Genomic DNA, 133,667 nt, shown 5'->3' with positions numbered 1-133,667 from the left:
GTGGACATATGGATTATGTCATGTCTGAGTACCCTTTATGAGTGACACCTAGGTAGATATGTAGGTGTCTCTTCATCTGCTGAATAAAAGTAATCAGGAACCCCAGCATCCTGGCAGAATTCCGAGACATGTAATTCAATTCTGCCTATCAACATTTTCTTTGTACATTCAATTTGATAAGGTACAGGACGGTAATTTTTCTAGCCTAAACCTCTGTGCACTGTTGCCATCTGCTGTTAGTTGCTGCAATTCACCCCACAAGTGGCTGCATTTCGTTGGTGAATGAAAGTGAGTCTTGTGTGCACTTTGTGTATCAGTTTCACTTTTGCTTTGGGATCCTTCAGGATGAAAAGTGCTATGTATGTGTAAGATCATGATCATTAATGTACCTGGTTAAAATGTCCAAAGACTTTGCTTGGTCACAAGGAAAACCGATTATCATTTGCTACACTTGTGGATTAGTTATTTAAATTAACGACGGGCGTGCCTAATATTTCTCCTCTGCTATAGTTTGAACTTAATATTTCCATTGCATAAAATTAATAGTTTATATAGTCTGTACAACTGATTGGGTATATGGTGAATGAATGGTTTGTTGACCTCATGAATGGGGAATGCATGAAATTTTGCAGAGTAAGACTCATGTAGGGATTATATTTGACAAGTTACCTCTGAAGGCAAAAGTCTACCTGTTACTTAGACATGGTGTTTTTTCCACTACCGGGATGCCACAGAATATATCATCATCATCACCAATTTTTTCCTCAGTGAATGGTGACATGATGGCTAAAATCTCCTGAGATGGAGTCATACAGATCTCATGCCCTTTTCTAAGGTGTGGGAGAAGTGATATTACCACTTCCAGACAGCCCATCTACTGGACAACATGTACACTAACTCTGTCTAGAATTAATATTCTGTAAAAGGCTACAAAGGACAGTAAGGATCCAAATCTTCAGATGTTTCTGTATATGGGGGACTCCATGCCACAAAGAGGTTACACAGGGGGATTCTGCTCTAGCTGCATGAAGTTGTGATCTATAATGGCTGTTTTCTTGTCACTGCTTGCGGGAATGGGGGAAGTCTGTGGGAGAGGAGGGGAAGGGGCAGGGCTAGTAGATCCATGAATACGCAGATCTAAGAGCCATCCCCATTCCCAGTGGAGTGCAGTAGTTATAGACACTACTTTAGTTCTGAGGCTGTTGTAGAGGCCAAGGAATGGCCCTGCAGGTGATCTGAGGCCTGAGGGGAGTCGTCTGTTACCACCTGGACCTCACGGAGCCTTACTTTGTAGAACCTGTTGTCGTAGACTTTTCACAGGGGTCAGGGCTTGGCCCTATGGAGTTGGTTATTGATTTTTAAAGAATATAGGTCAAATTATGGTCTCAAGAGCTACATATGTCTCTTACTCTAGGTTTCCTGTGATGTAATGATTTATGTTACTCATTGCTAACTATAACAAAAATAAAAATAACTGATAGGCTTTAATATTTCATGCCAAAAAGCATCAGAGTTTCTTTTCTTTTTTTCATCAATACACATCTAGAGGTCTACTTAATTACTTAAGTCCTATAGGTTTGGAGGAGCTTTCTTCATCAGCATTAAGTGCAAAATCCAATTTAGAGTGACATAATGCATTAATGTGATGTCAACATCATCGCGGGGAGGATTTTTCCATTTCACAAGATGTATCTTGCCAGAAGCTTCTTGAAGATTCATTTACTTAATGAAATTGCTTTAGTGTCTGGCTTGAGTTGTCTGCTCTCGGACAGAATAGTGATAAGGCATTTTATAGCTTTTATTTATTATAAATATATGCTATTTTATTTGTATTAAACTACCTTTCTCAAGTACGGGAGAGGGGAAAGCAAAAATAAATCTATTCCAAGAGTCCAATTAAAGAAAATTAACTCGGTGGTAAAAGGTTTGATTTTTTTGATCTGTCATGTTAGCTTCTAAATTTGTCTTTTGATTCCAAGTGAGTGGAGTCTATTGATATACATCCATACCTGGGTTCAGAAATTCTATAAAGAAAATTAGATATTATAAAGACAAATAATTAGATTAAATTTTATGGAAACAAAAACAGAGAGGAAAATTTTACTCTAAATTATACACTCTGACTTTACTGAAGTTGCTCAGGAGTTTGTTGAGGTTGTAACTGAAAGCCGAATTTGGCCCAATGTACATGCGCTCAAAATCTGAACAAGAGATCCTTCTATATTCAGGGTATGCAAAACAAATCTGCATACCTTTACTGAATGCAACTTTATACCTCCTGCCGGTATCTTTTCCAATGTTCCTCCTAATTTGTATCCAACTGCTCTATTCCTGTAACTTAGGGCCCTCTATTGCTTCCACTGAAGTCAATGGCATAGCTCTCATTGACATCAGTTGGAGCAGGAGCAGGCCCAAAAGAAGAGAGTGTATTGCTGTACAAATGTTACCATTTTATCCTCCCTAAAAATGTAACATTGAGCTTAAATACCAAAAAAAAAAAAAAAAAAAGTTCAAGTGTAGCATATGAGGAGGGAATTAATTAATTAACATTAATGATAAATTAAGTGATGTTACGTGCCCCTCGGCACAGCATCTTTAGTTGCCCCCCCCACCTACAGCTGACCTTTGTGTTTTCCATAAAAAATGAAAAGAAAAAAAATAAAAACACAGCTTCATCGGGAAGGCAGGAGACCCTCCTCCATGCATGATGCTCCCAGCCTGAGCTGGGGTGCAGCCCACCCGCATCAGGCAAGGCGCAAGGCGGGGACTGTACCTCTCCCCATGGTGAGCGGTTCCTCGATGTCTTCCGTCTCTCCCACAGCCCAGCATGGCAGCCCCGTTCTGGCTCTGCCCATGCAAATGCTGGCCACGTCCCTCCCTCACCTTCCCTGGCATGGGGCAGATGCAGCGGGGTGACCGAGATTGGGAAGGGGCTGTGATGCTCCCAGCACCTTCAGCAGCACCTCCACATGGGCTGACTCAGTTGCTCACCCTGCTCCAGCCCCACATGCCCCACTAGGAGCCCGACTGCCTGCAGGGGAGCTGTATGTATTAACTTTTTAACTTTTAACCCACTTTTAACTTTTAGGTGCCCCTAAAATGCTGGCATCCCTAGGCATGGGCCTACTGTGTCTAATTGGAAATCCGGCCCCGAGTGTGATGGGATAAAGCACTATATAAGTGATAAATATAATTAATATTGAGATCTAGGTGTTTCCTACACTGCATTGTTGGCTGCACTGCCAACGAGCTACAGATCTGTGTTACATGAGGAGATGGAAAAAATTGTGTTGGGTTGCACTGAAAGTTATTTGCAGTTTAACTGAGATCTGAATTGTATCACTTGGATACAGGGGGATTTTTTAAGCTCCTAGTTGTAAAGTTACTCAAGGATGGGAGCACTGACATCTGCTCTTAGGTATGTCTCTTACTCTTCTCAGGGTATGTCTACGCTACAGCCCTAAGTTGACTTATGTTAGATCGACTTACAGTCATTACAATAATTACTGTGGTGGCTGATGTCCACACTACCCTCCTTCTGTCGGTGATGCACATCGTCACCAGGAGCACTTCCACTGACTGAAGAGGGTCAATGTGGGGCCGAGAGCCAGCAGCCTGGCTGGGAGTTGGAAGCTGGGGACTCTAGCTGCCTGACTTTCTTCTCAATTTTACAGCTATGCTGGAGATGGCCAAAAGCTGAAGCAGGTAACACAGTGTCTACACAGACACTGCTTTGCCGTAACTGCACCAACATAAATGCTACATAAATGCTCGGTGTATGTCGGTGTAGTAGGGCACTTACATCTTCTTTTTCAGCTGCAAGTCCCTAGTGATTCTGACATGAGACATTTTGTGCAGGCATTTTTGGTTTTAGTTTCCAGTTTTCTGTTGAACAAAATGTCAGCAGGTGACAACCCATACTTCATTGGTGCCGTTCTATAATTTATCAGTGCTAAATACAAACCAGATTCTGACTCCACAGACTTTGTCAGTAGGTGCTTTATTTTTTTGATACCATTTTCCACCAGCCTGTTGGATTGGGGATAATAGGGATGGCAGTGATATGTCTAACCCATTCTTCACTACAAATTGCTTAAACTCATGCCCACTAAACTGTGGCCCATTGTCTGACATTACTGTGTTAGACCATGTATAGCAAAAATAGATTTGATATGTAGATCACTTGTTTAGCTGTGGTATCTTCTAGTGAGGCTGTAATTATAATTATTTAGGACAAGTACATAGTTTTTTCCAGACAGGGGAAACAAATATATGCCTACTTTGCTCCACTGCCCTTTTGTCAAATTGTCTAGTAGGTGTGTCTGCATCCACCAAATCTCTCCCAGGATTGTATTCTATTCAGAGATTGTACATTTGTAGCTGAAAAAATAATCTCTCTATCCTTGAGGCATAGGGAAGCTCTCAACAGAGTACAGAATAGAGCTGAAAGAGCCCAACTGCCCCACAATTCATGCCTCTATGAAAGTTCCCCTCGCCTTAAGGCAGGGGGTGAAAGAGGAGCTGGGTAGACTTATTGCTCTGGGAATCATAGCACGCGTGTTGACGAATCAACAGAGTGAGTAAACTTATTGGTTATTGTAGGAAAAAAGAACCCTTCACTTGTATATAGACTTAAAAGAATGAAATAAATATGTAAAAAGGGAACATTTCCCACTATTTATCAGGGGAGAAATTTTGGGGGAAATGGCTGATGCCAAATATTTTTCTTTGCTTGAGATGTCAGCAGGGCCTGGCAAAACTGCTCGTACCATTTGCTGCTCAGAGATCACTCTGTGCTTACAGGGCTTAAGTGCTTTTCTTTATTCTGTGTCTGGTTCCAACTGGCTGTGCATAACAACAACATAAGCTTCACAGCACCTGGACCAGACACGCTTTCTGGGAAGCTCAGCCCTTAATGGCAGTCCCACATGCGGATATCAAAGAAACAAATAAGGGGCTGCTTGAAGTTCTTTTCAAAGATCAATAAACATTAAATATAAAAATAGCATGGGGAAAAATAATCCTTTGAGCACTCCTCAGAATAACTGATTTTTGCAAGACCTGTGATCTTAATCACTTAGTAGTGAGACAAACTCGTACAAAATCATGGCACTGTAAAACGCCTACTTAATAGTTAGCCCACACATCACATATACGTTACCTTGGAATTCTCATTTCTCTGGATTCTTTACCCACAGGTATAATACAATTGCTAGTGATATTTCATTCTGATGAAAAACTAAAAATGAATTCTATGGTAAAATATTCTATAGTAAAAGCATTAGTAAAGGTTCTTTGTTAGAAATAATGTTTGCTGCTCTTACTGTAATTTATCCATTAACATTCAGTAATGTGTCAGTTTCTCCTGCAAGAAATACATAAGTTATTAATGAAGGGCTGAACTGATTATATACCTGAAGGGAGACACAAAAGCAACTTCTCCATAATAGGGAGGGTTGTAGGTGAGGAGTGTTGGCAAGTGTGGGTCTGAGGGGATGGTCCCTCTTTGACATTATCCTCCACTTCGACCCTGCATGGGTTGCTGGAATAAATTCTGCAGACCCCATGTGCATCAAATTATATGGGTTCCCTTATCACATAGATAATTCCCCACCTCAGATGGGAGGGTTTGATGGCAGTGGCTTGTGGGGAAACAGCACTTCTGTAGGAGCTGAGCAGATCTGAGGGTCAGGGAAAGCCTTGAATCTGTGTAGAGGCCAGGGCCTCTGAATGAATGGCACTCACCTTTCTCAACCTCTCAACACCCAAGAAGATCTGGAAGATATCTGAGTTTTGGGGGAAAACATTCCTAGCAGTTCTTCAGGACAAATCCTTCCTTCATGGCATAATCAGGTAGAAACCCTACAAGTCAATGTCTTTTTAAAAACTATTCACGATCTACTTAAAGTTAGAATTTGCCTAGCCCTTACTTGGTTACACAGAGGCATAAGTGGGTGTACGGGTTCACTGCTTCCTTGCAAGTGTGTGTAAGGGATGGAACTTCAGTTTCACTCGTGGCAATGGGGGGAGCACAAGGGGCTAGGCCCAGATGCTTCCCCCAGGAGCAACTGGATAGCAAGTAGGCAGAGCCAAGGCTACTCCTCACTAAGAAAGCACTGAAAGGAAGAACTGTAATGGCCATGCTTTCTGATCTAAGGGCCAGTGAACAAGACCAAAGGAAATCTCATTTCTGAGGGTTTTTTTCTTTCTGATCTTAGCCCTCAGTAGAGAAGATGGAAAGTGACAGGAAATAGACTAGCGGTAAAAAGAAAAGAAATGGTCCTGCAGGAGGAGTAGAAGCCTTTTTGCTGAACCCAGAAACACTGAGCAGTGTGCCTCAAAATAAAGAATCCTAATCTCATTGACACCAGTTTTCACAACAGTAACACCATTGGGTGAAATCCTGGTTCCACTGAAGTCAATGCAAAGCTCCCATTAGCTTCATGGGGGCCAAGATTTTACTGGAATTATTCCTGATTTACACCAGTGTAATTCAGCTCAGAATCAGCCCTATTACATTTATATTGCAGGATGTGAAGACTTTCATCTGACTTTTGTCAGGTAAACCTAACTTCAGTAGTAGGCAAATTGGTTGAAACTACAGTAAAGAACAGAGTTATCAGGCACATCAATGAACATGGCATGTTGGGGAAGAGTCAACATGGCTTTTGTAAAGGAAAATCATGCCACACCGATGTATTAGAATTCTTTGAGAGTGTCAGCAAACGTGGGCAAGCGTGACCCAGTTGATACAGTATACTTTGAGTTTCAGAAAACATTTGGTATGGTCCCTCATCAAAGGCTCTTAAGGACAGTAAGCAGTCTTGGAATGGTTAGTCTTTCAGGAATGTGTTAGCACTGAGACAAACACCAGGCAAATGTATGTATTTAATATTTTATTAAAGTTCTAGCTACTGTATCATTCTTAGTTTTATAACATTGGTCATACTGGCAAAAATCAATCAATCATTAAACCGTTGTCCTTTTTCTTAAAAGAAAAGCCAAATCAATAAAATAGTTTTCCATATTTTTGTATATTCTCAGTGGCTCAGATTCCTGCAGTACTAGGAACCCTTTTTGAATATCCAAGAAATCACTACAGGAAAGTGAGTTACTGGCAACATCTATTAAAGTAATATTTATATTGTCATTGATAGAATCACAAAAAGACTATGTTGTTCCACACAACAATCACTGGTTTTCTATTGGAATCCAGGACTGATGATGCTCGCTGAGGGAAGAGATGCTTTGTCTGTGTGATTCCCGGAAGCAATAAGCACCTACGTGAAAATAACTCAAGTCCCCATCCTTAATCCCCTGCCTATCCTTTTTTATCTGATGGATTCAGTGAGGGCTGGAAGATCACTGTGTGAATGAAATGGAAAGACAGTTAACAAGATGTGACCAGCCCCTGGACAAAACAATAGAGAAAAACCTTCACTTTGTCTAGTATCTGAGAGTCGTCCTCATGTGCAGGTAACAATGTGGATCACTGTGGGCTTGGTCTGCTGCTTAGTTTTTGGAGGACTGCCTTCAGCTCACTGCACTTGCCCTTCCCAATGTAGCTGCGCCTTCTATAGTATCAATGAAGGAACAAAAGCAAGGTATGTTTGTTCTCTTTGTTTTCATCTGGAAGGTTTTGTGTTCACCTTTGTAAGGATATATGAAAAAAAACCCCATGGCTTGTGTCATGGTTATTTCTTTGTGTGTTATTTTCCCCAATCATTCTGTACGACAGCTTTATGTGCAGAAGGATTAGCTTCTGAGCACACTATAATCTGATTTCAGAAAAAGCATTTGGTGATCTTCTCTACTAGGGTAGAAGCAATATAATTAACATCAGTATAATGGTGAAAGATGAATAAAATGGAAAATACTGGACTTCGTATGTGCAGAAAATGTCTTAAGGTTCTAGCCCACCTTGTTCTCCTTTCAAAGAGTTAATCAGGCTTGCTTAGTACAGTGCTTTCAAAAATGCATGGAGTACTGCCTTCTATTCCATTTACTTAAGAATCCTTTAATCAGAGGATTTTTTTTAGAAGGAAACAATCCCCAAACCAGAAGAAAACTCAAAGGCAGATTCCATACATTAAATGTAAAATCTGAGAATGGTTTATTTCAATTCCACAAAATCTCAACAAAGACCAGTTCTTTATTTTTGGAATGAAATACAATTAAGATATTAGTAGAGGATACTTTTTGTTGAAATGTAGTAAGTAAGCAATTATTTGACTTAATGGGAAACAGGACAAGCTTTTATACAATATATTCACAATATAAAAGGAGAGAGAGGGAGAGAAAGCAATCCCTTTTTCTTTGGAGTACATATTTCTTCTAGACAGGATTCTAATGGAGGAATTCAACAAAGAGAAATTAAAAACTGTCACCTAGATTTTGAATGTCTGTAAAATGGATTTTTTTCCTCAAGACCGTTCAGGTGCAATAGAAGTAGCACCAGTAGCTTTCCATGTGAGAAGTACAGTGGAAACACAAATTACCTGTAGTTATTGAGAAGGAATGCAACAAAAATAATCAACGCTATCCCAAAGAGGCCGTAGTGGAATTACCTTCTAGTGACTGGGAAATACTGTAGTACTTTGTGGTAGCTATGTTAAAAAGTGTGGTGTCTACCATTCCCTAAGGTGAATAATTGTTGTCATTTTTCTATATTATGATTCAGTGAAAAAACAGCCAAGTTCCCAGTAGTAGAAGGGGTTTATCCCACAGAATAACAGTTTAGTGCTCAATAGTATCATCTGGAAATATCATCAGTAGCATAAGTGCACATTGGTACGGTGTAACAGGGTCTCATATTATTGAACCTTCTGTGCCATGCACAGAAAAGAAATGCATTACTGAGAAGAGTTTTCTGTCTCCTTATTATCTTCTTTTTGTTCTTAGTTTTTCCCCGAACCCCCAACCCTCAGTTAAGGAGGGTGGGATGAGCCTTCTTCCAGATCCTATCAGTTTTGGTCTGAGTCTTGACTGCACCCTGTTGCTTGAGAGTCAAGTGAAGCATTTCTTTCCTCAGCCTCCCGGGGTTGTGTTTGCATCTTCCATCACAGATTTAATGCCATTGTAGAAGTACTAAATGAAAGTAACTATACTGTATACCTATCATGAATGAATAATTTTATGTAGAAGCTTGAAGACATTTAACTCTAGGAAGCCTCACTTAGCAAGAGCAATTTAGTTATGGTATTTATTTGCCCTTATAGTACAGGAGTAATCACTTTCAGCTAAAAATGATCTGGTTTTATAATAATCCATTTATTAACCAGTCACAGTCATGAGGAGATGGTCCTTAGATTATCATATTACGTTTCCCTCATAGTACCTCTTCTAGCATGTGAAGTGGAACATGCTTATTTGATTCTGCTACTTTTTATAAATTAAGCTTTATTTCATGTTAAGAATTTGCCTTTCTCCCCTTCCCCTTGTCGTTAGGTGAACTGATGTGCATTCTGTATTGTATTTTCTAAGATATCTGTCTCTCTCCCTTCCTCACTGCTATCTACAATTTCATGCATTTACAAAGCCAAAGTCAAATTTTGCTTGTATAAGGCTCAAGTAAATAAAGATTAAGGATTTAGGATATGCCTTTAGAAATTAGAGATGGGAAAGAGCAATTAGGTCATCTAGTTCACACTCCAGCCAGTGCCGGATTTTCCCCAACGGAATAATTTCCAGTGCTTTGACTCATCTATTTTCAAATGCTTAAAGTGAAGTGGCTTCTACCACTATTACACAGTCCAACAGATTTCACTGCAGTTCAGATTTCAAAGTAGAGTTTTGTTGGGTTAATTGACTTCACTTCATGAACAGGAGATTCCATATAGTGTTTAATGTGTGTTCCCCTGTTATATTCAGTTGGATGGAATAAAGGGCCCAAAGAGTCAAAGGTGTTGCCATGACTCTGAAACCATCCAACACTGAACGTTTTTAAACAAGTTTTGGGGTTTGGTAAACAGAGACCTCAGCCTGCTTAGGACTGTGGAGAACACACTATAAAATTCATACCAAAGGTTACACATTTATTGATTTGAAACATATAAAAGGACAAGACTCAAAATAAGGTAAAGAACATTGAAACTGAAATTGATTATGTAAAACAAGCTTAATCAAAAAGTAAAAAAGTCCCTTTTTGGAGACAGTGAATATTGGTTAAAATCTCTTATTCAGTTAAACAGTATTTTTGGTGGGGAAGAAAGGGATAGTTCTGTTGCTCAGTCCTGAGTTGGGAATGATAGTCACTTTCCTACTTCAGACAAAACAGACAGACACAGAAGGGAGAGTAGAGATAGGATAGTAAAGATGAGGGAAATATGGCTTTTGTTGATATTCTCAGGACGCAGGGCAACTGGTCAGTCACAGACGTATGCTTTGGTCAGACAGATTAACCATGACAGCTATTGCTATGGATCCCGGCTCACTTCCTCTGTCAGGAACGTCATCTGGTTGGTCTGGTCAGGTCCTCCTCCTTCACTGGTCCTTCTCAGGCTGAGCAGAGCTGGATAGACCATCTTATCTTGCTGGACTGGTGCTGTGCAGTACAGTTGGTTTCAGAGTCAGGTGAAAAGCTGAGAGACAGAGGACAAGAGGAAGATGGGTGAGGGACAGAAAGGAGCACATGAGGGAGCAGGAAACAGAGCAAGATCTCACATGTATCAGGTTGGGGTCCTTGTTGGTGCAGCAATGATGCCCAAGTGTCTCCACTGGAGTATCAAGATCTGGTGTAATGGCAACAATCCTTCTATTGCAGCCATGGTGGTGGTAAAAAGTTTCCCCTTTTCTGCCTCAAAGTCTCTTTTAGAAGAGCCCCAAAAAGGCAATGGGTGGAATAATCCATCCTCTCTTTATTTTGTCAACCAGTTAGGCCTAATTTCCAACACACCAGTTTTGGTTCATTGATTTCCAGTTCTATACTTTTCTTGTTTACCAAGTATGATCTTAACACAATCCTTGAATTATATCGATAGGCCTTCTTATTTGGACTAATTCAGTCTTTTTGCTTCTTTTTTGCACCTTTTCCCATCAACATTGATTGTCATAGGTAATTGTGACACTTTATGAACTTTCATTCACTTTTCACAGTTGAGCTCACAATTAGGGTAAATTTGTAGGATCAGTTATCACAACACGTCTGACTCCTACCTGAGAGAGGCTTGTTTAATATTTGGCTCTTTAGCCAAATCTCTCATGGCTCAACTGGTGAACTGTGTTTTAACATGTACTGACATACTCTCTAATGCAGGAATGTTATGATCACAATTTTCAGAAAGTCAATTAAAAATAAAAAGAAGAAAGACTTCATGAGCCAGATTCATACCCAATATAAATAGGTGCAACTCACTGAATTCATTTACAAAAAGATTGAATTTGATCCTATGTACCTAAATTGCTTTGATTTTTTTTTACATAGCAGAGTCATATATGTATATAATGGTTGGTAAGAAAACAAAGGAACTGAAAAAGAGAAAAGCACCTACAAATAATAGATTAGAATAAAGTAAAAAAAATTCAAAATATTTAATTTAATTTTTATATTTGTTTTTTAATTTGTAATTTAATATTTGTTTTTTCCAATCAGAACTGTGCTGTGCAATGACCCAGAGATGACACTCACCCCTGTGAACATCCCAGGAGATACATCTAAACTTCGAATAGAAAAGACGGCCATCAGGAGAGTACCAGGAGAAGCTTTCCATTCTCTCCGTAACCTGGAATACCTCTGGATGCCCTACAATTCTTTGGCTAGTGTCAGTGTGATTACCTTTAGGGGTCTCCGCCGGTTACAGGAATTGAGACTGGATGGGAATGACTTAATCTTATTTCCATGGGAAGTTCTTGCAGACATGCCCCAGCTACGGCTGCTGGATTTACACAATAATGAACTCACCTCAGTACCAGCAGAAGCTGCTCGTTACATCAAGAACATCACCTACCTGGATCTGTCTAGCAATAAACTGATGACTCTTCCTCAAGAGGTTATTTCAACCTGGGCTAACCTCCAGGTAGTTCCTTACTTCCCCAATGACAATTCCAAGATCATCTTAGGTAAGAGAGTTAAAAAAATAGGGCAAATTAGAATGCACTTGAGACGAATCTCAAACATGTAAGATACAAGAGCAGTACCTTAATATTGCTCATTCACTCTAGCAAGAAAGTGTATTTTTAATGAAAATACATTGTTGCTCCTATAGTCCCCCTGCAGGCTAAGAGATTCCCTGTTGAAAGTAAGGACAACTACAGTTCTTCATACACTATCTGAACAGCCATGAATTCTAGAATGATATTTTTTGATGGGTGGCTTTGCATCAGAAAATAAAGTTACATTGAAAAAGTTGATTGTCTGGTGAGCCATCTCAGTTGCAGAATGAAGTTCTGCAACGAGCATACTGAGAAGTTCAGGGGTTTGGCTCTGAATGTTTTATCTCTAGATCATTTATTCAAATCCATCTCAGGGTGACTCAACATTGTTGCCATCTTCTGGTTGTTTGATAGGCTACATGAACTAAATTGGTGGTCTCTAGGTCTTCCAAGTGGTTATGGACCATATCCTCAATTAGTATAAACTGATGGAGTGACACTGACTTCAGCTTACACCTGAGGATGTGACCCTTTATGTCCATATTGCATTCATAACCACCACAATATTTGTCATCAATTCACACTCTTGCTGACAATCTCATTGGAGAGGACATGAGTTATTCTTATTCCCAGTGGTGGTCCCCACAGCGTGAAGAAGCTTACAATGCTGCTTATCTTCTTCTGTGGATAAATGGGGAGCTTGTTTTTCTAACACTAAGGTCACACTTAAAAGAAACCCACACATTTTTAAAAAAAAGAATCAAGTTGTGGTCTGGCCAGTTTTTAGTATCTTTCGTTAATGTTTGGTTAGCTAGTAAAAATAAATGGTGTCTTCTCTGTGCATTTTGCAAAGTGCTAAATAAATTCTTAACAAAACAAAAGACATGTTTGCTATTGCATGATCCCTTTCATGATATGGAATGTTGGCTATAACAATATATTGCATAGATCTCTTTTTGTGGAAATTTTACTCCATATTTCACTTCATGGATTATTATAGCATTTGATTAGGAAGGACTTTTGTGCTGTTACTTTGGCCAACATAAGATAGCCTTGCACAATCATCTGTACAGTTTGCGTGTGCCAGGATCTTAAGAAATCCATACACAGAAATATGTATGGAGATAATGGGGTAGAGCCATACTATAATTCATAGACCAACCCACTGATTCTTAAACCCCACTCCAGATTTCCCCTCTGTGCACATACAGAGGTGATTGTAGTGTGTGAAGTCCGTGGATTTTAGTCCAGGGATTGAGGTGCACAGCTGCATCTTAAGTTTCCTTCCTGGCCATGGCTTTCTCACTGAAAGCATAAAAATCTATGAATAGCAAGGATTCAGTCATTCCCTTTAGTTCTCTTCAAAGCCTTTGGTTTTAGGATGTCATAATAAAAATATTTTTAGAAACAGCTTAGTGCTTTCTAGATATTCATGTCTTTCATTGTCAGCTTTGTGATGTTCTTTTGTATAAGAAGTGCTTGGATGAGGCATCAAAATTGAGTAGGGGCTTGAGGAGTAGTTTGTGATAGTGTGGTTGATCATCAATTGCTGCATTGGCTCATGTGTCACACAGATGCATAGATTCAGTAAATGTGAAGCTAAGAATCTGGATCACCTTCCGAAAAAAGCTGCAGAGGAGACAGGAAGGGCTAGGAGATGGGCAATAGTGAAGGCATTAGTAGTGTGGTGCTTAAGTGAGAGAGAGAGAGCGGAAGTCTGGACAACTACACCAAAGCCCAAATGTCTTTGTTTGGAAAATAGAAGTACAATAGAATTGGTTATTTGAGATTAAATTAGTGTTTCCCACAGTTAATTTGTTTGTACTTTTACTGCAAAAATTTTTTCATAGTATCTACTGAACTAAACTCACATGAGCTTTGAGTTCTGAAATGAAAAAGGAAAATATTGCCAAGAGATCAAACAAATGGCTGAACTGTGAGTTTAGAAGAGAAAAAAGTGTGTATTTTATGGTCACGTCCTATTTTCACTCCCAGAGAAAGATTGTCAGTGGAAGATATTCCTTCTGGGTTGTAAAATCCCTGCCAAAGGCAAGAACGAGGAAGGCCCATAAGCAAATGAGGTGTTCCTGGTCATAGCTGGTGTATTGCAGGTATTGCAATACTAAGGAGATGGGAAGGGTGGAGGAATAGTCTTATAAGAATGATCATCTAGCCATCTCTGAACCATCATGGTCCATTCTGGGTGTTAATTCCAACACTATCCTTACTCCCACTGACTTCAAGGAAAAATCTAACCCCAGGACAGCTGCTCAGGCCCCTTTTGCCTGTCAGCCCACACTGGGCCTGGCTCTGTGGCGGGAGAAACTGTCTCTCTGTAGGTTGTGTAGCCAGTTTCACAGCCCCTTGGAGCAGTGCTTCCCAACACTCAGAGATGAGTGCTGTGCATATGGGGAAAGAGAGAGAATGAAAAAGTCCCTCATTCCCACTCCAACTGCACCAAGCCTATTCATCCAGCAACCACCAAACCTCTCTAGCAGCAATCCTCCCTCCCGTCTTTTCATGTGCTTTAATATATATACTGTTTAGTGTATTTTTCACTCCATGCATCTGATGAAGTGAGTTTTAGCCCACGAAAGCTTATGCCCAAATAAATTTGTTAGTCTCTAAGGTGCCACAAGGACTCCTCGTTGTTTTTGCTGATATAGACTAATACGGCTACCACTCTGAAACCTTTAATATTCTGTGAGATGTCCCTCATTTTAGCCGCAACAGCTGCCCCCACTCTCACATGATCTGTAATCCACAAAATGGTCACAAAATCAACCCAGGATCTAAATTCCACAGGATTGTGGAGCATGGTAGATTGTGGGGCAATTCGTATGCCATTGTTTGGGTTGTGCTTTTGCCATTGTTCGGGTTGTGGACCAAAAAGGTTGAAAACTACTGCTCTGTACCATCATTATTTTATATACATCTGTCAAGGGTCCCAATCTTTTCAGTCTCTAATCTCTTCATATGGATGTTTTTTCTTGTCCAATTATTTTGTTGCCCATATTTCTACTATATTTTTTTCCAGACAGGCCTGGCCAAATTGAACATAATATTCTGGGTGATGGCGTACCATTTATTTTCTCAGTAGCATTATAGTATCTTCATCCCATTCCTTTTGCATTCTGGCATTTTGCTTGCTTTTTTCGACCTTTAGTGCACATTGACCATGGGTTTTAGATCATATTTTTCATTAGTCCTTTTTACTGAGTAGATAAATAGATAATTTCCTTATATGTTATAGGAACCCAGGAGTACATGCAGACATAGGAGGCATCTGTGGTCCATAGCCAAGGGCTGAGCTGCAAGAACTTGAGAAGAGCCTTTTAAAGAACCAAGCTATGACCATATTTAAAACCATACTGCAGCCTGCCCATGGAGTCCATACAGTATGATTTAGTTAGCACAACTCACGGAAAAATATCTGTGTGCATGTTGGTCAGAAAAACAATAGCAGAGCTGATCTAACAACTGGATTCACTGTTATGTAGATAGCACATTTGTATATCTCTCAGATATGGATACGTTAACCAGAAGGGAAAAGTGAAGGTGACCAATGAGGACAAATATAATGATCATACATCAAGAGCTTGATTTCAGGAAGAGACTGAGAATCAGAAAACTAAGTTAACTTCTGTGAATATTCCAGTTAACTTCTGTAATACTGTCTTACTTTTGCTAGGTTTCTAAACATTCTTGATAGTAAATTAACTTTCTAAAACATTTGCAGACAGCAAACACAGAAGGGGTATGGGTGCAGCCAGTATAAATCTGTTTAGAAATGTGACAATGTTTATGGACTCTTTTTTTTATAGACCCCTGCTCCTATTCATCATCCGTTCCCTGAGTTTTAATGTATTTAGTTTAAAATTTGTAGAAAATGTCCCACCACTAAGGCATAACCCTTTTAAAACACTTTCCCAACACTGATAGCATGGAATGAGACAGGCATCATTTCTTCTTCAGCAGAATGTTTTTAATCTTTCTTGTCAACTGTTGGGAATGGGTGACGTCTACCTTGATTGCATTGGCTTGTTAGTAATTTTCCCTCTGATATTCACCCCTTCTTGTCAACTGTTGAGAATAGGCTACGTCCACCTTTATTGAATTGGCCTTGTTAGCACTGACCCCCACTTGGTAAGGCAACTCCCATCTTTTCATGTGCTTTAATATATATACTGTTTACTGTATTTTTCACTCCATGCATCTGATGAAGTGAGTTTTAGCCCACGAAAGCTTATGCCCAAATAAATTTGTTAGTCTCTAAGGTGCCACAAGGACTCCTCGTTGTTTTTGCTGATATAGACTAATACGGCTACCACTCTGAAATCTTTAATATTTCTGTGAGATGTCAGTTGCTCGTGATCTGAACTGCATTTATACTAACTGTAGCATTCACAGATATTTTATTCACTGGAAGCCTTGGTATTTCTGCAATGTTGTGTCTAAATTAGAATCTCAGTGATGTGCTACCAGCAGTGCCATTGCTTAAGTGGTATAAATGCTGGACGTGTTATTGTAAACAGGGTAAAACTATGTTTATTATTGTGTCATATAGACCTGCTCTGAGTAGTGTTAGATCAGACTGGGGTAAAAACACGTGTGCCCTGCCTAAACTGTTTCCACCAGTGCAATGCTTGGAAATGTCATGAAATATGTCACTGGAGGCAAGGCCATAGCACCACTGCAGGTATAGAATCATCTGCTAGTAGAACGTTATGTCCATCCTTCCATGACAGCTTGTTGAATTGCTGGCAGAAGAGAGGAGACTGCCTGAGGGTATGCCTAATCTGTGGTGAGCCTCCCATGGTCAGCTATGTCAGAATCCACTGCACCGCATGATCTAGGCCTTTACTTTATGTAATCAACTTTAGTCTCTGATTCACAAAAGTATTTAAACTCCTGCTTAAATCAATTCTAATTCAAGATAGCACTTCAGCATGTCCTTATCTTTAGACGTGTTTAAGTCCCATCAATTTTAAGGTTAAGTATGTGCTTACTTACTCTCCTGAATTAGGGATGCTTTCTTCAGTTGAACCTTTAAATCTCTCAAAGTCATTATTTTTCTAACATTATCATTTTTTGAGTAATAAAATATGTTTAATTCCAAAGCAAATAAAACCCAATAACTTTATTTTAAAACCAGTTAAGGTACTTAAGTGACAAGAATGTATACATCTATCACTTCCTTTGCCAAGCCCAAGTGTTTAAAAGCAAAGAAATGAATAGTTAAGGACACAAGACCTTATATTACTTACATCTTAAACAAACAAATGACTCTTTTCAAGGGTAAAGAAATACATAATTTATCACAGTACAACAACTGATTCATGGATATGCATTATTTTTATTGTGATTTTGATATTTAAATTTTTTTTCGAAGGGATATTGTTAAAATCCACCCATGTTTCACAGTTTTTGGCATAATGTGATTTCTTTGGGCAGACAGAGGGACATGAATCAAAATTAGACGTCTTGTGAAACTGGAAAAGGAGTAAAATTAAAGTTATTTAAATTTTCAGGAAATGTGTGAGTTGCCTGTGAGATTGATAATGTGAGAAAGCATGAAGATCTTTCTTTCTTTTTGAGATATAAAAGGGGTTATAATCAGTCATACAATGGGACTCTGGTTGCATTCAGTATTGAATGGTTGTCACCTTTCTATAGCAAACCACAAATACCTGCACTAGATCTTTTGTTCTATAGCTCTAAAAACAGAGGTCTCTACTAATTGATCTAAAGGAAAGTTTCTCTGAATTTTAAAAGGAGCCATATGTTCTTTGTACACTACAACCAGCTAGTGGATGGGAAAGTGCTCACACATTTACCAAGTACTTGCTCCTGCTCCCACTGAAGCCACAGCAAAGATTTCTCATTCACATCATTTGAAATTAATGAGGAAGGTCTCTCTCCCAACCATGTAAAACAAAACCTCTAATAACTGCTTGATTTCTTGTCAAATATTTTCTTCAAATATAGTTGGTGTACAAGTTTCCAAAGCAATATAACTATGTGGAAAATCTGAAGGTGTGGTACCCAAATAGTCAGTTTTGAGCTAGAGGGAGACAAAGAAACTTTAGACAAAAGTCAAAATTTCAAAACAGAGCAACTCAAAAACAGCAGGATGAATTCTCTTCAAACTTCGCACAAACACTCTCCTTTGCTTTTACAATAAATGTAGTGATTTTCAGGACAATTATTTTTTTCAAGCCAAAGATATAGAAGCTGACTCCAATGTTAACTAAGGAAAGGCTGTTTTCTCCTCCTAACAATCTGTTTTGATTGCATGGATAATCATACTTCGCACTGCCATAGTACTTTTTCATCCACGATGCCAAAACAGTTTATAAAGCTGTGTTAGCACCATGTTACCAATGGGGTAAGTAAGGCTCAGAGTGGTCCTTGCCGTATGATGAGGATTAAGACCCAGGTTTCTGGACTCCAAGGCTATATTCTGTATGCCAGGCCACAAATGCCCCTAGTTGGAAGCAGACTATAAGCCAGTCACCACATGTCCATTAATGAATATAAAGTGGAAAGTATCAATGGAAATGTTGACTATCATGATTTCTCTTGACAGGTTTGCAGGACAATCCTTGGGTGTGTGACTGCAGTCTGTATGAAATGGTCCATTTCCTAAACTTCCAGTCTCCTAACATAGCATTTATAGAGCCAAGACTGAAATGCTTCACCCCACGGAGTCTTGCTGGAGTCTTCTTCAGTCAAGTCGAACTAAGAAAATGTCAAAGCCCTGTTGTACATACTTCTGTAGCCAAAGTGAAGACCATACTGGGTAGCACTGTGTTACTGCGGTGTGGTACTACTGGGGTACCTATTCCTGAACTCAGCTGGAGACGGGCTGATGGTAATCAACTCAATGGCACAGGTGGGTTCTGGCTCTTTATTTCACACTGTGTGATTGGAAAATAGGCTTGTGTTTTCTGCACACCCTGGAGCAAATATCAGCTTCAGCTCTTCCAAATAAATAGAACTACTGTATATGCCTCCTGCTGAATAAGAAAATAGGAGGCTAGCAAGAGGAGAATGTTAACATTGTAACTCTCTACAGCATTTATGTTTTTTCCCTGAAGACTCATACAACTAACCCACACTTCAGTGTGAATATATTAATGTTTATATAATAAACTATGATATGAAGCATGTTATGTTTTCTTTATTGCACAACAAATGCACTGCAATAGTGGATCTCAAGCTGTTCTCTGCAAAGTACTTTTAGGTGGTTTGCACACCTATTTGCATCACAATGGTGAAGCTAAAATAAGAGGCACTTTAAAATTAGTTTTAATTACATATTAAACAGTCTTCCTAAAAAACTAGTTGTGGGCTTGCCCTGGCTCCATTGTGTGCTTTTGCATGTCTGCAGTGTGGAACTGCTATCAAAACAGTTAATAAATCTCTGCCAGATGTTTCCTTGATGTCAATTCAACCAAGATCAAATTTACAGGTGACAGGAAGACTGGAGGAGTAATAAAATCCCTGGTAAGATAATGGAACAAATATTGAGAGGAAAAAAGTCACTAAACTCCTAAAGGTAACTGAAAGCATATGCAATAAGCAAGATTGTAAAGTATGTAATACAGTGTCTCATTAAGTCTCACCCGCAAAATTAAAATGACTTTCAATTGGAGTTGGGTCGGAACAAAATTTTTCATTTCTCAGAGAAATCTTCAATTTTGACTTTTTTCCATTTCAAAATGACAGAAATTATCACATTTCAATATTTCCTGCAAAACAACCCCTCTTCCCCAGAATTTATTTTGAGTTGGTTGAAATGTTTCATTCTGATTTTGACTTTTATTAAAAAAAAGATATAATATTGAAAAAAGTCCTTTCAAAATGGAAAATTGATTTTTCCGTTTCAAAAAGGTCAAAATGCTTCTCTTCCCCTCCCCATCCATTTTTTAAAAATACAGTTGCATTGAAATCAACATTATTTCTGCAAACATTTCACTTTTGATGAACTGGCATTTTCCAATGGAAAAACATTCCATTGGAAAAATTCAGATCAGCTCTACTTTGAATGCTTTTCTCCCTTAAAATGGGGATTCTTCAAGACAGTCATTGTTCCCTTTAAATGCCCCCTATCATGGTGATCTTTCCTTTCACAAGAAAGGCTGGATCTGATGCCATCTGAATTCAGAGTTAGTCTCTAAAGAGAACAACAAGAAATATTCCCTTGGCATGTGGGTGAGCACAGATCTTCCAGAACCTGGAAATGAAGGGTGAATTTCTAGACTCATTCAAGTCACAGGGGTTTTGTTATTCATGTCACAGGAGCCAGGATTTCTCTCAAGGGTGCAAGTTCAGAAAGTTAAACAGCCTATTAAATAATTTTCTTATAAGATCTAAACAAAATGAATAGATTTGTGTTATGTGTCCTTAAAGTGTTATGAGATTCTTCAGTGCCATAGATACAGGGAACGGATATAATTTTTTTTCACAGCTATAGAACAACTTCTAAGAGAAGACCTTTTTTTGTGATCTTCAGAAGCCATTACTCTGTTGTGCATGACATGGTGCAACTGCTACCAATGATAATGCCTTCATATCATGCTGAAACATGCCTCCTACATTAAAAACAGACAAACAAAAAGTCCCTTCCTGCAAAATAATGAATGCATTCTAGAAAGCCTATGTTAAGTTTACTCTAGCTACAGTCAAGATTGATATATTTTGTGCCGCATTAAACATGGCGTTACCACCTTTCAGTGAAGAGTTGTCTGAAAAAATACAGTACCTCTCAATGATGGAATTTCCTCATGAGCACTATAATATGACAGCTTGAAATATTAACTTTTCTGAAAGAATGAAAGGAAAAACTGCTCTCATTCTAGCTGTAAGAGTATTGTATGGTCACAGGAAGATTGGAAATTGTTTTCTGCTGAACCTCCACACTCAATGAATACTTAACCCATAAGGTGCAAAAGCCTTCAATATTTTGTTTGGTTGGTTTGATTCAATTTTTATTAGCAAGATTCCTTCTCCAAAAGGCTGGATCTTAACATGATTGGATTTTTGTAAGGTTCTCAGTATGTAACATGGTATACTCATCTTAATTCTACAGCAAACAACATATTATTTCCCAGCCATTTGTCTCTTGTTTATTCATTCTAGGAGCTACCATATGTTCATCTTGAAAGATAGTCTACTCTTGAGCAGTGATTTTCTTTCATGTGAATCATAAGTAAAAAAAGTATATCGACTCTTCCAAACACAACTTTCTTCACTCTCATTCATGAACATGCTTGCAGTGTTTTATATACATGGTATTTTTTAAGGATGGGGAAATCTTTCCTAGCTTATTTTCCAATTCTAGCTTTGCCCTGAAAAAATTCCATCATATTTTTTGGAAGAGGGTGTATGGATGAACTAGATCAACTAAAGTGATCTTGACAGTAGCTAACAGCCAATATCCTTTCATTAGGTTTATTTTGATTTCATATTTTGATTAACAAAAATGATCATTCTGCTATGTATAATAGTAATTTTGCTGAATCCATCTTCTTAATATTTTATATTATATCCATGTTTGGGTTTTTTTTTTCAGTGCACCAGGAAATTTCTAGTGATGGAATGAGCTGGTCTATTCTAGGCTTGCCTGTAGTCTCTTTTCTGGATTCTGGAGAGTACATTTGTAAAGCAAAGAACTTCCTAGGGGCTACAGAGGCTTTCATATCCCTCATCATCACTGATTCTGAAGGCACTGATGACTCTAATGCTAACTCTAAAGGAGTATGGAAGGGGAAGGTGAGCGGGATGGAAGCAGCTGCTTACAATGATAAGCTGGTGGCTAGGTACGTTATCACAACCTCAACTTCACCTACATTAGGTGCCAGACCAGTCCGTGTTAACACAGAAGAGAATCTAGGGTTCCAGAATGAGGCACAGAATATGGTTAAGGAGCAGAATAACAACCCAAGAAATCTTCTATCAAGTCTACCCACTGGTCAACAGGAGCCAGAACGTATAGTGAGGTCTGTCAGAGTGATAGGAGACGTGGATCAAAGTGTCTCATTGGCCTGGAAAGCTCCTCAGGCAAAAAACACAACCATATTCAGTGTCCTTTATGCCATTTTTGGAGAAAGGGAAATGCGCAGAATCAGTGTGGAGCCAGGTAAGACTAAGATCACCATTGATGGACTGATGCCAAAGACCAAATACATAGTGTGTGTCTGTGTGAAAGGGCTGATCCCCAGGAAGGAGCAATGCATCATATTTTCCACAGATGAAGTTGCCAGTGCCGGTGGAACCCAAAAACTCATTAATGTAGTGGTGATCAGTGTGGCCTGTGTCATTGCTGTGCCTCTGACCCTAGTGGTCTGCTGTGGGGCATTGAAAAGGCGCTGCAAAAAATGCTTAGTGCGGAAGCCCAAGGAAGTTCAGGAGTCCTATGTCACATTTGAAAGTCTGTCTCCAGGGGCCAAAACTAAAGGATTGGAAGGAGAATACTTGACTAGAGACACCCCAGATGAGTCTAACAGGCTGCTGTCTGCACGATCAAGTGAGGACTCAGAAGCAATACCAAAGAAAGAAGGGCAACCCAATGAGTACTTTTGCTGATATTACTAGGCTAATTGTTGGCATGTTCGACCCACATGCACACACAAATGCATATGACTCTTTACCCTGTAGATCAGGCACCAGTACATGCTGTTGCAGGTCAATATGTATCCCAGCATGTTCAAGAGAGCAATGTGAGAAGACTGGTTATACTCCACTCTTTTGGAACATTTTGCACAGTTTTATTTGCTGAGTTGCATCTAATCAGATAGATGCAAAAGATTTCTGTGATTGTTCCTAAATTCCCCTGTGATATTGTTCCTTTGTCAAAATGAAGTTGTCTAACTGAATATGAAAATATTAAGCAATGTTGTCAAATACATTCTTATCTATTGTTGCTTGCATATCCGGCTTGTTGTACACTAAATATTTTAATATCAACTATGCTGAATTGCTTTAGGATGACAAACAATGAAGTTGTTTCTAATGGTAATAGAAATTTAACTACAAATGTTGTGAAGATTCATAGACTCATTTGGTGCTCCCCAAACAATTAAAAGCTTGTGTGAAAATACCCAGCTTGATGCTTAATAGATCATGAAATGCAAATACACAATTAACTATAAAATGTGACAATCATAATTTATTATCACATTAATGTATTGATTTGAGGAAAAATAGTAAAGAATATCAATCAACGGAATAAATTATGTAAGTGTGATCCCGGTATTTAATACTTAATGCCACATCCCTCACAGATTTCTATGTTTACCAATAACATTTTGCAATGTCAGATTAGTATTTTAGCATGGCAGATTAGTTGACGAAGTATGTGATTGACTAATACATTGTTATTTGTACTTATTAGGTTTCAAATGGTGATTTTAGATGTTTCACAAAGCGATGCTAAAATATTCTTGCATTAAATGGGTTTTTGTATAGTGAGATTATCTACAATACAATATTTGGCAAATAATTTAATTTTACTGGATCAGATTCTGCTCTCATTTACATCAGTGTCAATCTGGAGTGACTTTGATCTGGAGTAACTCCACTGAAATCAGCATAGTGACATAGGGTAAATGAATGGATAGTCTGGCCCTTAAGAATCAAGGGCACAATATTTTAAGTGTTCCTAACATGGGTAGCATGTACTTAGCTGAGTAGATCAAAGGGACTACTCACATGAGTACGGGTTACAGGACTAGACTGCAAGAGATATGCATTTACTTTCTCAGTTGCCTGCCATCATCATGTGTCACGTGATTTAGCTTATCCAGCTAAAGTGAGCAGAAGCAGTTGCTTTCCTCAGGTTAGTGATGGTGATAGGTGACTACTATATTACATGATTGTGATCTTGCTGTCTTCACACATTGCACATCACCACTGAAGAAACAGAATATCTGGGGAGTATAAACATTAATTTTTGGGAATATATAATTTGGGCCAAAGTATTCTTCATATATGATTGATGGGGGGAAAGAAATATTCATCAGGAGTGTGCTGAGTTTTTCAAACTTTATAGAATACATTTTAGACTTTGCTTTTGAATAAATAGATGTCTAAAACAGTGAGTGCATTTTTTTCTGTGTGTTTTTTTTGGTTTCTGTTGTCTCACGAGTCATATCAATACAACTAAACTTTTTTTTACTCTAAAACAAATATATCTTTGTCTCATATAAGTGAATTATAGAAGTAAGAGATAGAAAAGACATATCATCTCATTCAGTCTGTCTCATGTGGTATAAACTAGAAAAACTCCAATGTTGTCTATACCATGGTTTAAATTTCAGACCACTATGCAAACTGATTTGCTACAGAACTAGTGGAATTTGAATTTAAAAGCTAGGTGCCAGATTTTCATAGGCACCTAAAGATTCTGGTAGACACTTTGAGAGGTATTAGGATCCTAACGTGTTTAGGTATTTTTGAAAATCCCACTAAGTGTCTATCTGCATTTTTAGGTGCCAAAATACCTTTGAAAAGCTGTCTCTTTCGTGTTTAAACAAAATCTATTTTATACTAAGTTCTAGATATATAGGACATTTCATGAAAGTAACATGTAAATAGCTATTTGTTTTTCTTCCTGAAGAAGAAAAATAATCATATCACCATTTGATTCTTTTCCTAGGGTCTCTTTACTAAAAATGTTTTTGTATGTGGCATTCACACAAGTGCTTCCAAGATGAAAACTAACCATCTCTTACATTTCCAAAGTGGTGTCTGGTGTCTCAGTCACATAACTTGACTGTAATGGAAGTTGATGCATAGCTAAAATCCTCAGGTGCTGAAAATTCACTTAAAAGAGAATAATATTTCAAGGACTGAAATTATTAATAAATATCCTAGACCCTCCCAAAAGTTCAGTTCTGTAGAGATTCTAAGTCACCTCTCCTTGTTAATTGGTGGAACTACACTTTTAAGTAGACAAGAACAATCAATAGTCATCCTAAACAACTGATCCCATGAGGGAAGAAGTCGTCAAGCATGTAAGTGGTTGGTTGGACTTGGGAGGAGGCAGAGTATTTGTTAGTTGTATCATGGATGAGCCCCATGAGCTAGGTACTGTATGAACACAGAACAAAGAGACTGTTCCTCCCTCCAAATGCTTATATTCTAAGTAGCAGGATGATTGAAGCACTCCCTCTTAGTATACTGCATGTGGGGATCTGTAAAAGACAAGGTGCCCTGTTTAGTAAATTGACACTTGTCTATGAAGTATTATCTGTCAAAGTAGAGCTTGATCAATTGAGTTAATTTGGCTAGAAAATGTGCCTTTGCTCCACTTGAGTGGTGCTGACACAAGAACATGTTAAAGAAATGTACTTCATGCATGAAAGAAGAGGTCTTTCCAATATATTGTAATGTAAATAGTAGTGATGTTTTTTTATGGAGTCATTAGACTCAATAGCTTCACTCGCAGTTGAACTATTTTGGTGAATTTCTCTGTCCTACATGAAGAAAAGGTAATTCCAAACGCATTACCTAATTAGGTATGTCTACACTTCAAGCTGGAGCTGTAAATTCCAGCTCAAGGAGACATACCTGCACTAGCTCTGACCAAGCAAGGCTAGCTGCCTTGACTATGTACTCATCAGAGGCACTAGGAATGTACTTGGGAGCGGCTTGCCCCGCTACCACTTACACTGTTGTGGCGTCACTTCTATTTTTAGCATGCTAATTTGATCAGAGCTACCACAGGTATGTCTCCCCGAGCTGGAAATTACACTTCCAGATCTAGTGTAGACATACCCTTTTTGTACAGCTTTGCATGTAAATTCACTTTTGCACCTAATTATTTTCATGCCAGTGCATACAAATGCTGCTTGCTGTTACAGTAATATAAATCTGAAGTAATTGAATTCAGTGTAATTACTCTGTATTTTCAACAGTGGCAGGCTTTGGCCCACTGTGGCTGTGCTTACACTAACCTTTTTTGGGAAATTGCCGCAACTCCAATGATGAGCACTGTTTTTTAGACACGGCATTGGAATTTGCATGGAGTCATTGAATCCTGCTCAGATAGGGTCTTAATGATATAGTAGTAAAAATGGAAGTGAACATGCACCAGCACTCCGGCTATTGCCACGGCCAATACAACTCCAACATTGTTAATATACAGGTCGGAGATTTCCCAAAACAGAGTAGTTGAAAGGGACCGTGGGGGTTCTGGGCCACTGCGGCTTCTGCATTGTCATTGGGAGCTCAGGCTGGGTTTCTGCTGGAGGACCCTGTGAAGCTAGACACTGCAGGAAGTACCACTCATCAGGGCCCGAGTGGTGGCCCCCTGCAGCCCACTGTTTTGTTCGTGCTGGTATATAAACTAGGAAGCCAGTGTGGGGAGCTGTCTGAGCAATAATGCAGACTGTCTGCTTACTTCCTCTCTTGACCTTGCCTTGCTGTGAACGCCAGACTCTGGCTTCTGACCCTGTTTCACCCCCAACTCTGCTACTTGCCTGCTGTCTGTAGTGCCTGACCCTGACTCCCTGGTATCCTGGCCTGGCTCAACCTCGACTCTGCTGCTTGCCTGCTATCTGCAACTTGGTGCCTGACCCTGATTTTCTGGTATCCTGACCTGGATTGACCCCCCACCCTGATACTTGTCTCCTGGCTGCAACTTGGTAACTGGTTGGTGCACACAGGCTGCCCACCGCCCAGCCCTGACAATGGTGTAGAAAAGGCCCCTGCATACGTCTGAACCACACTTGGGTGTGTGTTTGAGGTGAGAGTACACAAAGACAGGTGGAGGGCCTTTTTGAAAATTTGTTGGGAGGAATGTTTCTTCAACATTTCAGTGAGTTTTTCAAAAAGAATAATAAAAAGAAATCTTCTGGTACTTCCCCTGAGTTGGACACATTATCATTTAACATGCTTCCTTGGTTGTTTATTTTGAGTACTATTTTCAATAGCCCTGCAAATTTGATTTATCCACTAATCTTCATTACTGCCATCTAGAATTGAATCTGCTTTGAAATTTGCCTTTGGATTCCATTTGCCTTGCATTTGTTTCTCTTTTGTAACCTCTTTTAGAGGAGAACTTTTACAAAGTCAAACCTTAACCTTTCAACGTTGATTATCTAACCCATCTTTGAGATTCCACATCTTAAACTTCTGGAGATTTTATATAGAGGACATGTACAAACTAATTATATTGATCTTTTAAAACATGTTTTGGATGATTTTGACACTCTTGGGGAAGTTTTGGACTTTTAAAACACATCATAGTTATTTAAGGGATTTCAAACCCTCAGGACAAAATTTTTGAGCAGTTTTTTTCAATACTTGGCTGACAGTTTTGGAGCACTATCTATTCTGAATTGGTTTAATCAACTCTATAGTTTGTGCAGCTCACATTTCTGAGTATTTTTCCCCCCCCGGGACTGTTCTCAGACTCTTTCTGGATCCTTTAAAAATACTCTCTGGCCCATTTAGCACTTTTAGGATAACTTATGCCTTTAAAAATTCAGTTTTATACACTCTTTGCAGCTTTCTGGGACAATTTATAAAAGCATGTGGAGTCTTTTTGTAAAGTGTTGGGGTGCATTTTGGACCAATTTTAGAAGGTGATGCTATTATAAAACTTTGACACTTTTTCTCTAATTTTCATCCTTTTGGTGGACATTTTGGACCAGTGATTGACATATATTGGATGTTTTTTAAAAGTTTTATGACATTTTTTGGTGATATGTTAGACAAATTTATCTCTTTGACATTTAGGATCACTTTGGGAATTGGGTTAAAAAATGAGCTGGAATATGTTGAAAAGTGTAAAATGGTGTGTTAAAAAAAGTGTGTTAAAAATTGCCTGAAAAAGAAACAAAAGTGTCAAAATAGACTGCAATGTGTAAAAGATAATCAAAAAAGGTGCCCCCAAAGTATCAAAAAATGGTTAAAATAAAGTACAAGAAATATTCCCAAACTGCGAAAGAAGAGGCAGGGGGGGAAAGTCTATTTTAAAGACTTTTTCAAAGTTGTTCCAAAGTAGTTCAAAAAATGAGCCAAAAGGCATCCTTGCAGAATGAAGAATGCCTTCAACTATTTTTACAATGTATGTTTCTAACATCCTCCAAAGTGCAAGTAAATGATTAAAACAATGCCCGTAAAAATGGCAAAATTGTTTTTTTTTTAAAAGAGCATCTAAAATGTACTAAAAAAGTCAAGATCTAAAAGCCTTTTTTTTTAAGTAACTAAAATTGTCTTTTAACCTCTGGAAAAATGATCCAAAAATGTTTCTTTTAAGTGTTTAAATGGCTGAAAAAGTGTCATGTAAGTATAAAAGAAGCTCAAGGGAAGAGTGCAAAGAAAGGTCCGAAATAGTCACAAAATGACTAAAAACTATTAAATGAAAAGGCATTATTTGTTTTTAAATGCTGCAAAAATACACTAAAAAGTCAAAACAGCACCAAGGAGGTCTGAAAAAAGTGTTTAATGGGTAAAATGAAATGAAAAGGTAAAAAGCTCCCCCAAAAGAACCATTTTTCAAAGTGCCCCCAAAAGGTCAGAATGGGTCCAAAAAGGGCTAGAAACTCTCAAACATTTAAATAATATTTAGCTGTACTCTAAAAAAGTTTAAAGTGCCTGAAAATAAAGTATAAAAAGCTCTCTAAAATAGTACAAAAAGTGTCTCAAAATTACCCTAAAATGGAGAAGAATGATCACAAAAGTCTGCAAATTAGCTCCAAAGCGACCACACACATACGCATCCGACGAAGTGGGTATTCACCCACAAAAGTTTATGCTTCAATACGTCTGTTAGTCTATAAGGTGCCACAGGACTCTGCCACTTTTACAGATCCAGACTAACACGGCTACCCCTCTGATACTTCACACACACACAGATATTCCCTTGGATATATTTGTGCAGATTCAAATGGAACCATGCACATGTGCACCAGAGGCCAGAATTTAACCTAAAGTGAAGTGTTAGGAAACCATGTTGCATATTCCCTAATTCAATGTGAGAGGCAGTCTTACCTCATATTATGGTGCTTGAAGTGAATAATGAAGCCAATCCCCTTATGAATGAATCAGGGAGGATAATGCAAATTTTGCCAATTGTTTTGTAATATTCTTTCACTAGTACAACTGGTCACATCTCACTGTCTATTTTGATTCTGTGGTTGTGTTGATGATCTAAGAAGGAACTTATTAGCAGTGTTGTCTGACTCGTTGGAAAGACTGTTAGAGCTGCAAGTGCCAGGTGTGTACATGTACTGATGACGTTGAACAAAGATGGGATTTTCAAAAGTGCTCAGTGTAGGCCTAAATCTGCTCCAGATCAAGTCACTGGAAATGACTGCAGTGGCAGCAAAATTAGTTCAACTCTGAGTGCTTTTGAAAATCTTCCCCCAAAGTCGTATATGTTTGCGTTGCATGGAAAAATTGCAGCAACTGACTGCCTTGGATCTCATGTGTCAGAACTATTTCCAGCAGCAATGTCAGAGAGATTCACTCCTGTGCGATACCAAATTCCTCTTGACATAGTATTGCTCTAAACTGAGCAAACTTCTCGGCCTCAAGTTCACTCAGCACCAGAGGCCAGCTAACTTGACTGATGATGAAGAGAACTGGGCAGCTGATACGTTGCTTCACTGAGGAAAACTTTATATTTTCTGTGCCTTACAGGTTCCGGTGGATGGCTTTGTGAGTTCCTTTTAAACAAATGTCAAGCAGTGTCACTAGGTTATTACTCTTGATGTTAGCATCCTGTTGTATCTTCTGTCAACATCCAATTTAGCTATCACTGAATTGTTTACTGCCACTGCAGCCAAATCATCAGGTTGGATGTGAGCCCTGATGTTATTAGGCACTGGCACAATGGTGAAGTTTTATGCTCTTTCCTCTCTCCTTTTGCTAAAAGGAGCTGCTTTTGAGCTCTGTTGGGACTTTTTGTGGTCTTGGAGCTTATTTTGGGAATTTGCAGACTCTTTTGACCACTTTTTACAATATTTCCAGAAATAGTCTCTGGAAATATCCTGTATCAACTGGATATTTTCTCTTTTTTTTCTTTTTTTAGACAACCCATGCTGCACTTTTGGCGTTAGCTAGGATGTCACATTAATGAATAATAATAATTCACAAAAAAGAAACTTCATGTAACATTAGTTAAGGTTGCTCTGTTCAACAAATTAAACCATAAAAAATTAGGAAATACAAAGTAAAGGATTATAGGGTTGCAAAATCAAGCAGTGTCAACTCAGGAAAATCCAAACTGACTGTTGGCCATGCAAGCTTAATTTGGACTCCTTGTATGCATTATGAAACAACCTTTAATTACATGATCCTATATTATATTTTGCCCAGGACCTTTGTCTGGTTCATTCAGTCCTGCCCTGGGGATGACCAGTGGTACATGCCAACAGGAATTAACTAGTGTGGCTGGCTGCCTGCAGCTATATTGAACTGTCAGCAGTCCTATACAAAGATTTACCATTGAGAATGTGGATATAGTATTTGTTTAGGTTTAAATCTCTGGCTGACAGATCACTTCAGCTACAATATTTTATTAAGCATAAGTTTCTAAGTTTAACACTTATCCTCAAGAGTATGTAGATTTTAGAGCACTTCGAAAAATTGTCTGCTAAACTGCATACTACTATCAACCTTAACAACTGAGGTGTTTCTGCTCTACTGTAATGCTTGTTACAACAGCTGGGAACATTAGTTTGAAAAGGCATCGTCTGGCCTGTTTGTGCATTAGGCTTAGCGGCATGAGAACTAATGGGTGAAGAAATGAGACCAGCAAGATGGCATTTTTCTTTCTTTGTTTTTAATGTATTTATTTAAATTGATGTATTTACTTTTGGCCAAATAACCTAAAGCTGGGGATAGTTTACTAGTTACAATCATTATTCTGAAAGATAACAACTGCACATTTCTGAGCATCTCCCGTTATGAATTGTCTGTGGTCTGACCAGAAAAAGTAGGACAGAAAAAGCAATGTGATTGCTGTTTATGGAGTTGTTAATAAATAGTTACACACCTTACGTTGCTAGCACTTTTATCATGGATCTCAAATATACAGCTATTAAATAAATGAGTCCTAATTTATGACCCTTCCCTCATGTCGGTCCACTAGAAGTTGGGGTTGATGAAGGTGTTGCAAAAGGTGCCTTCTTTCCACATCTCTCCTGAGAATATAGATATATAATATTCTTATGCCTTGCAATGGTTTGTTACTTTCAAGCTCTGCCACTTGGGTAGTGTGTACCACCTCTCCTCCCTTGCGTGACTCAGGCTCTTCAGAGCCATAACTGAGTCCTAAGCTTCACACGGTACAGTGAGGAAAGTGAGAGATGTATATGGATCACTTAAATGTAAGTATGTCTTAAGAAGCTCTCCATAACTAACAGAACACTGTACAACAATAGCTGAACATAGTAGGTCCTGAAGAATACCATAGGCCAGAGGTGGCCAACCTGTGGCTCCGGAACCACATGTGGCTCTTCAGAAGTTAATATGTGGCTCCTTGTCTAGGCACCGACTCTGAGACTGGAGCTACAGGTGCCAACTTTCCAATGTGCTAGGGGGTGCTCACTGCTCCACCCCTGGCTCTGCCACAGGCCCTGCCCCCCACTCCACCGCTTCCGGCCCCCTCCTCCTCTCCACCCCCGAGAGCCTCCTACATGCCATGAAACAGCTGATCAGGAGACGCTGGGAGCGGGGAGTGGAGCTGATGGGGGCTGCTGACGCATTACTGTGGCTCTTTGGCAATGTACATTGGTAAATTGTGGCTCCTTCTCAGGCTCAGGTTGGCCACCCTTGCCATAGGCTGTTGAATCTGTAGGGGAATTTAGGTAGACAATATCATTATCAGGGTTGGGATTCAGCCAGGACATAAGGGTTAACATTCCTTATCTCGATGGCGTGTGATCTTTAATGATGGCAAGTGGCCAGGACACTGGTGTTAAACCTCATCTGAAAGATGACACCTCAGCTGTTGCACAGCAAAAGGGCAGATTCAGTGGGCCCTCCTTCAACGGGGTTCCAGCAACCCCCTTCTCACCAACATATTCAACACCAGCACAAAGCCCTTCTTCCTAGTGCACAGGGAGCAGAGAGGGTCCCTGCAGAGCTTCTTTGCCTAGCCACACCCTGGGGTTAATTGGTATGAAAGGGCTTGCACTGACCATCTGCCAACATGTGAATTTCACCTGCTCTGTGGGGGAGTGTATAATCCAGTTCCATGCACTATATCAACATGCTCTCACTACTCGCAAATGTTTTTACAATAGTATTATGCTCTTAGAATATTTACAGTAACAAACTATACTAAAGCAGTTGATGCCCCGATGGTATCACCATTTCCCTCTTCTTTAGCCCAATACCCCTGAAAATCAGCATTCTGCTAATCCAGGAGGTCTGTACTGGGCTCCTTTGAGAGCTCCTCAATGCAGCCTCTTAATAGGATGGAAGGATTATTCCTGAACCACAGAGGACACTTCTTGCCATCAAGAATTGCATGTGTTGCTGCTGCAGCGCTCCCTGCTTAGCTACCAAAAGCAGCAGACTTTTCTTATACCCTTGACTTAAGCTAGTTTAAAGTGATGCTAGAAATATTTGCAAGGAATCATGAATTTCAAATTACCACGGACAGGCTCCATTTTCTTGCAGCATGATAAACTCTTGGTGAGATGAAGCTCACCGGCCTTTGGAACAGGCTGAGGCTGAAAGCACTGTCTGCAGGGCAAAGAGAAGACTGTTTTGAATTCTAGCCACACGTTGGGGCAGCAACATCCAGGCTTATAAAAGGGATTTTAAAAGTAGACTGGTGTAAATCAGTGTAAATCAGTGTCACCCTGGTGACCTTAATGGAGTGACACTGATTTACACTTGCTGAGGCTCAGAGTTCATATTTCTCACTACTTTTTTATCTACCTTTAAATTATGTTCCCGACTGCCACAGCCCCTAAATGCTGGAATCAATCTCAATCTAGTAGGATTTCCAAAGTGCCTATCACCATAATATCTATGCAAGTATGCTCAGCAAGCTGTGTCAAGTCCTGTGGTAGACTAACTTTGCAAATTACTGATCAGAAAATTTCCCTCCCCCGCCCCTCGTTTTCAAACATGTTACGCCTAAAAGAAGGATAATGTCACAGGGCCAAATCCTTCTCATTTTACTTATATGAAAAGACCCATCATTACTCCAATGAGAGAGGGTGCCAGGATCTGAGATACCATTAATCTTTAGTTGTTTGGTTGTTTTTATAAAATATCTCAGTTGTTTTACAGTTGTACTTGCATATTGAATTTTTTTGTCAATATTCTCTAAGCACTGTTTTAATGCTTAGATTAATATATCCAGAGAACAATGGGCTTGTTTTGCCCCTCCTGGACACAAGTTTTACATCACTATGACTCCCTGGAGTTATCTGATTGGCACCAGTGTACCCATTATTTATAACTGTATCATCCTTTCTCCTTAATATCAGGTAGGAGTGAGTAGAGCCTTTGCCTCTTTTCGGGCATAATTCTGCAGACACTTAACACTGAGCATAGCATTTACAAGGTCAATGGAACTATTCCTTGGAGTTAGCACTACACCCAGTAGTAAGCATTGGCGGGATCAGTCCAGAAATGTGGACTGTTACAGAGGCGTTAGAGCTGTTGTTTGTGCCTTTCTCATACATTAATTCCTTTCAATGATCACTTATTGATATGTAAAAATATATCATTTCAGTTGAAAAATTACAAATTTCCACACCATGGGGTATAACTGGGTGTACAGGGCAATGGAAGTTAAATACTTATTGTAGATTAGCTAGTGACATAGCCCGACAGGAACCCTAATGTCACCACGTTAGGTTAATTCCATAAATCAATGAGTAACACCCAGTGAAAAAGATGTATGTGGTTGCTCTGATAATCCATTGTATAGATCTGATCCTTCGCCCACTGAAATTAAATGCCAAATTCCCTGTGACATTAAAAAGCTGCAGGATCAGACACTATGTTTACAGTGATGACGACTGCTGCACTATCAGAAAATACCTGGAAGCCATGGATAGAGATAATCTGCCAGTGGAAAACTAAACATACCTTTCTATCCTGGTCTTGTAAGGTTATAGGTTAAGTAGGTTCACTCTAATCTCAATTTGTGACCCAGCTTCATGCTGATTGGTAGCATGGCTAATCTCTTTTCCACTGACAATGATGCCTGCTGTAAACTGTAATAAGAACTGTGCACACTAGATGTCCTCAGGAGAACATAGATTCATCACTCTAAAACCTTCAGGTGAAGGCTGACAATTATAACAACAAATTAGGGGTGAAGGTGCACAGTGAAACTGAAATGTACTAACCATGTGGAACAGGGACAGTTGGGGAGTGGGAGGTGGTTCGGGGGAGTCGGTGTGGGTGTTCTGTATGAGGGATAGGGAGAAACTGGGGCAGAGGGGGGAGGCTGGGGTGTCAGGGTTAGGAAGTGGGTGCTCTCCAGCAGGAGTAGGGGACGATTGGGGTGTCAGGGATGGGTGGGGGAGCAGAGTGAGTGCGCTGCATGGGGAGTGAGGGGAGCTACTGAGACTTGGGAGGGAGCAGGTTGGGAAGGGTGCGGGCGTCTTGGCAGACCCACTTCCTCCACAAGAGTAGTTGCTCTTGGCCTGATCCTGAGTGCCATGGTGGCTGCTTCAGCCCCTGTGGCCCTGCTCTCACCTCCACCCCTACCAGTTAAGAACATAAGAATGGCCCTACTGGGTCAGACCAAAGGTCTTCCGATAGTGGCCAGTGCCAGGTACCCCAGAGGGAATGAACAGAACAGGTAGTCATCAAATGAACCATCCCCGTCACTCATTCCCAGCTTCTGGGAGGGCTAGGGACACCATTCGTGCCCATCCTGGTTAACAGCCATTGATAGACCTATCCTCCATGAATTTATCTAGTTCTTTTTTGAACCCTGTTATGGTGTTGGCCTTCACAAAAGCCTCTGGCAAGGAGTTCCACAGGTTGACTGTGCATTGTGTGAAGAAATACTTCCTTTTATTTGTTTTAAACCTGCTGCCTATTAATTTCATTTGGTGACCCCTAGTTCTTGTGTTATGAGTAGTAAAAAAAAAAAAACTCCCTTATCTACGTTCTCTACACCGGTCATGATTTTATAGACCTCAATCATATCTCCCCTTAGCTGTGTCTTTTCCAAGCTTAAAAAATGGCCCAGTCTTATTAATTTCTCCTCATACGGAAGCCGTTCCATACCCCTAATAATTTTTGTTGCCCTTTTTTGAACCTTTTCCAATTCCAATATGTCTTTTTTGAGATGGGGCGACCACATCTGCACATAGTATTCAAGATGTGGGCGTCCCATGGATTTATATAGTGGCAACATGAACATCCCTTTCTTAATTATTCCCAGTATTCTGTTCGCTTTTTTGACTGCTGCTGTACATTGAGCGGATGTTTTCAGAAAACTATGCACAATGACTTTAAGACCTCTTTCCTGAGTGGTAACAGCAAATTTAGTTCCCATCATTTTATACATATAGTTGGGATTATGTTTTCCAGTGTGCACTACTTTGCATTTATCAACATCAAATTTAATCTGCCATTTTGTTACCCAGTCACCCAGTTTTGAGAGATCCTTTTGTAGCTCTTCGCAGTCTGCCTGAGTCTTAACTATCTTTAGTAATTTTGTATCATCTGCAAATTTGCTACTTCACTGTTTACCCCTTTTTCCAGATCATTTATGAATATGTTGAATAGCACTGGTCCCAGAACAGACCCCCCCTGGGGGACACCTCTAGTTACCACTCTCCATTCTGAAAACTGACCATTTATACCTACCCTTTGTTTCCTATCTTTTAACCAGTTACCAATCCATAAAAGCACCTTCCCTCTTATCCCATGGCAGCTTACTTTCATAAGAGCCTTTGGTGAGTGACCTTGTCAAAGGCTTTCTGGAAATCTAAGTACACTATGTCCACTGGATCCCCTTGGTCAGTGATGAGCTGCCAAACTCTGAACAACGGGTTCCCTCCTCACCCCACGAGGGGAGTCGTTGCCCATCCCTGCCCCCCGGGACTCCTGCCCCATCCAACCCCCCCGCCCCGCGTTCCTTGACACCCCCCCAGGACCCTTGCCCCATCCATCCCCCTCCCTGTCCCCTGACTGCCCCCAGAACTGTAGTGGGTGCCCATCCCTAAGAGCCAGAGGCACCTGCCGGGGGGTGAGGTGGGCAGTCCCAGAGCTGCTTACCTGGGGCAGCTCCCAGGAAGCATCTGACAGGTCTCTCTGGCTCCTAGGAGCGGGGAAGCGTAGCTAGGGAGAGCAGGGGGAGCGGCCACCCCCCACGGATCACATCAAAAGTGGCGCCTTAGGCTCCAACTCCCTGGGTGCTCTTGGGGCTGGAGCAACCACGGGGAAAATTTGGTAGGTGCAGAGCACCCACTGGCAGCTACCTGCCCCGTGCCCGGCCCCAGATCACCTCCGCTCCGCCTTCTCCACTGACCGCACTGCCCTGCTCTGCTCTTCTGTCCTCTGCCCCCGGCTTTCCACGAATCAGCTGTTTGCGCGGGAAGCCTGGGAGGGCTGAGAAGCAGGCGGCGGCTTCCCACTCAGGCTGAGGGTGGTGGAGGTGAGCTGGGGCGGGGAGCGGTCCCCCTGCGCCCCCCCCCCAGCCCTCCTTGTGCCCCCCCCACCCCCACCCCAGCTCGCCTCCGCTTCCCTGGGTGGGAAGCTGCGGCCTGCTTCTCAGCCTGTCCGGCTTCCCATGCGAACAGCTGATTTGCGGGAAGCCTGGGGTTGGGGGGCGGAGAAGCAGAGCGGGGCGGCACATTCAGGGGAGGAGTAGGAGGCGGAGCGGAGGTGAGCTGGGGCCGGGGGTAGGGCGGGGAGCTGCCAGTGGGTGCTCTGCACCCACCAAATTTTCCCCTTGAGTGCTCCAGGGCTGGAGCACCCATGGAGTCAGTGCCTAGGGTGCCACTTTTGGCCACTTAAATTTCTTAAAGGGCTTCTAAATTTAACAACCGGTTCTAGTGAACCGGTGCGAACCGGCTCCAGCTCACCACTGCCTTTGGGCCACATGCTTGTTGACCCCCTCAAAGAATTCTAGTAGATTGGTGAGGCATGATTTCCCTTTACTAAAACCATGTTGACTCTTCCTCAACAAATTATGTTCATCTATATGTCTGACAATATTGCTCTTTATTATAGTTTCAACCAGTTTGCCAGTACTGAAGTCAGGCTTACAGGCCTGTAATTGCTGGGATCACCTCTGGAGCCCTTTTTAAAAATTGGCATCACATTAGCTATCCTCCAGTCATCTGGTACAGAAGCTGATTTAAATGCTAGGTTACAGACTACAGTTAGGAGTTCTGCAGTTTCACATTTGAGTTCCTTCAGCACTCTTGGGTGAATACCATCTGGTCCTGGTGACTTATTGCTGTTTAGTTTATCAATTTGTTCCAAAACCTCCTCTAATGATACCTCTATCTGGGAAAGTTCCTCAGATCTGTCACCACAGTTGCAGAGCCCTGCTCAGCCTGAGCGTATGAAACAACTCACTTAAGAACAACACGTGGGGTGGGAATATAGATCAACCCCCACAATATTACCATTGTGGAGGCACTAGCCCATACCCCACCCCTGGGTCTGCCACCTCTGTCTATAACAGTCCATTACTTTCCGGAAAAAAAAGTGTGATATTCAAGTTTTCCTGTAAGAATTGCTACATTTAAGGACAGATTTCTTGCTCGTAAGGTATAGCACTTTGTTCTGCAAATCATCCCATTCATTTAATTGGAACTACTCACTACTAAATCTGAGTAAAGGGGATAAAATCTGGCCTTTAATGTGGAGTTTCTACTCAGATGATCACCGTTATAATTCTAGCAACCAAGAGAGTTTAAAATTAATTAGCTAAACATTTCTGTGTGGAGAGAAACAGACGCTGTTCCATTTTTGGCTACTTTTGAATATTTCAGAGAAAGATGTTTTGTCTAAACATTATCATCCAGTTTAAATAGCACTCACGTCACTATTTCGTTGGCCAGTGGAAATACTACCCAGGAGATATTAATATTTTCACTTGGTTCCATGGATGATTTTGGAGATTTGAGGCAGAAAATGTTTCATGTATCCCTTGTGGTGTGGTCTCAGGCAGGGCTTACTCCTGCGTCAAGGAAGATTATGGCTAATAGGATTTGGTACTTGGAAGCTGCTGGCATATCTGGTACAGACCCTGTGTTTTCTTAAAGAAGAATATGGACCCCATTTGTTGTGTCATTTTTCTTCTTCTGGCCTTTTACAGGATAAACCCAGCTCTTTCTTATTGTGTTATAGGATGCTCCTGCTCCAGCGATAGCTTTGGAAGGTAAGAAATGTTGGCATCTTATTAATAGTCTTCAGAAGAGTGTTTTGGAAATTCTTAGTATGGCTTGGGCAGTCTTGTGAATACTAGTCAATAATAGATGGATATATTAGGTCCTTAATAATAGATTCATATGTTGTGGATATCACTAATATTGTTTGGGTATTACTATTTTGGGTAAATAATAAGGTATCTGGGATATGTATTTTAAGATAGTTTTTATTGGGTTAAATTTTTCTTTTGAAGGGAGAGAGAAGTTAACCAGAACTAATAATACATTGCTTATGAGGGTATTCTGTTTCCAGTAGCCATTGTACATATTAGGTAGAACAGTTTGTTATTCATGTGCACAGTGTGTTAGCTAAAACTTTACTGATTTCCTCCCTAGGAGTGTGCTGTGCATGTCTACATCCCTGAGAAAGATACCTGGAGACATCCCTCAAGACATCAGAAAAATTAGAATAGAAAACTCTCATCTAACAGAACTGCCTCGTGGGTCATTCTCCAATGCCAGTGCCTTGCAATACCTTTGGCTGAATTTTAATAATATCACAGTTATGCACCTAAAGAGCTTAGAATACCTGAAGGATTTGACAGAGCTGAGATTGCAGGGAAACAAGTTAAGTTCAGTTCCATGGACAACATTTCAAGATACTCCAGCTTTAAAAATATTGGATCTAAAGCACAATAGACTGGATGTTCTTCCAGAGCATGCACTCAGGTATCTGCCCAATCTGACCTACTTAGACTTATCCTCAAATCAGCTTACTGTTATATCCAGGGATGTCTTCTATAATTGGCCTGTGTACCAGAAAACCCAGCAGTCTGAGAGGAAGATGGAAGCTATTTCCAATGCTGTCCTTGCTTTACATGATAACCCATGGATCTGTGACTGTCGCCTTAGGGGATTTGTCCAATTTATCAAATCTGTTAGCCCACCAGTTATTCTGATGAATTCTTATTTAACTTGTTCAAGCCCTAAATTTAGGGCAGGGAAGTTCTTTCATGAAGTAGAGCTCAACAGTTGCATGAAGCCATTAACGTCATCCCTTGACACCAACCTGACTGTACATGTGGGATCGAATGTTACTATGGCCTGCTTGGTACAGGGCAGCCCCTCCCCAGCAGTCTGGTGGACCTATGGCCTAAAACATTTAAGGGCATTTACTGGTAAGCAATGGGGTCTATTTTTTATTTACAATGTAAGGAGTGGGAGTCAGTTCCTTGCCTACTAGTAAGTCATTCATACATCACCTAACCATTAAAATTATTTGAAATAACACAGCAGGCTCTGGTCAGAAATGGCGCAGAGTAGTGATGGAGACTAAGTGCAGCAAAGTTATTTCAAGCAGGATTTTAGAGTGAATTTGGGAAGGGAGAAGCAGAGACATTCACCAACAAGCTTCTCTCTTTTCTGTATGGTGAAAAACAAGAGGCTGTGAAAAAGATACATTATCCAAGGGCAGGTGCCTACTGGCCTTTTCCTGTTCCTAATGTTTCTGATGGCCTTTCACACAGACAATACAGCAGCTCTGTTATCTAACTGCTAATGTAAACCCACACATTTTTCTAAAACCAAAATATATTCTCCTGGTTCTTGCATAAAACAATAGGTCACAGAGACTGCTTGCTCTATTACCTTCCAGATTTTGTCTCTCTTAATGAGGTCCTCTCTTCTCCAAAGACTACAATCCAAAATTCATTACCGTTCCTCTTTCCCCCCACATAGCTTAGATCCTTAAGAAACTCCATCTCATACTGACTGCTTTCAGTAGTACTATTTATGTGTTTTCATAAGATCATTTTCTATAATGCATCCAATTTTCTACACAGAATTCTGAGTGGCACCACGACTCCTGACACTTAAATGAAATAGTTTTAGTCATGAATCCCAGAATATTATTTGCTTTTATTTTAATGTTTTATCAGCATTTGTCATTTTCCCTTAACAAGCCACATATTACATCAATTCTATATATTCTCTCTTGTCATATATCCATAGCCACTGTAATAAATAGATTAGACAGACTATTTTCAACTAGTAGCAAATGCTATTGTTAAGATTGTTTTTCAGTTTCCATTCCAACCCACCTTATGTTGCTCATAATGTTCTTCAACAAATTCCTTTGAGGCTGAAATTTGCCTTGTCTGGTATAATGGATGATAGAATTTGACCCAGAATACATGTCTGTGTCCATTAAAACACTTTCTCTTTGATTTATTATCACTTATGTAAGCTATTTGAACTCCAGAGTATGTAAGAATAAGGAGGCTTTTGCTGGGAGAGAAAAATAGGAGATCTTTGTGCTTTCCCCCCCGATTTTTAAAATGATTTTCACCTGTATTTAGAAAATCTGTATGTGTGTACATCAGCAATCCAGCACATTCATGAGCAAATGTACAATAACAACCACAATAACATGTACAATAACAATAACAACGCAATGGGAGAAATGTGATTAAGATACTGAATACCATCGCTACCTTCCAAGGAGCTAGGGAAACAGTGATTTCAACCAAAGAATCTGAAAATGACGAAAACATATCATGACATTTTCCTCTAATGTTGATCTCAGCTGTGTATATATCTAAGCCTGCACAGTCTAGGTAGCAATACACTATGTCCAGACCTTGGGTCTCATGTAACTTTTTGCTGACCTAGGTGTTCATCTGTATTTAATGTAGTCATAACACCTGAGTTCTGTGTTTCTCATGAAGCAGGTGGGTTACTATGTTCCTGACCTATTTCTCCCCTCCTTCCCAAAGCACACATCTGTCATGTAATCTCATGCTGTTCCCATGAGATGGAACATTATTCAGTGAGTTAGACTGGTTAGAAAATGAAGGGGTAGGGGAAAGAAACATCCACAATATTTTCATGAAATTTTGTGTCTGAGGTTAGTTTTTTGGGGGGATTTTGAGTCATAATTTCCTGACCTCTATCTACCAAGAAGTCCTTATTTCCCTCAGGGTAACTCACAGTCAAGGGATGAAGTGAATTCCTAGAGTCCCTGTGCCTATAACACAGCTGATGGTGAGTAGTACAACCTGACATGTCTGCTCTTGCTCTCCTTTTCTCCTCAGTGTCCACTACACACATCAGTGAAGATACAATGAAATCAGAGCTGGTGATTCCTTCAGCTCACCTTATGGATGAGGGCAATTACACCTGCACGGCTGCCAACTTCATTGGCAACACCTCTACTATAATCTCCCTGAAAATCCAGGCTCCCAGAATGGTAGCTTCTTCCTCGTCTTTCTCTTCCTCTGTCTCAGAAGAGAATGCCTATGTTGATGTGAGGATTGCCAAGCAGACAGTGTATGGGATTACGCTGGAGTGGTATGCAGTGACTGAGAATCCAGGAGAAACTTGGTACACCCTCCACTTTGGGAAGTATGACGACTCCAAGAAGGAGATGATTTACATTGGCCCGGGCACCAATACATATTCAGTCAACGACTTGCTCCCAGCTACCAAGTATGAGGTGTGTGTCACTTTAAGGAACCAGACACCCCGAAAGGGCCAATGCATTGTGTTTGTCACAGGCAGTGACGTCAGTGAACTGGAGCAGAGGGAGAAGCTCATCCATATCATCATCATTGTGTGTGCCATGGTGCTGGCAGTCCCCGCTGGGATGTATGCGTGCACCACGGAGACCCGGCTTAACTGCATGGAGAAATGCGCTGGATTCTGCCACAAGAATCGCAAAGGGCAGAAGAACCTGAGAGCAGGCAACAAAGAAAACACCTTTGACAGCTTGCCAACCGGCAGTGAGGAGGGGCTGTGTTACCGAGACTCCAGTGAAGACAAGAGAAAGCCAAGGTCTCCGGAGGACAAGGAGAAACCCGACAAACATAAACCTAATCACAGAAATAGCGCTGATCTCTATTAGTGGATAAAAATTCAATCCCATATTAGATTAGATCAAGTTAAATATAGAAGGACCAACAAAAATATACATACACCTAGGTATCTGTGTTACATAAACCCTGGGCATGTGATATGCAGACATACAATCTTGTTTTTTGAAGGGTTTTTAGAAACATCTGAAACTTTAAGGAAAAACGGGGTTATTGGTAAGCAGGAGAGTAATGCATGGCATACACATTGCTGGGAGGGGAGCCAATATACATACTTCCAGCTACCTGGGAAATTCAATTAAATAGAGGACAGATACATGGCATTGTAATCTTTGCAAATTATTCATACATGGACAACCCTTGGGGAAATTACTGAGAGAAATTTATTCTAGTATTTTCATATATTACCATCTGGCAGTGAGGAGTGGGCTGTGTTACCGAGACTCCAGTGAAGACAAGAGAAATATATATATATCCATCCTATTAACTATTTGAGCCAAAAATGGCTCCTTCAGCCCTTACTGCAGCTTAATGCTGATAGAATTTTATTTCCTCATTGAGTACCATTTTGTCTAAGTCAGTCTTTCACTTGCATAGCTTCATTGACCAGGGGGGTTTCAGAAGTGGGAAAGAATTATTTTTAATCTCTCATTGTTAAATACATGCTTTTATCCTGTGCTCTTTGGAGTATCCATATTGCATCATTTGGGGACAGTGAACATGAGAGCTTTGAAGATGACTTTCCTTACCACCCTGTTTCACTTGCTTATAACTTTTCAGAAATTATTCTTTGGGTTGCAACTTGCCAGGGCTTTGGTCTTAGTGCAAATTGATATGTTTTTGTTATTTTTTGTTGGGGTAAGTCCACAGGAAAAGAAAATGTTAGCAGTTTTTGAGTAATCTCCATGTGAAAATATACACTTTTTTTTCCATTTTCAAGGAAATTTAAGAACTATTTTTCACAAAGATGATTGAAAAACAACTGTACTTTGTAATGTTAAACATCACATGGAGCTAGTCCTCAAAGGGGAATAGTCCCTGATTATCTGAAACAAAGTAACACAATAACAGTTGTCTAATGTAGGAATTTTTTTAGGTTTCCTTCCTCTTCCCCCCACCCCTGAAATTTCTTTTTTTCCCTCATTTTCCAAAGAAAACTCCAAACCTTAAGTAATCAATATTTTCCACAAACATGTTCATTTATCTCAAAAAGCCATTTTTTTCACTGAAAAACCAGTTTTGATGAAAAAATTTTGGCAGCTCTATTAGGGATCAAATTAAATCAAATCCAGCAACATTATTTAGGCAAATAATTGTGTTGTCAGCCATGACAGTTATTCAAAAGTCCAGATTGTTAAAGCTAAGGTTTTCCCCATTTTCCTTTCTTAGTTTTTTCCTTTTGTATGCATATGTGAACGTACATGCATCCACAAAAATTAGATTTGAAACACACAGGGAAATCCTGGCAAAATTCTCATTGACTTCAGTGCGGACCATATTTCAGCTACCGAATCCGTTTCTCATTTATAGTAAGGCCCCTTTACACTAGTCTGGTAGTATAATCCAGCTCACAACTTTACTTCCGAATGGATAAATAGAATTCAAACCGTGCAGCTATCTATGGTACTTGTACAGGCAGGGAATTATTAATGACATCACACTCTTTTATTTCACTGTACTTACAGAAAGGGAGTCACACACATCACAGACTGCAGGAGTTTGCTGGATCTTGGCACTTCTAGAAGAACAGTGGCTGTTCCTACTGAAGCAGCTCTGTATTCCCAGCAGAATCTTTGAAACAAAGTATGTTTTTAAAAGGGAGAATCATTTAACTTATAAATTATGGTTATCCATACAGTGAGGCCCAACTGTCTGATCAGCCTTGCACAGAACATAGGAAGAAAAAACATCTCCTGTCCCAAGGAAATGCTTCTATTAATTATTAATTTGTATTATATGTATTGTGACAGCACATGAGATTCCCAGTCATGCACCAGGACCCTCATTGTGCTAGGTTTTGGGTTAAGAGCCGACTCAGCCTCTGAAGCTATACAGGGTGCACCTGGTGTTTCAGGGCATATACCACATCCATGGCCATCACTGTCTTCCGCTTGGCCTGCTTGGTGTAAGTCACCGCGTTGCGGATCACGTTCTCCAGGAAAACCTTCAGCACCCTGCGAGTCTCTTCATAGATCAGCCCCGAGATGCGCTTCACCCCGCTGCGGCTAGCCAAGCAGAGGATCGCAGGCTTTGTAATGCCCTGGATGTTGTCTCGTAACCTCTTTGCACTGCCTTTTCCCAACCCCTTTCCGCCCTTGCCGTGACCAGACATCCTGCAAACAAGCAGCTAACACCACCACCACCACTGTGTGCTGTGTGAACACAGAACAAAAAGATGTCCCCTGCTCCAAAGAGCTTACAATCCAAGTAATGCATATCCTTAAATTTGAAAATTAAAGTTTTTCCTTCAAACGTAAGGAAAATCAGTGTAAAAAAGCAGTTACACACCTTCTAACAATGTAGTTACAGTTGTGTTTCTTAGGAGTTGGAAGACACTTGATTTTTGGCCTCCTGCTTTAAAAGATAGCCAAGGCCTGTGGCTATCTGGTATACATGCAAATGGGTTGCTGCAGAAGTCATCAGAAAACAAAGTAGAGCTGAAAACAGTGCTTTAGATGGATCTTAATAAGCTTGGCTGAGATTCACTCTGTCGTCTCCTAGGTTTTATGGTAATACTTTAGTAACAAGAAGTAAACAATGCTTTCCAAAGTTTTTTTATATGGGGTTACATTTTTTCCAATGCTTACTAATTCCACAGTTTATTGTACAAATATTTAACTATAACTGTTTAGTTCATCTTCTCTTACTTTCCAGTTTGTTTTATGTCGTTTTGTAGGCTTGACTAATAATTCTTAGTTGTAAAATATGGTTTTAAAATAAAATAATTGATTTTCAGAATACCCAGAGTTTTACCCATTAGTGAATTTTACTTCCCTGTGCATGTTTGGTCTTTTTACTATACTTGCCATATTTGAAAAGAAACCTGTATGACCAGTAATTAAATAAAGTCATATTACATGATCTCACCAAAAGATCCTATTTGTCAACTTTCAGAGTAGTAGCCGTGTTAGTCTGTATCTGCAAAAAGAAAAGGAGTACCTGTGGCACCTTAGAGACTAACCAATTTATTTGAGCATAAGCTTTCGTGAGCTACAGCTCACTTCATCGGATGCATTCAGTGCATTTGTTTGTCAACTATAACATCTATACTGCACAGATGATGAGTGAAGGAGTGTCATAGGGTGGGCTGGCCATTTAAAGTGGGATTGTCTGGGGCTCATTACCCAAGTTTTTATTATGCTCTCTTCAGGTGGTGAATGTTGAGGTTTCCTTTAAGAGCAAGCCTGCTTAGCTTGGGAGAAGGGATTTGCAGGGAGGAAGGCTCCTACAGGAGATTCACAGTAACAGGGAGACCTATAGGAAGGCTCTCCTGTAGTAGAGACAGATGAAAGAGCTAGTAGGCTCTTTTCAGTGGGCCCAGGGAAGAGGTCGCGAGCCCTGGAAGAGGCTGTGGGAAAGGCCCAAAGACAGGTTTATATAGGAAGTGTTCCAGGTAGGTAAATAAAGGGGACTGAGCAGGTGGCTTGCTGCTTGTGATGGGGTCCTTGGAGTGGAGCCTAGAGTAGGGAGGCCTGGGTTTCATTAGAGGAGGTGTGAACACATGAGGAATGAAGGCCAATGAGTCTGGCATTCGAACTGAAGACTCAATTTGAGGTGGCTGAATGATTGTTGTGTTGGATTTTTCATTTACCCCCTGGAGTGGACTTCATTATTTGGCTGGAGGGCGAAATCATTAAACAGCACTGGGCTCTGCCTATCTAAGAGTGGGCCACTGAAGTGCCTGGAGACGGAGCAGGGAAACTGAGGCGCAGAGCACTGACCAAAGTGATCTTGTCACATGGAGTTCTTTTAAAAAATGATTGGGACTGTAAACGTCCCTTATTGACACATGCAACAAAATACATCTTGAAAAGGGGATTTACTTAAAATTAATGCAAAATGAGTGATCCTCCCTGCAGAGACCAGCTAACCTCTTACAAAAGAAACATTGGCCAATACAGTGGACTATGCTAATGACCGAATCTCTTCTGCTTGATGCTACAATCCCACACTATCTAATGCTGAGCTGTTCCATAAGGGTTAGCTTGTGACTTGACCTACACTGCTATGCAGAAGAATAAGAACCCCCCTTATGCTCCTGCATAGGCTACTTGTACATTGTGCTTTGGCTCTGCCCACAGTGTGCCAGCTGCTGTAATTTCTGCTAGTATATACTCTAGTAGACCACTACCTCCCAGCAGGAAGGGAATTGTGCCTCACAAAGGTGCCTCTTGGGGCTGGGCCAAAAGGTGCAATCTTGCCTTTATGTCTTGAAATTAAACTGTGGGTCTAACTTTCACACTTGGAGGCCTAGCTGAGGGTATCCAATTCTAATTTAGGGTACTCAACTCACTCGCAGGTGCTTAAATTCAAATCCTGCAGACCTAAGTCAGAGGCAAAGGCCTGATCCACCTCCCATTGAAGTCAGTGGAAAGACTCCCATGGACATCTGTGGCTATTGGTTCTAACCAAAATGTTCACCTCCCTTTCTGTGTAGGGGAGCATGGTCCTTATTCAGACAAAATTCCCAAGTCCCCATGTGCTGGTTTTAGCACTCAGGGTAAACATTGTAAAAGGGAATTTTGCGCTTTAAAAGCAGTCTGTGACACTTTCTCAGGGTATCCAGGAATGTGAGTCACCATGTTACCCCCTCTCCCTGCCTCCAGGGAAAGAGCCCTTTCTTGTAATAACTGGCTGTCAGCTCCCTGACACTGCCAGCCCTTCGCAAACTCAGGTGCTCTCATCGGGGCTCTGCTCTGCCCCTACTTTGCCTTGTTGGTTAACACTTGGTGTACCCCACCTCCTGAATGCCTCAGAAGCATCCCTCTGTAGTACCCAGACACTTAGTGTAATTACCATGAAAGTGGTCCCCAAAGAGATAGTGTACACACAGTTTGACTGGTACAACTCTCGATCAGGTGCTTTATGGCAACACAGCATTGTAATCTACTTAAGGTAAAAACAAATCTAAGTGTATTCAAAAAGCTTAAGAGATGCTGAGAAAGAATAATGAGTGGAAACACAACTGGTTACATGTAGAAAATAAAACATAAAATGCACTCCTATGTCTACGCTTATTAAAGATTACCTCTTCTATTTTATAAAGTAGGATTCAATCTGTGAGGGAGTTTTCAGTCAAAACCAGGATCCAAGTTTTCATGAATATTTTCCCGCCCTACAAGGGGTTTCCTCAGCAAATAGATAACAAAATGGCTTTTTGCTTCTCCTTATGTTGCCCAAACTCATTGTTTTTACCCTAGAGTCAGGATGGCACCCCACGGTTTGTTCTCGAGTATGCTGCCTCCATGTTGTCTTCACAGCTTCATGTTGACTTGAAATGCAATTGTAGCGGCCATTGTGTTTTCATGTAAGATGCTTAATCTTAATGAACCTAAACATGTGAATATACATCCCTTTCTCTGGCAAAACCAGCTCTTTACACCTTGATACAAACTATTAAGGATGCATTTTCAGGAGATATACATGCCTTTTTAAATGTAATCAGTACATACGATATAGTCACAATAATGTTAATGGCCAGCATGATCCTGGCTTTCATTTAAGATCTCATGCAACATTCTTTATAGATAAATACTATGACAACACTGTGTTAGGTAGCGTGAATTTGTCAAGCCTGATAGGAGCTGCTGTTCTAAAGTGAACCGTTTGCCAGTTAGTTTTGAGGGGTTCTTACTTCATTCCCCTTGTACAATGATGCAGTAGAGTTAGCCACTGGCTGTCGGTTCATAACCCTCTTGTCTGGCTAAGGCAACTGCTACTACATTCTCTTCCCTTAATGTACAGAATTTCCATGTCCTATTCTTGGAGAGTGATGCTCCAGTGTAACAGTGTGAAATTGGTACCGCTGATTCCATGGAGAATGGTCTGTCCGGACCCTAAATTTTCTCTTAACTACATAGACCCTTAATTGATGGACATCCACTGAACTGAATTAGTCAGTCATAGAAAAAGACTGTTATGCTATGGTGTGGGCAGTCAGTTTCTTACTCAAGAGAGCAATGGGCTGCTCTTTGTTATTGCCCGCTGACTGCACTAGTACAGCCCCCAACCAATGTCTGAGGCATCAGTACACAGTTCAAACATTTTGTCAAAATTTGGCCTCGCTAGAACAGGTTTTTCTGACAGGCTTTTTTTAACCTTATCAAAACCCTCCTGACACACCTTTGTCCATACTATTTAATTTGGCTTCATTTTTTTGCACAAGTCTGTGTTAGCAATGTCACTAAAACCAGGTACAAATTGGCGGTAATATTCACCAAACCTATGAAAGACTGGTTAACAATAGGTTCCATCTTCAAGGGAGCAGGAGAAATTTGACCACCCCCCCCCGTACCAATGTCCTAAGTAAGGAACTTTGGCAGCTCCTATTTTACATTTTGATACCCTTACAGTAAGACCTGCATCTTTGAGTATTGGTAGCACAATTCCCACGTGTTTTTTATGATCTGACCAATCATTGCAATATATATATACTATATAAGCCTGTGCAATTTTCATTGTAATGCATTTAACACTTGATTGAGAGGTGGCCCCTGCATTAATTAACCCAAAAGGTAAGAACTCAAAGTCCCTATCAGTAATGAACAAGGATTTTCTCGGTGCTTCGCTGTCTGAAGGTATTTGCCAATAGTCTTTAATCAAGGTCACAGTACTTGAGGTATTTTTGCATTGCCTAAAGCATCTAACATGTCAACAATTCTGGGCCTAGGATAGGTGTCAAGTACTGTGACAGCGTAAAGTTTTATATACTCAACACAAAACCTTATAGTCCTGTCTCTCTTCAGAACCATAAGGAGTGGTGAGATCCATGAACTGTCAGACTCTTTAATTATCCCAATTTCCAGTATGTTACATATTTCTTTACAAATTCGCTGCTGTACTTGATCAGCTGTTCGCTAAACCCTGCTAAGGGCAGGCTCTGGTCCCGCAGTGTCAATCTTATGAGTGAAACCCGGCATGCTAGAGAAAAGCTGCTTGTGGCAATGCAGCACTGCCAAAATTTCTGCCCTTTTCATCAGTTAACTCTTTGGATGGTAGCCTCTCAGTGCCAACAGACTCTCTGTTGTTATGCTACTGTGGGAAATGTAGGTGATATTAGTGCTATATTAGTGTAGGAAGTTACAGGAAATAATACAGGTACAGAGGGATATATATAGAAGATACATACGACAGACCACTTCTAAACCATTTATCATGTTCCACTTTGAGACAGGTGAAATAGTAATAAACACCGAGTAAAGTCCCGTAACTCATGCCTAGGTCATTAAAAAAAGAATAATTTTAAAAAATCCATCTTTTTAATAAATAAACCAGTTTTGTGAAACTGGACTTCCACACCCACCTATCATCACAAGTACATAGGCAGTGGGGTTCCAAATATAATTACATAATAGTAGTAATTTCATTTCTGTATCAAAATTTGCTCAGTTTCTGCATAAAGAGCTGTTTTTTTTTCTAGCTGCCAGGTCTGCCTTTTAGAATTCAGCTAGCTTTTCAAAGCCCTTTGCCCTCCTATTTATCACCCGCAGAAAAGGTTCTGCAACATGGAGCTTAACCTGCAAATTTGGCTGTTGTCAGGGAGCAGAAGAGAACCACTTTCCTATGCTGCAGAATTAACCCTTTCCTCCCCCAACTTCATTTTTGTCATCAAAGAAAACTGTCTGACTTGCAGATGCACAAAGGACAACCACCACGTTGCCTTTTTTATAGTCTCCTAAAACTTAAGCTAAAAGCAGCAAAAAATAGGAAAGATGCTACTGCCCAGAGAAACAGAAAACACTGATGCCATAATCATTGGGTACCTTTTATGGATTTTATTAATAAAAACATCTGGAATACAGTGTAACTGGTAAGAAGACCTGTATTCATTGGAAAAAAAAGTCTCACAATATATAATAAAACATCTTTTTCTCCTTAAATGTTTCTTTAAGACTATTATCTTATAATTCCTGTTAAGTCTCATTTAATTAAATGGTCCTTACAGGGCTTCATCATATTAGAATGAACAATAAATACTGCCATAAATACATCATCATGAAGACAGGGGTCCAGACAATAGTTATAAGTTTTTGGTACTTTATGAAATGTTGTATAAACAGATTCAGAAATATAACAAATGAAATGTACAGATCATTACTTCAAGTCATCACAGACATTTGTGTACCAATACAGAGTACTCCTCCCTGTGCGGTTATGAAGTTACCTCACTTATCCTGGGGGGTGCGGCCTGGACTCTACAGTAGACCCGTGTAAACGCTGCTCACTGTTGTTTAGTAAATGGTGCCCTAAAGAAGCTGAACATTTAGGCAAAAATTGAAGAAGTGTGTGGAGATGTTAGGGTTGCAATCGGCCAGAACATGGAGCCAGATCCTCAGCTAGTATAACTGGCCTTGCTCCTCTGAACTCAGGATGTTTTACACCAGCTGATGAACTGGGCCTTCAAGTCTAGCCAGAACCCAGAGAACAAGAGCAAACAATACACTGTTGTGCGTTATGCCAGATAACAAAGATGAGGAGATGAGGAAACCAGGGGAAAAGTTGCCATCAGCAACAGCAACAATAGTAACCAGGCCTGAATAGAAAAAAAATATATATATATCAAAAATAGGCTTGCCACCTGAGAGAGAATTTTGCCTGTAGTGTTTTGTGCTATGAGTCTCAGTCATCACCACTGTTACAAGCCACTATTTCTTTTAAAATATGCTTCATTTCTATAAATTTGCCTATTGGGGAATAGCAAAAGCCCAATTAAACTCTGTTTTAAGTAAGTGTTTCAAAGTTACATTTTCCCTATTCAACCATTCTTTGCACAGTTCTACTGCACAGCAAATGCTTCTTAATTGTTTTGCATAATAAAACATCCACACTGGTGTTAGGATATAAATATTCAGGTCTGTCTGTAAAGGCCTATACTCTAAGAATTTAGGTGTATTCTTATCACTTAGCTAGTTCTAGAGGTATAAAAGAGAGAATCAAAATCACTGTCTGACTGTATAAGGCCTTTTCTCACTGTGACAGTCTGATGCCCTGTTCTTAGGGTAAGGCCTTTGGCTAAGCAGCAGAGGCAGCCATGAGCGTCCAGCGGAGGGTAACAAAAATGATTAGGGGACTGGAACAGATGACTTATGAGGAGAGGCTGAGGGAACTGGGATTGTTTAGTCTGCAGAAGAGAAGAATGAGGGGGGATTTGATAGCTGCTTTCAACTACCTGAAAGGGGTCTCCAAAGAGGATGGATCTAGACTGTTCTCAGCAGTAGCAGATGACAGAACGAGGAGTAATGGTCTCAAGTTGCGGTGGGGGAGGTTTAGGTTGGCTATTAGGAAAAACTTTTTCACTAGGAGGGTGGTGAAGCACTGGAATGCGTTACCTAGGGAGGTGATGGAATCTCCTTCCTTAGAAGTTTTTAAGGTCAGGCTTGACAAAGCCCTGGCTGGTATGATTTAGTCGGGGATTGGTCCTGCTTTGAGCAGAGGATTGGACTAGATGACCTCCTGAGGTCCCTTCCAACCCTGATATTCTATGATTCTATGATTAATTGAATTGGCCTCTTTAGTACTGACCCCCCCCCCCACTTGGTAAGGCAACTCCCACCTTTTCATGTGCTGTAATATTTATACTGCTCACTGTATTTTTCACTCCATGCATCTGATGAAGTGGATTTTAGCCCACAAAAGCTTATGCCCAAATACATTTGTTAGTCTCTACGGTGTCACAAGGACTCCTCGTTGTTTTTATATAAGATATGACTCTCCAGCCTCTAACCCCAGTTTTAGATCAGCATCGCTCTAGGGATATAATGGAATAGAGACTCAGGCCCATTGTCCTAAACTACTATGTAGGTCATTGTGCAATTTCTCACAGTATATTATATACCTATCTCTAGCGCTTTGGAAATATCACTTGCCTCAACTCAAAAAGTGAAATATAAAATATTCCCTCCTTTTATGAGAAATGTATCCAGAAATTAGTAGAAGTAGTAATAGTTTGGAGCCTTCATAATGTGGATGGAACTGCTTCTCTGCCTGCCAGTCTAAACCAGGCATTAGCCAATGGAATCACACTGGTGTAAATGGGTGGAAATCACAGCCAAGATTTATCATGTATTTGCAAGGGAATTGGTTAAACTGGCTCTAAGTGCATTTCAAAAGGGTTTTCTGTGCCACTGCTTTCTTTGGTTATCATGCACATCTACGACTGTGAGCTTCAGCCAAAGCATCTGACATAGTGTATATCTTTTCTAGCATGGAGCCAGATCGACCCAAAGGGAATAGTTTGAAAGCGAAGCTAAGTCTCATTGTACTTGCTTGCACCAAACCGTCAAACCTACAACTCAGTGACTTCAAATGGCTATTTCACAAAGGTCTGAAGCTTAGTGCGACAGGCCTCATTGTGCTGCTGCAAAGAATACGTGGCTTTAAACAGGGCCTAAAAGCAGGCAGCAAAATGTGGTTATAGGAATAGCCTACTGAAGATTACACATTCACTTATAATTCCTGGTACTGCTGCCAAGAACCAATACATGATTGTGGGCCAAGATTTTTTACAATTATTTGAGGCTCTAGTTTAGGGAACTCATTCCAATCCTTTTAGGGACTGTGGGAGTTCAGATGCAGGCTGCAAGCCATGCTGTTTTTGAGCTGATGGTGTGGGAGAGATGTGGGCAGACAGGAGGAATCATATAGCGAACCACAGCGCTCTATGACACCATCTGTTGAGTCATTTCAGGAGTGGCATAGACATTACCCTAGGGCAGATGGCTCATCTCACCTTCCCTGATGGAGAAAGTGTGATGCAATAGGTAGTCACGCAGGGATGACAGATATAGAGAAAAGAGACTATATGATGGTTTAGGGATAAAGGAGTTAAGGAGGGATCCATGGATCCAGGAACTAGGTCAGACTAATAGATCCAGCAGGTCTATAGGTCAGTAGCAGATGCAATATAATCCAACAAAATAGTAGGCTAGAAGAGAGATGGTTATTCAGAATACTTCCCCTTCTTCTGGCTTGGGGTTGCCACCATCCTGATTTTCATTGCATAGCCCTGTATCCTTCAATGACACCAAGAGGAGCCTGAAATATCTCTGGGGCCAATGTAACATAGAATCATAGAATATCAGGGTTGGAAGGGACCTCAGGAGGTCATCTAGTCCAACCCCCTGCTCAAAGCAGGACCAATCCCCAACTAAATCATCCCAGCCAGGGATTTGTCAAGCCTGACCTTAGAGACCTTTAAGAAAGGAGATTCCACCACCTCACTATGCTGTTTGTGTCATAGCATTAGCACACTGTGGTACAATGTCCCACATAACGACTGTGTCCGGGAGGGCAAAGTTTTAAAAGTGTCACCTTTGGCCTCATCCTTGGAGTGGGAAACAAGGCGCTATACTCAGCAGTACTGGCCAGCTGCTTTTGACAAACAGGTGAGGCAAAGGCACTGTTAACCTGCCTTAACCATCGAGTTAAACTGCAGTTACAGCTGCTTTGCTGGATTGATACAAAGCGGGCAGACTGTACTTCAGTGTCAGTTCAGGAATACAGAAAAACAGCTCTACCTGCTCCCTTCTGTATTGTTAATTTCACCCATTCAGAAATGAGTAAAGAGCTTTCCTTTAAAATACTAATGAATGAGGGTAACCCTAGGTTAGACCCTTTATTGCCACGCTACAAACTGCAGGAAAAAACTAGGTGCTTCAGATGCAAATGAGAGTAGCCTTTTAACTGCAGTATAATTAGGACAGTAATGTTTTGGGCCAAAATGGAAACGGTCACCTGACAGCCCCTTACATCAGTCCATGATATACGATGAAACATGTCACATCAACACTCTATGCTAGAAAGAACACTTTCCCAAGATCTAGGTAAAGGATTTTTTTTTTTTTTAAAGACACGTTCCTGACTGATGGACCCAACTTCCAGGAGGCTGCTTTTACTTTTCCCGCCTATTTTCTTGCTCAGTTTTTACATTTCAGTCTTCCTGCTTTAATCACCTCTTGCTTCTCCCTTATTCTCCACCATTGTGGGGTGCCCTACCTGCAGGGAGCAGCATTGAATTAGCACTAACCCCACCTCTTGCAGGTGCTACAGTTTCCATATTTGGACCCATTACCAACTGTTTTTGGAAAGAATGAGTGGGACTTTCCTTTTTCTTTTTGGCAGGGATGTTTGGCTGGGAAATGGAGGAAAGCATTATGTCAAAGCTGCTCTGGCAAAATCCAGTGTAAGCTGCATGAAAATGAAAAACTTCTCAAATCCTGTGTCTGTTCATATCTAGGATCAAGGATACTTAAGTCCTAAGGGCATCACTTCACAAGCTGTTGCAAAATGTGGAGTACATCTAAGAGTGTAAGTATCCATTTATAATTTATTTACTCAGAGAATAACAGCTTGCCTAAATTAAAAAAATGACCTCCTATACTGATATGCTGCTGTTTCTACAAGAAGGTCAACATTTTCAAGTGTGGTGTGATTTTAAATGCCCAGTTTTAGGCACCGTGGCGGCTATCTTCCAGCCCTGATAAGGATTGACATCAACGGGAGTTAGGGGTGCAGAGCTCCTTTGACAATCATGTTTCTTGAAAGAGTCTCAAATTGGACACCCCTAAAATCACTGGCCCCTCCTGAAAATTATGGCCTACATCAGGACAATTAGCACCTTGGTCAAACAGTGCAGGGAGGAAACTAGTTTTTAGAAATGATCTGAATACAATTCTAGCAACTGACACCAATATTATATGTGAACTAATTCCATTGCAAAATATATTAGCATGTAATACTTGTGAAAAGTAACAGGTGACTGTAGCAGTGGGGAACTGCTTTTAGTTCCTTTTGTACTGAAAGAAATGGAAAAGATCAATCACACCATGCACCTCTCTCCATACACTGCATGGCTATGTGATCTCCATGAGTGGCTGCTACAGATGCACTAGATATGGAGGTTGTTACTGGCTATGTTCCTCTTTTCAAACTTCTGTTTGAGCTCTGAGACCAGGGCATTATGGGTGCTGCTGGGGCCCTTTTTCTTCCCCGGCTTGTTTATAAACTTGGGGTTTAGGGAGCCTGACACTGTGGTCACTCTCCACTCAGTGGTATTTATCTTGGGCGCTAAAACTGGGGAAGGGGGCAGGGCTGGGGCAGTAGGTGGCAGAGAGGGCACCTGGACATTATTGTTGCTGTTCTCATTCTGCAGACTCTTTGTGTCATCCTCAATGGCAAACTTCTCGGCAGGATTGCTGGACAACTTGAATTTCAGCCACTCCATCCTGACCGTCCTGGGTTGATGGATCTGTCTCTTTTTTATGATCCGTCTCACCGGCATGATTTTGTTGGATCTCTTATTGCGCCAGAACATGGCAGTAGAGATCATGATTGTGATCACCACCATTACGCCCATGACACCAGCTAGCACTCCTAAGGCTTTCATGGGGTTATCTTTAGTGTGCATCAAAAAGGCGGCCATTGGCCCTTTGTGAAGAGTCTGTAAAAGAGTACAAAGAGAACATGTGACTTACTCTATGGGACAGACAGAGATTCTATAATTTCATTTGTCCAAAATATGTAACAATGAGGGTGGACCAAGATAAGTTGTCTTTTTGTAAAAAAATAAATAAATAACCAATTTGATTAGTTTACATTTGAATTTGGGTCATTTAGATTTGATACCAAACTGGAGAAAAAGAAATCCCTACAGTATTGTACTGTAACAGCCAAACACTGACGCTTACAGTGGTGTTACTGCAATGATTTGGATCAATCCTGTGTGATAGTGGAGTATTTAAGAGAAGAATTAGTTCTGCAACAGACAGCTGAACTGATATGCTGTACTTTAGAATTAATTTCAAGGAAGGAACAATACTGTTGAATCCCAATAGAAATGTACAAGTGGGACATAATCTTTTGAGAAGAGCTGCACATGGTACAGTTTACGGGACTGTGACTGAATATGGCATTAAAGATATTTTGAGGCAACCACATTTTTTTTATTGCAATGCACACAATAAGTCTCTAGCAGATCTGTGTTGCATTCTGTTTTCTAGTACTCTTTTACAGACATAACAAAACAGTTTGAGGTAATGGACCTGAGTAGAACAAGATGTTTGTTTTAAAAAAAACTAAATAAGAGCTAATGTGCACTATATATGGCATATTAAGGACAAATGAATGAACAGTTCATTTCACAGCTTAGCACACTGAGTGCTTTGGAGGTCCCCGTATAATTTTTCGGATTTTGCCCTGAGGATGAAGTCGGGATCTTTTCACACTTTTCCAGTATGTGATGGAGGAGATCACCATTGTTACAGAAATGGTAGAAAGGACGCCACTCATGCAAATTCCAAATATTGTCCATGGACGCTTCTTGAGGCCTAAAATATAGGATTTTACCCTTGACTTGATCTGGAAATGCCAAAAAAATAAGAGAACTTATCAACCTGCGCACCATTATATTCCAAAGAAACTGGCAATTTGTAAATATGGGCATAGCACTCTGGAGACACATGATGCCTAATTTTAGGTAGCCGTGTTTGATGTAAATCTTTATCCTACATACAAGCTAAAATAAAAATTGCCAACTGTGTGAACTAATCCTACATTTTGCCCATCCCTCACCAGCTCCACAGCCATGAGAACTGTGGTAGATGATGAACACAAAAGATTCTTATCCACTGTCTTAGATCAGTCAGATTATTTCCCACCCCTCCATTGTTCATGTTCTCCCCTAGCATTGGCACATGTTAATGGGAGAGCGTCATGCAATTGGTGATTCATGCGATTTGAATGATCCCCAGCGCCTTGACAACACTTATGTCTGCGTAGCGTGAGGGCGTACTGAGTGTCCTCACAGGCCTAACAAAGTAAGAGCACTGCTCCTTGGAATGAGGGTCTGAGTTGCCCATAGACATAAAAGCATCTACATCATATACAAACTCATGGAACAAAAGCAGACTAGGCTCTCCTTAATATCATTCTACACAAGCTAGAGAGCTTCACATCGGTGCACACACAAAATGAAATTCCCTTTAGAATGACCAGGAATGGTGGATGTGTGAGGCAAAGTATCACATATGGAAAAACATCAAGAAAATTAGCTTTAGCATGCAAGTGGCCATATTAATCTGATATGGCACGCTCATGTTCTTTTAATTAAAGCCTTACCCAGCTATGGGAAAGGACAGGAATAAAAAGCCTGGTACATCACAGTAATATATCTTCACCATACACACTGTTCAAATATGCAACTTAAAAGACTACTAATAATACATTTTTGCAGTGTAGTTGTAACTGGGTTAGTCTCAAAACATTGGAGAGACGAAGTGGGTGAGGTAATATCTTTAACTGGATCAACTTCAGTGACCTGAAGAAGAGCTCTGTGTAAGCTCAGAAGCTTGTCTCTTTCCCCAACACAAGTTGGTCCCATAAAAGATATCACCTCACCCACTATGTCTCCCTGTTAATACTACTTACCATTTGAGACTTGTGAAGGTGACTCAAGCCGAAACTGTCATTGGCAGACATATAGGCAATGCCACTATTTCTAAAACACTAAGGCAGTGCAAGCATCATCAGCCCAACAGGTAGTAGGCAAAGGTAGGTAATAACTAAATAATAGAAGTGGGTCTTAACAGCTTATTTATTCTTTTCAACGTAAACCTTGTTCCAGGCTTGGGCTTTCCATTCTTCAAAATTGTTATAAACCTCTTAGCAACCTTGAAATTTTTGCCATGTTTCATCAGCCCTATAATTATTCACAGCTCCTCGCTGGCTAGTTTTCTCATTGTAACTGTGAAAATCACAGCAGTAGACATCAAAGAATCTTCTCCTGTTAAAATTGGTGTTTTAATTCCTTTGATGTGCTCTGAAACGATTGTTAAGGGCTAACTTCCTTCCTACTTAAACTAGAGAAGACTGGGCTATTTAAACATGCAAAACAATTCACGTTTGTGAAAATATTACCGAAGCTTTTGGGACTAGCATTAATTAATTTCTGTGTATGAATATATTTAATGTGTACAAGCTGAATTGAAGATCTCAAACATACAGCACCGTACTATTGCTTAATATTCATAACTGAACAAATTACAGAGAAGTAATATTTTTCATATCCATTCCTATGTGCTGATCTACAAAGTATTAAAAAGCTGGCCAGTTTTCATTGGCCAATTCATTTCATTTCCAGTATAATAACTTGGGGATGTTTCATGTTTAATAATCCTATCTGAGCTGGATAGGTCTGAGGCCAAAATGTTCAAACTCCAGGGCTTAAATGCTTCCTGACCTTCCCCTTGGGGTTATGTATCTCCATACCACTCCCAAGGTTGGCCTGTATGTTAATCACACAAACTGGGCCAGAGTGCTTATGCAAATCAGGCACCCGCAACTGATTATATAAGTGGTTAAACCCCCAACTATTACAGTCATGCCATTTTGATTTGGCTGAGAATTCCATGTCAGTATATTTTTACATGTTGTTTTATACATGTATCCTGTAAATGTCCTGATATTGGCAAAATGTGTATGTTCCATATGAGAGTGGCAAAATGCATAATATTTTCAATATGAAATTAGAAAAATCCATCTTCTCATATGTACTTTAAATCATGCAGATTATGAAGAATATAAACAAATACATCGGAAAGAAACTCTTTTCAATATAGGCTGAATCTGATTAAACCAGTGATGTTTTAGTTTTGGCATAAAGCAAGCTATTATAAATATAAATGCTCTTAACAGGCCCCAAATTCAGTGAGATGGGAAGACAGTTCAAGGGAGCTGAATTCTGAATCTTCTAACATGAACGGTTGTGTATTTGAATTTAATAATGATTTGAGATTGTCAAATAGGCTCAAATAGAATTATTTAATCAAAGATTATTAATCAAAGATTAATACTGCACTATACAGAATACAGAAAGAAGACATAGATGGTGAAGGGAGGGTAGTGTGGTCCCTTTTGCTGTAGCTACCTTCTACTGACAGGGTTCATTCTCACTCTAACTCCCCAAACCTCTGTCCTTTCATAGGGTGTGAGACAAAGAAACTCCTTTTTGGAGGGAAAATACTTTCCCATTATTAATTTTTGTCATGTGTTCTGTTTTTCTAATTAGTGATGGAATTTCTTTTATAAACCTCAGTTTATCTGACTGATGAGTAAAAAAAGAATCTCTAACCCAGTCATTATCACCAACTGCTGTGAAATCAACAGTTCTTAATGAGTTAAAAGCAACTTTCTGTGGGTTACTGGTTCATCCATTTCAGAACCCTTCTGTAAAAAAAATTATTCCATATTCATCACCCAGTCCCTTACAGAAAACATCTGCTGTAACAAATATCCCTTATCAATCACCCAGTTTTATTTATAACATACTTTTCTGTAGATACTTTTATTAGTTTGAGGGGGGTCTTTTCCCTGGACACCTATATTCCACAGACTTGGAGATGCTTAGGATAATTAGATCCAGCCCAGCACTCAATCAGATAAAAACTCCTGAGTACAGGTCACTGACAAGTTAAGAGCCAATGCTCTGGGCCTGAAAATTTAAACACACTCTTAGCTAATACAAAGATTCTAGGATAATAGTTAATATGCAAATTAATTTAACATATAAGAAAAAGTGGTCTAAAAAGGTTAATATTTACTAACAGAACTCAAGGCTATATTGCCATGCAGACAGAATCTAAGCAATTTCATCTTTAAGCTGTATCCCTCTGGAACAGCTCTGTTCTGCTAACATAGATAGTGCTGGCTAATCCCATTTATTCATGACTTTCAGATAATACAGAGATGAGCCCAAGCAGCAAAATTTACATCTGGATCCAAACTTCCCCATGGTAAAACACTATCAGAAAGGTGGAAGTGCATCAGGGATCAACATTGAGTGCTTTCTTGTTTAGCCTCATGCTGGGTACACACACAAGGTGCATACCTTAGTGCATTCTGTTCACAGATGATAGAATTCAATGCAGTGAGGAGAAAGATAGTCTAGCAGAGGATTCTTGATAAATGTAGATATGTGTTGGACAAACACGGGCTCAAACTAAGCAGAGGAAGAACAGAGTATATGGTATGTTATTTTAATATTGTGAACACTGAAGAATTATCCATGAAACTAGCTGGGCAGACAATATCAAAACCACAAAGTTTTCAAGTATCCAGAAGTATGGGTTCCAGAATCTGGGGAAAAAATAGAGGACCAACTTAGAGCTAGGATAATAAATGCCTGGCTCAAATGGAGACAGATAAGTGGTGTAGTATGGAACAGTAGGATACGGGTAAGATTAAAAGGGAAAGTCTTTAAAATGGTGGTTCATACTTTTTTAATGCATGGCACTGAATGTTGGGAAACCAAGAAGAAACAAGAGCAAATGATCTATCCCATAGAAATGCAATATTGAGATGGATGTGTGGTTTAAGAAAGATCATGTAAGGAATGTGTACGTTTGAGACATGCTCAAAAGAACATCCAGAAAGGAAAAAATGAGGGAATGTGTCATCTCAGATGGTTTGGTCAAGTCAAGTGGAGTCCTGACAACTATGTGGGTAAGAGAGTCCAACCGATCAAGACTGAAGGGAAAAGATAGAGGCCAAGCCCAGAAGAAGTGGTGGGATGTCATAAACAAAAATATATTAGCATGAAGAATGACAGAAGACATGGCATTGAACGAGCACTTCAGCGGGAGTGGACTTATGGAGTGGATCCCATTTGATGGGATTAACGCATGAAGGAAGAATAAATAGCAACCTCTTCAGTGTATATAATTTTTCTCCCTTTGTTGTTCCTATACTATGCAACCTTCAGTATCATGCTACAGAATAGATTTTGACAAACACTCACAATTAATGGAACTCATTTCAGGTCATGTACTACTCAGCAGGGTTTATCTGACACTTAATTCATCAGGCTTTCATATACAGTTAAGTAACTCAGGGGTAGAATTTTTTCGTGTGTGTGGAATTAAATGCACAGTGATACAGCGATGCATCTGAACAACAAAATTTACATCTGGATCCGAACTTCCCAAAATTTTGGGGAGTTCATATCTTGGGTTCTAGTTCAGACCCATCTCTATTTTAATAATGGGAACATTGCATCTACTGTCTTGCTCATCATGATGAAAATTCATAGGTGGATGAGGCATCACTGAGCTTCAATACAGTTCCTTTGCCAATTTCCCCAGGCAATAGGATACATTCAGGATGTGGTAACTAGCGTGTGTTATAAAGCACAAAGAACTAAAAGATAATGTGCCTTATGACAAATGAGTTGTTCAAGATCAATCTCTCTGCATGCCACTTTATAATAACCACTCGTCATTAAGCTATTTCCAAAGGGCAATCCTATATAAAGTGGCCCTTCCCAAAGGTAAGGGATCAATCCAGGTGAGAGAAATTCTGTCATATCACTGGGCATTCATTGATTGCTAGCCTCACCTTACATTTGTGGAAACTGATTTTAAGAACTTCTATATGAATACTAATGCTATAAATACAAACCTCTTGTGGTAGGTTCTCTCTTTCCCTGATCATCCTGGTGTTAAAAAAAAAAAACTTTCTTAATTCCTATATAAAAATGTTTCTATTTTAAATTTAAACCTTATTACACCCTGTCTTGTCTCTCATGCCTAATGTGTATGCTTATCTCCTGTACTTTTTCATATTATCCATTATATATTTGTTCTGTCATCATCATCTATATTTCAGAAGTCTAAATAAATGCCCAAGCTGCTGAATGCCCAAATATACCACTGGTTTTAGGAGCCTAAATATGGACTTATGCCCAGTCCTGCAAAGAGCTGTGTCCAAATAGCCCCATAAACCTGCAGAGTCCCAGTGAAGTCAATGGGGTTCTGTGTGTATGCAGGGATCTATCCATGTGGAACACCCTAGAGGACTGGAGCGTTAGGTGCTTAGCTTTAGTCACTCACATTTGAAAATATTGGCCCTAGAGAATAAATTTTAAGCAGGACATAATGGAAAAAAAAGGAAAACAGTTGCTTCTTCAGCATATGTTTCTTATTCTGTCGAGCAAGGATAGGAGATAAAGAAAAGCACTGGGCACCAATCAACACCAATTTCCATCAAACCAGACTCAGTTAAATTAAACAGCTTCTGGATTTTTTTATTGCTGTATTATTCCAAGAACAAAAGGCCTTTTTGATGTGCTCTACTGATGCACTTAGCCTCAAGGCATCTATCACGAAGGGCACAGCCTTGCACTAATTGCAATAGTAAATGTTAATCAGAAAAATATGCCTGTTTAATTACTCAGTGTGATTAACACTGTGAGAAACCTCTAGTTATGCTGTCAGAAAAGCTCTGCATCCAGAAGGGAGTAGTTAAAAAAAAAATCACTCAGCATACAGCACTCTAACCCACAGAGATGGTGCATGCACAGAGAAGAGAGAAAAGACACATTCACCTATAGCCAGTGTGTGGTTGGTGCATGATCCTAACAAAAGACTGTTTCTTCCACATGGTTAAGATTGTGTTGTCCAAACTGGATTTTGGATGCTATACGGACTCTTTTCCAGCACTTATGACCTCAGACAAAAGAGAGAACCCAGATGGACTCTTCAGTGTGCTAACAGGACAGAAACTTAGCAGAGGTGGTCATAAAAAAAAGGAGAACCCATTCACAGCAGATTTTTGTATTTGGAAATTGAATCTCCCCCCCTCAGGCTGAATCTGAGAGTATTTTTCGCAGGTAACTCTGGTCACCACTGAAAAACTACAAGTGATGTAAGAAGTGATCAAGCACTGTGCAAGGATTTTTCTGTAGGGCATGCTACAAGATTCGTTTTGTAGCTTCTGCCTGCGTGGGCTAATTATGAAGGTTGTTATAAAAGGTTGTCACAAAGAGGAGGGAGAAAAATTGTTCTTCTTAACCTCTGAGGATAGGACAAGAAGCAATGGGCTTAAATTGCAGCAAGGGCAGTTTAGTTTGGATATTAGGAAAAACTTCTTAACTGTCAGAGTGGTTAAGCACTGGAATACATTGCCTAGGGAGGTTCTGGAATCTCCATCACTGGGGACTTTTAAGAGGAGGTTGGACAAACATCTGTCGGGGATGGTGTAGGTAATACTTAGGGTATGTCTACACTGCCTGCCGGATCAGCGGGCAGCGATCGATCCAGCGAGGATTGATTTATCGTGTCTAGTCTAGACGTGATGAATCGACCCCCGAGCGCTCTCCTGTTGACTCCTGTACTCCAGCTCCGTGAGAGGCGCAGGTGGAGTCGACAGGGGAGTGGCAGCAGTTGACTCACCGTGGTGAAGACACCACGTTAAGTTGATCTAAGTACGTTGACTTCAGCTTCGTTATTCATGTAGTTGAAGTTGCGTAACTTAGATAGATCCCCCACCCCACCCCGAGTGTAGACCAGGGCTAAGTCCTGCCATGAGTGGAGGGGATTGGACTAAACAACCTCTCGAGGCCCCTTCCAGTTCCATGATACCTTATTGGAATATAGTGGACTGAAGTCCATAAATGCAATGCTAGGGGGATGGAACACTGAAAATCATTCTATCTGAAGTTGGACTGAATGGAGGATACACAGTATCAGCAGGTTGCTAGTAGGAAGACATTAATGTAGAAAAAATAGGAGGAAGGATTGCTCCTCATTTCTGGTGATTGTGTCATCATGGGTTGGGGAAGTGGAGGTGCATTAACTTTTTGATGAGCTGGTGCACGGGAAAGAGAATGGGGAGAAAGAAATAAATGTATCTGAAAAGTGTGCACGTCCCAGAGCAGGCCCAAAGTGCATGAGCACATGCAGGATGTAGAACATCCCTTGGTTTCCCAGCTACTTTCCCCACCTCTGTTCACCAACACTCCCCACTAGGGAATTCAGGAGGGGAGAGGACCGTTCACAGGACCGTTCTGTTGCCTCTGCATTTTGCCCAGGGAAGAAAAAGCTGGTGGCAGGTCTGCCTTTTCTCCTGGAGGGGCAGGGGAACTGGAAGTGGCAGGAGCTCTCTCTGTCCCTCTCTGCACCTTGAGAGGGGAGGTGAAACTTGCTGAGGGACGGATATTTTCTGCAGGAGGCAGGCAGGGGATTCCCAAATGGACACATTCTCTTATTAAGAGCCAAAGCTGCTTCACCCACTGGCAGGAATTCTTGGAACCTTTAGATAACCAGCCAATCAACAGCTTCTCCTGCCACTCCCTCCTCAGCTTCTCTCACCTGAGGAGACCTCCTTTTGCCAGCCAGTGACCAGAGAGAAGAACTGGGAGGTCTGGGGAGCTGACCTCCCCAAGTTCAAGAGAGGGAGATGGAAAGGGGACATGGGGGAGCTCAGCTCCCCCATCCACAGAAGATAGAAAGGAGGGAACTTTCCCACTGCTTTTAGCAGAGCAGGAGGAATTATTTTTTAAGATCAAGAAAATATTTTAGTCATAAGAAATCCACACAGATATTCCTTAGATTGATCTCTATATATCTTAATATATATTATTTATAAATCTTAAATTTGGTATCTAAAAGTTCTTAGGAATAGTCCTTCAGCAGTGGTTAAGTGTGGAGCTCCTTGGAGGAGTTGGGAGAACGTTCTATGAGTTCTCTGCCTTCTCAAGTACCTTCTATGCATTCACCTCTTTCTTTTACCCACACTGAGATTATGGAGGTTACTACACCCAGAGGGCCATGCTGCTGTCACAGGGTAGAGAAATGGATTACAGTTAGTCTGATTCGATTGCCCCCAGAATCCTAGTTCTGATCACCTGCTTTCCAAGCTGTAGGGCAACTTTTGGTCCAGTTCCCTTTCATCTCTCTTGACCGACAGCTCAGAAATGTAGTAGTCCGACTGAAGTTTGGTCTCAGGAGCACCATAGGTTCTTAACTGTCTGACATCAGATGAAAAGAACTAATCTCCCAGACAGATTCTAACCCCCCGTCCCAGCCCCTTCCCCTCTCCTCCAGTCAGGATTTTCTTAGGCCTCTGATTCCACAGAACTTGGTTGGGCCTCAGGGTTCTGGAAAGGCATTAAACTGTGGAGCTACCAAAAATCTGTTGGGAAAACTCTGATGGCTGGCATTTTATTTTATTTTTTTGCTATTATTAACTCTTGAAATATTAAACAGTGCTCTTTAGAAATGGTGTGAGTGGAAACTCCTCTTTGGTTCCACCCAAACATCTCCCAAGGCTGGTCACTTCTGTTCAATATCTGCTTACCTCTTCTGTGATATCAATCTTCAGCACTGCCGTCGTGCTAAATGAAGGGGAGCCCCGGTCCTTGGCTTGAACTACCACAGACCATATGCAGTCTTTGTCCTTGGTGATATTGTGAATGATATCCAGGGACCTGATATAGGACTTCAGCTTTATTTCCCCAGTGCTTTGATCTATATCAAATACATTGGCTGGATCTGCTTGCATAATGGAATAGTCTACAATGTTGTTGGGTTCTTCTGCATCTTGATCTATAGCCTGTTCAGGAGAAATGTTGAAAAGAGACATTCATTGATGATGAATTTGGGTGAAGGGAGAATGTAAAAGTTCCTGGGCATGTATTTGCACACTTTAGGAATAGTCAAGAATCTGCTGTGAGATTACTGAGCTATTAATGTGTGACCTTAGATGACAAAATTAGCAGTCCTTTCCATGTGAACAATTTTATTTTAGATTAAAGTAAACAAGAAAGTCAGTCCAAATATTATATATCCATGGATGTGATGGTTATAAATGATTCACTTTATAATAGCAGGCATCTTGTACTAATTTAGTGGGTATTTCCCAGCAGCCAGACTAGAAGGAACACTTTACACTTACAGGTGAAGTTGATAGAAAACAATTTGACAGCGAGCTAGCTCTACACCACCAAACTATATTTGTTTTTGTTATTATACTTCAATATTTACTTTTGCAACCATATGCATATTCTTGTCATCAGACTTGATCATGTATGTTTGCTAATATATATTTTAGGCAGATTCTCATTTAACTGTAGATGACATCTGCATTTTTTTTCATATTCCACACCAGACCATTACATACACTACTTGGAAACTGAAGTCCTCTCATTACAGAACCAATGTAACTACACGGACAGATGCAAGTATCCCCACCCAATGGACTTGATTTCTGTTTTGAATGGTAGCCTGGTTTCAAGCTCCATGCACATTTACCCACTCCTTGACATCTGTGCCAATGGTGATGCTGATGGACTTATTTTAAATCTAGCACTATACAGCCCACTATGTGCAAATTGATAATTTAAATGATGTAACTTGGGTTTATAATTTTTTTTACAGAATCACATTTCTTTTGATGCACTTACCCTTTTGAACAGTATGTAAAATATTATCAGTCCATGTTTTAGATCTCTGTTCTACACTGCCACACCCAACAGGCAAACTAAAACATACTAGAGGGTAACAAATGTGTTTGTTCACCCTCATCCCATGTATGCACACTTAGGGGTAGGATATTCAGAGCACTTGGTGTTGTGCTAACTCTGCGTCCTCTGAAGTCTCAGACATCATTTCATTCCTCACCTCTATTTTCACTGGTGATCCAATGATCATAGTCTTTTCCTGGATGTTCTCACTGAACTCCGGAGAGTGGTCATTGACATCTAGCACAGTCATAAATACCTCAGCCAAGCTATACTTCCCCTCTGTGTCTTCTGCCTTCACATAGAAGTTGTACTTTGCAGTGACTTCAGCATCTAATGTGGCCCATGGCTGAGTATAAATAATTCCTGTTGATGGATGGATTAGAAATCTGGAGGAGATGCATGAAAAACAAGCATTTTGAGTGTCACATTGTGGATGCTCACATCCTAGTCTAGATTATTGAACTGCTGAGGTCAGATATTGGTACCCAGAACAGATGCAAGCTCAAGTTAATTTACATCTTGTCTTGTTGTCTCTGCATAGGCTCAGTGGTGTCACACGGCTTACACCAAAGGCTAAACAGTCAATTGACAAACACAGAGGCCCCCTAAAGAAGCAGTTGCGGTTTTCCTCTGACATTGGGAAACCTTGTGTAGCACAAAGATAGCATAGCTTGTTCTATGCCACCCATTTCACTGCCTCACAATGCAGGGTGGTGCATCTGGGATGGGCAGGGCTTTGTTGGGGGTGGGGGTTCACACCAGACACAGAAAAGATGCAGTACATGACACTTCACCAGATCTTTGGCCACTGCTCTAAGTTATATTGGATGCCTCTGCCCAGGACTGAGGTAGTGGAAACGTGGACTAGAGACAGCTTTCCTCTACCTTCTTCTCAGCTGCACTGAGTGTGAACTCTGCCTAGCTGACAACTGAGCCTATTGTACAGTACCATTCAGTTATGGTCTAATCCAAATGAGTATTTAAAGATGTGAGCAGTGGTATAATGCTGGAATTTATGCAGCCAGGGGCCTTATACAAGGTCTCTCCTGTTCTGAAAACAGACCTAAAACCTGACAGATCCCAAATCACTGGCCCTACATATTTTTGCTTGTCCTTTTTGTTTTGAAAAACAGAGCATTATTATTATGTGGTGTTCTTTTATTCTTTATGTGTTAGTCCTTTCAGTTGCATTTCATAGAAGCTTTTGTACTTGTGCAATGCTCAGTGTGATGTCTTTTTCCCAAATGTGATCTCTTTGTGTAGAAACATTAGAGAACTGCATATTTATTCAGGTTATAACTACAATGTATTAGATCATGTCCTGAATAAAATAAGATTGATTGATTAATGAGCTGGTCTGGGCTCAGCCACCGCCACCTGGCCACACCTACAAGAGAGCACAGACTGGAGGAGAAGCTTTAAAATGGGGGCAGAACAGCTCACTTGTTGGCAGACCAGGGAAAAGAACAGATCTTCAACCCTCAGCTCCCAAGGAAAGTGCTGAATGAAGGCAGGAGCTTCTCAGACAACCACTGCCTGATGGTCCCTGCCTGAGGGATACATGCTGAGATGGAGTCACTCCTCTCTATCCTTCACTAACTCTGTTTATTTGCATTAATTCCCCTGGTTTTGTGTTCACCAACTACACTAGAAAGGGAGAGACTTTGAAGTGACCTGGCCAGAGGGCCAAGTCACAGGAAGAGGCAGGCCACCGCAGAGCAGCCATTGGCAGGAGACCCCAGTGGACAGAGTGCTGCTATGCCACACCCCGCCATGAGGAGGTGCCAGTGGTGAGTCGACCCTTTCACATACGGACATGGCCTATTCCTATTTGGGAGGGGGAATATTCTAGTATAGTGCACCTTTATACCAGTACAACTACATCCATGCTAGGAGTTGTACCAATTTAACTGTTTTGGCAGAAACATCACAGCCCTAACTGAAACAGTTAAATTGGTACAAGAATTGCATGTAGCGCAAACCTAAGTGAGGTGCCCAAGCGCACGCTGGAAGTCTGTGGCCGAGCTGGAAATTCAACCCAGATTTCCTGAGTCTCAATCCAGTGCCTTAACCAAAAAAGTTCCATGTTTAGGAAAACAAACAAAAAGCTCACGGCAACCTCATTTCCCTGGTTAAATTCTATTTTAGCTTTAGGAGTGTGAGAATCAGAATAAATTTGCACACACTTTTTTTCCCCCACAACATCTTTTTTCCCCCCAAGCCTTCAGAAGTTTTTTGGCACCAGCTGTTACATTTTAAACTTAATAGGTCTGAGTGCATTGGCTGGCCTTTGCTTGCTTGCTTCTACCCGATTAACAGCTTGCTTGAGGATTTAGTGAGAAGCTCAAAATAAGCTGTGATTTAGAAGCTCCTGTATGTGCACCCTTGTTTGGATATTTCCCAATAAACCCCTGAAATTCTGGATTTTGACTGCCATAATTAGCATCCTACTCAAAGTGGGGAACAAAGCTTTAAAACCAGGTGGGGAATTTATAGAAGAAATAAAATTTTGCAGGAAAGGGGGATGAGAGTCTGGACAACGGACGCATTTGCAAGTTCTTCTCTCCAACCACTTAAGTCATAAGGGTCAGGGGTTCAGCAAAATCATGAGAGATGGTCGGCCATATTTAGGATGGCTAGGAGCCCCAGCCAATTATTACATTTGCAATAACAGGGGTGGGGTTGGAGAGCTGATCAAATTGGTGCTCATTTTCATCTATCCTACAACAGGAAACAGGAGCTAGGTATCTATTAGAGACCTGATGAACATCCTGTTCCCTTCTTCCTGCCCTGCTGAGACTAGTGTTTCATGCAAGCAACAGTTCTAATATCCTGTGCTACCAGCCACCAATGCTAGAAATGCTAATAATGTCGGACAGCAGAGAATGTTGTGGGAATTTGTAGATATGGTTCCCATGAATTTTTGGTCTTTTCTGTACATTGGGTTGAGTGTTGAAATGGCACCGTTTTTGCAGCTAAATGGGTGTGTGTGTGTGTGTATGGGGATGGGGTGTTGTCCACAGAACCAGCACAAACAACCCTTCCTCCTGTGAAAAGTATTTTTTAAAAATGATAGTTTGAACAGATTCTATGCATTGTCACTTAGCTGCTCTATGTTTTTTGGGGGGCATGTGGGTAAAACACCATAGACTCATACAACAAGTGTTTGCCTGTTTTTTGCAGGAGAAAATATTTTAACAGAAACAACTCAGGAAAAAGACATAGGGTAAGTGCCTCCCGGCCCCCCAGATAATCTCAACATGCATTAGTCTGAGATGCCAGCCACTGTCTTAACCCTCTTATTTTGTCAGTAGTGATTTCTCTTTTTAATGTATTCAAAGGTTAACTTTTTTACTTACAGATCAGCTCCTGTTCCATATATGGAGTATTTGACTTCTCCCCAGAGTCCTGAATCTGGGTCTGTAGCCTTAAGAAAAGAATTCAAAAGAGTCCTGATTTATTAACCTGTAGTAAAGTGTATTTTCCTATTGTGCCTAATAATAGCACACTGAATGCCAAACAGATTTTTCCCCTTTTAAAATATTTTGTCAGTATATTTATGGAACTTTCATTAACAATTTGCATTTGGAAGTTTGCAAAATCTTATAAAATCAAATGGTAATGAGTGATACAGCAAAGCTTTTTCATACAACCACCTCCTACGCACTCTACATGAACATAAGCAGTACAAACTATAATATATATATGTATAATCTATAATACTTATCGGGTGACTCCATTCTTAGGCATTTGACATGATCTTGTAACATCCTTTCTTTCATAGGAGTAAGGAGTGCATTAGTGCACTGACCAAACAAACAACTCCTTCTCAAACTTTACTAGAGATCAGCTAAATATGAGTGCAGTGTCCTTGGCCAAAACAGTCTTTTAAATAACACAGAGATTTTTTTAAAAGTGTCTCTGCTGTGGTATATTTAGTTGATATTTGTACATAACATTATTTCAATCTGGCTGGTGTTTTGATCATTCTTGTGCATGTGGGCCCAGGTTGCGTTGCAGGTATCTCTTCAGATGTTGCAACTTTGTTCTGCCTTCTTATTAGTTTCTCCATGGGCTCAGGGTTGGGAGAAGCAGTTGACTTGATAGAGGGAACTATTTATGTTTTCTTTGGTACCTGTGAGGAATTTTTTGTTACATCAGTATGTCTGTCCATCTACCTCTAAATGCAGAGATACTTGATGTAGGAAGGTGTGCTGTTGAGTGTATAACTGGCTCCCTCAGTTGCTTGTTTAAACATTTCTTGCTTGTTTTGCAGTCTTTAGCAATGTCTTTGATTTCTAAACTCATGCAAGGCCGGTGTAACTCATCTGTGGCCTTGTGGGGAGTGGGGACATGCATCTGGTTCCTGATAACTGCCATGGATTCTTGTCAACTTCTCAGGTCTCATAACTTTGGGTTCTTTTTACTGGAATCCATTTTGCATGCTATTTTTTCCTGGGATGTCCAGTATTCTCTAATACATCTTTCATATCTACCCATCCTGCTAGAACAGTACATTCCAAACCCGCAGTATCTCAGCTTGCTGGGTGTATCTCTGAATCTGGCACTAATCTGGTGCCTACATGATGTTTAGTATTGAATATGAACTGTTAAGATTCACTGTCCTCTTTGCCTTTGACCAGAAGGACCTTATTTTGCTGCTTTTGCAAAATGTTTTTTTTTTTAAAACATTTTCTGCAGACCACCTCAGTTTTGGACACTGTTCTTCTTCTTCTGACTACTGCAATAAGGAACATCATAATCTCTATGCTGTGCTGCCTTGATGCCAGTGTGTCCTATGGTGAGCCTCTTCTTTCTTGTTTTGATGTTCTTCCCTACATGGAGTTTAGCGTTTTCACCTCCAGGATCTGCAGTTAGTACTTTCAGGAGCATTTGTGTCATTTCACTACCTCTGCAGCACATGGTAGGACTTAGTTTGGGCTCCCTTAGCATCCTGCCTCAGGCATCTATATCTCTGGTGCCCAGCACTATGTGATCTTGTATCACTCCCAGATTAACACGTGGCTGTCGACTGCCTTAGCTTTGTGTGACATACTGAACTATGGGTTCTAGCTCTGACTCTAGTGGTTGTATTAAACAGATGTATAACATTCCTTTTGGGCTGGAAACGTTTCTTCAGTGCTCACAGGGTCTCTGTAACATTTTGCTTTCCTTCCTCTGGCAGTGTGAGATATTGGTAAATGTATAAACAATCTCTTCCCATTTCTGAACACATGAAAGCAGTTCTTACATTGGGGTCATTCTTTTCCAATTCTGGTGCATTTTTATAGTCTTGCTCGTGAGCACCATAATTATGCATGTAGCAATCATGTCACCTTTGCAATCTATGGAAGATGGGACTAGAAATTCACTAGCAGCCATTTTCCTTTTCTTTTTGTTCACCCTCAATCAAATCCAAGTCTTTCTTGCAACAATGCCAGCCTCACTCAGCTATCACATCTTTCAGCTGAAGTGTGTGACATTTTTATGGCTTAAAAAAACAAATAAAATAAAATAAAAAGGGCACTTCAGACACATTGTTTGAAAATGCTTTGCTGAAACAACAGCTACCTTGCTGAGCATTGTGTGCTAACATAATGTCAGACACTGAGTGGCTCTACACATTAGAGCTTAATATACCTGCTATTCTGGGTATGGTGATAGCTGTGAGTCCATATTGCCTTTATCCCAAATGCACTTAGTTATGAGACTGCAGGAGCAGGTATTCTTTTACTCATTGATTGAAAGATGTTTCAGCAGGTGAGCAGCCAACGAACACAGGAATGACTCCCACCCATGTTGAGGTCAATGACAAAACTCCCATTGACTTCAACATGGGAGTAGAAGAGAGCACATAAAGAATAAGAAGTTATTAGGAGGACAGAGCCACTGACATGCTTTGGCAGTTTCCATAGACAGATAGTTAGATCAGATATATCTCTGGAAGACTGAATAAAGCTTACTGTTACAGCCACTACATTGGACCCTCCTGGGGAATTCTCTGGAATCCTGGCAATGTAATAATCAGATGAGAACTTTGGGACATTGTCATTGGTGTCCAAGAGACGTATCACTATATCCGCCGTTGAGCTAAACTTCTCAGGAGTGTTCACCTCTATGGCAAGAAGCTAAGAAGATAAAATAGTGAATTCTACTATTATTATTGCAAGTATTTGGGAGGCATCTATCACTATGCCTAGGTGCATTTTATCCCAATTAGAATGGAAACCAACACCACAAGAAGGAAAGCATGGGTTGAGTAACTGGGCATATCATGCAAAAATCAAACTAATTTTTTAAATTGATAAATATTTTAAAATAAACTTCAGCCATGTCCATGCCCACTTTGTGTTTGCTTTCCTTGAAAGTCTGAGCAATCCATTTGAATTTTTGTGGGAAGGAAATTTCAAATTTGTCTCTGCAAGTATGTGCAGAAACCAAATTTTAAATCTGTATGTCATTATTTACAGAAGTGCTTGCATGACTGTTTGACTAATCAGTTACCAGCATCACTCAGAGAGTGTGTATTGAAAATCAAATATCTGCAGAGAACTGTTCCAGATTTTAAAAAATGTCTCAAATACATTGATTAGCTTGAACGATGAATAAAATGATGGAATCACGATCTGCTGGTGAACGTTTTGCAGACAGAGGCTAAATCATCAGATTATTTGCACCATTCCAGTGTTCTGCAGCTATTCACAGAAGGTGACTCAGCTTCCTTGGATGGACTCAGGATGGGAGACAGCAGCTAGTAGATAAAATATTAGGGTCTGCAGAACCTGGTGTCACTGAAAAGCCTAGAACAAGAAATGCATTTTACATCTCGCCATAAACACAGCCAGGCTGGGACTCATGTATTTAAAGGAGGATCAAATTCCAGAGGTTCCACCAATGAGAACTCCCAGCCCAAATTCCCTTGAGCTTCAACCTATCTGAGTCATACCTTCTGAGTGTAGGTGTCCTGGTGAAGCTTAGCGGAAGAGACTGCCTTTGTGCCGGGCCTGAGCAATTAGGACTTTATTAGATAGTGACCAGCGCCTTGAATTCCATGTTGAAATGACTACTGCACCAGGGCAACTAGACAGAGCACTAGTCAATGCGGGTTTCAAAGTAGCAGTCGTGTTAGTCTGTATTCGCAAAAAGAAAAGGAGTACTTGTGGCACCTTAGAGACTAACCAATTGTGCGATATGTTATCATTCTGCCCCTCTGAAAAGGCAAGCAGATGCATGCTGCACCTGATCGAGCTGCTAAGTGGCCTTCTAGATTAGCCCACTGTAAATTTAGATTGTAACAATCCAGTTTGGAGGTGACCCCCAAGCATGCCCAAATAAATGTGTTAGTCTCTAACGTGCTACAAGGACTCCTTGTTGTTTCTGAGTTACAATAGGCTCCAGGCCTAGAGGAGTGGGCTCATTTGTGTGGTCAGTTGAAGATAAAAGATGTTTCTGGCCACTGTGCTGCTAACTGGGCATCCAGGAGAACTGAGGAATCTAGCAAATGCCCACGAGGGTGAATCACTGTGCTAACTGGAGGGCAGAAGCTCTCCACTGAGCCATTGTCTTTGTCAATTCCTCAGAATGTGTTCTGGTCAAATAGCTCTAGATCACTCCCTGGGTGTCGTGCTTTCCACCTACATCCTGAAGAATGGACCTGGCAGGCTGCTGTGTACACTAAGGGCAGACTAATGTGTGACTGATTTCTATGGTATGCTAATGGGCAACTGTAAACTAGCAGGAAAGGAGTTAATCACTGATTAGGGAAGGTATAACAGTTCTGATGGACTGTTGGGGATAGGCATTAGAATAGAAACCAGCCCAAATCTTGTCCAAAATGTTAACTGAAAGAACTTACTCTGGCAGTGGGGGTAGCAAGTGGCTTGAACTTGTCAAGTACATAAGACAGCTAGTGGGTTGTTTGAAAAAAAAATTGCCATATTTCAAACCTGGATCTGATTTTCCCACCACCCTCCTTTCCCAGTAGGGAATTTAGAAACAGGCGTTGCATTTTTAGCAAAATCTGTGCAGTTCAACTTTAAACTCTTGTGAAAATCATTTTATCCAAACAAAGTGAGAGATCTCATAGGGGAAAAAAATCCTCTTCACTTGTAATTACTACTTTTGGTGTTCATTGCAGTAGCATTCGCCTGAGTTCTCTCAGTGTTCATGAGCTGGTTGGTTCAATATAGAATTCAAGGTATTCATGAGCTGTGTAATTTTTTTAGTGGTCTTTTAGTAACTTACCATGATTAAATCTGCACTACTTTTAACTGATTTGGGCAATGCTTCATAATCGGGCAAGAAGCTTCCATCTGAATACAATAATAATATGTTGTATTTCTATAGCACTTTGAATATAAGGAGTACCAGGTGCTTTACAAACATGACACATGGTGGAACTGAGACACAGCAGTGAAGTGACTTGCTGAGGTTACATGGCAAATCCTTGGCAAAGCTGGACATAGAACACAGGAAATCTGACTCCCACAACACTCCCTCTCATCATTACAGAAACTGCCTCTTTGTATACAAAACATGCAGAGCCCATTAGTACCGAACTATAACTTGGATAAAATATTTTACGATTAACAAGGCGCTGAAGGCAATGAGCTACAAAAGAAAACTAATTACCCATCAGCTGGGGTCTTCCACCAGTTCCAGCAATAACATACTGTAAAGCAAGACCATGTGCCACATGGCCTAAGACTGAGTAGGTGAAATCCTGGATTCACTAAAATCAGTGGGGCCAGGATTGCATCTAATGAACTTATTGGCATAAGTGAAATAGTCACCCTGATGTGCATAGTCTACAGTGCTTCAGAAACATCACAAAATGAAACTTCTATACAAATGTAACAGATAGAACTCCTTGCATTCACTGGGCCAAAGATAGCCCACAGTCTTCAGTTACACTCATTAAACACTACAGCAGTCAATGACCTGAGGGAAGAATTTGGCTTGGTGAGCTTCATTTACAGGGCCATAACATCATTAGCATTCAGTCAGATGGCCCCAGTTGAAACCAGAAGTCAAAACCCATCACGTATATGATTGGAGCGGGCAAGGAACGTACTATACCTTAAAGGTTAACAACTGGAACTTCTCATAATCTATGGCAGCAGAGTTCTCCACTATTATGGTAACCTGAGCCTCATTCAGGACGGTTTGGGGAACAACTCGGAAGATGCCACCGGGTCCAACTAGCCGGAGGTTGAATTTAGCATTGGCCCCCTGGGAACAAAGCATAGGTATGAAAGTAAAAGCAGTACAAAGTGATGTTGCTTGGCTTTCAACAGCAGGATGCATTTACTGGTGCATGGCATAGGCTCCGTTTTTATTCAGTACGTGTATAATTAGAATGTGTGTCTGACTGCTTAGAACCTTCTGTTCCCCATCTCCTGGGTAAGAGAGTGCTAAGAGGCTTACTAAAGTAATCGCTGCAGCTCTGGTCACAGGGCACACATGGCTTTTTTTAAAAAAAATAGATTAATTATTCCTTCAATTACAATGGAAAAACACTGGCTAGGTGGGCAATTCATGTGAGAAAGAGGCGTTGAGTAAGCTTCAAGGCTTGAGTCCCCTGAACTGGTTGTGTTCCAAGGAACCAGGAGCACATAGATTGGTGATTCTAATAAGGTTTATTCCTTCCATCTTCCTGACCAGGATTTTATAACAACCAAAGAAGCAAGGGTCTCCAGAGAATCCATCCTGTGCTTTGTAGTGTGATTGATGCATTGCTGGACAGGACTTAGTGAGTTTAGTCAGTACTATAGGTATGTGTATATAGAGCAATTAAGCTTTTTATGTGCTGCACTGCTTTGTCTCTTTTTTTTCTTTTTGATTTAGGAAGCTCCCTCTAACTTGCAGAGAACAGGTGACTGGAGGTAAAGGATGACCCAGTGGTGGAACAGTGGAAAACAAGTGAAATCACTGAATAATATAGATAAAAGGCATCAACATAGGACATTCTGCCATGCACTGATAAAGGATCAAGCTATTGTACACCAGAACAATTCTGTCAAGTTTTATCTGAACATGGCAGGGGAATGGCAAAAAAAAGGAAGGTTCATACAGATAGCCGTTTTAGCCATTAATCTGGCAGACATTTATGCTTTCCTATAGAGGATGGGGCAAGATGAGCTGAATGTGATTTATCAACCAGCAGCAGGTACCAATCTCTCAACAGCTGTGATTCCCAACTGTCGCCACCAGCCAGGATCACTGATTGGCTGATGCTATGATGTCCCTCCAGAATGCCGTACTTCTAGTATTGGTGATGTAGAAACAGGACAGCCTCCACTTGCTGATGTATACATAGGTGGACTAAGCCTGGGCAGTCACTACTTCAATACTTGCCCGTCTCAAAGGGAAAAAAGCCAATGTTAATCCCCAAAGCAAATCAGAGTATTTTCAGGTTCAAGCTCAGCGTCTTGTGTTGCGCTGGAATCCAAACTCCCACAATTAAAGGATAGCCCACTGGCTCCTTTTTGCCTGCAGTGGAGAGTTGAGTGACACATACAAATACCAGTTGGATGTGACTGATGTGCATGGAATGAGTAAGAGCAGTGGCAATGCGGAATGCTATCTTCCCACCCAGGCAAAGATCCCCTATGCATGGGACTCCACAGGTTTTGAGGGGGACCATGCTGTGTTGGAGGTGGCTGCTCTGCATAGTTTGCTTCCTCCCAAAACTGAGTGACTTTCTGTCAAGAAATTTTGCAGACCCCACCTCTGGTCAGAGCAACCCATGTTCCATGAGCCCAACTGGACAATCTCAGAGCAGGGGAATGTCAGGAGAGCCAGTGGAAGCATGGCTGCTGTCTTTCCTTATAGTGAGAAGAGGTGTGGAGCGTAGAGCATAGAATCATAGAATCATAGAATATCAGGGTTGGAAGGGACCCCAGAAGGTCATCTAGTCCAACCCCCTGCTCGAAGCAAGACCAAGTCCCAGTTAAATCATCCCAGCCAGGGCTTTGTCAAGCCTGACCTTAAGAACCTCTAAGGAAGGAGATTCTACCACCTCCCTAGGTAACGCATTCCAGTGTTTCACCACCCTCTTAGTGAAAAAGTTTTTCCTAATATCCAATCTAAACCTCCCCCATTGCAACTTGAGACCATTACTCCTCGTTCTGTCATCTGCTACCATTGAGAACAGTCTAGAGCCATCCTCTTTGGAACCCCCTTTCAGGTAGTTGAAAGCAGCTATCAAATCCCCCCTCATTCTTCTCTTCTGCAGACTAAACAATCCCAGCTCCCTCAGCCTCTCCTCATAAGTCATGTGCTCTAGACCCCTAATCATTTTTGTTGCCCTTCGCTGGACTCTCTCCAATTTATCCACATCCTTCTTGTAGTGTGGGGCCCAAAACTGGACACAGTACTCCAGATGAGGCCTCACCAGTGTCGAATAGAGGGGAACGATCACGTCCCTCGATCTGCTCGCTATGCCCCTACTTATACATCCCAAAATGCCATTGGCCTTCTTGGCAACAAGGGCACACTGCTGACTCATATCCAGCTTCTCGTCCACTGTCACCCCTAGGTCCTTTTCCGCAGAACTGCTGCCTAGCCATTCGGTCCCTAGTCTGTAGCGGTGCATTGGATTCTTCCATCCTAAGTGCAGGACCCTGCACTTATCCTTATTGAACCTCATCATATTTCTTTTGGCCCAATCCTCCAATTTGTCTAGGTCCTTCTGTATCCTATCCCTCCCCTCCAGCGTATCTACCACTCCTCCCAGTTTAGTATCATCCGCAAATTTGCTGAGAGTGCAATCCACACCATCCTCCAGATCATTTATGAAGATATTGAACAAAACCGGCCCCAGGACCGACCCCTGGGGCACTCCACTTGACACCGGCTGCCAACTAGACATGGAGCCATTGATCACTACCCGTTGAGCCCGACAATCTAGCCAGCTTTCTACCCACCTTATAGTGCATTCATCCAGCCCATACTTCCTTAACTTGCTGACAAGAATACTGTGGGAGACCGTGTCAAAAGCTTTGCTAAAGTCAAGAAACAATACATCCACTGCTTTCCCTTCATCCACAGAACCAGTAATCTCATCATAAAAGGCGATTAGATTAGTCAGGCATGACCTTCCCTTGGTGAATCTATGCTGACTGTTCCTGATCACTTTCCTCTCATGTAAGTGCTTCAGGATTGATTCTTTGAGGACCTGCTCCATGATTTTTCCAGGGACTGAGGTGAGGCCGACTGGCCTGTAGTTCCCAGGATCCTCCTTCTTCCCTTTTTTAAAGATTGGCACTACATTAGCCTTTTTCCAGTCATCCGGGACTTCCCCCGTTCGCCACGAGTTTTCAAAGATAATGGCCAAGGGCTCTGCAATCACAGCCGCCAACTCCTTCAGCACTCTCGGATGCAACTCGTCCGGCCCCATGGACTTGTGCACGTCCAGCTTTTCTAAATAGTCCCTAACCACCTCTATCTCCACAGAGGGCTGGCCATCTCTTCCCCATTTTGTGATGCCCAGCGCAGCAGTCTGGGAGCTGACCTTGTTAGTGAAAACAGAGGCAAAAAAAGCATTGAGTACATTAGCTTTTTCCACATCCTCTGTCACTAGGTTGCCTCCCTCATTCAGTAAGGGGCCCACACTTTCCTTGGCTTTCTTCTTGTTGCCAACATACCTGAAGAAACCCTTCTTGTTACTCTTGACATCTCTTGCTAGCTGCAGCTCCAGGTGCGATTTGGCCCTCCTGATATCTTTCCTACATGCCCGAGCAATATTTTTATACTCTTCCCTGGTCATATGTCCAACCTTCCACTTCTTGTAAGCTTCTTTTTTATGTTTAAGATCCGCTAGGATTTCACCATTAAGCCAAGCTGGTCGCCTGCCATATTTACTATTCTTTCGACTCATCGGGATGGTTTGTCCCTGTAACCTCAACAGGGATTCCTTGAAATACAGCCAGCTCTCCTGGACAGATGGGTTTCACTCCATACTCCTCAGGCTTTGCAGAAATTAGAGGCTGTACCTCCTGCTCCATCCCATGCCACTGCTTACCCATTCCACCAGTAAGCAAAGTGAGCCAAAGACTCGGTATGTAAAGTATGAAACATTGCTTTCTTTACCTTTTGCCTTGAATGAGTGTGTGTGCAGAAGGGGAATAATTTGGCTTTAGGCCTTTAAAAGAAAAAAAAACATTGTGTGACACTGAGCAGCAGAAAACATGTTCAGAAATGTATTTGATATAGGTACAAATGCTTTCTGTATATTTTATAGTCTGGTTGTAACCTATGTGACTTTTTTTTTTTTTAACTCTAAGTAGAGAAAAAGCCAGCATAGAAGTTTTTCAGTTTGTTTCCTTCTGCTCCTGCAGCAGCAGCAACAATGGCAGGGCTGACTGGGCACCCATGCGTAAGTAGTCGTTTATCTGCTTGCTGCAGAGCAGCAGGGGGAAGGCATTGGGTTTGATAGCAGTACAATAGTAACAGCACAATACTGAGTACAGTGACATAAGAACTTTGCTGTTAACAGAATATAGTTCTGGGATGTTGTCACTCTGTAACCTCAGGCTAACTCAAATGGAGGCCAGTGGTACAGTAGCTATCTTAGGGTTTCCTATAGCAATATTGCCATAATATCTAAGTGCTTCTTAGGTCAGTTAGAACTACAAGGTGAAGTCCCAAGTGGGCTTCATGCAGTCTTTGTTCTTTTCCCTTGTCTGGCTATAGGACGCTCTTCTTGGGGTATAAGCTTTATCAAAGCATGCACTGCAACTCATGTTAAAGGATAAAGGCCAGAAGAATGATAAGTTGTAGGTTTTACTAACAGAAGCAATGAAAGGGGCAAGGACTCCCATAAGGCTGTGGGAGACAGCAGTAATAAAGCTACTATTTGTAAAGCATTTTGAAGTTGTAAAATGCTAAGTAGTCCTTCCATTACCTCTAGGAATTATGCAAGAATGTATTATCCTCATTTTACATATGGAGAAACTAAGTGAGAGAGGTGAAGAGTCAGATGCTGATCCCATGTCATTGTAAATCATGCATAACTCCACCAAACTCAATGGAGTTATATTAGTGGTAAAACTAGTTTGAGATTGTAAATAGGGCCTAAAATGTCTAAGGGCTTGTCTACACATACCGGGGGATTGACGAGTGGCGATTGATACATCTGCGGTCGATTTAGCAGGCCTAGTGAAGACCCGCTATATCGACCTCAGATCGCTCTCCCATCGACTCCTGTAATCCATCAGAATGAGAAGAGTAAGGGGAGTTGACAGGAGAGTGTCTCCCATCAACATAGCATAGTGTGGACCCCGCAGTAAGTAGGTCTAGCTACCTTGACTTGAGTTACACTACTAACGTAATTCAAATTGCGTAGCTTAGATTGACTTTCCCATGTAGTGTAGACAAGACCTTAGGCCCCAGCAGGAGTCAGTGTCTGAACTGGGGTTAGAACTCATAGGGTTCAAGCCAATAGACCGTACCTCTCTTTTAAGCATTCACAGCACTGTTAATGGGCAATCGTATTATAATACTAATAACCTATCCTTGCTCCTCCCCAAAATTTAGGTGCCCAGATATTACAGGGAAAAGTGCTGGAGAAAACCTTTGGACAGCCAGACTAGATAGATACTCTTCACAAACTCACCTGATCTGAATCATTGACTGTAATTTTCAGGCCCCTCAGGATCTCACCCTCAGGTGGGTGCTCATACATTGTCAGTTCAAATCGATTCTGGGGCCCATTTTCTCCATAGAAAGTTGGTGGGTGGTTGTTGAGGTCGACGACCCTTATAGTCACGATGGCAAAAGCATATGCTGTCACATCACCATCTAGACTTATTTCTGATGCCTGTGATAGGTAAAAGAAACAAACTGTAGGGCTTTCGTTGTGGAGAACTATCAGTTCAATTAAAATGTTTCTTTTCTCAGGCCCTCAGAGGGCCTTAATCTGTGTGAATAAATCACATTGATATTAAGGGGAACTTTTTACATGAGTTGAGTATGTCTGATGCCTTTACATTTGTCTATATCTTTAAATTCATGTTAGAAGGGAGCATAACCTTGGTATGAAGCTTAGGGGTGGAATCTTGACTCTATTGAAGTCAAACCGCACTGACTTTCAGTGAGGTCAGGATTTCATTCTAGAGCTCTACAAACTTGCAGAAAGTCGTATTTGTCCTCAGCCATCCAAAAGCTTAAAAAAACCAATGGTCCTGCACTGGCCACGAGACCATGTCTTCAGAAAAGAGCTCCACAATCCACATCTGTCCTAGAATGAAAACTGCTCTCTAGGGACGAATTATCCAATTGACATAAAATAAGATGATCTGAACTTTTGCCCAGAATGAAAATGCAAGGTGAATAGGAACCCAAAACTCTTTGAAGTTCCAAAAAGCTTGGACTTTCCTCCAGGTTATTTTTCAGGTACCCAAGCTCTTCTTGGTTCTGGCAGAGGGCATGAGTGCTGAAGCACGGAGAGAACTGTGCTTTTGCAGTATTTGGGGGGCATATGGGAAGAAGAAAGTACTAGAAATTTCCTTCTGGAGAGACTGTTCTCAGATTTATAGCCCTGCTTTGCTGACCCCATGGATAGGCAACCAAACTGAACTGAACTGAACCGAACCACCAGAGCTGTTGAGGTTCACCCAATCATTACTCTCTCATTGACTGTGCCTTTGATGTTTCTTCCACTACAAAGGAAACTCTGGCTGCTGCTTTGTGTAAGAAATTGGTTACCAGTAACTGAGGAATCAAACCCATTTCAGTCAAAGAGTGTTCAAACCAACACCAATTATGGCCCAATATTTCAACCTTTCTTCCACTTGCATCAACTGACTTGATGGTACAGCATGATGCAACATGATTTTAACATGAATTTCTCTAGAGGATTTTATGTCTTAAATCTCTGAGCATGCAGAGCCAGATTCTCAGCTTGAAGTCAATAGCATCCCACCAATTTACACAAGCTAAGAATCTGGCCCTTTACTATTGTTTTTAGTATAAAATAATACGGCATTCATTTATTTATCTTTGGGCTAAGTCACAAGGCTAAGGCTAAGGCCCTTCTAAAGACTTAATCCAGTTCTTATTCAGGAAAATTGCCATTGCTTTCAATGCATGTTTGTGTGAGGAAAAATTGACAAGGGCCTAATGATGTGGCCCTGTGCCATTAAAAGGTTGATCGTTAGAATCCTGTGTAAATTTAGGCAGCATGTCACATTCATATTCTGTCTCTTTCAAATTCTGTTCTCTTTCCAATTCTAACCTTGGACGTGTGTGTCAAACTTTTGTGTTAGAGACCCAGTCAAGTGGATATGGATTTAATAGCAATGCTCCACTATTCAACATCATTTATCCTAACCCTCTCAATGATTATAGATTTAATAGTAATCCACTCCAGAAGATATGGATTTAATAATTCATTAATTTCCATACTCAGTAATAAAAATCGAAAACAGAGAGTTAGCAGACAATCACCTAAGGGAAAGAAGACTGTAGAGCTGGGAATTAATTTGTGACTATTAGATTTTATTTCCAAGAGGAAACTGGGGGCACTTTGAATATCTGGGCAAACGAAAGGAAATTATGCTGATTTACATGAGGTGATGATCTGAGCCTTGAGCATACAAATACAACATGTAGCACTTAAGACTTGGTTCATGTTACCTGTTTTTAAACACAGTTTGACATTCATGGCTAGTAGATCATGGGCACAGGGAAACTATGTAACATACCTGAATTTTCAGTTCATACACTTCTTTCTTTAATTTACTTGGGTTTTTTATAACCGAAATAGCTCCAGTCGTATTATTTATTTCAAAAGATCCTTCACTTCCTGTCACAAGAGAGAGGGACATTTGATTATGCTGATCACATTTTCCAACTTCCTGAAAAAGAAGAGTTCTAAAAAAACACGAGCAGTAAAATGTACAGTGTTTTGTCCAAAAAATAAGTTGTGGTTCCTGTCTAGCCACTAGGTGACAAGGGACTGTGAGGTAGGGCACCTAACACAGCCTCTGCAAGGAGTAGTAATTTACCGGCCTGAACTCACTTTGGATACTAAGAGATAGAAATGTCATTGCTACCACATTTTAGGCATATAGCTGGTGGTCATCAACGGGGTGGATGTAGATGCTTGAAGTGGTGCAATTTTTCTGTATCATGTAATGTTTAAATATTGTTGGGCAAAAAAAATCACACAAAGCGCCATAACTCATAGAAACAATTTAATTTTTAACCAAAATTGGCAGAAAGCTTCTAAATACAATTGATAATGCAACTATAGACTCAAAATACAACTACTTTAGAAAGTTTGGGAAATATTTTGCCCCAGGTGATATTTTATGCATTTTCCCATACTTTTTTTTTGCCTTTGATTAAAGCACAACAGTATAAGCTCATCACACGACAGTCACATGACAGTCGGAGCTCATTTGTACCATGTAATACATCAAAATATTTGTCATTATTTGTGCAGTGGATTGAGTTGTGAAGTTTTGCGGATAATAAGACTTTCTACCCTCTAATTATAAAACATGTATTTCTGATGTCATCTTTATGCCCAGAGACATAAGTCTAAAGCACGCACGATACAACTGTAATCATCTTCTTATGATCACTGAACACAATGATAAACTATTTATATAACAGTAAAGACTCTTGGTAAGAGGGCCGTAGAATGTCTTGTATGAATATATCATGTGAATAACAAAGTATAATAATGTACTCTTATTATCCCTGCATAACGCTATGAGCTCCTGAAAGTCTAATGAAACACCCCCTTGGGCTTTATCAAACTCTGGAGCACTCCATGTAGCTCGAAAGCTTTTCTCTTTCATCAAGAGAAGCTGGTCCAATACCAGACATTACCTCACCCACCTTGTCTCTCTAATACCCTGGGAACAACATGGCTACAACACTGCAAAAAACTTAAATGTGCAGTCAGGTAATATTTGCTCAGAGCTTTTTCTTTTGTGCAGAGATGCTGATGCTTTCCACAGTGCTTGTTGAGTGATTGCTTGATGCCCACGTCATACCATACACCACTAAAGAGTCTGGCAGTCTGGTATACTGCTCCCCCACTATCAATTAGGGCATAATATATATTTGGCTTCTCCTCCTCCAGAAGTCTGGTTTCAGCTACATTTACGTAACCCTATCTAGCATAATTCACATGACCATACTGGAAGTCAAGTGGAATAATCTCTACCAATATCTCAAGCTACGTGGACTTGTTATCTTCTCTCTCTTTGCTCTCTGCTATGTAATCTATCAGTAGTTGGGAGAAATCCATTAAATAGTTTTCCCAGAAGAGAAATGTATCTGAACAGTTTTTTCCTTGGGTAATATAAGTATCCATGAGCTGGAGAAGTGATTGGATGCTGTTCATGATGTCTGCCTGCCAGAGCATTCTGTGTTTTTTCTGTGTGCCTTCTCTACATCCTCAAATACTTCAATCCATGTTGGAGCTTTCTCCAAGAAGCATCTCTTCTCATCTTCTGAGAGAACATCATTGTTCATGGAATCACTAGCTGTCATCCATTTCAAACCATTCATTGCCTCATTCATAAGTTTGTGAATTCTAATGCCACCATTATATACGTTCACTCTTAGAGCATGGCTGATGACTGAAACACGATAGATTTGCTTCCACAAGGATGTCACTTGCCTGCATCAGACTGCCTGTATCACCCTTTAAATTCATTGCACGATGCATGCCTCCTATCTCAAGGTGGTCATTATCAAATTCATGTTAATTCCTCCATTTAATCAACTGAGTGTTGCAGTAGATTGCTTCATGATACACGCCATAAGTCCAGTTTTGGATCAGAGAGGGAAACGTACCCTAAAACTATTTCATCATAGTGTATACCGTATTAACATCAGTTGCTGGTGCAGGAATCATTGGACAGTAGACAATATTCATAAAACATAAAATAGCAGACAGGAAAAACTTCTCAAATCAGTCTATTCTACAAATATTGACAAATATTTCAATGTGTCACGTGGTACAAATAAGCTCATGCTGTCTTGTGTCTACAGACTTTTGCTTTAACCAAAGGCAAAAATGTAGAGGAAAATGCATAAAATATATCACCTGGGTCTAAATATTTCCCAACGTCTCCAAAACTGTGCCATCTGTTTTCAAGGGGACGTGGAATTCCTAATAGTTAGTTAGCAAAAGAAAGATCAGAGAGATATGTACAATATACAGAAGGGATTCTACATCAGGGTGGAGAATGGAGTAAGGTCGACAGCATTTCTCCTTCTATATAACGCTGTCCTCCAGTTGCACAATAAACTCAACAAGGCAGTACTTCTGTGTTAGGAAGAAGGGATAAAATGGGAATGGGATTCACTGGACACATTTTTCAGCAGTGATTGGTGCTTCGGATACTGTTGATTTTGGGTTTCCTGCTTGCAATGCTTTAAAAAGGCCCGATTTTCATGAAGTGCTGAAATTCAGTTTCCATTAAGGTGCTGAAGTTGGAAACTCAAAATTACCAGTCACTTTTGTACATATTGATTTCATGTCCAGACAGAAATATAAATGAGCCTTCTCAGTTTAATTGGCAAATACTTAATAATGCCTCTGCAAAAACAAGAACCGCTCTTGTTAATATCAGCTAAAGTGAGAAGTCTGACAATCTCACCAGAAAACAGTCATTCCTTCTGCAGCATATATCTCTAGGGGCCTTAGATGTCTGGGCATTAAAATCTCAACCTCCTAAAAGATGATATTCTGTAAAAAGGCCTTCTGTCGTTATAGGGTCAAATTCTGACCTTAACACCAACTGAGGCTCACAGGCAGAATCTGGCTGATGGAGCTGGTAGGGCTGTGTACTGATTTCAGCAAACCCACTCTTCCATGTGTCTGGGCAGAGCATCAGTTGCACCATTTGAACTATGCTCCCTTTCTGACCTGGCTAATTCGTGGACCAAAGTAGAAGGCAGCTTCTGGAAATATAATAATTGCTTGGGGACTTGCTGGCCACACCTGTGCCCCAACTCCTCTGATAAAGGTAGCCTGCTGCATGAAGAAAGTGGGTAGGAAATGAAGGCTCAGGAAAAGAGCCTGGCTGCAAATGCTTCATTAGTCTGAAAGAGAGACTTATGCTGGATATTTCTCTCCCGGCCCTGCAGCATGTATGGAAATCTGGCCATTAATTGTGTTTTGTGGCAGAGCCCATACACTCATGGACAGGTCCATTGTTGCTGCAAGGAAATCAAGCTGAAAAGAAAAACTCAAACCTGGAAGAGTTGCCTCTTCAGAAATAAAGGCTGATTACAGGAAAGCCCAGTCATTCTTGTCTCTCTCTAAATTGACTTTAATGCTCATTTTTAAACTGTCAATTAATGCCTTGTTTTGCTAATATCTGCAATACCTGCAACTTCATTAAAGTTCATTAGACACCACATTGAATGATACAGACATATGTGGCAGTAAATCATTAAGATTCATAAGCCTGAAAAGTAAAGCCTGACTAAGAAGAAGTTGAAGTCAATAGTTTTTCAAGCAACGATACATCATGATATTGCCCAATTACCATAGGGAAACTGGTAACTCAGAGTGTGCCATTATGTACATTCTGTAAAACAGCATATTTTGAAGCTTAGGGTTTCCTTTTTAAAACAAAAAAGTGATTTTAAACAAAAAAATGTAATAATAATTACTATTCATAAATAATTAACAATAGCATTTTATGGTTTCCTTGCATTTTGACAGCACAAATTCAAGGTGTAGAATAGGGGCCTCCCTTGATTGAGGCCAGTGTTTGCATGGGGTGGGGGGGAAGTAAGGCAGTGTTTTTCCTCCCATACCTATTCCCCCATCTCCAGGGCTTTGAGTGGCCAGAATATTCCCCATCTCTTCCCATTCCAGAACCACGATTGGTTCCCTTCTCTCCTTGCTGCTCCCACACTTCTTGCTAGTGAAACCTCACTACAGTGTAAATGGAAACATGAATAAAATCTGCTGGCCTTGAAGTTGCATGGGTCTCCTAGTGTGTTCTTCTATTGGCTACCAGTTTAGATGGGAAAGTCCCTCAGCGCAGGGATAATTTCTTCCTTTATGCCTAGTAAAGTGCCTGGCACAATGTTGGTGCTTAACAGACAATAAATAAGTGAAATAAATGATTCCAAGATGAGCAATGTAGCTCCATGAAGCAAACACTAAAACTCAGTGAATAATCTCTGGGCTGCTCCCAGCTAGACAAGAGCCAGGAATAGTTTCAGGTGTCTGACCCTATTTCATGAGAGGGATCTTCAGCTTCACTAGACTCTAGCATGCTACATTCTAATTTATTGTCATGTCTACCTTTGACATCCCTTAGGATTTCATGCCAACTGTGTCTACTCACCAGTCACAAGACCGTAATGAATATTATTAGGCTTTCCTCGGTCACCATCAAGAGCAACGACTGTTAGTACCTCAGAGTCCTAGGGAGAAATAGGAATTACAGCTTAGGTAGTGAAAGCAAAGAGCAGTGAAATTGCTCTTTGAATATTAATAAAATCCACTCCAGCCAGTTCCTCCATTATAAACAGGTGATAGGTGCTCTTGCTGTGGCTGCATTAGGACAACAGCAGGGGCCCATGCTCCTGCCAGAAAATAAGTCACAGCTTGACTTTGTGTCAGGCCATTTGACTGGTTGATCTACAGGCCCTGAGTGTGCTCAGGATTAGCTTTTGGGGTGGGCACCCTCCCCCTATTAAGGGATCTGGGGCTCTTTTGCCTCTACTCTTCTACCAGTAAAACTCCCACCTGCCCATCCATGTGCTGCAGCAGAGGGACTGGTCGTTCCAGGTACTGCTTGTAGACGCTTTCCTGTCCAGCACTGGGAGTTGATACGGCAGTCAGGTAAACTCTCAGTGTGAAATGCTGAGTGCTGACAGGTCAGTTCATGTGTGACTCAAGTGGCGATTAAAATAGGGGAAGTCCATGCCATTGAATTTGGTGAATGGGAGATGGGAATGTCACAGGACTGCAAGCGCTTGACCTGGGACTATTCATTACCAAGATGGAATGTTTTCTGGCTTATGGGCTATGCTAGCTGGCCAGGCAATATAGCTGACCAAGACCAAGTTAGCCAAGGGATCGACTGAAGGAGACCTAGGGGACCTCCTAATTATTAGGTGGAACAAGGGATGGCCTGTGCTCAGGAAATCAGCTGCAACTAGCCCTTGCTGCAAGGCCTATTTTAGGTTTTCCTTGTGATGATGATTATGATTATATTCAGTGCCGTCTGTGCCATTTTTTGAGAGTGGGAGCATCCCCACTGCAGTATCCTGAGCCAAGATCATGCCAGTCATTTTAGTGTCAGCAAAAGGTAAGGATCCGCAGGAAAGGCAGAAGTAATTTTTCTGGTTTGTGGGTCACACAGTTGTTGCAAGGTGTAACTCTGGCTCACAACTGTTAATCCTTTCTGTTGCCAAAATACTTGCTGACTTGTCCTTTTCCCACCTGCCCTTCTACCTTTTCCGACACAGCCTTTTGTGAGCAGCTATGGAATCAAAGAGAATGCTGCTCTGCTCACCTGTGGAATGGCTCCTAAACCCATGTGCGCATTTCATGGCAATGTACATTAGCCCGAACTGAGGCAGTGAATTCTATTCTGCAATGGTTTTAAGCCCTGTTGCTCTTTACTTCCCAGGGAACAGATCACCATGGTAAGTGTAAGTGGACAGAGCTTGGTAAAAAAGAACCAGAGATGGGCACAAGCCATACATTTGGATGAAAGTTTCTAAGTCACAGTTTGGGAGTGTTCACCCTCTAGGTGTTAGTTAGACTCATGACATTGCAAAGACTGGAGCCACTTACAAAATTCAGGTGTGGATTGGAATTCCCTGGCCATCCAAAAGTTTGAGAGAACTCAGTTTTAAGATTTTTGGTTCATGTCCACCTCCGATTTTAAGCAGAGGAAGTCAGCTCTATTTCTTCTGTCCTCTCCTCATACAGACACTATATTCATTTAATGAGGGCACCTTTGTTTCCTAAAACTCCTCACTTAGGAATTGTCTTGCAAAGTCCTCTCTCACTTCCTAATGATATCAAAGGAGTTGAAATGCCCAACACCTTGCAGGCTCAAGTCCTCTGATTTGATCCTGGAAATGCCACTCAACTGTTGTAGACCTCAAATACGTATGTACTGGTAACTACTCCATGGGTTTCCAATGCTTGGAATTGCAACGTCTGATTGCCACGTAATTCACCAAGCAGCAGACAGTCATGTCTGTTCTCTCCAATAAAATCAAGATAGAGAGCAGAAGCAATCAACGGATCCCAAGGCAATGTGATTGGTAAGTTGGTATGAAACAACAAGGAATTTGTGGCTGTCTTTAAAATCTTTACAGTCTTTCATTTTGCCTAATTAACATTGCTGTGGGCTAGATGGTCACCAATATCAATAAGTTTTGCACAATTTCCTCACACAGGTAGGCCAATTGACTGAACCGGGACTGCTCCCCCAGTAAAAATACTCAACACAATGAGCCAGACTGGCACATTATAGGCCCCTTTGTAAATTTCAGTCTCCATCAACATAGAGCAAGGGAACCCTGAGATAATGTTAAATTGTTGCAAATAGTGATTGGAAATATTTCCATGACAACCACTGTATACTTCAAAAACAATGGCAAGGTTCTGTCAGAGCAACAGCAATAACACAGTTTACCGTACGTGCTGGCAAAAACCTTCATCAAAGAGTTACTTAACTTCTTTACCATGTTGATGAACAAGATATTCACAGAGAAAAAGATGGACAAAGAGCCACGGAAAAGGTAAGTGTTCTATTTCTAACTTTTTATGCTGGAAGATGGATTTAAAGAATGGCTATTGGAAGAACGCCAGTGCAGTCCCTTGGATGGAGATAGAGCACTTTGTCACGGGTTAAAAATGTTAAATCCAAGAACAGCACCACCCAGGGGAAAAAAAGGAGCAGCTTCATGGAACGAAAGCTGACTGCGTAAAGAAGAGTGAAAGCAGCAAGTGCATTTCTCGGTGTAAAGTTTGCTGTCATGGCTGAGGCCACGCTGGGAAGGACACTAGTATTTCCATCATTACATCATCATAATAGTGGAAATTGCAGGGCTCAGACTGGATGTAATTAATACTTACTAACTCATGGTTTTCACAGTAAATACCATGTACTGTGTGCACTTGATAGATATGGGCCTTTCAAGATCACTTGGTAACCACATACGGTAAATGAGTATATATCCCATTTTTATAGCCTCTTTCAAGCCAAAGGATTGTAAAGTGCCTTAAAAACTACCTACAATATGTACAGTAATCCCTTCCACCTCACTACTTAGCTGAAATGCAGCACTTTAGGCAAAGAACTTCAGCAACTATTTAACAGCATACAGCACTGCTAAATTATAATTTAGGACAGAAATTAAAGAAAACTGCATCTATTGAAACTGCAAGGGAAATTTAGGTAGACAGAATGTAGCCACACTGCCACTAGAGGTCAAAGATTCTACAACTCAGTAACTTTATGACTAATAATACCATTTGCAGTCATATGTGCTAAGAGAGGATAAATCAAAATCTCATGCTTAAGAATGAAAGCAGATCTGCACTGGGCTTAGGGAGGAATTTCCACCTCCTTCATATATAACATTGCGCAATTGGCTAGAGATATTATGGTTTTGTTTCACTTTCCTTTGAAGCATCCAGTATAAGGCACAGCTGGAAGCAGGATAGTGGACTTGATGGACTATGGCTTGATGGACTAAGGCTATGGCTAATACCCTTTGGATTATATGCTACGGTTACATGTGGCTGAATCCTTTCTGTTTACATGTGGCTGAATCGTGACTCAGGATTCTTCCATATCATGGAGCACTCAGGAGCTCCACAGTCTGCCTGGGCTCTGTAGCCATGGAATAGAAATGAAACCTGATGGAGATATCCCCTCAGCGGCAGCCACATACTTGCTGTGTAGCCACTGACCTCCTATCTCCACACATGAGTTATTTGACAGTTTGGTTTCAGAGCTGTCAGCTGACTCTGCAGGCTGTAAAGGCCGCTTGGCCCATTCCATCTCCAGAGCTGTCATTCAGCAGAGAAGATCCCACATTACTGGCATGTCAGGGGGGCAGCTCCTCCCTAGTGACTCCAAGGGAGACCATGCCTGGGATCTGATAGCTTATAGGGCAGTAGGGGAGCAGAGTCACAGAGATTTCTTTGGCCCATACCCTAGCTGATGGCTCCAAAATAGACCTCTGAGATGGTAAGAACAGGTTCATTTAGGTCAAAGATCTCCACTTGCAGCAAAAGTCAGAGGCCTCTGCAGGACCTCTGCAGGGCTGGTTGGGTTAATGGGGGTCACTCATTTGAGCTCTCAACCACTTTCAGAAGTGCTGCAAGTCCCTACCATGGAGTGGCTGTTAATCATGGTCTGATCCTACTCGTACAAGTAAAAAATCCCTTTGACTTCAAAGAGAGCTGGAGCAGGCTCTCTGTAATTTTGTGACGGACACAAATAAGTACCAGCATGAGATTTACCTGACTCATTTCACTTAAGATTCAAGTCAGAGTTTGAATGTAGGTCTCCAGAATTGTAAGGCTGGTGCCGTAAACCACTGTGGCACCTGGCCCCACTGGTTTGTCATGTTGAAAGTTTCTCCATTGCTTCTGGGTCTCCTGTAGGTGAAAGTGATACTCACTGCCAGGGTGTCCTCATAGACATAGCCATAGTAAGGAGTCCCAATGAACATGGGAGGGGTGTCCTGAACATCTTCCACATTGATAGTGACTGTGGTTGTGGCTGAAAACACCTTGTTGTCTCCCCTGAGCTTCCCACCACCGTCCTACAACAGAACGCATTGTCAAGTCATTATGCTGAAATTCACCCACTGGAACTCCTGATTGGAGATTTATCAGCTCACAGAACCACACACTCCTGATTAGTGCACTCCCAAGACTAATGCATCTCCTGCAATACATACAGGGCCAGAATCATCATAACAAGAATGTGTGGAGTTATTTATTCTAATCTTAGCAAGAAAATGGTCAATAACAGGTGGAAACAGCTCAACTAAACAGATAGCTTTAGAGCTAATCAATGAATGCCAAGAGTTATAGAAAACTCTGCTCTGTCCTATTCCCTCTATTTTCGGTTTGTTTGGTTCCCTCTTTGATTAAGCAGACAGCCCTGAGTCTCCCTGGAGTCATTTTTAACATTAAAAGTGGTTGTGCTGGTACATGGAATCATGTGTGTTATTTTGCGTTTGAGTTCCTATTTATCAATGCCACCTAGGAAGAAAATTAGTCTTTGCAGGAAACAGGTGAGTGAGAAGAAGAGGCCAAATCTGGAGGAACATCTATAACTTTTGATGCTAAATGTAGGGCATAACAAAAGGCACTGCACTGCTGGGGAAAATTAAATTCTGCATATGATCAAAGTCTCCTAGGGACTCTTGTGATACAGTCAAAGGTGTGGAACAGCATAAAGCTGGGAATTGTTAAGTGGCCATGGTGTAATCAACTCTGTTCGCGCTACTGACACGACAGAGCCAATTAGAGAAACGCCTCAGTATATGAGAAGATTTTAACCCCTTAATAATTATGCTGGCTATTAAAGCAGTGAATGTAGCAAGAATAATTTTGCATCCCCATTTTTATGAAGGGATACGTCCACTCCCCCCCCCCCCCCCCCCTTCATATAGTGAAATGACTGCACTATAACAAAGACAGGTGAATTTGGACCACATTTTGTGACAAACTCCTCCCTGGCTCAAGTCTGGCCCCAAAAAATTCAATGACGCCCAGGCCAAGCTCTTCTTACAAAACACAAGCGCACTTAGTAGGTCCTCGAAACTGTTCTTTGTGGCCTAGCAGAAGTCATGTCACCACATAGCACCTGCCCAAACGTGTCTGTCAGAACTACAGGTCTCATATATTTCTGCAAGTCTCTGCGCCTCGGAATCAATAGTTTTGCAGTCTGTTATGAGTCTACAGCAGTGCCACAAGCACAGATTCCATAGGATTTATAGTAGCGGGGAGAGGAGTGGAATGTGCAGCTGCCTCTAAAGGATGTGAATAACTATGGTCCATTAGTCAGCCCGTAAGAGAGGGAAGAAAATATACTCTTTTTAGAGAAGAGATGTGTCACCTCTGTTCTGCAGAGTGACTATTCTCCACCTGCTGTACTGACAAAGAGCAGTGATGCACACAGACACTGACAGTACTGCAGTTAATTACTCTACTTTATGTGTTGATAACTCTGACTCCTAGATATTGCTTCATGCCTTCATAATGGTGGGTTCCCTACTACAGCACATACACTGCTGATTACTGCACTAGCCAGAATGAGGGTAGCTCTGAAGGCATACTTCTCTGGGTCTAATTCTTCCCCATTCTTCTTTGGGCCACTCTCAGATGTGGCTTTCCACAGTTAAAGTCCTTCCCCTTCCTGCCTCTTCTTTCAGGAAAGAACTTGATACCTTTGCTACCACGGTGACAAAATGAGTTCTTGATTTTTCATAGTCTAGAGTGATCCCTGTTTTGATGCGAAGAACACCACTGTGTCGGTCTATGGTAAACTTATTAGTACGGATGTTCTAGAAGAAAAGAAGAGGAGAAGTGGTGAAAGATTACTGGTATGGAAACAAGATTGGTATTTGGACTATCTTTCATTTAACTTGCTAAAGATATAGGCTAGAATAATAAACAGAGGTGGGTAAAAAGTCTGTAATGAATGATTCATGTGATTAGTTTCACCTCTTTGTGTTCAGGAACAATTTATGAACAGATCACAATTTTCTCATTATTCAAAATAATGCAGCAACCTTAACTTAGACATTTCCCGGCCTTTAATATTTAACTATTTTGCCATAATATTTTGTTAACATCGTTTATTAGATGGAATTAGTTAGTGTTTTGGGGTTTTTTTGTTTTAGAAAATAAAAAGATGAACACCCCCCCGCCCCCCACACACACAAAAGTTGTGTCCCTCTTCAGGACTTCAAAATTCTACTGGCTTCCAAAAAACTGGCAATAGTTCATGTACACTCCATTATCTGGAACAGTGGGCAGGATTTTGAAAAGTAATTGCTGAATTTTGGGTGCCTAATCTGACGTATTTTAAAGGGGCCTGGTTTTCATAAGGTGCTTAGCATTCACCCTCTGAAAAGCAGGACTTTTGAAAGAGAACAGGAGTACTTGTGGCACCTTAGAGACTAACAAATTTATTTGAGCATAAGCTTTCGTTGGCTAAAACCCACTTCATCGGATGCATGCAGTGGAAAATACAGTAGGAAGATATATATATATATATATATACACACAGAGAACATGAAAAAATGGGTGTTGCCATACCCACTATAACGAGAGTGATCAGTTATGGTGAGCTATTATCAGCAGGAGAAAAAAAAACCTTTTGTAGCGATAATCAGGATGGCCCATTTCCAACAGTTGACAAGAAGCTGTGAGTAACAGTAGGGGGAAAAATAAGCATGGGGAAATAGTTTTACTTTGTGTAATGACCCATCTTTTTAAGGTGTCTCATGGTGGGCACCAAATACTGAAGCACCCAAATTCACTGGTTGTTTTTTAAAATCTTGACCTATTTGAGCAGACACCACTACTGGAATGTTCTATCCCATATATTGTAAGAAGCCAACACGTGAGAGGGAGCATGCCCCTTTTATGTGATATGTGGGAGCTCTCAGGGAGTAAACCAATAGCTCTTGTGGAGCCTTTTGCTTCAACCAATGCACACTTTAAATGGACTTTTTGCTAGACTGATACGTTAGTCATATATACACGTATGGCATGGCTTTCTTCGGTGCACATTTTGTGAGCTTAGTGAAAAACCCTATGCAAAATGAATTTCATATGAGATTTTTCAAAGGATCATAACTTGGCCATATCAAAAGCAAATTTCAACAGGGGACTCAAAGGCTTCTCTTAACGGTAAGGCTATGTTTGTACCAAATTTCAATTTTCTACAGTCATCTAACCTGGCTGCAACTAGCACTGTTCACAAAAAGTTTGCAATCATTTTTTTTATAATGGGAAAATACATTTGTTCAGTGTCCTCATATTCAAACATGACTAAACCAATTTTTCCTCAAACTTTAAAAAAAAATTTGCCTTCAGGAAGAGCACAAATCTAGAAAATTTCTGCCACAAAGGTGAAAGTTTTAGGAGTTAATGAGCAACTCCTAAGAAGGGGATAGGGCAGATAGAAATGTGCTGTCAAACAAAAGCACAGCCTGTGAAAACTGTCATGGTATTATAACAATGCTCTGTAAATAATGTGCCTCTTCAGTGACTGACTACAGGTGACATTAAACAATGCAACATATTGTCTGCTAGCTCTGTCTCTTGATAAGGAGAAAATGAGGGTCATTAGCATCTCAAAAGTGGAATAGAGTGGCAAAACACAGAACAAAAATGACCATGAAAAAAAAGTAAGACACTCAATTTCTGTGAGAGAAATGGGTTTTCACATAGTGACCTGATCTGAGGGACTTGTCAGAATTGCAGAGTGGATTTGTAAGTGGCATTGAATTTAAAACGAGAGTTCGATTTCCTTTGCAGTAAGATCATTGTGTTTGGTTTTTGTGTCTTTTTTGGCTGATTACAGTACCTGGTTCAGGATGTTTTTTCTTTCAGTTATCTCATGTTAAGAGGATTAGCTTTATTCCCACATAAATATTTGCATTTTCTCAAGTAGACATTGATTCCTGCTCTCACTTTTGTCTAAGTAAATAGTGTAATGAATGAGTTAGTCTATGTGTACCACTTCCTCTTACTGGGGAGAATCAAAATTATTCAGCTGCAGGCTTAAGCTTTTAGCAACAGTAGCTCAGGTTGTAGCTACTTTCTTTACAGGATTGTCTTGATGAGGGAATGTGGTCAACTCTTTCAAACATGCCTATTACATATCTGTTATTAGTTCACCCAAGGCAGTGCCCTTGTTTGTACTTCTCTTCATTGAGATAGTGCAAAAGTGATAGTAGCTACTTGCCTAGGCTCCCTATAAACAAGAAAGAGAGTAAGTGGGGAAGAGAAAAGGACGCAGGAAACATGGGAATGCCAATGATGTGGCAGGAGACAGATGTTCTGTTCGACCCTTAAAACACTGCATAAGTTAATCAGTGTTATACGTATGAGCAGGAGGAGAGCAGCAAAAGTGAAAGGACGTGTGAATATATATGATGGAGGTAATAGAAAAATATTTAGCTGTATGTATTAGTTTTTTGGCAGATGAACCCTACTGCACCATCAGATCACAATGCAGACCCAGTCACATGAGAGCTCTTTCTCTGCTGACCTTCTCAGCTGTCTGACTCTTATCCAGAGTTAACAGGAGTGCAAGAGAGGTTTTCTGAGTCACCTGACAATTCAGCAGTGTTGTTTCCTCCTCCCACACTAAGGACTTACTTAGTATAAAAGTTGCACTGCATTAGTTATCCTGGCATAGTTAAAGCAGTACATCCCCCCTACTGTGTATGCAGTTATATTGGTGTACACGTACTTATACTGGTATCACTTATTCCCATACAGGAAGGGAAATAATCTATACTGGTCTAAGGCACCTCTTTCTGAACTAACTGCATCTACACTAGAGGTTGTACCAGAAGAACTACTACTATAAATTCAAAACAAACAAACAAAAAACACACTCCCCTAAAACCAACTAACTATACTGCTATACAACATGTGTGTAGACCAGGCCTAACAGGTAGCCAGGAGAGACAACACTGACTTCACTGAGAAGCAGAAGGAATGTTGTAGCTGAAGCACTGCGGAGAACCACGTGTGGCTAGAAGCTGCTGAGAAAGGCTGAGGAGGGATCAGAGAAGGCAGGAGGAGGGCTGAAGATGACTGAATCCTGAACTGAAGCTGAATGCTAACAGTTCCCAGTCCACAGTCAACCAGCTCCAGCCTTTTCCTAGGAGGTGAATATTAATTTAGAATCTATTTATCTCATGCATTGTCTGGGATCTCTCCTACTGCTATGGTGACACTTCTAACAAGCAACATGGCCTTGTTTTTATCCTCCTGGAGCCTGAACACCTCAGTAAATGAGACTATTTTTAAACATACATGTGATGCCCATACCTGCAAGAAGTAGGTGATACTTCCCCCAGAACCCGTGTCTTTGTCCGCTGCCTCGATCTTAAAGATACTGCTCCCTGAGGGAGTGTTCTGTGAATCAAAACAGTTACTAGAATTAGGGGGACTGGCAGAGTAATGGGAGGTAAAAGATGAGAGAGGCAAGAAATGAGGAATGAATGATAGAGAGCTGGAAAGCAGCAAAGGAATGAGAAACCAAAAAAAGAAAAGCAGGTGGGAATGGGGGATTCAGAAGGTAGAAGGAAAAGCAACTGAAAGGGAGGGGAGAATGAAACACAGAATGGGATGGAGAGTGAATGGGCACATGTATGAGTAGGGATGAAAGTGAGGGAAATCATGGGATGAAAGAGGAAGAAAATATATTAAAAATAAGGGAAAGTCTGGAGCAGAAACAGGAAGAGAGAAATGTCTGTTTAGGGGTCAAGGAGACAGAGAAATGATGCTGCTCCTCCTCCCATTGAAGTCAGTGGTAAAATCCTCATTGACTTCAATGGGAGGAGGAGCAGCAGGCTTCCTGTGGAAAATATTGTGCAAATAAACATCACAGGTTTCCCACAGCATGACTTCCTCATTAACTGTACACTTAAGTGATACTCAGAACCTAACCAGCTAAACACTGAGTTAATCACATTAGTGATGGTATGTTACAGAAAACACATTCGCTCCTTTTCCCTGCTCCCCGTTCAAACGTACTTGTAGCATTGAAAAAAAACCTCAACCAACCTCTGGGACTTGGACTATGTAAGGTGTGTTGATAAACTCTGGACTCTCATCATTAGCATCTGTAACAAGGATTCGGACTTTTTCAGCAACCTGGAGTGGAATATGATGAACACTTATTGAAAAACTAAATTACACCATACGCTTGTTCATTTGCATACTATGATCCCGACTGCTAAGGAGTTCCATAGCAGTGAAAAACTGCTTTGTTATGGAATGTCCTCAAGCTACCATCATTCTGTAGGAAAATGGGAAGGGAGAACATCACGGGCTTCTTAAAGAATTCTCCCGCCCCGCCAAAAAAGAAAAAAAAAAAGAAAAGCAATGTAAAGCTTTCCCTGAGATTATTATTTATTGATGTATATAATGACTTTCAAAAGTCTCAGGGCACTCTCTGAACAACAGATTATGGGGCTGATTTTCAAAGTTAGTTTCACACTTACTAGACTCTTCAAGAGCTTCAAACGTACCTGATGAATGCACACAAATGAGATATCTGTGCATAGGCAAGGCTACCTAGGTGCCTAGCTGGCTATGATGTGCACAGATACCTCATTTGATGCCACTGGTGTTAGTGTGCATTAATTGGGTGTGTACAAATGCATGCAGCTAACTTTGAAAATCTGGCCCCATTTATACCTAGAGATAGCACTCTGACATCCAACATAAAGGAGCCCCTTCTGGGATGGAATGCAGTAGCTAACATCAATTCCTAGCAAACCTGCACCATTTTTTGTGAAGTAACGATGTACACTTGATCCAGATACTTTTATTTAAGGAGATTTCTATGGCACTGCTCATTATAGCTGAGCCTCCTAAACATTATTCTCACTATACTCCTCCGAGTAAGGAAGCATTGCAGAGTATCATTATTCCAGTTTTACAGATGAGAAAATGAAAACAGAGATTAAGGCCCAGATCCTCAAAGGTATGTTGGTGCCTAACTTCCATTGAAATCAATGGGAGTTAGGTGCTGAAATACCTTTGAAGATCTGGGTCTATGTGACTTGTCCAAGTTCCTATGGATAGTTTTGTGGCACATCCAGAAATAAAACCCAAGTTTTCTGACCACCAGTCCTGTGCCTTAATAATAAAACCATCCTTCCTATCTTTAAAGCAAATAAAAACAACAGGGAAACGTATGGGTCTCATAGTGGAATTAGGTCCGGATATTGGTGCAGTCACTTCAATTACTCTTGTGAAAATGACATCAGGGCCTTAATAATCAGAAATGATCAGAGCTTCAACAAAAAAGAAAGAAAGAAACAAAAACAGCACCCCAAGCAACACGGAGCTTCTTAGTGCAATGCCATGCCATGTAAGTTCAGTAGTGACTCAGAGGGAGGAATGCCAGCTACGGACTCTCCAACACTAATTCCTGCAACACTGAATTTTTCATTATACGTCTCCAAAAATTGACCAGGCCCTACTCTTCTTTGGGCTTGAGACCCACTGTGGTCTCAGCCTAAGGTGACACCTTGTATGAAAAGCCACTATGGTTTTACAGCCTACTTTGAGTCAGACTTTTGCCTTGGACCACAGAATCCAAAATCAGTTTGAAATGACTGCAAGGAGTTGGACTTAGGTCTGAGTTACTGTGATTTCATCAAAGAGCATAAGTAGCATAAGACCCTCATTGGACCATGTTTTCTTATATAACAAGATACTGTCTGAAAGGTGGCTTATGCAGAAAAGGTGAGTTTGACAAGCTTTGGCACATGTGAATACTCACTGTACTCAGGCCATCTGAAATACTGACTATAACTTCAATCTCATCTTCTTTCTGCAAACAAAGACAATTCATTTAAACAGAGGTTCAGTATTTAGCAAGATTATTCAAGGAGGGTTTGCGTATTTAAACGGATTGCAAGAATACCCAGAGTCATAACAGTTAACACTAACAAAAAGAGTATTGGAAAGGAAATAAAGCCTCATGTTTTGGGGCACAAACTGATCTCTAACTATTTGGGATTAGGATGAGTCTTCCATGGGTGCGGGGTGGGAGGTGGAGGAAATTAGCTCACATTGGCATTTTGTGGGATTTCTTGCTTTTCCCTCTAAGGCATCCAATGTTGGTCATTGTTGAAGACAGGATGCTGGACTCTATGGACCATGCAATTTGATCCAGCAGTTCCTATGTGTGAGCTGCTGGAAGCCAACCTTTGCATTTTTCAAGAAAATGCTAACTAAAAAGGTATTGTGTGAAACTTCTGCTCACCTGATGTACAGTAGTTTAAGGGATTTCATAAATATTGGGCAGTCTCACCTGAAAAGGATTTCCCCCCAAAACAGGTCAAATCAGGAGTTTAGAGCATCTGATCTTGAAACAAGGTTGCCTAATATGCCGTGTTTGGTGGGACTATCTGAGCTGACAGGAAGGGCTTTCATTTAACTGGATACATGTTTCTTAACCCATTTTAGTGACTTTTATTTCTAATATTTGTAATCAGTCCCAAACGAAACATTTAAGGAAATTCAACAGCAGCAGTCTAGCACTTAATTGGGGGTCCGACACCTAAGAAAACATGCTTGTGTGTATGTGGGAAAGAGCATATATGCAGAGCAATATTCATCTTTGGTACATAATCAATCTGTCCTTGAAAAGTAATTACTGAGAACCTGACTCATCCTACATCTGGGAGAATCCTAAAGAAATTCAGACTCCATCTCCAAGGATTAGAGAACCTTAGCTGCATCAGGAACTAGACAGAAAACAGAGTAGTAATAAATACTGAATTTTCTATTTGGCAAGAGTTTAACAGTTGGGTACTCCAAGATTCTGTAGTAGAAGCAGTGGAAAAGGAGGTGACAAGTGCAATAATATACTGTATTATGTTAATATGGATAGAATTAGACTGCAGAATAAGTTTACATGATTTGGAAACCAAACAGACTCAGACTTTATGGCCAGAAGGGACCATCGTGATCATCTAGTCTGACCTTCCGCACATTGCAGGCCACAGAACCTCACCCACCCTTGCCTGTAACAGACCCATAACCTCTGACTGAGTAACTCAAGTCCTCAAATCATGACTGAAAGATTTCAAGTTACCATTTATGCTAGGGTATGAACTGACACTCTCCCTTAAAACTATTAATCAAATTAAGAACTTGAATCCATTATAGAAACATGCAGATGGGTACCATTTCATTATGCTTTACCTCTCTATCAAGCGCCTCAATCAAAGTGACATTTCCAAAGTTTGTGTCAATGGCAAAGTAACTTCTTGACCCAGCTTCATAAGTCATTCCGTAGGTCACAGGATCTCCTTCTGGGTCGGTTCCATTTAGAGTGTACACATGTGTACCTAAAAAAATAGATTTAGTCATTCCACAAGACTTCCCAATGGTAACTTCAACCAGGGTATGTTTTCAATGAACTATTTCTTATGCATTTAGCTCCTTTTTATGATTAGTGAAGTTTTGTGAACCAGCTCCGATTTCTAGGAATGTATTCCTAGAGTCTCAGAGTTTAAGGTCAGAAGCAAACCCCACATCATACGTAACAGTTCAATAGTTATAATTCATAATTTTCTGCCTATTGGTTAAACCCAGATAATCAGTGCGGGCAACTGGTCCTCCCCTTCCAGACCCCTCAGCTGCAGAATACCACAAAGTTCAATCCTCTCCCCTCATATTGTTCATTTGGATGAAGAGTAGCTGACTAACCCTGAACCCAAGCAAGGCTGAGGTGATGCTGGTAGGAAGAAGTAAGAGCTCTGAATAATTTGTATCCTCTGTAATATTCCCCACTATTGAGGGTAACTGTCCTCAGATTGTTAAGCTGGTCCACACCATTGGGGTCCTCAATGCTATTCGATGCCCAGCCAGCCATGGGAGCATTAAAATGCCCACTTCCATCTGCAGCTGACAGGAAGACTGCTGCCCATCCTCACAGGACAGCTATGCCTCATTGGAACAATGGAACTGTCAGTCAGTATGGGGAGCTCTGTGAATGCTGAAGACAACTTCCACAAGAGCTGGACCTGGACTATGGAACTCTCCCCTGACAGAGATATCAGAATGACCACAGTCTTACCCAGTCTCAGAACTAAATAAACGTCAGTGTCCTCTCTTCCACTTAGCTTTCCCTTCATTTAAATTCTTCACACAACGCACCCACCCACCCACTTACTCGCACACAAACGAATAAATCCTATAAACTAATCAGTCTAATTCGCCTACAAGATGGTCAAAAGAGATATTATTTCTATTTTTAAATACTTGAGAAGACGGTGCCAACTTGTGTGGTGAAGTGACTCCTTTTATCAATAGGGACATTTCCTGAGGGGCTGCATTTTCAAAACATTGTGGGGCATTTACTGGGCAACATCCTTGAAAGTCCATTATCCTACTTTGAATTTATATAGCACCCCTTTCATGCAAGGATCTTAAAATACTTTTCAAATGTCAATTAACTGGGCCTGGCAGGTGGTGTTATCCCCATTTTACAGGTGGGTAAACCGAGGCACAAACAAGTTATGTGAGTTGCCCAAGATCATACGACAAGTTAGTGCCAGAGACAGAAGTAAAACTCAGGAGTCCTGTGGTCCAGTCCAATGCACTGGAAAGATCATTCTTTCAAGTAAGAACCACATAAAAAAACCCAGCAAACAACTCTGAAAATTATGCTCAGAACTTTTCTCCCTTGAAATTCTGAGGCTTCAGTACACAAAACCATGCTTATGGAAACTTATGTTTTATATTGTGGCAAAAGTATTGTAGCTGAGTAACTCTACCGGCTGGGTGAACAGTGAAATTTGCTTATACAACAGACAGCCCACAAAAAGTCATAGCTCCTTCTCCTAAAGGAAGGATCGTGGCTGAGGAAGTTCTTTGGCAAGGTGATTAGAAGGAAGATTTTTTTTCCTGGCTCTGTCAGTGGCAGCATGAATGATCTAAGCACAGCCCAAGAGGTGAACTGTACTCTCCTAAAAATAAACGTGGCAGAGGTGGGCTCCAGATTTAAGGATTCACACAAGGTTAGTGTGTATTGTCAGATGAAACCACCAAGTTTTGCCTGGTTCCTGGTTAAAACCATTCAGAAACACCGAGTTTTGCAAGATTTTCACCCTAAGTTATAAAGCAGCTTAGGATCATGCAGAGGTTCAATATTTTTTTGATATCTGCACTCGAGCACACGTGGTTATTTTAGCAGCAGAGACAGACAATGCTGCTGCAGGTTACTAGCTCCTTAACTACAGCTGATGTGCTGTGGATTGTGATGCTGTCAGTAGCAACTATGCACCATAAATGTTTTGTTGTATTTTCTCGGGTTTTGTAATAAAAGCTTTTCAAAGATCACTTGCTCACTCTTCAGATACAGAAATTAAACCTCTCACAGGCACAACACAATGGAGCAAAAGGCTAAAGGCCTGTGGAACATCAGACAACATGGCATCTGATGCTGACACTCAGCACATTTGGTTAGCCGCAAGGATAGAGGGATTATTTTGAGAGGCTAGTGGAAGATTCAGTCAGACTGCACTGCATCAGGTCTCATTTGTACGGCATTCTCTGCTATTGGAAGTGCTAAAAAAGTGGTGTTTTCTTAAAGTAAAAGTTTAAATTTTGCAAAGAGTAACAGAGGGACCAGAGGAATGCTGGTAATACACACTGCCAAGATTCAGCTTAACTCATCCCCAGGGAGTATGTAGAGTTTGGAAAACAGGCACACAAAATTGTAAACCAAATGTTTTCCTGGGGCTTTTCCATTTAAAAATTCCCAGGAAAATTATAAATATAACTTTGTGATTCACCAAGTAACTAGGAAAAGGCACAGAGGAGTCAAGGAGTTATTTTTGCTTTACTGCAAAATAAAATAAAGGGGGGGAAAGAAAAACCTTGGTCTGAGATTTTTCTCAAAAAATGGGGTGTTACAGTGAGGTGTCTACATCCTGACTGTATAAGGGAGCTGATTTGCAAAAGAGATGAACATCCAGCAGCTCCCATTGATTTCAAATGTTCCGGTTTTTGAAAATCTTTGTCTTGATGTTAAACACGTTTCAGGACAGATTCTGCTCTCATTTCTACAGGCATATATCTGGATTAACTCCATTGACTTCAGTGTCAATGCAGTCTTTTTCTCACTCTTTTTTCATGTCATTATAACTTTCCACTTTTTAATTGCCTCACTGTTATATTTCTCACTCTCTCGGTCTCTTCAACCTGATATATCTCTGTGCTGTCTATTTCCTCTCCAAATGCGTAACTGTTTTTCTGCCTTCCAGCTGATTTCTTCTGCCTCTCTGAGACATCCTGCTGTGAGTTTCTAGCACATTTGTCTGTCTGTGGCAGCTGTTCCAGCTGTATTATCTGTTTAAAAAGCTATACTGGGAGTTTCAGATGCCATGAACATTAGTGATAAAAATAGAACTTGACATTTGCAATACAGGATACCTTTCATCTATGGAAATCAAATCACTTTAATTAAGCCCAACAATACCACTGTGCAGCAAATAATATACCCATTGTACAGATGGGGAATCTGAGTTAAAGAGGCCCAAGATCTCACAGCAACCCACTGGCAACCTAGAAATCCTGGCTTCCAGTCTCATACACAAACTACTCTGTCAGGCAGGGATCTCCGTTTTATTGTGTTTGTATAGCACCTAACACAATGGGGCCCTGTTCCATTATCGGGACTCCTAGGAACTGCCCCAATACAAATAAATAACAATAATAATATCACTCCCAAGAAACACATGACCATCCAGGAGACAATGCAGCATAAGGGCTACAAAAGAAGACTTTTATGCAAGTGCGTGAGAAGGTATTTCAACCTGAACTTGTGCAAATCCACCCCTTCCCATCGAAGTATCTGCAGGATGGAAACTGAGTGAACAAAAACCCAGTAAGGTTTTCATCCTTTGCACAGTTTTCATCCTTTGTGGACGGGGAGTGGGGGGGGGGGTGCAGAGGGAAGAGGATCCGCATGGAGGCAACACCACTGTAAATCAAATATTAGCCATACAATCTGGCATCTTTGCAAACCTATGCACTAATCATATCAAAATCTCTTATGGTAATTGAAGAATTTTACCTGCTGCAGTTTTTAGGGACTTTCTTATAAGGGCAACAGGAAATTTCTACTGCTGAAGGTAATACGAAACATTGACATTCATGTCAAGTTTGCGATTGCTGAGGACTCCTAATAGGAAACAATGGGGTTGATTGATCTTTATGCCCTACTGTTTCCTGAGCTGGTTTTTTGGGTATAACTGATACACTTGTTTATGTGACTACTGGGTAGTTAATGTGCCACTGAAATTGAATTGTTTGATTGCAATTTCTCTTCCAGTTCAGTCTCAGCTCCTAATATTGGATGAGTTACATATGAATGCACAAGCTCTCCATATCATTAACACCCTGGGAACACTTCCCAGCACACTGTTAATGCCAATTAAAAATCTATCCTAGACACGCTGACTCCACTTGCTGAAAAAGAAATAAATTAAAAATCCAACCATAATCCTATCTGTGGGTTCAAGCAAACAGCCCCCTCCTGTCATAAACAGAAGCAAATAGAGTATTGTTCATACAGGGACAGGGGAAAATACAAGAGTAACTGATAAAGCCACAATCTGGCCCTTTAGCTGCAACCTCGGTGAGGGCAGAAATCTTTGCTTAGTGTAGCACTCAGCACATAGGCAGCGCTCAAACGGCACATTAGCACTGAAGCAGCTGCCCCACATGGATCCTTCGTTTGGGGGAGCCTTAGAATAATAAAATCATAGAAATGTAGGGCTGAAAGGGGACATCAAGAGTTCTTCTAGTGCAGCCCCCATGTGCTGAGGCAGGACCAAGTATACCTAGACCATCCCCGACAGGTGTCCAACCTATTCTTAAAAACCTCCAGTGATGGGGATTCCACAACCTCCTTTGGTAACTTGTTCAGGTGCTTATAGTATCAGTACAGTTAGAAGGTTTTCCTAATATCCAACCTAAATCTCCCTTCCTGCAAACTAAGCCAATTACTTCTTGTCCAAGCCTCAGTGGACATGGAGAACAATTGATCACCGTCCTCTTCATAACAATCTTTTACATATTTGAAGATTGTTATCAGGTCCCCCCTCAGCCTTATCTTCTCTAAACTTCACATGCCCAGTTCTTTCAACCTTTCATCATAGGTCAGGTTTTCTAAACCTTTTACCTTTTTTGTAGTTTTCCTCTGGTCTCTCCAATTAGTTTACATCTTTCTTAAGGTGTGGTACCCCAAACTGGACACAGTACTCAGCTGAGGTCTTACCAGTGCCACGAGATGGGAGCAATTACCTCCCGTGTCTGACTCTTAATACACCCCAGAATGATGTTTGCCTTTTTCACAACTGCATCACACTGTTGACTCACATTCAGTCTGAGATCCACTATCACCCCAGATGCTTGTCTGCAGTACTACCACCTTGCCAATTATCTCCCATTTTGTCGTTGCGCATTTGATGTTTCCTTCCTAAGTGAAGTACTTTGACTGTGTCTTTACTGAATTTCATCTAATTGATTTCAGCCCAATTCTCCAATTTTTCAAGGTCATTTGAAGTCTAATCCTGTCCTCCAAAGTGCTTGCAACTCCTTCCAGCTTGGTGTCATCCATAAAATATTTAATCATACTCTCAACTCCAACATTTAAGTTGATGGAAATATTGAATAGCTCTGGACCTAGGATAGTCCCCTGTGGGACCCCACTAGATATTTCCTTCCTGTTTGACAGTGAACCATTGAAATTACTCTGAGTTTTTTCAACCCATTACACATCTAGACTGTCTGTTAAATTAGTAACAAAGGCATGCATTGAATTGGCCTGCAGGTAAATTTGTTTTACTTTGATTTTATTTTCTCATTTTTCTTCATGGCACATCCAAGTTCTAAGCAAGACTGGAAAGGAACATACCCAAGTACTGCCAGAAAAGGTGTTTTCACACTACTTCTAGCCCACTCAGACAAGGAAATCTCAGACCAAAGAGGCTCGGAGAAGCACCTAAATGGCAGGGCCACCATCTCCTGGCTTCTGGACAGCAATCCCATGTCTCCTCTTATGAGAGCTGCCCGCATCTTCTTAAGTTTCTGAGCCTAGCTAGTTGCCTATCAGAGAGGCACTTCTAGCTGGGACTCTGAGACCACCTGAGATCTAAGCCAAAAAAACAGCTCCCTCTCTCTTTCCCCTAACCTCCTACCAACTTGCAGCTTCTGCCTGGGGTTTAAGTGATTTGATTATTTTTGAGGGAGCCCTTAGCATCTGGGTGAATTTCACCCAGTCTGAAATGGCACGAGAGTCCCATTTTGCTTCATTGTATACTAATGGATTTTCAGTCCTCTTATAGGCTTGGTGTCTGTTGGGATCTTGCCTTGATTTCAGTAGTCACTGGTCAGCCACTGATGTAGCTTCCCCAGAACAAACCCCAAGTGTAGACAAGAAAAGCTGGGATCTACCTGAGTGTCAGGGGTAGTATCCACTGGTGCAAATCACAACTTTCCTGACTGCACTGGGGGTTTGCTTGGTGTGGGTACACTGGTGCTGGCCTTCGATTGCTGGAGTCAGAGCAAATTCCCACTGGCACGGCAGCTTCCGTCTGCTTATAATGAAACTCAGGTTCACCATGGGCAGGCTCCAGCTGAGCTAATTCCATTGGAAAATGCATCACTTAACGCTATAAGCCAGGAGTAGCCAACCTGAGCCTGAAGAGGAGCCAGAATTTACCAATGTACATTTCCAAAGAGCCACAGTAATACATCAGCAGCACCTCTCCCCAGCCCCCAGAGCCTCCCACCCACTGGCAGCTCCACCGATCAGCGCCTCCCCCTCCTTCGCCGCACCTCCCGATCAGCTGTTTCATAGCGTGCAGGAAAGTCTGGGGGTGGGGGAGGAGTGAGGGCACAGCAGGCTCAGGGGAGGGAGTAGAAAGGGGTGGAGTGGGGGCAGGGCCTGTGGCAGAGCCAGGGGTTGAGCAGTGAGCACCCCCCGGCATGTTGGAAAGTTGGCACCTGAAGCTCCAACCCCGGAGTCGCTGCCTATACAAGGAGCCAGGTATTAACTTCTGAAGAGCCGCATGTGGCTCCGGAGCCACAGGTTGGCCACCCCTGCTATAAACTATGTGCTAAATGGTGCATTCCAAGGGGTTATCATTCCTTCCCCTCTTCTCTGGTTGATGTTGCCATTCTCCCATTGGTGGGAAGAGCTGAAGAAGAAACTCTGATCCCCCATGTCACAGAACCCATCAAAGAGTAAAGAAGACTCAGACCACATCTACACTATGGGGACTAGCAGCACAGCGATGGCACCATAGCTATGCAGCCATAACCTCTTAGTGTAGACATGGCCTACAGCGATGGAAAGGGTTTTTCCATCACTGTAGGATCATCACCTCCCCAAACGGTGGTAGATAGGTCAATGGAAGCATTCTTCCGTTGACCTACCTGCATCTACACTGGGGGTTAAGTTGGCATGGCTGCATCGCTCAGGGGTGTGGATTTTTCACACACCTGAGCAATGTAACTATGTCAACCTAAAATTTAAGTGTAGACCAAGCTGCTGCTGCTGTAGTCTTCCCCCACTGGGAGTGGCCCTTTGTCCTATAGCTGCAGGAACTGAAGAGAACCTACGCCATCATTCCCAAAAGGAAGAGAAAGATCATTTTTGCTGCATAGGTCCTTTCCTGTTAACGTGAAATTCCACTGGCTATATCTTCACCACCACTGAAATGCAGGTGTGTCTGGAGTAGAAGCAACCAGTACATAGCACTCCAAACAAGAGTGGGATGGGGATACTTTTCCCACCTACACCATGACAAACACCTCCTGTTACAAAACATGCCAAAGAAACTTTAGGGTGAGATTTTCCAAAGCGTTGTGTTGCCCCACTGATGACAATGGGAGCAGAATTAGGCCAATGCTGAGCACTTTTAAAAATCTCACTCACTTTAATTCTGACCAGAACAGATAGGGCCTATCTTTTATGGGGCTCATTCAAAAGTTAGTAACTACAGCCAGACAAGAGTAAACACAAAACAGAGTCCCAGTGCTGCATATGGATGCATTGCTGTGCTATTTTTTTTTTAAACCATAACATTTTTAAAGTAGAGCTGGTTGGGAAATAAAACCTCCAAAATTTTCAATACAAAAAGGACGTTTTCCCCCCCAGTTAGTCAAAAAAAATCACAAAAATATTGTGACAGTAAATATTCAGCTATTTCTACTTTAAACATAAAAAGGATAACAATTATTTGAAGAAAAACCTGATGTGTGTTCTCTCTTATTTTCATTTCAGTGTACAGTTTGCGCTGTGGGCTTTCCTATGAGGAATATAAGTGGTCATTAATAATGATCAGCAACTCTGTTCTCTTCCCATAAACATCTGCCTGGCCAGACAAGAATGTCTCTTAATATCACAAATCATTTATGGCCTCACAACACTCGGATGCTCTTGGTGAATCAGGTGACCAATCGGGTGGGAGAGAAGAATAATGATTTCAAAATGCAGTTTGCATTCAAACCAGTCATTTTAAATGAAGCGAGGTCCATATGGAGAGAAAGAATAACATTTAAGTCCATCAAAGGCAAAGCTACTAGAACATTTTGGGCATATGTAATGGACACCATAACAAAATAAATGGTATGTTTTCCCATTCCTTTGTAATGATCCAGGCAAAAAAGGACAACAATTTTAGAATTTATTTGAACACATGTGCAGTGATACTGACCAACAGGTATGTCTTCTGAAAGGCTGAGAAGTGCCATGTTCCCATTAGTGCTGCTGGCTCCATTATCAAAGAAGTAGGGGGCATAATTTGCCTGAGCTGCAATTAAAATAAAGCAGAACCCAAAGAAAAGCGTTTCATAAACTGCAGTAAATTAGATTTCCTATCCTGCCTCTCTCTCTGTACAAAGAACGATGAGCCCTTTGGGAAATAATGTGAGTTTGCATGTAACATATCCAAATACACTCATGAACTTTTTACCTTTTAAATGTATATATATATACACATACATACATACATACACACACACACACACCCCTCTACCCCGATATAACGCTACCCGATATAACATGAATTCGGATATATCGCGGTAAAGCAGCGCTCCGGGGGTGCAGGGCTGCGTGCTCCAGTGGATCAAAGCAAGTTCAATATAATGCGGTTTCACCTATAACGCGGTAAGATTTTTTGGCTTCCGAGGACAGCGGTATATCGGGGTAGAGGTGTATATATGTTAAATTGCTCCTCTGTGGTGGTGTACCAATAGTTCATATAAATACTGCACAGCAGCATTTAAAGAATATGAGTAAGGGGGAAAAAACTAAACAGGATATGTTTAAAGAGCCTCAAACATTCCGCAACTGCGTCTTGCAAAGTAACCTTCACAACCCTTCACCACTTATGTATACAGCTCTCATACACTCTGTGTGTGTATGCCTGACACCTGGCCAATGGCTAAGTAATAACCTAATCAATATTCTAAACATATTTTCAAATTACACCTACTGAATGAGCAATAAGCCATAATTAAATAGTTACTTACTTGCTGCCAGACAACAAAGTTAAAGAAAAAAAAAGAAAGCAAATTAGTTGTCATTCTAATCACTCATAGTTAAAAATCAAAATAGCCCATTTGAAACGAAATTGCAAATATGGAAACAGGAGGAGGGGGTAACCTGCACAGTGATCAGTCTCTCAGGAAACAATTTCAGGACCACATTATCCCATCAGTAAGGATTACTGCAGGATATGCCATGTCCTCCTAGTTGTTTATTAACAAAGAGAAAGCCGTACTCACCCAGGCAAACATGCACCAAATTGAGAAATAAAGATGGGGCGAAATGCCTGACATGCTTCATCCCACTGAAGGAAAGGCTAATTTTTTCTCTGTTTCAAAGGTGTTTTGGTTTGTTTCTTTTCGTCTAAAGGGACAAGCAAAGTCTCCTTCAGACCTGTGCGGTGGTGAAATGTGCAAGAGACAGTAACAGATGTTAAGATGTTAAGCGGATGACACGTCTTAATTTCTGAGGAATTTAAAGAAGCTCCTTCCTACCACCTAATTAGACCAATTACTTTGCAAGGAGCTGTGGGACTCATTTGTGATACAAGGTTGGGAGGAATCAACATCACTCTCACAGGGTCGGTCGGTTGTTTGCACTGAGCTCAGGTTGCCTAATGAACCACTCTTCACTGCTTGAATATAGAAGCCAGGTAAAGTTGAATTTTTTAAAATGTGTCTTATTCTCTAACTTACGCCTCTGCTTTTCAGAACTAAGAGGGGGTTTTATTTATTTTAGATTTTGGCCTCATTGAGCAACAAGGGGGTAGGAACTCAAAACAAATGCACGGCACAGTAACCAGCAATACTTTAATATCAATACTTTAAAGGAGGCCAGTCATCAATTACAACAGAAAATATCATAGACAGAAGCCAGCGATGGTTTTTTTATTCTTGAGATGGCCTAAAGATTTGTTTTTTTAAACGTTTGGATTTCAGTTAAGTTTTTGATGCATATTTATAGCTGGTATATAACTTATAATTAACATCCTGAAACTTTTAAAAAAGTACTCCAAAGACAATATTAATGAAATAGTTTTTTTCCCCCCCACTTTGTTTTCTGTTTCAGACAGTTAAAAGCGTATTTCATGCTACGCAAATATATCTATCTACTCAGTAAATTCAGGGGGGAAAAAACCCACACTGGAAAGTGCATATAAACAAACTATAAGAGGAACTTGGCAAACGGTAATAGTTCCCAAATGGAGATGTTTCAGTGTTCTAGCTGTCAGCTTGATGCAGAATTCTTTCCCTTTAAGAATGCTCTAATGTACTTTAATGATGTTTTTGAATTTACAGAACACACACACACACACACAAAACAACCCCCTCAGAAGTTAGTAATAAATTAACACAAGTGCTTTTTATTTTTGTCCAAGATTTTTTTTTAAATAAACCATGTTGCTACTCAGGTGTGATCAAAGTTACTTCTTCTTCTGGCAGACATGAACTATGTACATTGGGACTGAATGTGAATTGGAAGCGTTGGTGAGATCAGTCCCATTTCCAGTGGACAGGTAGCCAAGTCACCATGCCCGTTATCACAACTGCACTAGTTGGCACTCTTGCTAGCAGCTGTCAATAAAGGCAGAGAATATCAACTGATCCTGGAGAATGAAATAATCTCTCTCTTCCTAAAGGTGGTTCCCTCTAAAGCATGCCTCGTTTTCTGGATCCAAAGCACAGCACGTATGCACATGCTTACCTTCACTAGGATTACTCACACACTTCCATGCTTTGCTGGATTGAAGCCATTGTCGATGGGAGTAGGACTGATCCTTGGTGGGAATAATTTGCCCTGTGCTGTCCATGTCCTAGAGGGCCCAACCATGCAGCAGCTGCAGACTGGATTCCAGTGGATGTACTTCATTTGTCAGCACTTTCATGATCATTCCATTCATTTTATTATGATTAACTAAGAATTTGGAACAAGCTTTTTGTTCTGTCCAGCTGCCTTAGACAGGCCAAACCTCGAATCCTTACTCAGCAAGACTCCTATTGGCTTCAGTGGGACCTTTGCCTGAGTAAGGAGTGCAGGATGTGGTCCCATGAGTGGGTGAAAAGCACATGCATTATTTCTGAAACATATGAGAGCCATGGGCTCGGCTCAGCTTATCGTCTGGAACTTCCAGGCTTGGTTTAATGAACAAAGGGTTAAATTGCCCCCCCCACCCCCATGTGTGGTTTTTTTTGTTTGTTTGTTTTTTTTTGCAGAAGAAACAGGAAAATCTGCAAGTTGCTACTCACAGAGCCTGATCCAAAGCCCACTGAAGTCACTGGAAAGACTCCTATAGGATCAGACTGAGAATTCCTTCCATATTGTTCTGTGGATAGAGGGTAGTAAGTGTTCCCCATCCCACTCAAGGAAATAGCAAGGGATTTGGTCCACAAACACATAGATTTTGGGGGACCAGTCAGAAGTTATGGTCACCTCTACAGTGGTCTGAGCTGCTTCACAACCTCCTCACCCTCTCCCTTAAGCTTCTAGACACCTGGGAGCATGGATCCAGCTGGCAGCTGCTGCCCCTGATACCACCCTCAGGGGGAGTTTCAGAGTGCAGAGGGGAACAGTGAGGAAATGAATGCTGAGAGAGTCAGCACGACCTTATTCTCGGATTTTCCATGGGGACAATTCCATGGACAAAACAGCTCCCTCTCTGCTCATGGAACCTGGTCACTGCAAAGTAGCCACTGGGGTATTCTGCAGGGTGGAAAGAAGGGGAGGATGGTGCTGAAGAGGCAGCCTGCCCCTCTTCCTGCTTGAATCCACCAGGTTTTCATCCTCTCTGACCACCGATGTGGAGGGGACAATCTAGCCCAATATACTTTATTTTATCCATTTTCCACAATACAAAGGGCACCACTAATTAGATACTGTTATCTATACAGATAGCCACATGAAGTTCATCAGCCAGGGAAACAGAAGCCAGAGCAAAAACAGAGAACCCAGAAGAGAGACATCTTTGAACAAGATACACACTGTCCTCGAGCATTAAACCCCAACACAGGTTTCCTGGTCTGCAGGGAGAATCCCATTGGAACACATTGTGTTCCTGTACGGACACTCTTCCTGCAGGACAAGTGAACTGTAAGGCCTCAGCATGGTAAAAAGTACATTAAAATTAGTGGAGTATTATGAGCAAAGGCTCTGTGTAAATCTAGGATGCTGTTAACTTGTATCACTGATAGTAATTATCTTATTAACAATAACTATACTAAAACAACAGTGATGGTATAGCAACATATACAAAATGGCCTACGAGCGGGACCATGTGACTCCCAAGAGAGGAGAAGAAAGCCAGCCTGCCAGTCGCAGTGTTGGTTGGCTGAGAAAATTGAGGCATATGTAGCTAGCACCAGATAGCTAGCACCAGAACACAAAGTGAGAACATAGTCCTCAACAGAGCAATGGGACTGCTTGTATGTGTAGAGCTACACACGTGCATAAGTGTTTGTAGAGTCAGGGTCTTGATTTGTTCCCTTCAGTTGTCTTGCTTTTGAGCAATACCCTTGAGGACGGATGGCTCTCACCACTGTCTGTCCCTTAACTGACCCTCTTCTCTCTCCTAACAGGTCATGTTCTAAGCTCTTCATCCACATAGGCCCAAATGTGGTCTTCAGGCCTTTAAAATGTGAGACAAGGGAAGGACACAATGGCAGCAGAAAGGAAAACATGCAGTGAGTTCTTTCTACAGGGTGCATTAATAGCAAGAGTGGCAGGAGGTTTTCCCTGCTGCTAGTGCCTGATTTTGCCCCACTGATGTCAGTGGGCGCATGACCATTGATTTCAAGGGAACAGGATCAAGCCCTTAATCTCTAGGGCTGGGATTTTCAAAGCAGCATGGCACCAAACTCCCACTCAATTTCAATAGATTTGTGCCCCTAACTCTCCTAGACTCATTTGGAAACCCTAGCCAATACCCTTTTTGTGTGTACACCTACATACTTACACCTGCCAGAGCTGGTTGGAAAATGTGGAACATTTTGAAATTTTGATGAAAAACCAGAAAAAAAAGTCAAATATTTTTGCAAACTTTCTCCTCTCCCACCAATTATCCAACCATTTTTAATACCCATTGTATTCAGCTAACATTGCTGTGTGAGCACGACCCATTCCAGGACCTCTGCGAACACAGTCATGGCTAGTGCCCTGGAAGACAAACGAATAAAACAGAGGAAACAGGATGTAACATTGGTAACAGCTGCAGTCAACACTCCTGCAGTTGAACGAAAACCTCCACAAAGCCCCAGCCCATCTGAGCATAGTAAACACAAATGAAAACTCTTCTTATCAGGAGAGGCACAATAATACTCCCAAGAGTATCTCTGCAACAGCAGTTCCCATAACGGGGTATAGGAAGACTCTTTCGGACAGTGGTCTGTTCCCAGAAGGGAGATGCACTAGAGTTCAGCGGGCAATGAACAAGTGCCCAGATTAGTCACCGTCACCACAACAGGCACTAATTGCCACCTGCATTGGCAGTCTCAGCACAGAAGCCAAGGGCTGAATGGGTATGGAGATAAAGTATATTTTCAGCATCATATTATGGGTGGTCACTTCATGTCATAGCACATCACATTAGCCAGATGTTATGGAGAAGTCTGCCCATGCTGTACCTGTTCAGTGAGTAAATACAGGATTTTGCTTTCCTGGGTTGGCAATCTGGTCCCTTTCACATGCATTAAATTAACATATACATTTAAAAGAGAGACACAAACAATAAAAGAGAGTAGAGGGTATAGGCTTTCTGCTCTGCTTCACGTAAACTAGGTGTGGCCTTCAGTCTTCTGCAAATTAGTAATGTAGCCTTCACTTGGAGAAGGTTTAGACGTACACCTGCTCTAACCTCTGTGCCTTTTTATGAGTGAAAAGTTGTATATTCATATTAAATCATCCAAAATAAATAGCTTGAAACACCACCTTCTACATAAGCCTTCTCTTTCTGCACTGGATAAACATGACAGATCATCTCCTAGTGAAAACATCTAGAGGAAAAACTGCACCTTTTCTTCACTGTGTGCGTGTGTTAAAGTTAAATCAGCAAGTAAGTGCGCTCTGCGTTGTATTTAAAAATCTCAAGAATGAGTTGAGGCTCCACCCTGCATTTCCTGTCTGGGCCATGTGAAGGGGAGAAGAAGCTGTAATGGCCAAGCAGAGGTTCCTGGAGCCATTCTGCCTATGTGAGGCAGAATGGCACAGAGGAGCACAATCAGCAGTGCTGCATGCCAGCAGCTGGGAGGGAGGGGGATGGAACCTGACCTTTTCCTTGTGAAGCCACCAGGTTTATCAGGCATGCCCCTTCCTAGAGAATGAGAGGATACCCATTTGGGAGTTCCAAGGGGGGGGGGGGGGAAGGAGGGGTGGAGAAGTGAGGGGAGAACGGAGGGGGGGGGGGAAAGATGTGCCTCTCACATCCATGCAGGACAAGGCAGAATTATGCCCTATATGGCTCAGCTTGGTGTAGCTGCAAATGTATATCAAATGGTTCTTTGTTTTCAGAGGAATCGTGTATTGTATCTCACTAGCAACTCTCACAGAACTGCCTGAGTGTGAATTGTTCAAGCTGTTCTCCACATGTCACATCTGCAGCAGGAAGTGCTAAGGTACAGTAAGTGTGACAAATTTCACTTCAGTGCTTGCATGCAAGCTCCCATCTCACTACATGGCTAGACAATATTGCTTTTGATTTCAGTTGAACTGATTAGCATACCCAGGGTTGATATGTAGTAAAAGCACAATCCACAAAAATAGCATAAAAAGTACTGGTCCCAAAAACCAACCAGCACCCAGTGTATCAATAGAGAGTTTTCAGAGTAGCAGCCGTGTTAGTCTGTATCCGCAAAAAGAAAAGGAGTACTAGTGGCACCTTAGAGACTAACCAATTTATTTGAGCATAAGCTTTCGTGAGCTACAGCTCACTTCATCCGATGCATTCTCTAAGGTGCCACTAGTACTCCTTTTCTTTTTGCGAATACAGACTAACACGGCTGCTACTCTGAAACCTTAGAGACTAACAAATTTATTTGAGCATAAGCTTTCGTGCATGCATCCGATGAAGTGAGCTGTAGCTCACGAAAGCTTATGCTCAAATAAATTTGTTAGTCTCTAAGGTGCCACAAGTGCTCCTTTTCTAATAGAGAGTTTGATATCTGAGATAGAGAATGTCACTCTGTCCCAAGATTCAAGGCTAGGGAGTAAAACGAGGGTGGTGCAAAACTAGGAGCAATTTTCAAGAATGTTTTGGGTGAACATTTGGGTGAACATTTTTATAATTTAACTGTGGGTGATTTTGCATCTGCTAAGTTTTGCATTTCTGCAACATTTTGCAAAATCTCCTTCCTCTCTTGAAACATGCAAAAATTGATTTTTGGACCAAAAGGAATTTCCAAATGTTGAGGTTTTTGCTCTAAAATAGGACCATTTTTAGGTGAACTTTTTAAAAAATCCTGTTTGCGAGGCAAAAATTCAGTCCAAAACTTGCATGTTTTTCACAAAAACTTACATTTTTGCAACATCACAAGAAAACAGAAACCCTTTAGAGTTAAAGATTTTACAATCTGATTATTTTCACTCAGCCCTAAGATAAACACAGAGGGGCCAACTGACCCCTGTGCTGCTGCTTGAGCGGAAGCAGTTTGTGCCTTCCCTATTCAGAAGCTTTGGGGGTGAGTATGGCTGCAGACACAGGATAGAGAAGCTAGAAGGGATGCATTAAGTCATGCCACTGCTGAGACACAGAATTGCTTGAGCAAGGGTGTGTCCCCAGCCACACACTGTCTTTCCCTTAGGGCTCTTGGATAAGAACATAAGAATGGCCATACTGGGTCAGGTTTCAGAGTAGCAGCCGTGTTTGTCTGTAGCCACAAAAAGAACAGGAGTACTTGTGGCACTTTAGAGACTAACACATTTATTAGAGCATACTGGGTCAGACAAAGGTCCATCCAGCCTAGAACCTGTCTGCTGACGGTGGCCAATGCCGAGTGCCCCAGAGGGAGTGAACCTAACAGGTAACGATCAAGTGACCTCTCTCCTGCCATCCATCTCCACCCTCTGACCATTCCTTATCCATCCTGGCTAATAGCTGTCATAAACATACAGCTAAGGGTATCATAAAATCCCTCCTTACCTGTAAAGGGTTAAGAAGCTCAGGTAACCTGGTTGGCACCTGACCAAAAGGACCAATAAGGGGAGAAGATACTTTCAAATCTGTGGGGGAAGGGTTTTGCGTTCTCTCTGGGTCAGGGAGGAATCGGGACAGGGAAAATACATCTCCCAAAGCCTACTTGAACTAAGCATCTAGATTACAAAAATTGTAAGTAAAGCAGGGAAATGTGTTAGTTTATCTTTTGTTTTAGCTTGTGAATTTTCCCTGTGCTAGAGGGAGGTTTATCCCTGTTTTTTTGTAACTTTTAAGTTTTGCCAAGAGGGAAATCCTCTGTGTTTTGAATCTGATTGTCCTGTAAAATTACCTTCCATCCTGATTTTACAGAGGTGCTTCTTTTACTTTTTTTTCTTTATTATAAAGTTCTGTTTTTAAAGAATCTGACTGGGTTTTTAGTGTCCTACAAACCCAAGGGTCTGGTTTGTGCTCACCTTGTTTATTTTTCAAGCCTCCCCAGGAAAGGGGATGTAGGCTTGGGGGGATATTTTGCGGGAATAGGAACTCCAAGTGGTCCTTTCCCTGATTCTTTGTCTAAATCACTTGGTGGCAGCATACCTTGGTTCAAGGACAAATAGAGATTTGTGCCTTGGGGAAGTTTTTAACCTAAGCTGGTAGAAATAAGCTTAGGGGGGGTCTTTCATGTGGGTCCCCACATCTCTACCCTAGAGTTCAGAGTGGGGAGGGAACCCTAACAATAGCCATTAATGGACTTAACCTCCATGAATTTATCTAGTTCTCTTTTAAACCTTGTTATAGCCCTAGCATTTTAGTTGCCCTTCTCTGAACCTTTTCTAATGCCAATATATCTTTTTTGAGATGAGGAGACCACATCTGTATGTAGTATTCAAGATGTGGGTGTACCATGGATTTATATAAGGGCAATAAAATATTCTCGGTCTTATTCTCTATCCCTTTTTAAAGGATTCCTAACATCCTGTTTGCTTTTTTGACTGCCGCTGCACACTATGTGGATGTCTTCAGAGGACTATCCACGATGACTCCAAGATCTCTTTCCTGATTGGTTGTAGCTAAATTAGCCCCCATCGTATTGTATGTATAGTTGGGGTTATTTTTTCCAATGTGCTCTTACTTTACATTTATCCACATTATATACTGGCATTAGAAAAGGTTCAGAGAAGGGCAACTAAAATGATTAGGGGTTTAGAATGCGTCCCATACAAGGGGAGATTAAAGAGACTAGGACTTTTCATCTTGGAAAAGAGGAGACTAAGGGGGGATATGATAGAGGTATATAAAATCATGAGTGGTGTGGAGAAAGTGAATAAGGAAAAGTTATTTACTTGTTCCCATAATATAAGAACTAGGGGCCACCAAATGAAATTAATGGGCAGCAGGTTTAAAACAAATAAAAGGAAGTTCTTCTTCACACAGCGCACTGTCACCCTGTGGAACTCCTTGGCTGAGGAGGTTGTGAAGGCTAGGACTATAACAGGGTTTAAAAGAGAACTAGATAAATTAATGGAGGTTAAGTCCATTAATGACTATTCGCCAGGACGGGTAAGGAATGGTGTCCCTAGCCTCTGTTAGTCAGAGCGTGGAGATGGATGGCAGGAGAGAGATCACATGATCATTACCTGTTAGGTTCACTCCGTCTGGGGCACCTGGCATTGGCTACTGTCAGTAGACAGGATACTGGGCTGGATGGACCTTTGGTCTGACCCAGTATGGCCTTTCTTATGTTCTTAAATTTCATTTGCCATTTTGTTGCCCAATCACTTAGTTTTGTGAGATCTTTTTGAAGTTCTTCACAGTCTGCTTTGCTCTTAATTATCTTGAGCAGTTTAGTATCGTCTGCAAACTTTGCCACCTCACTATTTACCCCTTTCTCCAGATCATTTATGAATAAGTTGAATAGGATTGGTCCTAGGACTTATCCTTGGGGAACACCACTAGTTACCCCTCTCCATTCTGAAAATTTAACATTTATTCCTACCCTTTGTTCCCTGTCTTTTAACCAGTTCTCAGTTCACGAAAGGATCTTCCCTTTTATCCAATAACAACTTAATTTACATAAGAGCCTTTGATGAGGGACCTTGTCAAAGGCTTTCTGGAAACCTAAGTACACTATGTCCACTGGATCCCCCTTGTCCACATGTTTGTTGACCCCCTCAAAGAACTCTAATAGATTAGTAAGACATGATTTCCCTTTACAGAAACCATATTGACTTTTGCCCAACAATTTATGTTCTTCTATGTGTCTGACAATTTTATTCTTTACTATTGTTTCAACTAATTTGCCTGGTACTGACGTTAGACTTACCGGTCTGTAATTGCTGGGATCACCTCTAGAGCCCTTTTTAAATATTGGTGTTAGATTAGCTATCTTCCAATCATTGGGTACAGAAGCTGATTTAGAGGACAGATTACAAATCATAGTTAATAGTTCCGCAGTTTCACATTTGAGTTCTTTCAGAACTCTTGGGTGAATGACATCTTGTTCCGGGGACTTGTTACTATTAAGTTTCTCAATTAATTCCAAAACCTCCTCTAGTGACACTTCAGTCTATGACAATTCCTCAGTTTTGTCACCTGCAAAGGATGGCTCAGGTTTGAGAATCTCCCTAACATCCTCAGCCGTGAAGACTGAAGCAAAGAATTCATTTAGTTTCTCCACAATGACTTTGTTGTCTTTAAGTGCTCCTTTTGTATCTTGATGGTCCAGGGGCACCACTGGATGCACCAGAGAGACAGAAAAAGAAAAGTTACTTGACTGACAGACTAGAGATTTTGGATTCAGAGTAGCAGCTGTGTTAGTCTGTATCCCTAAAAAGATTTTGGGTGCCTCAGTTTTTGGGTGCCCAACTTAAGACACCTTAAAGGGGCCTGATTTTCAAAAAAACCCAACAACGCTGAGCCCAAAATTCAGGCCTCAACCATCTCAAGTAGGGCAGCCAAAACTGAGGCTCCCAAATTGTTAGTTACTTTGGAAATTCTTGCCTTTTTTGCTTTAGACAAAACAGAAAAAAACATGTTTTTGTCATGTACTGAAACTGCTTCAGGAAGGATACAGTTGATTATCTTCATCTCCGGATTTAACTAATGAAAGGGTCAGTTTCCCTCAGTACATGTGAGTTTTGAAGAGTGGGGGGGTTGCTACTTCTTAGTATGCAGAAGGCACTGCTTTTCTTTTTAATAATTTCCTAATTACTCTCAGTTTTGGACCATCTGTGATTTTTTTACTGGCTCAACATATTGCATTTTGATCCATCTCTTCACTAATAAACTGTGTATAGTTTGTACATAAAGACAGCCGTACTTTGAAAATTCGCGACTTGAGGTTATGTTTTGGGCTAGTCAAAACCTTCCTGACTCTTAGGGCTGGTCAAAATTTTTCCATCAGAACTGTTTTTTTGACAGAAAAATGGATTTTAAACTAAACAAAGATTTTGGTGAAAAGTATCTACTGCCTGTGGATAATTTCAATTGAAAATGATGCCACTGTATCTCATGGAAGTTGTACCTTGGGGGATTTAAGCTTCCATTCTCTTCTATGGGATGGACTCTCTTGCCAGACTACATCTCTCATGATGCACCATGGCCAGGGACTATTATGACACTCTCCCTTCTTCACACCAAGAAAGTGGAGCATTATGGGAGATGTAGTCTGGCTAAAATCCCTGGCCCATAGAAGAGAATAGGAGCATAAGACCTGAACTCCACTCCCATGAAGCATAGAGGTACCCGTTTTGAATTGAATTTAACAGAAATATATATTTAACAGAAATGTCTAAATTTTCAATGCAAAATAAACAAAACTATTTTCTCTAAATTTTCTGAGAGGGAAAAACCCCTTCGTTTCTCCCCAGCTCTGCTGACTCTTTAACAGACCAGGCTCCCTGCTTTGGCCCCAGGAAGAGTGAGCAGTGCTGTTCAGACTGGCTTGGGAAGAGGAGTGGACTGGTCCTTGTTCAGCTGTCCCACAGTCCCAGCAGTGCTGGAAGGGGATGAGGAATAGGGGCAGATTGGCAGCTTTGGTGGGAACAAGGAAGAAAAGCAGAGAAACAAACTCCACATCTCCTTCCAGCACCGTGCAAACTTCCCTTTGGCTCTGCATACATCCCTACAGCCTCATTGCATTGACTCTATGTTCGATGGCAGAGCAAAGCTAATCTCTAGCGTCCCCTTTGGCTCACACCCTTTCCCATTCCACCAGCTGGAGAACCGTACCTCTTCCCTGCAAAAGGGTATCATGGCAATGAATGGTTCGTACACACCAAGGGAAGGGAGGAGAATGGGATAATAGGAAAGTCCTTTCTACATACTCTAGATACCCATTAATCTCATTTCATCCACTAGAGGCCATGCTTTTTTGCTGCTGCCACAAGGGGGTGTAGCTACTTCCCCTAACTGCAGACATTAAGTGGAAAAAAATATTGTGGAGCCTGCTTTTTTATAGTGAGGTGGATTCCAACAGCATCCCTCAAAGGCATCTGCCACAACTGCAAGAAAAAGGAAAGTACATAGCTGACCTGGAGTACTGTGCCCCACACAACAACTATCCTGCTTGGGAGGAAAAGGCTGCCTATAGCCTGGTGGAGGGCCACATATAGGTCCTTCCCTGTCCCCCTTTTGTTTTAGAATAGTCCTTCCACAAGACAGGAGGTCGCTAGAAATTTGCAATGTGTGGATTTGATTTTAAACATATGTTTTCCAGGTTACCATGTGTCCTGTATACGTTGCATGGATACAGCATAAAATAGACATGCCAGATATCCTCCCTTATTTAACAGTGACTAGCTAGGGTAACAGTCAATCAGTGCTTAATTTGTGCCAGGGTTTGCCAGGGCTGAGCCCCAGCACTTCTAAGCTTGGCAGTTCATAGCCCCAGTACCGCTCGGCTTGCTGTATAAGTTATGTAAAAAAATTGCTGGATCCCGAGCACCTCTTTCATTACAAATTAATCACTGCCGTCAATAGAAACAAATAAAATCCACAGTCCCTCTCCTCCCACCCCACAGAGGGGGGAGGGATAGCTCAGTGGTTTCAGCATTCGCCTGCTAAACCCAGGGTTGTGAGTTCAATCCTTGAGGGGGCCATTTAGGGATCTGGGGCAAAAATTGGGGATTGGTCCTGCTTTGAGCAGGGGGTTGGACTAGATGACCTCCTGAGGTCCCTTCCAGCCCTGATATTCTATGATTCTATGAACTGCCTTGTGTAGCTATTACCAAGTCTGGTGAGAAGAGATTTTGAACAGGAAAGAAAATTTGATTTCTACCTGGCAGTAAAATTGTTTATTTGCACTCAGTTAGACCAAGATGAAAGAGCAAAGAAAGGAGCCATATAACATGAGAGATATTACGTCAATTATATGGACAAACTTTTGTTGCTCCATGCTCAGAACACAGTCATCTGCACGACTGATGTTCAGAGTCAGCACTCCTGGAAAGGAAATCTGCTTGCTTGTCAGAGAATGTGTTAAAAATAAACGCGTTTTCCTCACCACCACATATAACTAAGTCAGTAATGCATTGCAAAGGGGGGCACCAAGGTCAGGGACATGGGGTGAAATATGTGTGGAGGACTGCCTTGAGGCCTAAGGATATTTATCAGATCTTAAGTGGGATTTAGGTGGTGAATAGCTGGTGTGATGGTTACAGAGTTAGCTGCACATCTGACCCCTCTCTGCTTTCTCTGGGTGCAACCCCACAGATATCAGGCCTCATGCCTTCACCTCTCTTAGGGTGGAAGCCCTTGATTCTTCCACTCTTAGATCTGGTCCTGGGGTATAGCACTCTGTATTGACTGTGCTTACTCAACGGGTCCAGTTAGGTTCTGCATTTGTGGTTCTTCCCTTAAGGAGTCTAGTGATATACTGAGCACTCAGACAGCCTTCTTAAACCAAAGTATTGTTTACTCTTTACAGTAGGAACAAAGCATAACATAAGAGAAAAGGGTTTTAAGACAACAGAAGGGCTACAAACACGTCTGTCTTACCTGAGGCCTTAGACAGGCCTACCTTATCCCAGATCCCACAGGGTCTATTCTTCCAAACAGTTCCCAGGAACTATACAGCCTCTAGACAGAGACAGTCATCAACTGTTTCTAGTCCTTTTGATGTGTTGCTTCCCAGCATCAGCCAGACAAGCTCTGTAATTTAGCCGGAGCCCGGAAGGTAAGCTCTTCACAGTTAATAGCTCAGGCATTGTCTCTTAACTGCCCTGAAGTATTTGCTTGGAGGTATCTTACCTCAAGTCATTATTTCATTTCCTGCTTGTTTTTCCAACAGCCATCTATTAAAGTAAACCAATATAGTCATACAGTAAATATTCCAATAACCAGGTCAACATACAGTATTCATAGATTATTGAAGAATGCCCTTCCCTTGTCATAACTGCAAGTTTCAGACCACGTGACAATTACACAGCAGGTCCAAACATAATTCCAGTTTAAAGGACAGAAATAACATACTCACAGTACCATACAGCAACTCTGACACTACAGTATATCAACACTGCAGATTAATTATTAATACTGTAACTCACATATCAGTAAAGGTATTTCTGCCCTGGAATTGAAAAGATCCCTTGCACAAAGATAATGGTTGAGGATAACTAATACAAGATGACATTATTTTGTGTCACATCTTTCCTACAAACTGCATCCCAAAATGTTTTGCAAAATCAAATAAAATTATAAAGTTAAATTAAATTATACATAGTACAGGGAGAGAAATAGTAAAGGTATAGGCAAAGGGTCAAATGGGATCTGAAAATAGATGCAGAGACAATGAGGCTGTGAAATACAGGATGGCTGTTCCAGAGAACAGGAGCTGCACAGAAGAAAGTTCTTGCATCAACAGTGCTAAGAATGGAGGGATAGAGAGAAGGCTGGGGATAGTTTAATAGTTTATAAGGCCAGAAGGGACCATTGTGATCATCTAGTCTGATCTCCTGTCCAACACAAACCATAGAACATCCAAGAATTAATTCCTATTTGAACTACTGCATCTCTTTTAGAAAAGCATCCAGTCTTGATTTAAAAATGACCAGTGATGGCGAATCCACCACAACCCTTGGTAAATGGTTCGGTAATGGTTAATGACCATGACTATGTCCATGCAGTATTTCTACTCTGAATTTGTCTAGCTTCAACTTCTAGCTCTTGGCTCTTGTTACACCTTTGTCTGCTAGACTGAAGAGCTCATTATCCAATTTTTGTTCCCCATGTGGGTACTTAAAAACTGGGATCAAGCCACCCCTCTTGAAATCTTTTTGTCACGGTAAGCAGATTGGGGAAAGGAGCAGTGAGACAACAGTTCTGTGAGGTAGGGTGGACTAAGTCCAAAGAGAGAGTATCAGGTTATAGTCACAACAATCCAGTTGACCTCCTTTTTCCAGATTCAAGGCAGGATTTTAAAAAACGCTCAGCATTGGCCAGACTCCGCCCTCACAGAAGTCAAAGAGAATTGATTTCAAAAATGGGTCAATGGGGCTACATGCTTCAAAGTTAAGCACATACATATGTGCTTTTGCTGGTGAGGCTTTCAGGTGAGGCTGTCATTCTGCTTATTGGTTTCTGTCTTCCATTCACTTAGCTAAAGATGTTTACTATTGGAATATGAAGGGTCAGTACAACTTTATCAGAGGCACAGTTAAACCCGGGTTTAGTGCTGACTTGCTTAACTTTGCTATGTTTAACAATAAGATGATGAGATCAATAATATACTCCATTACAGCCATTCTAAATCCATAGTTAGTGTCCTCTGGAGCAATAGAAAGTTAACCATTAAAAAAAGTTAGTACATTAAAAAAAAATTCACCCAGATACTCTTGCGGTAAACTTCATCCCATTTATGGGCTTTTGAATGGTCTCTTCCTTTCTCTTACTACTTTTCTTAATTAACAAAGATATTTGTATTATTAACACAGGCTTCTGCCTGCACATTTTCATCTCCTATGAGATCTTATAGTGATACTGACTTTACAACTTGGCAGCATTTCCATGGTGAAGGCTAAAAAACCAAATGATTGAGGGCTTGGCTACACTTGCAAGTTAGAGCGCATTAAAGCAGCCCCGGGAGCCCTAACTCCCGATGCGTCAACACTGGCAAGGCACGCAGAGCGCCTGGATTCTGCAGCTGGAGCACTCCTGGTAATCCACCTCCATGAGAAGCATAAGGCTTGCTGTGCCCCGGCTGAAAAGCCCGGGCGTCAGTGTGAACGAGGTGTTGCGTTACTGCGCTGTGATTGGCCTCCGGAAACGTCACATAATCCCCTGAAGTCAAGCGGCCACTTTGGTCATTGTTTTGAAATCGGCTACAGGAATGCAGATATGCCCTTTCAAAGCTCCATTTCTGACAGCTGGCATGCTTATCTGCTCCGGGACAAAGCAAACCATTAGTGTGGAATGCTGCTGTTGTGAGTGTGTGTGAGGTGGGTCTGCTGCTGTCTGAACTTACAAGACAGCATGCTGACATGCTCTCAGCCCCCCAAAAACCCACTTTCTCTTCCCCCAAACACACTCCACCCCACCCATTTGAAAAGCACGTTGCAGCCACTTGCACACCGGGATAGCTACCACAATGCACTGCTCTTTGTGGCATTGAAAGAGCTGCTAATGTGGCCGCGCCAGTGCGCTTGCAGCTGACAGTGTAAACACCCAGCAGCATTTTCCCTGCTGTGGTCTCCGAAGGCTGGTTTAACTCCCAGCGCTCTACATCTGCAGGTGTAGCCATGCCCTGAGAGTCACTGCACTTATTCAGACAGGGATCTGAAACAGTAGTCAAGGGAATGGCTTAAGACAGCTTCTCAAGCTAGCTGATGTCGAGGACCGGCAATTTTTTTTCCCCCAATGTGCGCACCGACCGGCAGCTGGTGGCTCGCGGACTGGCACCGGTCCACGGACCACCACTTTGAGTAGCACTGGCTTAAGAGTCTAAATAGAAAGGCCAAGATTTTCTAAAGCAATTATGAGTGCTTAACTGTACGCATATGAATAGCCTATTGACTTCACTGGGACTACCCACTTATGCAAAGTTAAGGACATGCATAAAACGTGGCTGGATCGGAATTTTATTTGACAGGTTTAAATGTTTCTAAAAATCTCAGTTTTCCAATTCAGTGATTGTTTTTTTCTTTCAGATTGAACAGTGCACAGGTATAAAATGAATTAATTCCAGGATGTCTATATCAGCTGCAGGTGCAACGGGGTCTGAACTAACTCCCTCTCTCACACATTCCTGCTCCTCTTTCACAGATATTCCCTTTGAAAAGGTTTGAGTTTAACTATAGTTGTGATGAACACAAAAACCAGTAGGGGGATGCCTGAACTGACTATGGCCTGTGCTCTGGTAGGGGTTAATGAGAGACAAGTTTTCTGTGTGCACAGATTTACTATTGCATTCAATCTTTTAATTAGTGTTTTGAATCTAGCTAACATTCAGAAGCAAAAGCTGTAATAGAAACACCTTAAGGGGGATTCCAGCAAAGGTTACCCAGGAAGCCTTTACAGGTTTCAGTACCAGGTAGTTTCTTGTCCTTTATATAAGAAGTTTATTGTCAAAGCCATCCATGCTTAGATGTTATTGTGATATCAGAGCAGGAGTATAAAACCACCTTAATAACCGTCAACAGCAGGAAATGTGATCAGAGAGGAGGAGGAGCTGCTGGTTACTCAGGGCAGTAAAGGTTGGGTGGGAATGGAATCAAGAAGAATAGAACACCGTGGGTTCTCTCCGCCATAGTTTCCTTCCGCTCTACCCACACCACCTCCTTGTGTGACTAAACCTTAAACTGAGATGTGTAGTAGTGCCCAATCAGTGGCACCTACAGATCCCCTGGGGAATAATGAAACCACAAAAAGAGCAATCACACGACTAAAGGGCAAGTGGGAGGGTGACAAAACCCAATCTATATATACTAGCATAAAATAGCCAGAGAGTGGCTGAGAATCTGGGACAGACAGTAAGTGCGGAATCACATACATTTCTTCTTTCCCTCTAGGAAGAGATTGGTTCTTCCTGATCCATACACAGTCATGCCATAGGATGGACAGAGACACCACCCCAGTGTTGAGCGGGTCAGACAGCCAAACTCCACTTCCCTCTAACCAGTGTCCCCAGTTTACTCTGCTATGCTCCATATCCTGATCTGTCTCCTCATTGGCTGTGCTGTGCCACAGGCCAGCAGCTCAGATCACCTCCTCCAGGTAATGGTGTCAGATAAAGTGTTAAAAATAAATAATGACAAGATTCTGTAAAGGAAGCTAACATGGAGTGTAAGTTAATTTTTTTATTGGCATTTCTGGCTTGCTCATCCGAACAGTATCTGGGCAGCTGTGTGATTTAATATTAAGGCAATGTGAGCTTAGCAAACATGTTACCAAAGCAAGACCCTCTCTCAATCCAGTTGAAGTTTCATGATATTTCCTCCTCTCCCTCCCTCTTCTTTAGAGCACCATTCGCCCTTGGCATCCCTTTGCCTCCTGCTCTTCACTCCCTTTGCCGAACACCTGCTGTCCCTGGTGCCTTATGTCCCTGCTGAAACAGGCCCTAGAGCTACCAAATTAATGTACGCCTGGGTCTGTATCCCGGGAGCTATAAAACTCAGATGAACCCAGCCACACCCTTGTTAAGCACATTAAGCAATAAAGGCCAGACCATAAAGTGTCAGGAAATGAGAGCATATAGTTGCTCTGTGCCAGTATATCCCAACTTTCTCTTAGGGGATATATTTTCCTTTGGGGTTTTGTTGAGCCTAACTGGTTCATCTGAGACATTGAGATGGTTAAATGGCCAGCACTTATCTGACCTAATGCTTTATTATGAAAATAGTTACATTCTACATATGAAAAGCCAAAGCTCTTAAATCTGACCTTCACATTTATACAGCATACATGATTTCTGGCGGGGACTTAGAGAAATGACTCTTTCAATAAAAAGCTCACCAGAAATCAGCAGCACTCCTTTCCAGTTCCTTAACAGCGATTGTATTTCTTTCTTATTAAGATGAAAGGAAGCCTCCTCTTCCTGCTGCTACACAGGCAGGTTGCATGAGCAAGGTCTACAAGGAAAGACAAATAAACAAACCAAACAACCACCACCAGAACTTCCCAGTAGGCTCATCAAAGAGGCATAGTTACCTATTCAGCTGCTGTAATAAATCTACTGAGGAACGTTTGAATACAGGATACAATGAAATTGGAGGGAAATGTTAGGGTTATACAGTACTTGTGGATTATTGATGAGGAGCATGTGGTGGGGGAAATGGAAGATAATTAATTATGGGGGAGATCTTCACCTTACAGATTAGGCCTTCTGCAAATATCACCCAGGAAGTCAGTTTAATACCAGAGCCTTTGGAGGAGGAATAAAAAGCAAAAATGAGGAGAACCTCCTGCCTGCCTAACTCAGAAAAGTACAACCAAAAATAAGCTCCACTAGATTTTAATTGAGGGCCTTGGTTTCTAACGACCTTTAGATAGTCCCCCTTTCAAGAGTGTTAGGATAGCAAAATTTGCTGGATTGACATTGCTGAATACTGAAGCCCCTTTACTCACAGCAGACAGCCACCTTATGACTAGGGAGGGGGAAGATGGTTAGTATTTAGATAAAGGTAATATTTGTATTCAGGGAGCCTAGGGCTCAGGAAATATTTGTTCCCTTCAGCGTACTCAGTTACTTACCACAGTTGCACATGCAAATGGATAGTATAGCAGGCCATAATTGTCTATTTCCATTCACAACAGCCCATTTTGCATTTGTAATTATGGATACATGTTGTGCATCTAGTTTTTGCATACAAACTAATTCCTCCTTCCTTTTCTGAAAGTTTGGTCTTGAATGTCTCTCCTCCATCATGAGTAGCTTTAACTCCCTCATGGACATCTGCTTTGTCTTTCTATAACAAATGCTAATCAGCTCTCAGGAACATGACTAGCAGGTTGTTTGACTCATCTTCAGAAATTGGACCCAGTATATTGCAATTCCAGAATATATGTGTGTGTGTGTGTGTGTCATGATGGGAAAGCTTGTCTCTCTCACTAACAGAAATTGGTCCAAGATATTACGTCACCCACCTTATCTCTGCAATATCCTGGGACCAACACGGCTACAACAACACTGCATACAGCGAGATGAGTATGTCCTCAGTTTGGCTGCTCTCAATGACAGTCAGTGACCCAATTTCTTGGTTTACACTTTTGTAGGCTGGACAGATGGTGTTACGACTATAAGATGATTATCCCACAGCAAATCCCTGGCCTTAGTCATTCTCCCACAGAAGGTAAGTCAAGTAGAAAGTATGACATTAATCTTCCTTCACCTGAAGACACTTATAAGGAACTGCGTGTGAGACAAAAATAAATATTGAGGGTTGGGCTATGACTCAGGAGCTCAAACTTCAACCCTATTCCCAAACCCATCTTTCTGCTTTTCTAGGAAAGAGAGAATGCTGTCACTCCTGCACTTACATGCTTGAGGGGATAGAATTCATACTTAGGGGATTCATGATGCATGAAGTGGAATCATAAAGAGAGCACTTAGGGCTGGATCCAGTGTCCATTGAAATCAATGGGAGTCTCTCCATTGATTTCACTGGGCTCTGGGTCAGGTTCTTAGTGAGAGGTAAGATGGCAGCACTCTTGTTCTGTGTCTGTACATTGGTGAACTGGATCAAGACTGTGGTGAGCTTACTGCCTGGAGCTTGTCCGTTCCTTGGTGTGCTCTTTATATTTCCTGGCACCAGCCCCATGTGGCCTGGCTGCCAATGTATTTTAAAATCAAAATTACTTTAAACTCAAACCTTGAAAGCAGCCAGTGTCTTCTGAGTGGAGTAGTTTCTCATTGCTCTCCCACAGCCTGGGATGAGAACTTCCAGGGGGTTGCCAGTTTACCAGCAGAGCAGCATCTCCCTCCAGGAGCACTCCCTCACTGAGAGCAGGGCTCTTAAGTGCTGCTTTTCCTGCAGGGTTTTGTTTTGATTGGCTGGGGGATTAATTGGTTGATTGGGAGGGAGGGGAATCTTACCCTACCCTTCATTATAAGGCTCCTGGCCCTGGATCCTTAAAGAGACAGCTGTCTCTTCTCATTGAGACTCAGCCTTACCTTGGTACCACTTCCTCTCTCCTACATCTGCTCCTGCTGTCACCAGGGTTTTTGTACAGTTGGTGTTATTTGGAATGGGGTAGCCTGGGCCTCATCTGACCCCTTGATTCTTCTGTACTTAAAGGGCTGTTGACCAAAAAGCAGTGGGTTTTTTTTGTGCCCCTTCTGTCCTTGTATATTTCATGTACCTTCTCATTGCTCTTAATTAGTATATGAACTATAACATGCTTATCCTTTGGTGGAGTAAGGGAGAAGAGAATGGATTTTGTTCCTTTACTCTGATGAGCATGCATAGCAATTAGAGGAAATGTTATCCATGTACAATATTGTTAATTTAGCAGACACAGCTGTAAATGCCACCATTTTGGCCGACAACAGGGATTGAACTGGAGACCACCAAAGCTAAAATCATGAGTCTACAACTTGAGCTAAAGAACCAAAAGCTCTCTAGCACTGAGGAGTAACAGACTTTCGTCCTCTGTGGACTGAGTATAGGGGGGGGACAAACAACACACCATGACCAGTGGCTACATAATAATCTTCTTTTCATTCCTTCAGGTATAATGGAAACATGATTGCGTACCGTTTTATTTCTTCTAACAACTGCTTTTGAAAGAAGTCAGAACCCTTCTTCCTCCTTTTCAGATAAAGACTCTTGCCTGTGTCATGATGTTTACTTTCTAATATTACTGCTTTTACTACCATCTTTCAAATTTCCAGTTACTGGATTATCACATGGGTCACTCCATGAATCACAGAAGCTCAGAGTCCAACACTTATTCAGGCAAACACAGGGATCAGTCAAAAATATCTTTATTGTAACTTGTAGGGTACATGGTTGTTCTGTTTAAACGTATTTAACCTAATACATTAGCCAGATAAGCTAGGATAGATTTTGTATAATATATTTATTGGCCTATTTTAAATGCAGTAAGTAAAATACTTTTAGATCTAGGTAATGTCAAACATACATAATCCAAGAGAAAAGAAAGGGAAGGGAAGAACAGGTACTTGTAACTTATGTCATGTGCAGATTCTAGTTGCATGCTACTAGGTAGTAAAATACTTTACTTTGTCCTTTCAGGATTAGAGCCTGATGCTGAAAATATTCCTGTACTCAAGTAACTTTAGTCATGCAAGTAGTCCTACTGAGTTCAGTTTGACTATAGATGTAAATAAAGTAACTCAGATGTGTAAGAGTTTGCAGAGAGTCAGGCCATTTCATGGGAAATATTCCACAGAATATATTTTTCCACTGTTGCTAATGTATTTTTGAACTTAAGTTTTTGTTATCCAGTTTCAAACTCTTTTTCTTCCCCTTCTCCCATCAACTGGGATTGGGTTATTGTGGAAGCATCCACCATCATCATCTGTCCCAGCTGGCACTAAGTTTCAATTACATTGTTTTAAAGGGCTAATTTTTTCAGAGAATCATGTCACTTGCTTAGAGATGAAAACGAATGGGGTTAAACATTAGAGACCAGAATCCCAGTACTGGTTATTACTATGAAAATAATTTCTTCAGACCCATAAATGTGCATTGTGATTTTTAAAGAGTAAGTCAACCTCCTTGCCCCAAACAGATCACAGTCCAAGATACATGTATTACATTTAATTGTATTAGACACATTCATTCAACAAACTACAAAACAATGACAAAACTGAAATTAACATATGTGCCAATGAACCAGAATATTCAAACAGCTGATTTATATTTCTGACCTCTGAGATTAATGACATTTGGCACCTGCCTATCTCTGTTGAAAGCCAATTCTGTAGTTCCTGAGCATGGAGATAGAGAGCCTATATTACAATGAGAATATTAAACACCAAGCAGAAATGTAAATGTAAGAAATGATGGAACCCATCTAATGTCTGAACTGGGGACCACAGTACTTATAGTTAACTGCAAACAAGCCCTGCCAGTCAGGTTTGAGTGCACTTTCTGTTGTCCTTATTTTTCAATCCCTTGGTATCATTCTATTTCACCCTTTCAAAATGTGCTTTTGTTTATGTGCCATGAAACACTAAATTCAAGAGTGCTTCAGAAAGGACAGGGTTAAATAATTAATGTTAAGGGGTTTTCTGAATATTGCTCATCAACCAAATAATGCCATTCTCCTAGAGATAAGGCATCTGCATTTTGGAACTTGATCCAAAGCCCAGTGAAGTCAGTGAAAAGCTTCCCACTGGCTTTGTATCAGGCCCTTAATGAATACTTCAAATTGACCTGTTTGCCCCTGTGTTGTGGTTCTCAGCTCCTGCTCAAAAGGGGGAGCTCTCTCTCACGTGGGAGAAATTCAGCTCTCTGGAAAGGGCCAGCAGAAATTCTA

At 41.2% G+C, this 133,667-nt stretch overlaps 4 protein-coding genes and 2 long non-coding RNA genes across 7 annotated transcripts in view; 3 read left to right on the top strand and 3 right to left on the bottom strand.

Annotated features, from left to right (window-relative positions):
* The first annotated feature begins 7,347 nt into the window (after window positions 1–7,347).
* LRIT1 (leucine rich repeat, Ig-like and transmembrane domains 1) lies at window positions 7,348–24,095 on the top strand. Its single transcript, XM_037904743.2, has 4 exons — window positions 7,348–7,604; window positions 11,591–12,057; window positions 18,680–18,985; window positions 21,668–24,095. Exons 1-4 carry the CDS (start codon window positions 7,483–7,485, stop codon window positions 22,678–22,680), a joined length of 1,908 nt encoding a protein of 635 aa, XP_037760671.1. The 5' UTR covers window positions 7,348–7,482; the 3' UTR covers window positions 22,681–24,095.
* A 14,077-nt stretch (window positions 24,096–38,172) lies between these two features.
* LRIT2 (leucine rich repeat, Ig-like and transmembrane domains 2) lies at window positions 38,173–45,242 on the top strand. The gene is made up of 3 exons (XM_007067240.4): window positions 38,173–38,428; window positions 38,814–39,595; window positions 41,510–45,242. The coding sequence occupies exons 1-3, from the start codon at window positions 38,319–38,321 to the stop codon at window positions 42,316–42,318; spliced, it is 1,701 nt and encodes a 566-aa protein (XP_007067302.2). The 5' UTR covers window positions 38,173–38,318; the 3' UTR covers window positions 42,319–45,242.
* LOC102943220 (histone H4) lies at window positions 44,334–44,618 on the bottom strand. The gene has a single exon (XM_007067269.1). The coding sequence runs from the start codon at window positions 44,616–44,618 to the stop codon at window positions 44,334–44,336; it is 285 nt and encodes a 94-aa protein (XP_007067331.1).
* A 6,864-nt stretch (window positions 45,243–52,106) lies between the features above and the next one.
* Window positions 52,107–111,561, bottom strand: CDHR1 (cadherin related family member 1). 2 transcript variants are annotated; one of them, XM_043552076.1, is made up of 18 exons: window positions 111,349–111,561; window positions 111,094–111,096; window positions 110,277–110,372; window positions 101,746–101,891; window positions 100,316–100,366; window positions 98,587–98,676; window positions 97,849–97,935; window positions 94,221–94,337; window positions 92,442–92,585; window positions 88,130–88,208; window positions 83,504–83,604; window positions 81,415–81,618; window positions 75,876–76,028; window positions 72,761–72,925; window positions 70,157–70,224; window positions 66,955–67,183; window positions 65,633–65,887; window positions 52,107–55,943 (listed from the first exon to the last, which is right to left on the bottom strand). In XM_043552076.1, exons 1-18 carry the CDS (start codon window positions 111,407–111,409, stop codon window positions 55,392–55,394), a joined length of 2,601 nt encoding a protein of 866 aa, XP_043408011.1. In that variant the 5' UTR covers window positions 111,410–111,561; the 3' UTR covers window positions 52,107–55,391. The 2 variants fall into 2 exon arrangements, with proteins under 2 accessions (XP_043408011.1, XP_007067332.2); XM_007067270.3 differs by lacking the exon at window positions 111,094–111,096.
* On the top strand, window positions 109,417–126,457 carry LOC122466707. The gene is made up of 3 exons (XR_006292436.1): window positions 109,417–109,427; window positions 111,713–111,717; window positions 126,265–126,457. It is a non-coding gene; the product is annotated as an uncharacterized LOC122466707 (long non-coding RNA).
* A 5,675-nt stretch (window positions 126,458–132,132) lies between these two features.
* LOC114021184 overlaps window positions 132,133–133,667 on the bottom strand; it is a 10,716-nt gene continuing 9,181 nt past the window's right edge. The window contains exon 3 of the long non-coding RNA XR_003565839.3: window positions 132,133–133,667. This exon is cut by the window's right edge and continues 674 nt beyond it. This is a non-coding gene — a long non-coding RNA (uncharacterized LOC114021184).

Source organism: Chelonia mydas, chromosome 7 (assembly GCF_015237465.2).
Source record: "Chelonia mydas isolate rCheMyd1 chromosome 7, rCheMyd1.pri.v2, whole genome shotgun sequence".
NCBI classification, from domain to species: Eukaryota; Metazoa; Chordata; order Testudines; family Cheloniidae; genus Chelonia; species Chelonia mydas.
Note: the sequence above shows the minus strand (reverse complement) of the source record. Positions and strands in the feature narration are given on the sequence as shown.

What these genes read in the sequence shown, in the direction of transcription:
- LRIT1 (XM_037904743.2), top strand. Translation starts at nt 7,483, where the DNA reads ATGTGGATCACTGTGGGCTTGGTCTGCTGCTTAGTTTTTGGAGGACTG. An exon ending in CAATTCCAAGATCATCTTAG is followed by an intron (nt 12,058 to 18,679) that starts GTAAGAGAGTTA and finishes TTCTCTTGACAG; the next exon opens with GTTTGCAGGACAATCCTTGG. An exon ending in TAATCAACTCAATGGCACAG is followed by an intron (nt 18,986 to 21,667) that starts GTGGGTTCTGGC and finishes TTTTTTTTTCAG; the next exon opens with TGCACCAGGAAATTTCTAGT.
- CDHR1 (XM_043552076.1), bottom strand. Translation starts at nt 111,409, where the DNA reads ATGAAGCATGTCAGGCATTTCGCCCCATCTTTATTTCTCAATTTGGTG. An exon ending in TTGAGGCGCTTGATAGAGAG is followed by an intron (nt 100,367 to 101,745) that starts GTAAAGCATAAT and finishes CTTTGTTTGCAG; the next exon opens with AAAGAAGATGAGATTGAAGT. An exon ending in GTATCACCTACTTCTTGCAG is followed by an intron (nt 94,338 to 97,848) that starts GTATGGGCATCA and finishes CTTTTCTTCTAG; the next exon opens with AACATCCGTACTAATAAGTT.
- LOC102943220 (XM_007067269.1), bottom strand. Translation starts at nt 44,618, where the DNA reads ATGTCTGGTCACGGCAAGGGCGGAAAGGGGTTGGGAAAAGGCAGTGCA.
- LRIT2 (XM_007067240.4), top strand. Translation starts at nt 38,319, where the DNA reads ATGGACCCCATTTGTTGTGTCATTTTTCTTCTTCTGGCCTTTTACAGG. An exon ending in TCCAGCGATAGCTTTGGAAG is followed by an intron (nt 38,429 to 38,813) that starts GTAAGAAATGTT and finishes TTTCCTCCCTAG; the next exon opens with GAGTGTGCTGTGCATGTCTA. An exon ending in ACATTTAAGGGCATTTACTG is followed by an intron (nt 39,596 to 41,509) that starts GTAAGCAATGGG and finishes TTTTCTCCTCAG; the next exon opens with TGTCCACTACACACATCAGT.